General features: G+C 45.2%; 2 protein-coding genes across 3 annotated transcripts; both read right to left on the bottom strand.

Moving 5' to 3' along the window:
- Positions 1 to 3,827: 3,827 nt before the first annotated feature.
- NRN1 (neuritin 1) lies at positions 3,828 to 19,870 on the bottom strand. Its single transcript, XM_028737808.2, has 3 exons — positions 19,454 to 19,870; positions 14,363 to 14,507; positions 3,828 to 5,909 (listed from the first exon to the last, which is right to left on the bottom strand). Exons 1-3 carry the CDS (start codon positions 19,506 to 19,508, stop codon positions 5,678 to 5,680), a joined length of 432 nt encoding a protein of 143 aa, XP_028593641.1. The 5' UTR covers positions 19,509 to 19,870; the 3' UTR covers positions 3,828 to 5,677.
- A 46,340-nt stretch (positions 19,871 to 66,210) lies between these two features.
- On the bottom strand, positions 66,211 to 143,234 carry F13A1 (coagulation factor XIII A chain). Of its 2 annotated transcripts, none has more exons than XM_028737806.2 (15): positions 143,156 to 143,234; positions 142,379 to 142,561; positions 130,764 to 130,952; positions 115,343 to 115,594; positions 107,932 to 108,050; positions 100,675 to 100,782; positions 94,108 to 94,282; positions 89,759 to 89,897; positions 85,514 to 85,617; positions 83,432 to 83,520; positions 81,837 to 81,990; positions 79,937 to 80,218; positions 73,280 to 73,440; positions 70,370 to 70,506; positions 66,211 to 68,505 (listed from the first exon to the last, which is right to left on the bottom strand). In XM_028737806.2, exons 2-15 carry the CDS (start codon positions 142,536 to 142,538, stop codon positions 68,358 to 68,360), a joined length of 2,217 nt encoding a protein of 738 aa, XP_028593639.2. In that variant the 5' UTR covers positions 142,539 to 142,561; positions 143,156 to 143,234; the 3' UTR covers positions 66,211 to 68,357. The 2 variants fall into 2 exon arrangements, with proteins under 2 accessions (XP_028593639.2, XP_028593640.2); XM_028737807.2 differs by lacking the exon at positions 143,156 to 143,234 and adding an exon at positions 143,110 to 143,131.
- Positions 143,235 to 144,179: the final 945 nt, after the last annotated feature.

The raw sequence follows: 144,179 nt of genomic DNA, 5'->3' as shown, positions 1-144,179 counted from the left end.
ACAGCATCTTTTAATCCATCCATCTCTCTACCCATCCAAATTAACCCTAACCTACCCCGCATACCTTTTTCTGCTGAGAGGCTGGCTGGGGACTAAGGAGGAAACTCTGCCTGGTCCCAACCCTGTTGAATTTTGGCTAGTCTTAAGAAATTATTATTATTATTATTAGACACAAGACTAGTTTGATGATGGTGATGATGATGTTGATGATGATAATGATAATAATAATAATAATAATAATACTCAGCTTCCAACACATATAAAAACATCATAAAGCCCCTCAAAAGTGTCCCTTTACTTTCACCAGCGAAGGTTATTTTTACAAAGAGAATTTGCTTGGAGATTGGGAAGATCATTTCCCCCTGTTCCCTCTCCCTCTCTGTGTGTTTTACTAGCTAGAGTTAAAATTAAAATCTTAACAGCAACAGTTATTGTCATTATTAAAGAATAACTGCACCCATATGAAAACGACAACGAGTCTCGTGGCCTCTGAAAGACGAACCAATTTATTATGGCATCAGCTTTGGTAGAGTCGCGTCTACTGACTTGCGCTCCCCATCCAGCCATTCTTGGCATCATTATTACTAAGATACAATTATTGTGCATAGAAAGGTGCTACGGTCACGTTACAGCAGTTTCCCGTCCTCTTTGGCACGTTTAACAATGCATCTTGGTTTTGCAAAACCTTCCTAGTGCCGCCCCGACTCTAAGGAATCCATTCATAGGATGGGATCGCCAACATTTGCAAAGGCGTAATCTGGTTGTTAGCAACCAACCAACCAACCAACCAACCAACCAACCAATCCCACCACGGCGGGTATGTTTAGGATTGCGCTGTGCGTCGTAGGATCTCAAGCAACATCTAGTGGGGAAAAAGGCAAGGCCACGTTGCCACCCGCAAGGTGGGTGGGCCGTGGGCGCAGGAAGAAAAGAAGAAGAAATTCTGGAGAGCCCAGACTCTTGTTCTTGGCTGCGAAGCTGGGCCAGACGGTCTGTTATTTGATCATTACCAAAAAGGAGAAGGCGGTGAAGAAGAATGCGCAACGTTTGCAAGTCTGGCGCTCCACTTCCTGGGCACATTTGTTGCTGGGATTCAACCCATCGGGGAAATGCAGATTGACTCCCCCCCCCCCCCCCGGGCTTGATTTATGGGCTGTTACGCTTAGCCGTTGCTTACACTTCGCGCCGCGGCGCTTGCAATGCTCCACGTTCAGCATGGAAGGGGCTCGTTGCGCCAAGACGACCTTTCTTGCTTTTACGGCGCGCGCGTGCGTGCGCGCGCCTCTCTAATCCCCTCCACCGCGAGACATTGTCGCGCACAGCAGATTAAAAGCAGGCGAGGGCAAGAGCAGGGATCTTTACAAAGACAACACACGTAATAAGCACGCCTCCTTTCCGTGCCCAGACATTCGCCTCTTTCCAAAATAACAAACGAAACCACCATATTTACGTTTGATTCCGCATAGAGGCTCCGGGATGCAATAAATAGGCGAGACTTTTTCCTTTTTGCTACCAGATCAATAAGGCCTTCCCGAACGCCAACTGCAACTGAAGCTTAAATAATTCCGGAAGAATTCTCAAGATCAGCTTCCAAGCTCCAGGGTTTTCGTTTTATAAAAATGGGGCCCGCTGCCCTCCACCACAAAGCAGATAATAAATGGAGGGTGGGGTTGGATCAAAACGACAGGGGGGTTGTTGGGGAAAGGGGAAGACATGGAAAACAGCTAAACCGAGGCATGTCATTGGTCCACACCCACGTTAGTTTTGTCGGCTCTGACTGGCAGAGGCTTTCCAGGGTTCCCACCTGGAGATCTGGGGATCGAACCGCTGAGCAACATTCCTTCACCAAAGGATTCGAACTCAGGACACCAGCGGGGCTAAATGAAACAACGAAATGCGCGCGGGCATCCCCTTAATCTCTGAATTTAAGTCTCCTGTTTTAAACGGATTGTGTTACTATGTATCCTAAATATGTATATTTATGTATAAAGTTTGAGTCCAGCTTGTTTTTTTATATTTTGTAAACCGCTTAGTAGCCTTTTTTGTGGGGGGTGTTATTGGTTTCGTTTTGTTCTTATTTTTGTTTTGTATGTTGGGTTTTTAATATTGTAACGTTATGTTGTGAACCGCCCTGAGATCTACGGGTGAAGGGCGGTATACAAATTTCACAATAAATAAATAAAAGTGCAATCCTATACCCACTTAACTGCCTGGGATCAAGTCCCATGGAAATTAATGGGACTCACTTCTGAGTAGACCTGTGCAGGAGTCCGCCATTGGACACTCGCGTGCTCTTTGAGCCTTTGTGGGAGAAGTTACTCCTTTGGTAAAGGTCTCGGGGAAAGACGCCCTTACTTTCCCCTTACAATGTAAGTAGAAGGTATTGAGGAGAGCTCAAACAGATAGACAGACATATGCTAAATGAAATTGGATTGTCCAGTTAACAGTCTGGGCGCCACTTAACAGTCTTCAATAGCACTTAACAGCTCTAGTTATTATATTATATTATATTATATTATATTATATTATATTATATTATATTATATTATATTATATTATATTATATTATATTATATTATATTATATTATATTATATTATATTATATTATTATATTATATTATATTATATTATATTATATTATATTATATTATATTATATTATATTATATTATTATATTATATTATTATATTTTTAAGAAAAACATAATATACAATAATATATTTTCCATTTTATGGCCTTTAAAAGGGGACCACAATAAACCAATATATATATGCACCCCACCCCCATTTGTTAGTGTTGTCGACAGATCCAGGGGCATCGTTTCCAGGATTAGGAGAAGCAAAACCGACCACAGTGAGCTCTGCTCGTGGGTACATTAAGCGCACACATCCACGCAGCCTTGTATTTTGAGAAGGTTTATTGTGGTCCCCTTTTTAAGGCCATAAAATGGAAAAATATACTATTGTATATTAGATTTTTCTTATATATTATGATTGTATATTATATTACATTGTAACACACACACACACACACACACACAGAGAGAGAGAGAGAGAGAGAGAGAGAGAGAGAGAGAGTATATAAAATAACAGCTCGAGTTATTGTGTATAATAAAGATGATAAGTGCTATTGAAGTCTGTTAAGTCGCACCCCGGGTGGGTGGACAATCTAGTTATTAATTTCAGTTAGCATATGTATATCTGTAGATATATACGCTCTACCACCCCCCCCCCAAAAAAAAACCCTCGTAAGGGCAGTGCAATGCTAGTAAACATGTCCACACCCACTGAAAGTCCCGCTGAAATCAATGGGACTTACAGGGCCATCCGACACAGAAGTAAGCCCTCATGAGTTCAGCGAGACTTACTCCCAGGTAACTGAGTCTAGGGCGGCGGCCTCACCTCATCTCACGCCCCCCATCTCATCAGCATCTTAAGGATTGAGGGGGTCAAAGCGATATAGAGTCTCAAAGGTCCTAGAGAAGGGAAAGCGGGTGAACCCCCCCACCCACAAGAGCATCCGTTTGGGCATCATTGTCTCTTATGGTTCTGATAGCATGGGACTCCAATGGTTAACACCCCCCCCCCCGGAAATGGGAGCCTTTGTATTCAATGAGGTGCGCTTCCAAAGAAGCCTGCTTAGGATTCGCTGTGGAAATCCCACAAAGAGAAGGCAGCTTTTTGAAGGTAGCTTTTCATCATTCTTATAGCATCTTTATAAACCACGGGCCATTTGGAGATGTAGCCATAAACCCTCCTCCCCCCCCGGAACTCCGAGAAAGGGAAAGCAAACTACCTTATAGTGATAAATATTAAACATAAACATAAACAAAGCTCTGCATTTATTTCCACACACAAAAAAGTACCATCAGCTTCGCTCTCAACACAGCTCGGTAAGAACCCAAGAGTTAAGCCTTCATTCTGATCTCATCGATTTCAGGGTGACTCTTATTCCCTTAGCACCAAGAATTCTTGTCGCATGTGAGAATCTGGCATTCTCGCGTTTCCCCGCTTGCACCTCTTAAAACCTGCCCCGCGTCTTGCTAGGCTCTAGTAAACCATTACTCCATGTACTTGAAGAAAGCACATGTCAATAACTATATATAATATAAGCGTTCTATATTATATATACCATTATTATAATAATAATAAAATTATATATAATAATATACATTCACCTTTTCTTAAAAAATAAAACTGCATCCTCATTTCAAACAATAATTTTATTTTATACCTTTTTCTATACTTTGTAGCAAATCTTTTATAACTTTTTTTTTGCTGAATTGACTTTATAATAAACTTTCTTAAATTACATTTTTTTCTTTTAAAATCAAGGCTCTTTTAATACTTTCCCCCCAAAAAACCATTACGCTGTGTGTTAATTTTAATTTAATTTTTTTTTTTACCTTAACGTATACGTTCCCCCTCCCCTTCCCCCCGCCCCCTGTGATCTACACTGTTGGATCGTTAAGATATCGGTACGTCAATGGTGGAACACTTAAAAAAGAAGAGGGGGAAACTTTGGAAAAGAAAAGAAGAAAAGAAAAGAAAAAAGGCAGTGACAATTGAAAAAAATGCCTTGACTCTTAAGTAAAGCTCAACTCTCAGCAAACTCAGCAGCATTCATTGGGTCATTTCAGCGAAATCGCCTTTTAATGTTTGTCCCTCTTGGCTTTCCCTCGTTCGGTTGTCCTTTCGATTTCTCTCTGCCCCCCTAAGCCACACCATCAGGAAGGGCAGGGGGGCGGGGAGTCTTACGTCTTTAAAGTGGAATGGCCGGAAAAATTCTTGGAAAACAAAAGAAAACACGAGTTCCCAAGGAAAGATGATCGTCTGTGGGTTAATTCACCATCGAGCGCTTCTTCCCGCACGTGGCCAAGCGAAGGTGTATCCATTTCCGGTTCCCTTCTCCCCCTCCCCCCTCTTCCCTTTCCTTTGTTTTTCCCCCCACCCTTCTTCTTTTCCTTTTACATTTCCTCGCTCCACTCATCCTTCCTCGTTGATGTTTCCCAGAAGAGCCCCTCCGTTTGTCGCTGCAAGCAGTGTCCTCACTAGCATTCTAGTTTTATTATTACTCTTATTACCTATTAACGCTTTATTTTATTTTATTTTATTAGGAGTATTCGGTGGTGGCTCGAAGGCCGTTCCTGAGATTTCTTTTTGCACACAAGAAAGAAGGGCTCCAGCTGACCTTGGTCTGAAGAAGAAGAAGAAGAAGAAGAGGCATAAAGCTGAGGTCCGATTTTGGCTGTTGGCCGGCTTGGAGGCCTGCCATTTGGTACCATTTGGCAAATCATCAGAATGCAAAAGAAACTACGGAGGCCAAGAGAGAGAGAGAGAGAGAGAAAACGTGCTTCTTGTCGTTGTCAGAGCGGTGGTGGCGGTGGCAGTTCTTGGTGGCGGCCGTTTATCTCTCTCTTTCCTCCCCAAACCTTTCTCAGGCGGGCGTCATGGCGGGCATCATGGAGAATTCGCAACAGATCTCCCCCTCCCCTCGTTCCCCCAAAGCAAAAAAGATGGAGACTTTTCCTCTGTAAATCCAGTTCCTGGAGTAAGAGAGAAGAAGCAGTTGAGTGGGTGGGCAGGAGGAAGAGGAGGCGGGGCGAGGAGGAAACGTCATCGTTGTCATGTGGACAGGCGTGCTCTACACGAAGTGCGGGGCAGGGGGGGCGGCCTTCTAAAATGAGAAGTACGTCGCCAGGGCCACCGAGAGAGCCACCAGCAGCAAAGGGGAGGCCGAAGCCACCACCGACGAAGCCGCCCGCTGTGTTTTGCTGCACAGGACAAACAAGTTGCCTTCGTAGTCAAGCTTTTTGGATTTCTCTTTCAGTTTTTCCCAGACGTCTGTCACCCCTTCCTGGCAATCCGTGAGGGCTGTGAGGGTGCAGGCATGGAAATCGTCCCAGTACCTGAGCACAGAAGGGGGTGAGGGAAAAAAAGACAAAGGACAGAAGTCGGTCAGGAATGGTCGGCTGTCACAAGGCCCTCCCTCCCCCCAGGCCTAATCTCTAATAGGAGAGCATCCACTCTGCAGGTGGGGCTGGGAAGGACCCCTGTGACGCATAGGGAACTCTGAGCTGGATGTACAGTGGTACCTCGGGTTAAGTACTTAATTCGTTCCGGAGGTCCGTTCTTAACCTGAAACTGTTCATAACCTGAGGTACCACTTTAGCTAATGGGGCCTCCCGCTGCTGCCACGCCACCGCTGCACGATTTCTCTTCTCATCCTGAAGCAAAGTTCTTAACCCGAGGTACTATTTCTGGGTTAGCGGAGTCTGTAACCTGAAATGTATGTAACCTGAAGCGTATGTAACCCAAGGTACCACTGTACTCAGTATATGGTAGCTTCCTATGTTTATGTGTGATTCCTGCCAGCCAGCTGTTCCCTTTCCCAGGATACTCCATTCCACCCACTCTTTCCCTCCCACCCGCAACAGCCAATATTCCATGGCTACTGAGCATGCTCTGTCTACATTGAGCTGCTCCCCTCCCTCCCTAGGTTACTTTGCCGACCTTGAGATTAGTACCTTTCTTGGCTGCAGAACAGGAGGAGAAAGCGAATTCCCTGTCAGCGCTAGGTGTTTACTCAATGAGTAAGTTAGATCAATGTCACCCCCATAATTGGACAGCAGAGTTTTAAAAAATACAAAGTAATATTTGTGATACAAGTTCTTACCCAAGGAGCAGATGGCAGAACTCATCGCAAGAGAGACATTCCCACCCACCCACATAGGAGGAATGGCTCTGCCAAAACAATGTCTTGTAGAGTTCATGTGTGCATTGTCAAACTACAGTGGAATGGGCTCCTTGCTTCAGAAAACATTGCATTCTCATGCAGATTTGTTATTGATAGACTCATCCGTTAATGGACCCATCAATTAATCTATCAGTTAAAATCTGTTTCACCGGGTTTCAGCCCATTTTCAACACATAGGCCAGCTCAGGAAGATCTACTCTTGGTGGCAGCACTTCAGTGTCTCAGCAGAGTCCTTTCTTAGCCTCTGCTGCTAAGAACATAAGAAGAGTCCATTGAGTGCAGTAGCCTGTATCCAAACAGATTCTTTTAACTGGGGATGGGAGGGTTTATACTAAGGACCTTCTTCATGCAGAGGACTGCTGCACTATGAGGGTTTCCTCACCTGGAATCTCTCCCCCCCCCCCCGCCTTCCAATCACAGTGCTGTGGATATGTAGGCATGATAGATGTCTTGAGGATTCTCTCTCCCAATGTTTAGTTTAGGAAATAAATGGGGCTTTGGAATCACTCCCTCCCTTAAAGTGTGTCTGGTGGGGTAGGATGTGGGGGGCTAAAGGTAAAGGGACCCCTGACCATTAGGTCCAGTCGTAGCCGACTCTGGGGTTGCGGCGCTCATCTCGCTTTATTGGCCGAGGGAGCCGGCGTACAGCTTCTGGGTCATGTGGCCAGCATCACTAAGCTGCTTCTGGCGAACCAGAGCAGCGCATGGAAATGCCATTTACCTTCCCGCCGGAGCGCTACCTACTTGCACTCTGAAGTGCTTTCGAACTGCTAGGTTGGCAGGAGCAGGGACCGAGCAACGGGAGCTCACCCCGTTGCGGGGATTCGAACCGCCGACCTTCCGATCGGCAAGTCCTAGGCTCTGTGGTTTAACCCACAGCGCCACCCGCGTCCCTGATGTGGGGGGTGGAGAGGTATAATTCCCCAATTGTGATGGGAATGCACTCAGCATAGGCTCAAAGGGACCGTCTTCTTTGTAATTTCTAATGTTCCAGGGCAGAGTTCCTGAGTTTAAAAAAGTAGTTCTCATGAGCATATCACAAACTGTGCCCTAATTTACAATTGCATTGAAATTGTGGTTCAGGATTGGAGGACTCAAATAATAATAATAATAATAATAATAATAATAATAATAATAATGTTATTATTTGTACGCTGCCCATTTGACTGGGTTGTCCCATCCACCCTGGCCAGCTTCCAGCAGATATAAAAACATAATAAAACATTAAACATAGAAAACTTCCCTATACAGGACTTCCTTCAGATGTCTTCTACAAGTTGTATAGTTATTTATCTCCTTGACATCTGCTGGGAGGGTGTTCCACAATAATAATAATAATTTTATTATTATTGTAGAGTCTTGGCATTTTAAGGGACCCCAGGGTCATCTAGTCCAACCCTCTGCAATGCAGGAATCTCTGCTAAAGCATCCATGATGGATGGCAATCCAACCTCTGCTTAAAAACCTCCAAGGAAGGAGTCCACCACCCCTCTTGGGAGTCTGTTATTATGAAGCTCACTGGGTAACCTTGGGCTGTCATTGCTGTAAACTGCACTGAGATCTATGAATGTAAGGTGGTATACAAATTTAATTAATAAATAAGTAAAAAAATAAAATTGCTAATGCTCAGCCTAACCAACCTCACGGGGTTCTTGTGAGGATATAATGGGGGATAGGGAACTGTGTTAGCTGTCCTAATCTCCTTGGAAGAAAGGGTGGGTATCAATGTAAATGATAAATACAAATAAATAAATAGGTAATTTATTACTTCACATATTCTGGGGCTAAGTCCTGATACTGAAAACAGGTGCTAAATCTGAGTCTTCTTGGCATTAAATATTGGTACCCTTCCACACATTGGGAAGCAAGTTTGAGTGATAACCTGAGAGCCTGTGTGTGTGTGTGTGTAACAGGAATTTAATTGGGGTTTAATTAGCCCTAGGAGTAGACATGTGCTTAAACCTCAGTATTCTAAACACAAGAATCAGAAACCACATATCTCTGCATTACGTCATTTGGTCTGGATTGCACTAAATACACCTAAAGAACCGGGGGAAGTTTATTGCGGTGGGAAAGAAGCTGGTAAAATAAAAACTAAATATACAATAAAAGACCTAAAAGGAGGATTTCAAACAAAAATATTTTCCAGCCCACACTGTCAGTGTCCAAATTACATTAGCAAAATGGGGCAAAGGAAGCAAGCACAGAACAATAACAAGTGAGTGGTCCGTCCCCCCACTCACCGCAAAAAAAGGTATATGCAATGGTCTCTAAAGCTTGTTTCACAAACAGAATTATAACGATGCATTTACAGCAAGGGGATTTCACTTGTAAAGTCTAAGTGCAGCAAAATGCTGCTTGGTTGATTAAGGAACAGGGATAATTTCTGCACAAAAACATGATGTAACATAACATGTACTGGAGAGCCACAAATCTTTGACAAAGCTCCTACAAAGTCGCCCAGAGGTTATCAGTTGCATGGCTCCGTTCATTGGAGGGTGGTCAGTAGGCACATTCCAAGAACACTTAAGTCAAGGGCATAAGCAATGCTTTGGAAGGATCCTGATGTGTAAATGCTGCCACCTATTTTATGGCAATATCTACATGGCAAACTTTGCCATATTCATGAACATTTAGGCAGACTATTTTAATGGTTGCACAAAGGGGCTGGCAGCAATTCTCATTTGCATCCCAACCTTCACCTTTGTCTGAATATATATATTGGGCAAGGAACCATAGCGCCTTTGAATGAGTGCCAATGCTAACTCAGTAGAAGTTCATTCCAAGTTCCAAGAGAGTTGTCCTTAGGATCAGGTTGCTGGCAGATTAAATGGACTGCAGAAACTGGTAATTGTAGTCCAGTACCTACTTTTTTGGGGGGGTCATCATGGATGCTTTAGCAGAGATTTCTGCATTGGAAGGGTTTGAACCAGATGACCTTTGGGGTCCATTAAAAGGTAAAGGGACCCCTGACCATTAGGTCCGTTGTGGCCGACTCTGGGGTTGCGGCGCTCATCTTGCTTTATTGGCCGAGGGAGCCGGCATACAGCTTCCAGGTCATGCGGCCAGCATGACTAAGCCGCTTCTGGTGAACCAGAGCAGCGCATGGAAATGCTGCTTACCTTCCCACTGGAGTGGTACCCATTTATCTAATTGCACTTTGACATGCTTTTGAACTGCTAGGTTGGCAGGAGCTGGGACTGAGCAACGGGAGCTCACCCTGTCACGGGGATTTGAACCGCCGACCTTCTGATCGGCAAGTCCTAGGCTCTGTGGTTTAACCCACAGCGCCACCCACGTCCCTTGGGGTCCATTACAACTCTACAATTCTATGACGATATGAACTGAAGAGAGATCACTGTAGGTGCCTTCATTTTGGCCTTCTTTGGTGAACTTGATGATGGCTCACAACTGGCATCCTTGCTTGCTGCTGTTTCTTCTTTCAGATATGTTTAATAACATCAACTATTCTTAAGAGGTTGGGGTGAAAAGTGTGACCTGTTTTGGGGGCTGCTGGTGCATATAGAGGCAGAGTGCGCCTCCCCCATGGCCCCAATACTTGAATGTGTGAATGGCTGAACCTACTAAATTACCACCAGTCATTAATGGCACGAATGCGGGTGAGCTAGAAGTCACCATGGCTTAGTCCTCAAATGTTCTCTCAATGCCAGGGTGGTTTGCTGTGAACATGACTAAACACCAGGAAAAGCTTTCTGACAGCAAGAGATGTTGGACAGTGGAATGGTCTCCCTTGAGAGGTTGTGGACTCTCCTTCCTTGGAGGTTTCTAAGCAGATTTGGATGGCCATCTGTCTTGGATGTTTTAGTTAAGATTCTTGCATTGCAAGAATCTAGAAGAGCCTTGGGGTCCCTTTCCAACTCTACAATTCCATGACACGAAAAATGATGGGTGTCGTTGGAGCATGTGCAGAGTGCCTTTCTGCCACCACTGGTCTCTTAACTTGCTGGAACATTTCGATGTAATCTGATGCTATGAGATCTCCCCGGAGCGTGCAGTTCTGACCCACAAGCTCTTTCCACTGACTGCTTTTAGGCAGCCCTATTCCTTTCCTCAGTTCTGCCTGTGTGTGTTAGGTAATAATGCCCCTTTCCTTTGCCATAATGAGCACGCACCGCCTGCGCGCCTGACCTAATCTACTTGCAAGCTGACCAACTCCCCGTTCCAAGATTAGAACCGATTCCTTTTTGCAGAACAAACAACAATAGCATCCCGTCCCAGCTGTGCCGCAGAGTTGCCTTTTAGAGCAGAGTGGCGCCTCCTAATCGAGGCCGGCATCCACAGGTAAGTGCCTACATAAGGGCTCTTTTGTTCTTTTCCTCCGCTCCAAAGGATTTTAAAACGAGCAAAACCCAACAGCAACACCCTAACCCTCCCCGTTGCCAAATGTAGGCGTTTTGGCTAAGGCTGGCTATTACTCTGGATGGCTTGGGGCGGGGGGCGGTGTGTGTGCGTGTGGAAACGTGGCGCAAACTCTAATTTATGAGCACTCGGGACTGGTCTCGTGGAGTCCAACGCTGGCTGCATTTGTAATAAATAATGAGGCATGGAGATGGCGTGAAGGCTGGAGAGGGCGCCTCTTCTACTGTATTTCTGCCGTAATTGCATCTCCCAAAGGAAAACTAAATCTTCCCTGAGCTTCTTTCAATACACACACAAGGGCGAGAGAGAGAGGAGAGAGAGCGCGCGCACAGAGAAGAAGGGAGGGAGGGAGGGAGAGAGGAGGCGACCTCTCTAGAATCTAGGCGCATGATCCGTGGAGCTGCGAGGGGTTCTGACTCCAGAATCTAGGCCAGGGTGTGTGTGCGTGTGTGTGTGTGTGTGTGTGCGTGTGTGTGTGTGTGTGTGTGTGTGTGTGTGTGTGTGTGTGTGTGTGTTGGTGGGGGCGCCTCTCCCTCCAACCTCCTGCTCCTGCTCCCCACTTCCTTTCTGTCTCGCGCCAGGCATACTGCAGCTCTCTTATTTTGTATTTTTTTTGTAGCTAACTACTGTAGTTGTTCTGTCAAGCAGGATCCCAGGCAGACATTTTCTGGGAAACAACGGAGGTTTCCAACACGGCTGGGAAGCGGGAGTTGCTGTCTTGCGCGCGGGGGCAGCGAATGTCTCCGCTGAATGTACATTATGATGGCTGGGCGGTGGCTGGCGTTTCTCAGGATTGGAGGGAAGGGGTATCTTTCGATTTCTCCCCACCAGGACCGCGCCATGTTGCTGCCAACACCAGAGCATTTTGTTGCTGTCTCATATAGATAGAGGTCTAGCTGGAATGCCAGTCATTCAAACGAAATGTCCCGAGGAAAGGAATAGAAAGCAAAGGGCAATTCCTCGCTATTATATTGCGAGGTGGGACGTTGGATTTTGCAGGGAGAGGGGAAGAATGGGCAATTCTCTTTGGAATTTCGGCTCCCATCTTTATAATCAACTACACTGTTCCTCCGCCCCTATTAACAAAAATAAAACCAATAAAACTGCCTAGATGCAACCCAGTTCTAAACAGTGATTTCAAAAGCACTAATTTCTAAATGAATGGATTTACCTTTGAGGTAAATACACAGCCCAGTTTGATCTGAGCTGCTTTTATCCTCGCCCACACAATTCAAGAGGAAGTAATTTTGGATTCAAGCCGATGGGTACTTCGGATTTAACAGGGAATTAGTCCCAATGCCTTCAGCATATATATATATTTTTTTAATATTTCGAGCAAGTTAAGTTTCGGTGTCCAATTAAGCCTTGTAGAAGCCATCTTGACTTGAAAGCCATCACGTTTACAGTCCGATTCTATATAGGCAGGCTTTTTTAGAAGTAAATCCCAGTAAATCCAATGGTATCATTCCCAGCAAAACCAGTTTAAAGTGTCCAGGCTGCAGCCGTGGTGTTGGAAACAAATTTCATTTGATTCTGTGGAACATGATCATTACAGTCTGACTTGGATGTTAAGTCCAGGTAAAATGAGAGGGGCTTCCTCTGAAGGAAACATGAAAACGGTTTGGCTGCGTGTCAAGTTCCCATCTAAATAGTGGACTGGAATGGGACAACCTAACTCAAGACATTTTGGTAGAATGAAATCTTGTTTTCGAATTTTGCTTTGCAGCGAGTAGGTGGAAGGCAAATTTACGCACACAGTCTGTCCACTGGTTTGGGATTTAGATTCGGTTGCCTCGTAGAAATATGATCTCTCTCGTTCCCTCACGGGAAACAAGACCACTTGCATCCATAGCGCCTTCGGGGCTCCAAAAATGGCTTGCAAAAACCACACCAGGCTGTTCAGTTGCAGTTTAAAACTTTTTAATGTCTTCGTTTTAAAATATGAATTCTAAAGGGATGTCCTATAAGGAGGCTTGGGACAGGGAGACCTATGTTTGAATCCCCGCTCTGTACTGCACAGTAGGGTTGTCATATTTTGAAGGGCAAAAAAAGAGGACGCTATGACGGCTATTCAAAGCAAATGAATGCAGTTTGTCTCAGATTCTACCCCTGAAATAGAGGACGTGTCCTGGAGAAAGAGGACACATGGCAACCTTAACTGGAGCAACTCTTACAACGGATGGGGTGGGGATCCCAACACAACACCACATTATCACGATTCAGTTTAATATGGGCTGTACTGTATTACATTACACACACAAAACAACACTATAGTAAGTGACCACATGGCATGACAAAGCAGACATTTGTACTGAAATTATAGTGTGGTGCACTGTGAGATTACATCGCAGTTTTACATCACATTCTAAAACTTTACCAGCCCTCACTAGCATTTTAAAGCATTATCCACCCCCTTTCGCTCATTTTGGGTAGCTATTCCTCATCATACCTTTAGATAGAATAAACCCATTCCGTTAAAAGCACTTCCTAGTGGACTAAGGAGACAATAGAGCCGGACACCTCTGCTGCAAGCCTTGTCTCAGGCACTGAAAACTACCGTTTCAAACCCCAGAGGGATAATACCAATTTTTTGGGGGGTGGAAGCAAAGTTGTTGTTCCTATGCATTTTATGTGCATGACGCTATTAATTGAGCAGGCAGGGATGTGAATACTGTCCTGCTGATTATTGTTACTAGCAAAAAGAAATCAGGAGGAAAATAAAAGAACCATCGCACAATGTAACAGAATAATAACAATAATCTGAAAACCCCTAATTGTAACAGGGCCTAGTGAGAGCCGAGATATGAAATGCACACATATTTGGAAGCAAATCCCGTTGAATTCTGACAGACTTTACGTTCAGTTCTAGGTGCTTAACATCGGGGTGTTAAAACGACGAGGTTGTTGCCATTTACTTTAACAGGGTGAAGACTGCGCCCAACGGATCCATGCGTGCTTTGCATGGTTATATTTAGCTTAGCATTTCAGTCTGTTGAGGATTAAGCCTGTGCAGCGTGCAAGCAAACTACACATGAAAGAACAACTCCTCTGGCAAGCTGGTAGCCTTTTGTCTGGCTACAGAGCTTTAGGTTCACATGACAGTAGCATAGAGATCTCAACAAAAAGTCAAAGCCCCACTCCCCACAAAACACACTCACACATGCATACAGTGTTATAAAGTAAAGAATCACCGTGAAGAGCCATAACAAGAAGAGGTGCACCTACCGGCAGATTGTTTCGAGATTTCTCTTGTCGTCCAGGTCTTGAGGGTAGGTGGCAATCTTATTGCCCATCTTGAGCACACAGTTCGAGAAGCCCTGAAAGACCGCATCGCACTTGCCCGCTGCTCTGACTGCTTGCACCAGGTATGCTGGGGAACAGATCAGCACCACGTCAACTGGACAGCTCCTAGCAAGGTAAACAGCGCGCGATACCCAACCCTGAATTCCGACTCCAGAGAACTGTGATCAATCCTATCCATCACACTTCATCTACGCACGCATCTACACGCGAGCGCGCACACGCGTCTCAAAGCTGGAAGAGGATCTGCTTTGCTTTGTTCTCATCACAAAAGTCATTTTCCCTTTCAGGATCGTTTAATTGGATATATTTTAAATGGAGATCACACATATCAAACCGTCTTTGGCACTTCTTTTTAAAGTGTCCCTTAAATAAACAAATATAATGCAGTTGCATCACTTACAATAATAGCAACCTCATTTCTGTCAAGTTGTTCCATATAATATCTATATATGTATAATATCCTCTTAAAGATACACTGTTTTGAATTATTTGGAGTGGAGTTTAAAATCTTTCTCTCCCCTCCCCCGTTTCTCTAAATTTCGCTTACTTTTTAAAAGCAAAAGTCAACTTCAAAAAACGTCAAATTTATTTCAGCAGTTTAGCGGTAGTTAATAATCATTACGCTTAACCTTCAAGTAGGTTGTAGCAATCTGCAGAGCCTTTCAAAAACTGAAGCTGGTGGGTATTTTATGGTGAAAAATGGAACTGATGGAGGAAAAAAAGTCTGGAATAGAAATCACCAGGCATACATGTAGGTCTTCTCTTCAACAAATTGTTTCCTGCAAGAAAACCTTCCCCCCTATTTCTTCCCCTGTTGCATGGTGAGAATTGTGTCAAGAACGGGCACCCACGGACCCGCCCCCTTTGGAAATGCGATATAGTGGATGCAATGCAATGCACTGGGGAGAACAGTGAGTTGCTTAGTCGCATGTGAATTCCTATTAATGTGTAACTTGCATCAATGAGAACCTAAAGGGAGGTTGACATGTTCGGTGCATGCTTAATCCCTCGCTCTTGGTCCCTCCTCCTCCTCGCCTGTGACTTCCCCATTCAGGTTCTTCCACTGAAGTGGAGACAGAAGAACATCCTCTGGGCTCACCCTGTCTCATTTAATCTCTCCACCACTCGCCTTGGCTGAGTTCTCCCCCGCCACCCCAAGAGCGTCTGCTCTGCTGTCTCTATCCACCACACACATCATCGACACTGATTCTCCACTATCCATCTTCTGCCTCTCGCCGTGAAATCCCCAAGTCGCTCTGAAAGATCTGCAGGAATGCTGAAGCCTGGAGACCCTTCCCTGGGGCGCGCGGGGGGGGGGCACACGGCTTCCTGACGTCTCTTTTGGGTGCAGCAGACATCACATCAAGGGTGGGGGGACACCTACAAATCTGAAGGACTTCGTTGTTCATTCTACGCTTTCCCAAAGGGAAGCTACCCCCAACCCAAGGCAAAAGGCTCTTTGATCATGATGGTATATTGCACTGGGGGTGAAATCTCTCTCTTCATCACTGCAACGCGCTCTTTCTCTCTCTCTCTGTCTGTGAGTGAGCGGGGTGGGGAGTAGTTGAGTCATTTTTGCTTGCGCGCTGATGAATTGACTACATTGCTTTCTCTCTCTCTCTCTCTCTCTCTCTCTCTCTCTCTCTCTCTCTCACACACACACACACACACACACACACAATCACACATATTAAAAGCAGCCGCAGCAGCAGCAATGTCTCTGGCTTTGCAGGAGCAGGTGTGTTGCTAGCGAGAAGCATACGGGGGCTTTATCCCTACCAATCCTGCAGCAAATGAAAGGGAATTAGCGTCTTGTTGGTTTAATTGATCACTGGCTTGATCCCCAGCAAACCGTCCGCGGCTCTCGTTGCCCAACGCCACAGCCTTCCAAAGCAAGCGGGTTAGGGAAAATGTCCATTTCCCCTCCACCGTGTGCTTAGTGCGCTTGCCCAGACATTTACAGGGTAAATTAGAGATTGCAAGTAGAAGAGAGAGTTTTTATTTATTTATTACTCCTTTAGAGAGGATCGAAGCGAACCATTTAAAGGTGTGTGTGTGTGTGTGTGTGTGAGGGGAAATCGGTTCTGGAATAAAAGAGGTCCTGTCCACAATGCTGAGTGTCGGTGGAAACCCCCCTCTTCCCTCCCTCCCACTGATTTATGGCTAACCTGATTTAGTAACCACCTCCCTCCCTCTCTAACCCACTCCCCAGCACGTCAAAACACGCAGAGGCTGCAGACATTGGCTGCCACACACACTGGAACCTACAAACAAATAACACACATAGGAGACCATCCCCAGAGTATAGCGCGTCCTGTTAAACACACACACACACACACACACACACACACACCTTGCGTTTTAAAGCTGTCTCTCCTCGGCTGAGGCATCCTGAAAGGGCATGTTCCCAAAGGAAAGTCTTCGGCCCACGTATTTGACGGTCTTCCTCACACCCGCCCGCCTTGCAACCAAGTGTGAAGGGTGGCAATGACGATGCTAACCGGAGGAGTGCTAAGAATAAGCGCCTCTCCTCTCCCACCTGTTCAGTTGACCTGGTAGTGGCTGCCACAGGAAGAGAAGGGATCATGTAGCAAACAACATTTTGCTCCTGAAACTGACCACCATCCTGCTGCCCCCCCTAGAACAACCATCAGCACCTTGGAGAGCGCCTTCCCTCTTCTCCTGCCCATCACGTAGGGTCGTTTGCTCTTATGAAAGGTTGACAAAACCTCATTCACAACAGCGTACAAATCGCACACGTGATTTGGGCTCTTTTGGCTGTTGTTTTTTTTTTTTTAATGAAGCTAAAAGCACGGTAGATGTGAAGAATGTGTGGCAGACACACAGACACGTGTGTAGATGTGTGTGTGTGTATGAGTGTGCGCGGGCACTCTTTTTGCACCTCCTAGGTCTGTTTCTGTTTTTCAGAAGGTCTTCATCTTCCCACCCACCCCCAGCATTCGGAGTCCCTATTTTTCCTGCCTTGTCTCATTCAGCAAGCCTTTTTTTTTTGCCCCCAAAGGTCACCCGTTTCAGGCACATTCGAGGCACCAGGATCAACCCGCAAAAGAGGGCATATATTCTGAAGCACACACACATCCTTAACTCATAGTATTTCCCATTTCCAAACCCAAATTCCAGCACTCTGCCAATAGAAACGATATCCAGATGTTCAAAGCCCGATGTTATGTTACTGTCTAACACCAGGCAAGATTTTGGCTTGTCTAATGGTCATGTTGTGAGGGGGAAGGAATCAAAACCTTTTGATTCCTTCTGGGAAAAGTGATCCCGGAAAGTCTGCTTTGTTTTTCCATCAGTCCATCTCCATAGCTGCCTTTCCTATACAAACACACACACACACACACACAATATACATATATTTGCGTGTGCGTATCCCTCCCCGATTCTAGCCTTCCTAATTTCTGCATGAGGACTATCCTGACTTGCAAATGGTGAAAGAAACAAATGGACAAATTCATTTCCGAGGACAAGGGCAATGCCGTGTCTCTTCCTGGAAAATAACCTTAGCCGGACATAGAGGCAGAGGCTATTTCTTAATATGGAAATGCACACAGAAGTGAAATTCCAACGTTGTCAAGACACAACCTTAGGGGATCTTTACACACACACACACACACACACACACACACACACACACTCCCAGGATGGCCCTGCACGCAATTAATTCCATTCTTGCTTCTATTTTTAAGTTCGTATTATTTATTCGTCTGTATTATTATTATTATTATTATTATTATTATTATTACTCCAGGAGTCGACAATGATCGCTTTCCCCCACCGCTCCCCAGCCGCCTCTATTTCTCAAAAGCTGCAGAGACAGGCGACAGAGCGAGAGAAAGTGAAATAAACCCGAGATCTGCAGATTTGGGACAGGGAGCTAGAGGGGAGGGGAGCGTTTCCGAAGGGGGGGGAGGGTTGCAGTTCTTTAAATCTACATCCATGACAAACGTAGAAAGGGCACGCTTCCCAGTTAAGCTGCCAGTCGAATTTACCTTTCCTACCACCGCAGCAAAACAAGAAGGTTTCGCCTCTAAATGCTGCTCAATGCAGAACCCGAAGTGATGCTTAACTTCCAAGGAACCTCCGAGGCATAAACTCCCAACAGCATTCAAACGAGGACCCTTGAATAGCACATCAAACAAAACCAGGGACAAACCAGCCCCGGGTCCCCCTCCCCAACGTGCAATGAAGTCCGTGCTATTTTTAGTAAACCCCCGTCCAAATGTAAGTATTTTAAAACAAATCTTTTAGGGAGAGAGGCTCAGAAAACCCGAGCCACCTTAGCCAAAGATCGCCTTGATTTCTCCTTCCTTCTTCACCGTTTGATACAAGAGGCTCCTTTTTCCTCCTCTCCAGTATACTTTTGTAAAACGATTGCAGTTGGGACAGAAACTTCAAACTGCCTTTTGATTTTCGTGCTTTCTCTCTCCCCTTTTGCAAATTCGGATTTCCAAGTGGTGGAATTACATTGTTTTGTACCAATCTCTCTTAATTTCTCTTCCCTCTCCATTTATTTCCTTATTATTTTTCGGCCCGGAGGTTGGGGGGGGGGGATGAATTTAGCTTTGGACAAATAGGATGCAGCCCTCCAGAGATGAAAGCTTTTTGTGTGCGCGCGTGCGTGTGCGAATATATTTGGGGCAAGAAATAAGCAAGACAGCAATGCAATTGAGGAAGGGGTCTTTTTGGGCAGGGGGAAGGGAACTAAAGGGGGAGATTTTGAAGCAACCAGCAAACTGTGTTTTCTCAAACAAAAACGAGGAGAGAGACATTCGGCGCTGCAGACCTCGTATTGCAGAGTCTTGTTGTCACAAATTATTGGCAATCTTTGGCCAGCAATAATTTGCCTATTACGGGTTGCTTTGCATATATATATATATATTTGCTTACTTACTCCATGCATACTTTGGTGCATTTGAAGGCAACCCTCCCCCTTTCAAAATCCTACCCCCCCAATCCCTTGCTTCCATAAGAAAGTGTGAGTCCACTTACCTAGCTGCACAGCGAGGACCAGAGAAATGTATCTGCCGTTCAACTTAAGTCCCATCCTATATTGAGTACAACCATTTGCGACTGCAGATCTTTCGTATCTCTTTCTCTTCCCTGTCTTTCTTTCCTTAAAGTGTGACTTGGGGAAATGTGGGGGGCCGTTGCACCCCAGGCATTGCCAACTAGTTCCGAGCAGCCGAGAGACTTTTTCTTTCCTTTCTGCTCTGCCCTGTTCTTTTTTATTTTTTAAACTATTTATTCTCTTTTTTCTCTTTCCTCCTCTTACAACACACCGACACGCACACCGAGCTGGAGAAGAAGAAGAAGAAAGATCGAGGGAAAGGGGGCAGAAACAGACCGAGAAGGAGAGAGGGAAGGCAGAGCAGGGAATGGTTCACTCCATTAGGAGGGGGCGGAGGAAGTGAAACCTCACGCCCACAAACAGCCCTGACGTGAGGGATGACACTGAGTGATATTTTTTTTCAAAAATAAAAAATGTGCACCTTGGAAGAGAGAAACGCCATTTATAGACATTGCAAACTGGATTTAGCCAGCTCTTCCCTCTCCACTATTACGGTTTCCCCTTTTGCAGTCGCCGCGCTCCGAGTGACCCCGAAAGACCTCTAGGGAGCGCGTGGGCTTCGGGGCGCACCACGGCGGGCGCCAAAGCGCAGCAGCACCCGCCCCCCTCCTCTCGCCTGGTCCAGGCCCCTTTGCCCTGCGCTCTCCCCATCTTAGTGCAGTCGCACCTTTGCTTTCCCCTTGGCCGGGCGAGGCTCCAGACAGGCCTGCAGGGGGCGCTCTCTCTCTCGACCACCGCCGGCGAGACGGTCTCCTGGCGAGCAAACAGGCCAGGGACTAGGCGCGCGTGGAGAGAAAGGTGGTCTCAGGAGGAGAGCAACAGGCGCAAGAAGGGCGCAAGGCAGTGGGTGGTGGTGGTGGTGTGGGGGACGGGGTGGGATGGGATGGGCGCCCCCTGAAGATTTCTGCCAGGCAAGCGATTGCCCTGATTGTGGGGCTCAGTGGAAAGATGGAGCAACATTTGCATTCGTGGGGAAGGAGAGAGGAAAGCGGCGAGTGGTCCCCTTAGGGATGAACCACACCGTCCCCAAAGCAAAACGCCCTCTCCAGCTAAGTTTATTTGTGTCCACACGCGCAAACGTGCCTCACCACACATCTCCCGGTTCTCATCCATGTCCGTGTGTCCCTGGCTAACTCTGAAAGGCTGCATCTGCCGCCGCCCGGTTATGTAATGCGGGAAAGCAGCGCCCAGGTGGGGAAATACCAGTCGTAATGCCCACGCTCTTGGCTGCGCTCCTGCTGCGGGTGGGGGGCAGCTGGGGGTCAGGTGGCTGCAGTCAGGGCAGTTCACCTGAGCGAGAGCAAACCCACAGCGCCTGCCAATTCAGGAGAAATGTGCCCCCTTGAGCGCAGTGTGGTTTACTCTCGGGGAGGCGGCGGCGGGTGGGAGTGGAGGTCTATAGGACTGCAGTCTCGGTCGGTTCCGAGTAAACCTGCGCGCTGGATTGGGTGGGAGGACGCGCCCGAACTTCCTTTTTTTAAGGGTTAGGGTCTCCTAATAATAATAATTGTGTGTCCGCACACACCCACACCCGTGTGTACAAATCAAGGGGGGGGGGATTTCGAGTGCTTATCTGTCTGATCGCGTTGCAAGCTAGCGATAATATGTTGATGTGGACAAGACGTGCTGGTAGTGAGCTCTCTCTCTCTCTCTCTCTCTCTCTCTCTCTCTCTCTCTCTCTCTCTCTCATGGCACCACTGCAGAATGTGAGAGCTGTAGCCGGAGTTTTATAATCAGGTGAGGCTTCTAGAGGCGCCTCGGGGAGGAGGATCACGGAGGGGAGGGGGGGCTTTGCAGAGAAAGATGGAGAGGAGCTACAGGGGAGAGGGTGGTGGGGTGGGGAACACGAGCGTGAGCAACCGCCCGTCCTTCCCTCCATCGCCTAGGTGGGGATAGCACGGTAGAATCCCCCTCCCCCGCCTCCCTCTCCCTCCCCCACCCCCACTTCTCCGCAGCAGCTGCGGGGGCGGCTGGTGCCTGCCGTTTGGTGGATCTGTCCAAGTCCATCCCCTGCAGTGAGGAGGAGGAGGAGGAGGAGGAGGATTCTGGAGTCTCCCCTCCCCCACACTCCTTTAGCTATGACGTCACCTGCAAGTGGCAGGAGGGGAGAGCTGGTTTGTCCCGGATCTGGTGCCTGCTCAGAATTTTAATAGGCCTCTCCTTACAGGGGCCTGCTGCTCCCTCTCTAGCTCTGTCGTTCTGAGGTTTGGCTCAGCAGGTCCCTTGTCTTCTTGCATGATGCAGCCTAGGTGAACCACAGAGGTGGGCAGGTGGGTGAAGGAGCGGGTTTCATCCTGTCCCTTCCTTCCCCAAAGGGCTGGAGCAATTGCCTGGCATGGAAGTGGCACAGGGCAGCAACAGGAAGTTCTCTCAGGAAGGGGATGCAGCCATCTTGTTTCTGTCAGAGGTTCGTTGTTTGGTTGTGAGCCCTTGAGCGAGAGTCTTAGACCTCTCTTGGTGCTCAAACAACAACAACAACCAGTAATGGTCTGCAGCAGGGGCCCTGAAGGAGAGTTTGCCCGTCATGACTTTGGCTACTTCCAGCGTCTTGCTGACTAGCAAGTGCGATTCAGTCATATAGGTTGCACTGTTAAATTGGATTTGGCACTCTTGTGGACTGTAAGGAAAATGACAGGAAAAATGCACTGGAAAGCATGGGACCGTTAATGGTGATGTTGGACGACATCATATAACCAATCAAAGAAATTGGACTGCAATTTCCACATGAATGGGGTGGATAACATTCAGGCTAAATGCTTAATAAACAGCTTGTCTAGAACAGCTCTCCCTCTGCAATGCCCAGTTGTATATTCAGGGCAGCCATTTCCATTTGCATGGGGTGACATCAAATCCCAACAGGTCTGACTCATGCCCCAAAGGAACTGAGTCCTCCTCCCACATCTGTCCCGCAAGCCACCTTATGATCCTTTGCATAGGGGGGTTTAGCACACATGCAAATGTTCCTTCTTCGCACTCACAGAATTACAGAAAGAGGATCCCAGAGGCTAGTCTGGGAGGAGGGTCATATTCTTTTGCACCCATTGTGCATTGTCAGTTTTGCAATAGAGGACGGAAACTTAAGGCACAATCTTAAATACAATAAGCTCTTGTAAAGCAAGCCGGTGTAAGTGAAGTTGGTGTAAAGTTACACCAGATTCAAACTTGGTTCAGCTGTGAGACTGCTGCTGGCTGAACTGGCTCAAGCCTAAAAGGTAAAGGTAAAGGTACCCCTGCCCATACGGCAGGTAGCAGCACACGGAACGCTGTTTACCTTCCCGCTGCTAAGCGGTCCCTATTTATCTACTTGCACCCGAAGGTGCTTTCGAACTGCTAGGTTGGCAGGCGCTGGGACCGAACGACAGGAGCACACCCCGCCGTGGGGATTCGAACCGCCGACCTTTCGATCAGCAAGTCCACCCGCGTCCCCCCGGCTCAAGCCTAGCAGAAGCCAAACATGCCTCTGAAATGGTGTTTTGAGGTACACCATCCTTTTTTGCTGGCTTAAATTACACCAGGTTGGCAGATCACATGAAGGAACAGAAAGGGCTTTAGGATCCAGTCTAAGCTGCCTCTCTGCTCCCACCCAGAATTCCCCTTTTGGAGGGCTTTTAAGATCCTCTGGACTTGGCACAGCCAGCTGAGTCCTGGCTTAGTCAGGATTGGGGAGATAGGCTGGCATATCTCTGGCAAAAGCCCAGCTGTGGCAGGAGCCTCCCAGCTCAGCTGTAAATCCATTGGATCCTAACCCACTTATAAGATTGCTTGCTTAGGCCCCAACTAGACAAGATGCCATTTACTCAACCAGCAACTACATTGGAAGCTTCTATTGCAAATGGGAGCTTTTATTTCATTGCAAATAGCAGCGTGCTCCCCCCCCCCCCAAACGAATCAGAACCACAGGGGGAAGAAAGGGTGAAATCCCTCAAAAACCCCATTGAGGGTCCTGATTCAGGTCAGGGAGCCACTTGCACCTACTATTTACTTTAAAAGAGACATCACTTTAAAAAAAGCCACCTGAGATCCAAATGTTCTCATGGCAAACCAGTTGTACCAATGCTTTTCTTTTAAAAAAAATACAAATAAAGACTGTGGATTTGCTCACTGCCGCATAACTGGATCTGCTTCTAAAACTCATTTCAGATTTTAGATGAATTAAAAGTATGAATAGAAACCAAGGGCTGCTAACTGCAACGATGGTCAAAAAGTCTTTGTCTCTCCTGTCCACTAGAATTCTTTGCTTTGGCTTCTCAGCTGCTTACTCAGGTAGAATCCTTTATTAGCCAGTACAAGATCATAGGCAATACACACTGTGATTGCCCAGGAATCCAGCTAAGAGGTCCTGGAGATAGACAGCTGCTGATTATGTACCCAGCAGAGTGGCCAAACATCCAGGATTGGTTTTGCCTTTGCAAGAACTTGTCTGATGACCAGGAAAGGGATTGCACATAATTTGGGAACTGAGGTCCCAGGCATTTTTTCAGCTCTGTTAGGAATGCTGCTCATCTATCAAGAGGAAGTGAGCAATCCATCCTGCCACCCTCATGCCTCTTTTCAACTTTATTGGGTTGTGAGCTGTCACCTGAAACAGGTTGTGGGTGCATTGAGAGACAATGGAGTGTGCCTCCAAGGGAGAAGTCAAACCGCTGCATTAGCAGCACCAAAGTGACCTTCCATGGTGTGCAAGCCTGGGAAGTATGCATGGAGGTCCTGGGCTGCCCAGATGTCAAGATCTCCCCTCTCAACCCAACTGATGTGCTCCAAAGGAAAGCTGAGCAATAGGCTTGGCACTAGCTTGGCTGCAGGAGTTGCCAGAAGGAGGTGTACAAAGCCCCATCCAACCACTTTAGGGACTCCACTCTGGATTTGTGTAGGGTTTACTCCTTTGCCTTTTCTCCTCCTGAACATATCCCATAGTGCAGTGGAGGTTTAAAAGTAAAGGTAAAGGTATCCCTGACAATTAGGTCCAGTCGCAGATGACTCTGGGGTTGCGGCACTCATCTCGCTTTATTGGCCGAGGGAGCCGGGGTACAGCTTCTGTGTCATGTGGCCAGCATGACTAAGCTGCTTCTGGCAAACCAGAGCAGCACATGGAAACGCCGTTTACCTTCCCGCGGGAGTGGTACCTATTTATCTACTTGCACTTGACGTGCTTTCGAACTGCTAGGTTGGCAGGAGCTGGGACCGAACAACAGGAGTTGGCAGGAGACCACAGTGCCACTCGCATCACTGGTGGAGGTTTAGGATCAGAGTTTTCCTTCTAGATGGGCTAGCTTCCCAGGTGATGAGCCCCATCTGCTCCTCACTTCCTCCTCTGCAGCACATGCAGAGACTGCCCTCTTGACCTTCAAAACCACTATTAGTCTTCTCCGCTCAATCCACTGTAACCTGCATTCAAATGCAGAGGAAGTTCCTAAACCACTGAGGGTTTGAGACTCATCGGGTCTCCTCACCTGGTGTAGCCAGCCAGTCAAACATGTTCTCAGGGTGTGGCCACTGTCGCATGCTGACAGCTTCTCGGCGCCACAGGAGAGAGCTGAGTGCAAAGGTGGGCAAACTACCCCAGAAGAAGAAGAAGAAGAAGAAGAAGAAGAAGAAGAAGAAGAAGAAGAAGAAGAAGAAGAGTAGTAGTAGTAGTAGTAGTAGTAGTAGTTTGGATTTGATATCCCGCTTTATCACTACCTGAAGGAGTCTCAAAGTGGCTAACATTCTCCTTTCCCCTCCTCCCCCACAACAAACACTCTGTGAGGTGAGTGAGGCTGAGAGACTTCAGAGAAGTGTGACTGGCCCAAGGTCACCCAGCAGCTGCATGTGGAGGAGCGGAGACACGAACCCGGTTCCCCAGATTACGAGTCCACCGCTCTTAACCACTACAACACACTGGCGCATGACATGTCCTCCACCAGAGGTATTACCTAACATCCCATAAAACAGGTAGGGCAGGTAATAAAACTGAGGAGGAAAAAAGTGAGGATCTCGGTGACGGTGCTTTGTTTCATCTTTAACAGTGCTTCTATAGATGCTTTCTGCAGCAGGCTGGCATCCAAATGTCTCAGGAGATTTCTTCACTTTGCTCTGGAGAACTGTACACTACAAAATCCTGCGCTCTGTCTTAGAGCATGTGCTCTGCATGCCAAAGGCCCCAGGTTCAGTTCCTGGTATCTCCTGCCTGAAACCCTAGAGAGCCACAGCCAGTTGTGTAGACATGGCTGTGTTAAATGGTCCAATAGTCTGATTTGGTCTACGACAGCTCCCTATCTTCACATGTCACTGCTTTCCACTTTCTGCTGCATCCAGACATTTTTTTACAGCAGCATAGCCCTGCTGCACGCATTTCCTCAGCTGTCCTTACCAGCAATTACCTAGTTATCACCGCCACAGCACAAGTGCTCTCCCTCCGGGTTCACGCTACCAAATTACCCCCTTTCCTTCTATTTCCCTACCACCAAATTACCACCTGTGTGGTCAGCTCCTCCCTTCGCTGCATAACACAGCACAGATAATTACTGCCCTTCACTCAAATCCCATGGCTTAAGCAGCAGGTTGTAGGTTTTGAGAGTAATATGAGGCTGCTGCTGTTTGCCAGCCCCTGTACTTCTGATGAGTAAATATAATGAAGTGGTTGTACTCTAGAAAGGGAGAGTGCCAAACAATATAGCCCTGCACTAGATGCACCAAAAAGGGGGGCTGGAGCTTGTTTTGTTCTGATTCTTTTATTTTAAGAAGGGAGACTTTTGAATGACAGGGAAAACAAATAGCAGATTGAAGCTGCCCCATACAGGGATCAAACCTGCAGTCTTGGCATTATCAGCACCATGCCATACCAACTGTGCTATCCAGCTGACATGTCTGTGGTTGCACTATAAGGCTGCAATCCCAAACATGTCTAAAGCCTCATAGGAAAAAATGGGACTTACTTCAGAGGAAACGTACATAAGATGCACTGTAATACCAGGGCTTTCCCCTCCAGGGGGAACTCACAGGAACTCAGTTCTGGCACCTCTCAGGTGGGCACCATTGCCATTCTAAGAGAACAAGGGAGGTGTTCATGGTGAGTTCCAGCACCATTTTTTCCTATAAAAATATCACTGTGTAATACCATTTTATCGAACGATCCATTATCTACAGGTCCTGCACTCAAAAGTTGAATGTAACGTTGACTTTGGCTAGAATGCACATTCACGTTAACCCTCCTCCCTTTTGTTGCTGTGATAGCAGGATTAGCAAATGTCGTATCATGGCTTACAAGGCATTTTTCCTGTATATTTGGGCAGAGAACAGTTACTAAAATTTACCTATTTTGGTGCAGTGCAACATGACCTTTCTGGGACCTTGGCCACATAGATTTTTGCCTTGCCGGCATATGTGAAATAATTCTTCGTAGGTAACGGCTGACAAAGAGACATGTCCATAGCACCCTTGTGATTTCTTTTTCTTTTTTTAGTGGAGGGGGGCAGCTTGTAGCTTGCACAGACATTGCATCAAGAGAGGTGGGAAGAAGTGGGGACTAAGGGCATTGCAAGTCATCGTTTATTTGCTTATTTATTAGTCTGGTTAGCTGCTTGTTCCCCAAAGGTCTCCAAGCAACTTACAGCACATTTGAAGACATAAACATTAATAGATTGTGCCACTAACAAATTCAAACAAAACAAAAACAAATTCATACAGCTCCAACACCCACAACCACCCACCAGTATGGTCAGCATAGATAGGTAAAGTTAAAGGACTCCTGGACGGTTAAGTCCAGTCGACTTCAACTTTGGGATGCTGCACTCTTCCTTTCTGGCCAAGGGAGACAGCTTTTATCCACAGACAGCTTTCTGGGTCATGTGGCATGACTAAACTGCATCTGGTGCACGGAGGACTGTGACGAGTGCCAGAGCGCACGGAAATGCCATTTACCTTCCTGCTGCAGCTGTACCTATTTATCTACTTGCACTGGTGTGCTTTCGAACTGCTAGGTTGGCAGGAGCTGGGACAGAGCAATGGGAGTTCACCCTGCCATGGGGATTTGAACCGCCGACCTTATGATTGGCAAGCCCAATAGGCTGAGTACAGGGGTGCAGGTGGGGCTGCGGCGCTTTTCTGGCTTCTTAGGACCATGTGCTATTGCCAGTTACCAAGAGGGGGAGGGACAAGCAGCAGGGAGCTTAGCAGGGAGCAAAAGCATCATTGGGAGTGTTGCATGGTACAGTGTCTAGTTAAACTATGGAATTCATTCCCACAAGGGGTAGCGATGGCTTGAAAAAAAGAATTTGACAAATGGATGGAGGATAAAGCGATCAATAGCTACCAGCCATTTACTTCCACAGTCTGAGGCAGAGTGCCTTTGAGTACCAGTTGAAGGGACAGGTGGAATACAGACAATGAGGGATAAACTAAATTGATACCAATTTTGTGTGTGGGTGTGGAAGAGGGGGAAACTCAGAAGGTCTGGGACAGGCATACCAGATATTCCATAGCTAACCAATTTTGCTTTCTTAATAACAGCTCCTAGAATACATGTCACTTTGCAGCTGCTTGAGTTGTGGCGATAAAATATCTATTGACTGCATTTTCAAAGGGGCAAGGCCTTTAACAGTAATCAGTAAACCGAACCATTCATTTATTTGATAGATTTATTGAGCACCTATTGCCAGAGCCACTATCGAACTCTAGTAAAAGCCAAAAATGAATATTTGAAAACTTCAACCTGAGTTTTCTTGTAGGGGTCAGTATTGTTCTTTCTAGGAGGTGAACTTCAAAGACAGAGAGAGCTTTAGTAAATACTAGCTGCTTTGCTGACAGCACTTGTTTCCCTTTTAAAATGTTCGTTTGCCACCTTCTCATTCTGCAGCGGTGCATCCACACATGAACTTCTCAGTCTAGTTAAAACTGGAAAAATCTACAGTCAAGGAACACCAAATGTCACAAGAAGGTGGTCAAGCTTTTGAGTTTTGAATTCTTAATTGTGCTGGATGTCAAGTATGGAGGGGGGGGGGCAGGCATAGTGTTAAAGGCATCAAGTCTGCATATGTAGTACTCAATGTGGGTGGCGCTGTGGTCGAAACCACTGAGCTTCTTGGGCTTGCCAATTGGAAGGTCAGCAGTTCGAATCCGTGCAATGTTCCCGTTGCTCTGTTCCAGCTCCTGCCAACCTAGCAGTTCAAAAGCATGCCAGTTCAAGTAGATAAATATGTACCACTGTGATGGGAAGGTAAACGGCGTTTCCATGCACTCTGGTTTCCGTCATGGTGTCCTGTTGCGCCAGTGGTGGTTTAGTCATGCTGGCCGCATGACCCGGAAACCTATCTGTGGACAAACGCCAGCTCCCTCAGCCTGAAAGTGGAGAAAAGCGCCGCAACCCCATAGTCACCTTTGACTGGATTTAACCGTCCAGGGGTGCTTTACCTTTACCTTTTTTCTTCTTTTTTTTCTAGTGTAAGACAGAGTCTCAAAGGAGTTTTGCAGGCTTGCAGGATGATCTTATACATGGCTGCACAGGTGTACTGTAAGTTCTATTGGGTTCAATGGGGCTTCCGGGTAATTGGGTATAGGATTGCAAGCATAGATTGTTTTTGTTTATAGTATTTATTTACTTATTACGCATATCTACCACCCATTCAACCAAGCCCTAGGAGTGCTTTATACAAACAAACATATGCAAAATTTGCCAATCTAGGTGCCAACAGATTTTGGGATGTGCTAGGACAAAGAAACACTAATAGCTGATCTGCATTCCATCACCTTGCCCTCTTGTAGTTTTGGAGTTTGAGGTTCCTCATCTTTGGTTTACAGGGTGTTTCACTGACATACACCCTGCTGAATCCCATGCAAGGACCATGGTGGCTTACAGCAATATGCCACAGATTTGCCTGTTGTTGACTTCAGGGTGTCATCCTGAAGTGGAAACTATGATGTTAATGTTCTGTCTCTCTCTGCTTACCCCCAGCCATGTTCTGCCACAAACCAAAAGGAAGTGGTAGCCTCAGGCAGTGGATTTGGGAAGTCGTTGAGGAAAACAGTGTGGGAGACACAAAGAACTGAGGGCTGCTCCATGGAGCACAGTTTCTGCAGAAGCCTCATTGGAGTGGACAGGAGTTTTGCGAAAGGACGGCAGTGTTCACCCAAAGCTCTTGTTCATTTCAACGAGGTGCTTTCACTGAAGAAAGTCCCAGAGAAATGTGGCCTATGATTCACCTTTCGGAAGGGATGCCAGTTGGGTTTTGTATCTCAGGTTCAGAAAGGACTTGGGCTAGCCTTGCATGTAACTATAGCAGTGTTCAGTTTCTGTAGCATGGATCTGCGCTTCCACAGTAAGGTGTGCTGCGATGTCATCCTGGCCGCTGCAGCATATAACGAACAATTCTCTGTTACAGCAACAGCCAATAAAGAGATATATGTCTGTATGTGTGGGTGTGGGTGTATACATACAGATATATATTCTGCTGATTCTTGTCATATTCTTAATCTGTTTTAGGCACATCATATTAATACCATTGTTTCTGGATAAAACGTGGCTAACGGAAATGCCATGGTTAAAATACGACAGCTGCTGCTCAGGAGGTGGCAGGCAGAAATTTCAAGAGTCGCTCAGCAACCTGTCATCTATCTAAATCGTCTGGCAGCCTCCAAGGTTCGTGTCTGGATTTTTTGCTTTGCGGAGTGAATCAGTAGGATAATGGTGTAATAGGATGGACCCAGACATGGGCGGCATACACCTCCGAGGCTTTTCTTAAAGCGTGTTTGCGTCAGGTAGTTTCCTGTGATATCATCTGGGAAAGGCTGGTGGAATCTGCACTGCATCCCAGGTCAACTCATTGATGAGTGCTCTACAACCAGGAAAGGACTTCTCATTAAGGAACTCGCTTTCCCATTATGTTTACTTATTTATACACTGCCTTTCCTCTACGATGGCTCCCAAGGTGGTTTATGATAAAAAGAAGCTAAGACAATGTATGATTACAACAATTAGGTGGTGGTTCTTCTTTTTTTTTTTTTGAAATCCAAATAGACAAAAAACCTAAGCAAATAGCATCAACAGCAGGGCAATCAAAATAGCATCAGAAGAAACAAAACAAGAGCAAAAATAACTTGCTTAATCTAATTGCTGGAGATGACGTGAAAAGGTATGATCACACGGACGCAAAGAGAGGAGAACGTATCCTAATGGAATGAACCCTAATGAGTCTTCCATAGAACAGGGACCACTGCTCCCTCATTGAGGGCAGCTGTTTAATAATCCATAACCAATCATAACTAGATCAGGGCCTCATGGATGGATGTTAATGGCAAGGACTTGGTGCAATGCTCCTTCAAGAGAATGTGTGCTTCCTGAAATGGGAGCAGAATGTGCAGTATCTCAGCAGCATCACAATACACCAGGCATGCCATCTATGGGGCCCGTTGTGCCCTCTCTCTGCAGCAAAGCAAGGCATAGGTCTTGGGAGAGAGGCGGTGGCCTGGAGAGAGTCCCAAGGGCCAGACAGAGAGACTGAGAGGGCCACATTTCACTCACAGACCCAAGGTTCCCCATGTCTGATTTAGCCCAGCCAGGACCCTCAAGGTAGTAACCTTCTTTCACTCTTGCTCAGTGCCAATTGGCATCCAGTGGCAATCTGCTTCTGTACATGGAGATTCCATAAAAAGGCATCATGATGAATCACCATCCAGGGAGAATCCATGTGTGAGCTTACATCTGTGTGCCCCACTCCGTATCACCCTCCACCAGGGCTGCAGTCCCACTTAGGATGAAATCCACATGGACTCAGTAGGACTTTACACCCAAGTAAACAGGCGTAGGACCAGGCTGCCATTGTGAAGGTGCAGCTTGTGAAAGGCTTCATAGTAATGCCACAAGTCTAGATTTTCCAATCAGCACCCTGGACAGCAGCCCTCCCCAAAAGTGTAGGGGGAAAAGTACAGAATCCATTGGACCTTGGGATTTCTTTTGAGGGGTGAAAAGAATTAATGATGGGTAAAATGGCAGCAGTAGGTCCTTGACATCTAAATAAACTGACTCATTCTAAGGGCTGCCCTTCATGCTGCCTTCCACCCACTCAACGACAGCCCAGTCAATGACAGATTTATTAGAGAGCCTGGCTCATTGGTTTTCATAAGGAAAAATGTCCTTCCCTGTGTACACGTGGCAGCAAAGTCCCATCCTTTTGCCAGAGGGGTCGACTGTGTGGGTTAGAATGAATGAGCCGTGCTCGCAAATGAGCGATCACAACCCTAACCTCTCACAAGTGGTTCTGAATCACAGCAAAGTGAATGAAAAATGCCCTGGATTTGCTCTCCAGTCCTTCCATTCCCAGACAATGCACTCAGAACCTGTTGCCCATCTTGGCATGCAGAATCAAGGCAGCAAAGATTTGCAAGAGCAGGCGTGTATAAACATATCTAAGTTCCCCGTCTTGGAGTCACTGGCCTCTGACACCTTGTAACAACACGATTTGGGGAGCCTCATCAGGGCCATTTCACACATTACAAAAGGTGGGTCTGGCTTTGCCACCAAGCGCACCCTCAACACGGAGCTGCAGTCAGCTGGGGCTCCTTGATTATATGTGTTTTCAAACTTTTCCCCCACTCCACATTCACAGTTTATAGTTTTACTTTTAGCGTTCCACTTATAATCTCTTCAGCGTATTCTTCTCAAAAGTCTAATGTGTGAAGTGACCCCAAGGAACTCTCTGAAGTGTAAATCTGAAGTGTAATGAGCTTGAGTACGTATTGGTCTTGATTGCAAAGGTTTGGCTTAGACTGGCTTTAAAAGAATCAAATGCCATTGGGGGAGATCCCCAACCTTGCAAAACACTGGTGAGTATTTTCTATTCAATTTCCTGTCAAACACAGAATGTTTGACACATTTACGGATTCAGTTTGGGGGCTGGGTAAATCTGTCAGTTATGGTTACGCTCAGTTTCTCATTTTTCCAATTGTAAGTTCAGTTCTCGACATTTCCACGTGATTTTGCAGATATTTTTTTTAAGCCCTCATGAAAATTCATGAGCGTTTTAGTCAAATTTCTCCTAGCACACACATTTTTGCATACAGTGTCGTATACAAATAGCAATTTCCCCTATAATGTTTTTTTTTTATTATTATTATTATTATTATTATTATTATTATTATTATTATTATTATTTTGTACGCTCTTTTCACTAATATATGCTTTGTTATCCACATTTAACCACAATTTGTGCGTTTTTGCACACATTCCTCAGCTGAGGAATTGCATTGCAAAATTCAGAAAAGGGGCAAATTTTGAAGAATGGATGGCTGTGTTACAGCTTACATATTGTTTCAGAAAGTGCAAATTAGGGAGATTTGACTTTAAATGTGAACTGAATTGAATACCCCCCCCCCCATTTGTACTTATCCCTTTGGGATTCTCTGTATAGTTGTTACACTCCTATGCCCAATGTCATTCATACTGATTAGAGTGTGGTGCTGATAACAAGAAGATTGCAGGTTCGATCCCTGTATAGAACAATTGCATATTCCTGCATTGCAAGGGGTTGATCCTCAGGATCCCTTCCAACTCTACAGTTCTATGAATCCATGAATCTATGCCTTGCCCAACTCTAATTGACCCAGTGCCCTGGAAACAGGGGTTTCCGATCTGGTTATCAAGAGAGGATATTTTAGGTTTCAAACAGGTTAAATTTGCAGGGTTTTGCAGAAGAGGACAGTATGCCTTGCACCAGTATTTTGTGGATATTTATGTCTGTGCTGAGTCTATGTCTCTGAGTCTGTGTTGGATTTCAAGATTTTATTGTGATCTGCTTTTTTGTTTGGTTTGCTATATAGCTGCATCGTTCTGCTTTTTTGTGCACCGCCTCAAGCCATTGGATCGGAGACATTTTTTTAAAAAATCCAATAAATAAACACAAAATAATAAAATGATAGTTTTGCCAGCCTTCCAAAAAAAGACAGGGATGTAAAAATGGTAGCAGCACTGCACTCCAAACCTTTGCAAAAGAAAAAGGGGGGAAAGTCACAGTCTCAGCCTAGTAATAGATTCTCTGAAAAAACACTGGTTTTCTTTCTTTTTGCTCCTAAGGCAAATCTTTGGAAGAGGCATTGCCTCCTGGGAACCTGCAGGCTCTTATTAAGCACAAGTTTAGAGATCTGCTAAGGATGGGCTGTGATTCTCAGTGTAAAATGGCCATAAAACAAGTTGAACTGACCCCAGGAGATTCTCCCTTGGAATGGAAAGAATATAGGAAATGGCCTTCTGCTGAGTCAGGGCATTGGTCCATCTGGTTCAGTGATGTCACCACTGACCAGCAGCAGCACTCTAGAGTTTCATAGAATCACAGAACCATATGGGACCCTGGGACCATCTAGTCCAACCCATTGCATTGCAGAAGGAATATGCAGCTGTTCCATATGGGCATCGAACCTGCAACCTTGGTGCTCTCAGCACCACATTGTAACCAACTGAGCTATCCAGGTCTTACCTAGAAATGCCAGGAACCAAAGCTGGGACCTTTTGCATGGAAGCTGGAAGCTACAGCCTTTCGTCAGGAAAGCGGGTTCAAGTTGCATCCCTGAGCACACTGCTAAGGCAGTAATGGGAGTCTGGGTATTCTCCTTGCTTGAAGGACACTACAAATCACTTTACCAGTTGCCAGCAACTGGTAATTAGGGTTGCCCAAGCCTCTAAACCGCGCACTGCAGTGGGAGACAGGCTCCATCCTGCTGCTTCTTCCCTAACCCTAGTCCTGTCACCTGTCTTCTCCCTACCTGGCTGCTACAGTAAGCAGGTTTCCACAGAAGACAAGCAGTGGGGAAGGTGCTATGGAGGTCAGGGTGAGATGCACTGGAGATGCTGCACTAGGAGACCAAAAAGCATGTTCCGAAAAACAGTTACAGGACGCGGGTGGCGCTGTGGGTTAAACCACAGAGCCTAGGACTTGCCAATCAGAAGGTCGGCGGTTTGAATCCCCGCGACGGGGTGAGCTCCCGTTGCTCGGCCCCTGCTCCTGCCAACCTAGCAGTTCGAAAGCACGTCAAAGTGGAAGTAAATAAATAGGTACCGCTCCAGCGGGAAGGTAAACGGCGTTTCCGTGCGCTGCTCTGGTTCGCCAGAAGCGGCTTAGTCATGCTGGCCACATGACCCAGAAGCTGTACGCTGGCTCCTCGGCCAGTAAAGCGAGATGAGAGCCGCAACCCCAGAGTTGGTCACGACTGGACCTAATGGTCAGGGGTACCTTTACCTTTACCTTTACATTGGTCAGTTTCAGTTTCTCTCCATTTCTCTCTTGTCCAGTCTTGAGTTCCATTCTCCTCATCTCCGTATCAATTTGCAAAAAACACACACCACTTCATGAAAATTCATCAGTGCTGCAGATTTCTACTAACAGATAGAGTTTTGCTTGCATTTTTGCCTAACAGTCACATTTTTGCAAAATATTTCCCCCCCCAACATAACGTGTTCCTGTTTATTACTTTCACAAATATATACATTTTAATGCACGTTTCCCTAATCTATGCATTTTTGTACACATTAGTTGACTGAAAAACTGCATTGCAAAATTAGAAGTGTTTTATTTATTCATTTTATTTCTTTATTAAATCGGTATACAGTATGTGAAGAATAGCCGTGTTTTGGTTTGCGTATTATTTCAGGAGGTGCGAATTTGGTGGGTTCACCATTAAAACGGGAACGGAGTCAAATTTCTCCTTCATTGCTACTTGCACTCAAAGAGTCTAACTGCTCCCTCCATTCTTTAAAGTTTGTTAAAGCTTATTATTTTAATTATGGCACACAGAGACAGAGGTTTGAGGCAGAGAAGTGGTGCTCGTATTTTATTGGGATGGGTAGGATATTTCCTTATTAATCTTTACTAGATGAGCATTTTATGTAGCTTGTATTTCTCATTGTTTTAATTTTTTTCTGGTTTTAAATTGCTTTTATTTGTTAAATGCAATAAAATGCATGCATACATATAAATAATCTACATAAATTGCATACACAGAAACCTACTTCCTAATAAGGGTCACTCTTGGTGAAAGTTGTAATGGTTTTTGCATTGATCATGACTGTATGTGTTACCATGCATATTTCCAATGCCAGAAAACAATTCTATCTATTCACACACATGTGTGCAAGTGTACACCCACACCCACCCACCCACCCACCCACACAATATATATAGATATGTGTGTGTGTGTGTATCCTATTTAGTATAAACACACACACTCTATTTATGCTATTTAATATAATTGACACTTTCTGCTCAAATCCCTACCCCTAGTAAAGATGACAGTTTGACAGACTTCGCAAAAACAATAAAGTGTCTCAGAGCTTAGAAATAAAAATAACCAATAAATACATCATGACATCTTCAGATAAAATGTGACAGAAAAAATGTACTTATTTCAGCGAAACAGCCAGAATGATATGGATTATAACCCTTTGTATCACAGTCAAAAGAATATCAGATACGAACAATATAATTTATTATGATAGTCAAAACTAGTTGGGAAACCAGTTAGGTGGCGGAGGAACTCTATTCAGTGGAAGTTTTGTCATATGAAAAAGGACCCCCTAGACTGTTAGGTCCAGTCAAAGGTGACTATGGGGTTGCAGCGCTCATCTCACCTTCAGGCCGAGGGAGCCGCCGTTTGTACCAGGCAGGTTTCTGGGTCATGTGGCCAGCATGACTAAACCACTTCTGGTGCAACAGGACACAGTGATGGAAACCAGAGTGCATGGAAATGCCATTTACCTTCCCACTGCAGCAGTATCTATTTATCTACTTGCACTGGTATGCTTTTGAACTGCTAGGTTGGGAGGAGCCGGGACAGAGCAACGGGAGCTCACCCCGTTGCGGGGATTTGAACCACTGACCTTACGATCGGCAAGCCCAAGAGGCTCGGGGGATTTAGACCACAGTGCCACCCACATCCCCCGTTATCATAGGAAAGTGTAGGGGGGATTACAAGCAAGTAAGAGTAGGCATGGGCCCCTTGATGTTTGTATGGCAAATGACAAGATCATGGTGTGTGACTGTAATCTGCAATTCAGCTTTGGGGAAACTCTCTTCCTGACCCCCATGGCTGCTATTACAGTTTTGTAATTTCCCCCTTCGCTTCCACAGTCAGGAAAACTTCAAAGGTGACTTCAGTTTGGAAGTCCTTCATTGATGCAGAATTTATATATTCTGTACACATTTATTCTCTCCCGTATAACAGATGAAGCTGTGGGCTAATCAAACACTAAAAGCTATAAAGAGTAGCTGTTTCCCCCCTGTTTTTTTCCACCTGACATTGTGTAACGTTGACTATCACCGCCAATGCCAAGAGCCAGCATCTGCTTGTGTCATTCCTCTCCAATTTCTTGTGCAGCCTGAAGGAGACCCCGTGCTCTTGTCACCAGGAAAACACCTGTCCCATGGGTCCCTGTCACCACATTCCTCCCAAATAACCTTTCTTTCCTCCTTTCTATAACATTTTATTTACCCAGAAAAGATGCACAATTGAGCATTCAGGGGTTCTGTCACATAAGTAATGTGAGGGCATCTGCTCATGCTGTTGGCTGGGGGCCCTCACAGTCAACTAGTTATGTGCTGGGGGCCGATAAAAGCAGCCATTGTTTCTTCCTGAATAGGGTGGCCAATATTTCTTATGCCACATTCCCTTTGTGGATAATGGAAGGGACAGTGCATGCTGGACCAAAGCTAGCAGTGAGTGGGGCCAGTCAAAAGAGATTAGGGACACCCAACCTCTTCCATGCCAGCCTTCCCCACTGTGCACTCTCTCTCTCTCTCTCTCTCTCTCAGCACATACATGTACAGCAGTTCTCCAGTGGTCCCGAGCCCAGAAATTGGATGCACTTAAGTGCCCGTGAGTTGTTCAGTGTAAGATCAGCAGTGCCCTCCACCAAACCAACAAATAAAAGCACAAAGAATGGTTTGTTGATAATAAAGAAGAAAATCATTTGAATTAGAAAATGGGCTGTTGGCTTGGACAGGAAGGAAAAACCTTGTCAGCCTGGCTAATAAACTTCAGTCACAGCGGTGACCTGCTGACAGGCTCAACAAACCACAGATGTCTTATGTCTTTTAAATGACATTTGTGCAAGCTGCCGGCTGGACATTAGTGGGAAATGATTGGGTTGACCTGATTGGATGTTTAAGAGGATGCAGAAGAGGTTGCGCAAGGCTTGAAAGCAATGCTGGAGAAGGACACTTCTGGGAAAACACTGCGACCCCTTAATCATGTGACCTAACTTTGTGCTGTGGCCCTCCAGATATTGTTGGACTCCAACTTGCATCAGCCCCACCCCATGTGGCCTGTGGCCATGTATGATGGGAGTTGTAGTCCAGCAACTTTGGAAGACCCATAGGTTCTCCACCCCTGATCTAATTGCATAGTTGATACAGACATGCAGACATCTCCCTTTAAATCGGATGGATGTGTCTGAATGGATTTACACACACTCATGCATCACCTGGGATCTCATCACTTCATGTCACTTGGAAGCTCACAGCCAAATAGGTGAGCTACTTCTGTTGGAAAGTATCATGTTCAATTAGTTAAACTTGCATCAAAGGGATGTGAGGGTTCGTCTGTGGAGTGTGATGCACCTGTGAATCAGGTCACAGATACAGAGGCTGAGGTAACCCCTGCTTTCTGGGACTACTGGCTGCATGCAATAAAGCACAACCTGAGCTGGATCTGGCCTTTATATAAAGTCCCTGTGTTCTCCTTTCCAACTGATCCAATTAATATACTGAGAACCTTGAGAAGCTACTATTCAGTGCTCTTTACCAGTTAAACATACATTTGCTGTTGGAAACGATACAGCATGTACCCAGAGTGAAAGCTTTATGGAAATATTTGCTTAACAAACTATAGCAGGCACAACTGATGTGAGGGATTGGTATTCTTAATGCCAAGTTTCTCTTGCAGAGCCTCACCACTCAGACACCTCTGCAGTGCACCAATGCACAAAAATCACACAGTGAAGCTAACCAAACTGAAGCTGGAAAGTGAACAGAGCAGATATCCTTTCAGCCCTGAATTCTACGGTCATTAGCTAGTACAGACCCTCCAAGTGTCCCTATTTTCCAGGGACAGCCCCAGATTTACAGAAGCCGTCCCAGTTTTTGATTCAAACCTGGAATGTCCTGCTTTTCCTTAGTACATCCCTATTTCCATTTGAGAAATGTTGGAGGGTATGGAATAGGACATCCCTATTTTCATCAGAGAAATATTGGAGGGTATGCTAATACAGCTGAAAGGCCACTTTGTGAGGAAAGTGGCTGAGAAAGACTCTACTTTCTGGATTCTTCTAGGGGGCAGTTGCAATCCAAAAAGCTGGATTGAAAGCAGTCCTTATTACTGCAAGTGATAATGGCCTGATGAGATAATGGCAAAATGAGAACCAGATTTTGGCTTAGCATGTCATCTGCATCTGGGATTGTGGTTAAGGTCTCTTCTTCCTAACCAGAACCTGCAGCCATAGGACACGGTTACAGACTTCGTTTTTCCTTCTGTGCCACCATCCTGGGCTAATCATTGAAATTACATGAACATTAATCCTGAGGCCCATTGTTATAACTTTCAAGCCAATTGGAGCTCTTTATTCTGGAAACATAGCCAATGGGTTGTTGTTTTTTGAGTGGTGGGTGATGTTGTGCAGGGGGAAGTAAGCAAAAGCCAGTATGAAATGAACAGGCTGTTGAAAAGTTAGGTTTTAATTATTTAAAAATTGTTATTAATTTTTCAGCATGCAAACAATAATAATACAAACTCCCCTGCCACAGTCACCTCATAAAATTAATAATCAAGATACAAATACTATATATTAAGGCATGCAATATAAAAGCAAACAATGTTAAGAGGTAATGAGAAAAGGAGGGGAAATACACAGAAAACTGAGCAGAGGGAAGCAGCCCAGTCATAGCTGTCAAGTGTCCCTTATTTGAAGGGACAGTCCCTTATTCCAGCGCCATGTCCCGCTGCTGTCCCTTATTGATGGATGTCCCTTAAATTTCAAAGGAAGCAGCTCCTCTCCCTCGCTCCCTGCCGGCCAGGTAGGAGGGAGGCTCCAACTGTGTTGCTTGGCTGTGTTGCTCACCCAATAAGAAGTCTAAGAACGACTGGGGGGTGGAGCTTGCATGCCTTGTGTGTGGCTAGTTAATGCAAGCTGAGGGGTTTTTTGAATGCTGGACGCCATTTTGTTGCACGTGCTGCTGCAAACTTTGCAGTGGAAAGCCAGGCCGGGGAGCCATCTTAAGTTGAGGCTGCATAGGCCTTGTGGTGCATGTGATTCAGATTCTATTCAGTTGAACCTCTGGTTACAAAGTTGGTTGGACAGTGTTCTCGAAGCTACCAGCATGAGTTTGACCAGACTGCAGGAGGACAGGAAGACTGGAGTGCCTGGAACAGGTGAGGCTGCAGGTCCCTTATTTTGGCTGCTGGTCCCTCATTTTCAAGGCTGCTGGTTCCTTATTTTCAAACCTGTAAGTTGACAGCTATGAGCCCAGTGCGGTTGAGAGTTCATTTCTTAAGAACCATGCAGCATATTTTTCACGTCTCGATTGCAACCATCATGGCTGCCTGGTTATATGGCACCAACAAAAAGTGTCTGGAGTTACCACTTACACACAATTCAGAAAATGTCATGGAAGAACCATGCCTAAGACCCTGTGATAGTGGTTTAATGGCGAAGTAATAAAGCCCAGATGATGCACAGTGTGTTTGTCCTGCAACAACCTTCCTGCTACTTCCCTCCTCTCTCTCTCTCATCTCTCTCTCTCTCTCTCTCTCTCTCTCTCTCTCTCTCTCTCTCTCTCTATCTCTATCTCTATATCTCTCTATCTCTCTATCTCTATCTCTCTTCATTATCTCCAAAATACCTGTTACATTACAAGTGTTATTGCAATCATGCTAATGTTTTCACCTGTTTACAGTGGTCTCCAAGATAAATTATAAAATTTTCCCATTCCTTATTAAAGTTTTGGTCTTCTTGGTTCCTGAGCTTTCTGGTCAATTTCGCCATTTTGGCATAGTCCAACAATTTAATTTTCCACTCTTCTCTGGTAGCGACTTTATCTTCTTTCCATCTGGCCCCATTGTCCATTAAGGGTGTTCCCATAAAGTAGGAGTGGAGAAACTCACTATTTCGCCCATGGGATTCTCCTCAGGCCACACTCCTCACCCCATGAATTTTTGCCTCGCTGACATGTCTCCTTGAACTCTGATAATTGCTTGCAGGAATAGAGAGGGCTTGCGTGCGTCGAAACCAGCCTGCTGTCAGTAAGGTAAAATGTACATTTGTGTTCTGCCTGCTATTACCTCAGACCCCACCTGTTACTGGCATGTGGCTCTTCAAAAATTTCCAAGAAAGCAGCCCTCAGTATGACAAAAGGTTCCTCACTCCCTCCGTAAACCTGTTAAAGTCAGAGTTTGAAACTAACTACACCAGGGGTCGGCAAGGTTTATCTTGCCTGGGCCAGATCGATCTCGCAGAGATCCCTCCATGGGCCAGATCACGTGTGAGTGCGCCCGCGATTTTCGGAGTCTGCGTGTGCGTAGACGAGATTTCTGGTGCCGCAGAAGTGCTGTGCTGGTTTAGCGCAGTGCGTGAGCGGATGGCTTGGTTCAGGAGCGGCTTGTGGGCAGGTCAAACTACCACCGCGGGCCACTTCCGGCCTTAGGTTGGTGACCCCTGAACTACACCACTACTGCCACACAGGGCTTTTTTTCAGTTGGAACTCACTGGAACTCAGTTCTGGCACCTCTCAGGTGGGCGCCATTGCCATTCTAAGAGCAAGGTCTTCATAGTAAGTTCCAGCACCTCTTTTTCTAGAGAAAACACACATAAACACACAAATTTGAAGCACATACACCCTCAAGAATCCTGGGAACTATAGTTTAAGGGTTCTGGGAACTGAAGCTCTATGGGAGATAAACTACAGCTCCCATGATTCTTGAGGTGTGGATGTGCTTTAAATGTATTGTGTGTATATATAATACAGTGGTATTATTAAGTTTGCAGCACTTGAAACTTGTTTCAGGAACAAAGTAGACTTTCCTCCCTTTAAAGGGAAAAACAGGGGTGGGTAAGATTGTGGCTCTGGCTGTAGGGGAGGAGTTTAAATCACCTCCACCCCCTGCCACCACTTCATTTTGATTAGCAAAATGAGTCCCTCAAGCTTCTAACTGGCCTGCAAGGGGAGTACTTAGTATCCTGGAAACATATAGTTGGCTGGGGAAACTGTGTGATTGGAAAGGGTTAAACCCTCCCCACCCTCAGCACCAATCCTGGCTTCCGTCTGATTCTGGGTCTCCCCATGGCTGCTTTTCACTTTAACAAAATGGCCCACAGGAAATCTTGCTCATGGATCTTTCCTGTCACGTCAGCTTTGGCCCTCAGAGTCTTATTACCTGCTTTTTGAAGGAACAAAAATCCTACCACGAAGAACTAAATTTATAGCTAACCTACAGGGAGCTAAATCTATAGTTGGTTTTTAAAACTTACCTTAAGCTTTACCCTTGGCTTAGCTTTCAGGGTTGTAAATGAGTTAAGGCCGTGGCACTTAAATACTCTCTCAGGAGACAAAGAGGCAGAGCACAGCTAGTTGAGCGGCATTTGTTGTGAATGAAAGCCGTGGCTGGGTTTTATTTTGCCCAGGTAACCAATGCCCCATTTCCAATTAGTAGTACAGCTTCATTTCCCTATCAACATGAGGCCTTTATGGCGAAATATGAGCATGGGGATCCGATAGAAATTATCTTCAGGCAGGATCAATAAGGACACCATGAAGCAGAATGCATTACTTTTCCGCCCCTGCTGTAGTGCTTTCCCTTGAAAACTTCTTCACAGGCTGCGGGATTCTGTTCAAGTTAGTTCTTACTACAGCCTTGTACAGTGGTACCTCAGGTTAAGAACTTAATTCGTTCTGGAGGTCCGTTCTTAACCTGAAACTGTTCTTAACCTGAGGTACCACTTTAGCTAATGGGGCCTCCCGCTGCCGCTGCGCTGCCACTGCACGATTTCTGTTCTCATCCTGAAGCAAAGTTCTTAACCTGAGGTACTATTTTTGGGTTAGCGGAGTCTGTAACCTGAAGCGTCTGTAACCTGAAGCATCTGTAACCTGAAGCATCTGTAACCCGAGGTACCACTGTACTTAATCATTAGCCTGGTAGTCATCGGTGACCAGGAACCACATACAAACCAGTGTTCAGGCTGGTAGAAGATGGGTGGAGCATTGAAATCAAATGGACTTATAGAGGAGGATCCCCCGCTCTCCCCCATATGCAGATTTCCAAATCCCCCCAAATCATACCATATATTTGGATGAGCTCAGACACCCACCTGAAGCTCTTTGGCCTCTCAGGGTCAAACATCTCTCTCCACTCTCCAACAGTGTTTTGTATTTGTTTTCTATTTAGGTAAAGGTAAAGGGACCCCTGACCGTTAAGTCCAGTCGTGGACAACTCTGGGTTACGGTGCTCATCTTGCTTTATTGGCCAAGGGAGATGGCATACAGCTTCCGGGTCATGTGGCCCGCATGACTAAGCCGCTTCTGGTGAAACCAGAGCAGCGCACGGAAACACCATTTACCTACCTGCCAGAGCGGTACTTATTTATCTACTTGCACTTTGACGTGCTTTCGAACTGCTAGGTTGGCAGGAGCAGGGACTAAGCAACGGGAGCTCACCTTGTTGCGGGGATTCGAACCACCGACCTTCCGATCGGCAAGCCCTAGGCTCAGTGGTTTGTGTTAAATGCAGCTGGGAGCATTGGAAGTGCGAAGGTTTGCTTGATCTAACACATGCGGCCATTTCTGTGCTCAAAATCCCTCATGCATACATACACTTTTACTGTCTGCCTTTGGGCTTCCCCTCACGTCTAATTTATGACCACAAGACAAAGAAGACAGCGATCCAGGCTCTGGCATGCGTAGCCTTTTCAGACAGCTGACTTCTCCAAAAGTGCTCACCTGTTTCTGTTACCTTTGCACCAGAGAAGTAGGAAAGAGTGAGTGGCCTTTAAAGATTTGAAAATACTACTAAAGGGGGGGGGGAAACATTTCAGGAGTTAAGATATTCAATCTTAGACAGTTTCTAAAGACTTATATAGTTGGTATTGTGCACCTATTCATTACACACACACACACACACACACACACACACACACTCAGTCAATCAATCAATCAATCAATCTGAGAGGGCAAATCCTGGAGATACAATGCTGCCAAATGCAGATTATATTCACATTTGTTGAAGAGGACAACATTATTAGAGTTCATCAAGATGCAAGCCAGTGCTGGTCCTATTCTTAGGCAGACTGGGGTAGTCACTTCAGGTAGCTGATTTTGGGTATCATGTAAAACCAGCCTGGTAGTCAGACAGGAATTGCCTGTGGTTCTTCCACTTGGTAGTAGCCAGCAGAAAACTCCCAAATGGGGTGGAGGTGGAATGCTTGTGGTTTTGGATTGACTGGTCCTGTGAAAAATGAACCCAAACCCATCCCATTCTGCACCCTGGCAGCAGATGCCCCATTCCACTCCACCTTCTGCTCCCAGCCAGGATTTAGGATTGCTCAGTAAGTGGGTAAAGTGATCCCAGTTTGAAACACTGTAGGAGGGAAGGGGAAAGAGGCTTGGAAGTGGAGCTGAGGTTTCATGAGACCTCTCCCCCCTTTCGAGAATCAGAATTCTACTTTACGCTTTTATTCCACTTTATGATGTATTGATTATTGTAATTATGCCCTTTTGAATCTTCCAAAATCATATTAGATTCAATTACAGCAAGTGCAAATGCTATTACAATATAGGTTCTGGACGTGCTAGAAAACTGAAATGAGATTATTTTCAGAGAGCCACCTGTGCTTTCCAGTAAGACATTTTGTACAAGCTGCATTTATGTTTTCCTCATCCTTCTGGTTGTCCTACTCTGATGCCTTTTTGAAACGGGTGCCAAGGGCCTGCAGTTCCATGGCAAGATGATCCGCTTTCAAAAAGATCGCAGTAGCAGGTATTCTGTTCTCTAGATCAGCCTTTCAATCTGCCTTTCAGTGCTTTGGAAAATGCATCCACACAAATCCCATTAGCCGAAGCCTAGTTATCTTCATGTGTAATCAGGGTGCATCCCTCATATAGATCAGCCCTGCACTCACAAAAGGTGCTGAGACAGGTCAGTGGCAGAACACACGCTTTTTGTACAAAAGATCTCAAATGCAAATTGTGGTATTTTCAGGTAGAGCTGAGAAAAGATGCCTGTTTGGGTGCATTTGGATCTAAGGATTGTTTTGTTAATTTTCTGGGTTTACAGTGCTAGTACTTCTGTCCTATTTTCCAATGTTCATTTTATGGTGCAGTACCTGTTGTGTTGGGACGCGGGTGGCGCTGTGGGTAAAAGCCTCAGCGCCTAGGACTTGCCGATCGAAAGGTCGGCGGTTCGAATCCCCGCGGCGGGGTGCGCTCCCGTTGCTCGGTCCCAGCGCCTGCCAACCTAGCAGTTCGAAAGCACCCCCGGGTGCAAGTAGATAAATAGGGACCGCTTACCAGCGGGAAGGTAAACAGCGTTCCGTGTGCTGCGCTGGCTTGCCAGATGCGGCTTTGTCACGCTGGCCACGTGACCCGGAAGTGTCTCCGGACAGCGCTGGCCCCCGGCCTCTTGAGTGAGATGGGCGCACAACCCCAGAGTCTGCCAAGACTGGCCTGTATGGGCAGGGGTACCTTTACCTTTACCTTTTACCTGTTGTGTTATGGGACTATAATTTTTTTAGCTCTCCTTTTTGCCAGGATCACAAATATTTGTAAATAATTTGGATTTGGGGTGAGTGGGAAGTTAGTGATGTGACATATATGGGCCAATAGGCAGCCGCCACATTTGACTTTACTTAGTCAAGCCGAAGAATTGATGCTTTTGAATTATGGTGCTGGAGGAGACTCTTGAGAGTCCCATGGACTGCAAGAAGATCAAACCTCTCCATTCTTAAGGAAATCAGCCCTGAGTGCTCACTGGAAGGACAGATCCTGAAGCTGAGACTCCAATACTTTGGCCACCTCATGAGAAGAGAAGACTCCCTGGAAAAGACCCTGATGTTGGGAAAGATTGAGGGCACAAGAAGAAGGGGACGACAGAGGATGAGATGGCTGGACAGTGTTCTCAAAGCTACCAGCATGAGTTTGACCAAACTGCGGGAGGCAGTGGAAGACAGGAGTGCCTGGTGTGCTCTGGTCCATGGGGTCATGAAGAGTCGGACACGACTAAACGACTAAACAACAACAGCAACAAAGTCAAGCTGAAAACTTACACACACAAAAAACCTAGGGCTTCCCCACAGAATTTGAAACAGGACAGAAAAAGGAACATGTTTCCAGGGTCACTTTCAACTCCCCGCCACCACGCACACTTAAAATGTTACATGTTTCGTCACCCAAATAATTGGTCTGATCCATTGTTTTCGAGGAGGCATTTTTAGCCTATATTGAGACCAGACCTTTTGTACATGCTAGCAAATGATAATTCACCAGACTGTATACAGAATTAGAGCATTGTTTCCTTTCCAAATGTCAAAGAATATTCATAGATTTCGAAAAAACAAAAAACAAAACACGAAACCCTGTTCTGCATTTAGCCAGCTTTGTAGATTCTCCGTGTGCTGTTACGCTAATACCAGTCGCTGAGATTTCTGCACACAAATAAATAAACTTACGTGGCAAGCTCATTAGTGCTTTGCTGCTGCATTCTACTTGGCTGAGTTTCGGCTTCTGATTTAGGGTACTGTGACACTTAGCGGCATGCTGGGTTTTTCTGAGCAGGTGGCTGGGCCAGAATAGCACAGGAGTGAGCTGTTAGCTGAAATAATAGCGAGCAAAATATAATGTCTCCTCCAAAAGCAGGTCGCTTCCATGTGGATTCTATTCTAAATACAATGTAGTGCAAGTGTTCTTTTCCGTGTAGACTAGAGGAAGAGGAAGCATCCTCGTATCAAGATGCGATCACAGCCTGACAAAGAGACAGATTCACCCATGGCAGTGCCACGCCGGAGAACTCATTTGTGTGTCTTGCCTGCTCAGCGAATCTCATAACAAATCAATCCAAAAGCACCCCCCTCTCTCCAACATCCCTCCCTCCCCTGTGTGTGTGTGTGTGTGTGTGTGTGTGTGTGTGTGTGTGTACCTGAGGTCTGCTCATTATAAAGTCATGCTTTCTGTACTTAACAGTGCTTCTGAATGCACTTGGAGACATACAGATCTCCAAAAAGATGTTTCATTTTAAATCAGTAATTCTCCCTCTCCCCCCCCCTCTCTCTCTCAAAAGCCATTGTCTACAAACAATAAATAATAATCAAAACAAAAGAGAGGAACTGGAACTATATTTAGAAAATCTTTTTTAAAATTTGAAGGGTTGGGGGGGGGAGCAGGGAAACAGTTATGTTATCCCTTTGGGTAGCACATAACTACCAGGAAGAAAAGAGGCATCTAATAACTAAATTAAATTATGTTCCTGTTGTTACAGTCTTGGGCCTCTGTGGAATTACTGAATATCCACTCCTTCAACACTTGAGGAAAACTGCTAAAATTCTCCAAGCTATGAAGCTCTAAAAAGGCAGAGCTGTGAAGCTCTTAAAAGGATCTTTATAGAAGAACGGGCTCTTGTTGACTAATGGATCTGGCAGATAATGGTCTTCGTTTACTATTTATTGGAATCAGCAGAGAGGACAGATTAGATTGGAAAGAACTTTGCATGTGCGGGGCGTTTCTGCTTTTATTTTTACCTTAAATATAAAATTAAAAACCCATAAGACAGGTGCCCATGAGGCCATTTCCCCCAAACAACACTCACCTGGCTCTACACCTGACATCATACGTGTCATTGTGTGGGAGACAGGTAAAGGTGTAACTTCACTGTGTAGTACAGTTCTGAGCAGTTCCCAGAGAAATCACTTGGAAACACACTTCAAAGGCACGGTTGCCACCTGACATGAAGTCAGGAGATTGGCACCCATCTGCCAAACTTGGCCTGCAGGGCTTGTGAAGATAAAGATCTCAGTCTACCAGGCTGAGAAAGTTTCCGAACCCTGGTCTATAACTACAATCAAGTGGTTAAAGCAGTAACCTGTTGGCTGGCTGGCTAAATGGCAGGTTTTGTAGGCCTGCCATTTGCCTTCCAGAACAAAGTTTCTGGGTTGTTGTTTTTAGCTTTCTTTAAACTATATTTTTTATTTATTTAAGGAACCCATCAGTTGATAAAAAATGTGGCATGCACTTAGTGCATTTCAACCTTATACCATGCTCTAGTCGCAGATTTCATGAGTGCCTGTTTTAGAAAATGTTACATTTATCAACCATATTTTCCTTTACGAACTTAGGCTTTGAATTTAGAGAGTTCCCACCTGGCTGCATCGTTGGCAGGCCAACGGTTAATGCTCTGCATATATGATATATAATGTACTGAAAGAAATTGCTTCTATGCTGGGAAAAATATTATCGGTATGCATTAATATTTCCAAATCAATAACAAGTTCTCTTTTTAAAAGAAAAACAAAGCAATTGGCAAGACCTTTACATGAACACGCTGATGGGCCAGACCCATTAGAGAACTGCCAATACTTGGAAAAAGATTCTAATGAAAGGCAATTTGGTATGATGCTAAGTTGTAACATTTCTTTGTAGCATTCCTTTACGAAGATTCTGAAAAGGACTTTAGCAAAAATGACCATTTGTTATCCAACATGCAGAACCTAAGTATCATATGTTTAGCTAAACTCACTCTACCCCAATAACTTGGGTGGGTTAAAATAAACTGGGATTGACCCTGCAAGCTTCAACTGACTTGCCAGCATCTCCTATAGCAATGGTCTTCAGTTGATGGGTTGGGTGGGTCATGGCCTGATCCAGGCTGGGTTGGAACAGAAGCACTACCTCCATGCAAATATATGGTAAAATATTGAGAAGTGGCTCCCCATATTTATGTTTGAGTCAAAGGTGAGTCCTGCGCCTGAAAAAGTTGGAGACTACTGTCCAGTGGTACCCATGACATCCCCTCTAAAATCCACAGTGCAAAAGAGTCTGTTTGTGTTTCCTGTTCAGTTCCTGTTTGCACTAGCTCAGACTTTCCTACACTGAACATGCCCCTTTAAACATGTTCACATTTCCTTAGGTGCCTGGATTGGACTCTTCCATCCATTCTGAATAGATGAGAAGCACAAGGAACTTCTCTTTGTCAGTGAGTGTGCTGGTGGCTGATGTAGGAGCCTTTCCCTGCATGGTGCAGCTGATGGGGACAAGCCCACACCATTTCAGATGTGGCAGCCATTATGCCACAACCCCATAGAAGCTATTTTGTGTTATGCCATGCCTCCATGGCAGCCCTTTTTGTTACTGGCGCCCACAGCACTTTCTCAAAATTCCAAATGTGGCCAGCAGCCCCCAAAAGCTGATGACCCCTGCTTTAATAAGTAGATCAATTAGTCAGTAGATCAATCAATCACTTAATCAAAACTTTAGACAACTCATGGATGAGAACCAATACTGATCGATTGATTTTCAGTTATTTCTATACCACTCACCACCATACAGTCACAGGGCAGTGTACAACATAGCAAAACACACCAACACAGATTTCTAAAACAAATTAAAACATTGATGCAAAATGTTTGTCAGCAGGAACTAAAACAACAGAAAAATGAGAATAAAACAGCAATGGGTACCATGGGATCTCAGTGAATTGCACCTCCTGATCTCCAAGGGCTTAGAGGAAGAGGCATGTCTTTACTTCCTTCCTGAGAGAGTAAAACGTTGAGGAGAGATCCGCTTCAGTGGGGAGTTTGTTTCCAAAGTTTTGGAATTGCCTCTAAATCTGGCCAGTGCCAAACCTCAGCAAGGTCATGCGTGTGTTAGAGCACAGAAATAAGCAAACAGCCCACTGCGTCAACAGTGCTGTCAATCTCACTTTGCAGGAGAAACCTGGAAAAGGATCAAATCAGACCTGATTGATGTGGCGAGTGGCAGCAGCGGGGAGGTTTGGATTGTAGCCACAGCACAGGAGATCTGATCCATGTTCCTCCTGTCAAAGCCCAAGCCCGAATCTCTCCCTCCCACGTTTGGTCTGCCCATGAGGTAGGTTGAGGGAGCTACCTTGGGTAGTAGTCAGTTCCCTGGGAGATCTTGTACACTGTTTTTCAGGAGCCGACGTGCAACCCAGGTAAGGGAGACGTCAACAGGGGCAGGGCAGCGACACTGTGGGGCAGGATGGCACTTTCCTCCTTCGCCGCAGGGGGTGAAACAGGACAAACACTGCCCCTGCTCCCCATCTAAAGTGTGTATATGATAGGAAGGAACTGCCTGTAAGTTTTTTCCTTCCAAGGCTAATAGCAGCTTAGCTTGCCCACCTAGGTAAAGGTAAAGGGACCCCTGACCATTAGGTCCAGTCGTGACCGACTCTGGGGTTGTGGCGCTCATCTTACTTTATTGGCCGAGGGAGCTGGCATTTGTCTGCAGACAGCTTCTGGGTCATGTGGCCAGCCTGACTAAGCCGCTTCTGGCGAACCAGAGCAGCGCACGGAAACGCCATTTACCTTCTCACCGGAGTGGTACCTATTTATCTACTTGCACTTTGATGTGCTTTCGAACTGCTAGGTTGGCAGGAGCAGGGACCGAACAACGGGAGCTCACCCCGTCGCGGGGATTCAAACCGCCGACCTTCTGATTGGCAAGTCCTAGGCTCTGTGGTTTAACCCACAGCGCCACACACGTCCGCTTGCCCACCTACACATCACTAAAAAAGACCACACTGCTTTGCATGAAATGTGCATATACTAATTCACAACACATCTCACCACAGTAGGGAAGTCTGAGACAAGGCAGCATACACACTGTAAAGCACAGCCTGGGAGTCATTTTGGATTCACAGCTGTCCATGGAGGCGAAGGTCAATTCTGCTGTCTACCAGCTCCATTTTGTACACTGGCTGAGACCCTACCTGCTGCGCATTGTCTCGCCAGACATTGGTTATCTCCTGCTTGGACTACTGTAATGCACTCTATGTGGGGCTACCTTTGAAGGTGACTCAGAAACTACAACTAATCCAGAATGTGGCAGCTAGACTGGTGACTGAGAGCAGCCACTGAGACCATATAACACCAGTCCTGAACGGCCTACACTGGCTCCCGGTATGTTTCCAAGCATAATTCAAAGTGTTGGTGCTGACCTTCTGTTATGTGCCGAGCTTGAAGGAGCGTCTTCACCCCCATCGCTCAGCCCAGACACTAAGGTCCAGCGCCGAGGGCCTTCTGGCGATTCCCTCACTGTGAGAAGTGAGGTTACAGGGAACCAGGCAGAGGGCCTTCTCGGTAGTGGCACCCACCTTGTGGAACGCCTTCCCATGAGATGTCAAGGAGATAAGTAACTATACAACCTTTAGAAGACACCTGAAGGCAGCCCTGTATAGGGAAGACTTTAATGTTTAATGTTTTATTATGTTTTTGTATATGCTGGAAGCAGGACTGGATTTAGGTTTGATGAGGCCCTAAGCTACTGAAGGTAACGGAGCCCTTTATATCATAGCTGTCAACGTTTCCCTTTTTAAAAGGGAAATTCCCTTATTCCGAATAGGATTCCTCGGAAGAAAAGGGAAAAGTTGACAGCTATGCTTTATATGTCCAGCTGTCCTTTGTCAACAATAAATTGTCACTGGTTTTTTGTGTTGAATTTATGCTTATATGGTAATTTATGGCCCTAATAGGATCTAAAGCCATTTGCACATAACAAAATATGTATTTTATCAAAGAAATTGTTGAACTGAAATACAATTAAGAAGAAGTATATTAATAGTGAAATACAATTAAGAAGAAGTATATTAATAGTGAAATAATTATTAAGTCCTAACTTAAATTGATTTTTTATTCATAACAAACTTAATAACGGAAACACATTGGCATTTGGCAATAGCAAAAGTTCCTTTAGAAATAATTTACAAAGACTCATAATTTGTGGGGGGGGGGGGGGCATAAACTATAGCTTGTTTAGCTTATACGTAAGTCTGGCACTGGCTGGAAGCCACCCAGAGTGGCTGGGGCAACCCATTCAGATGGGCGGGATACAAATATAATAATAATAATAATCATCATCATCATCATCAGAAGAAGAAGAAGAAGAAGAAGTTTGTTTAGGCCTCTGGGACTTGTAACTCTGTGAGGAGTGAGCTACAGTGCCCATAATTCTTTGAGGGTGGAAATGTGCCTTGAAGAGTAAAGGTATACTGTTTAAGCAGATTGTGTGACTTCTGTGCTTGGTCAGTTTATTCTCTAAATGTTGAAGGGCATCTTCAAAGTCTTGTCTGCTCTCCCTTCTGTCGTTTCTTTATGTTAAAAATTGGATCTGGACTGGACAGTCTTTCAAACAGAGGACTACCCTCTGACCACACTTCAAAGTGATAACCGTCAGTCCTCTCTAAATGACACATGACCATCCTATAGCAGTTTCAAGGGTGTGTATGAGATTATATTCAATTTAAGCTGGGGAATCAGACGAGGGGGCAAAGTGTTTGGCCCTCATCCAAATCAGCTCCCCCCCCCCCAAGCTGCTTTAAAACCAAACAAAGAAAGCCCCTGAAGAGATTTCTCCTCCCACATAACTTCTTCTTTAGTGCCAGGCATTCTGTGTGCCATGAGATCTGGTCTACATGTGCAGCAGAATAAGGTGGAAGAATCCTGAGGGCAAAATGTGGTTTGTGCCACTTTAGACTGAAGGTGCAGGAGGGGCACGTGTGTTTAAACACTTCCCTGCAAGAGGAAAGGTAGCACATCAGGGGATATTTTCTCTACTGTTCTGATTTTCTCCTTGTAGGAAGAGGTTGTCTATATTACAAAGGGAAGCAGGTGAGGTATGTGTGTGTGTGTTGTAAACACCTTCCTGTAAGAGGAAAGGTAGCACATCAGAGGATAATTTCTCTGCTGTGCTGGTTTTCTCCTTGCAAGGAGGTGTTGTCTATTTTACATAGGGAAACTTTCAGAAATGTGATCCTCCTCCCTGCATGGTGAAGTGGTAAAGTGCGTTCTACCATCTTAGATCAGCAGGAACTCACCTCGCTTCATTTTATATTTCTGATCTTCCCCAAAGAGACCCTGCTATTGCCTGTGCCCAGAGAGCTGGATCAAGTTTAGATAATTGCTTAAAAACTTCAGAAATCAGTAGCTAAATACCATAAATAAAGGATTCACCCATACAGCTGCAAATAAAACATTTTAAATATGTTGTAAAGTGCAATATACAAACGTGATACTAAATGGTGACAGGGAGCTATGCCAAATTCAATGTATTTTTCAAAACTTTTTTCTTTAAAAAAAACCATTTTCACAGAGTTTTTTTATATGTGTGTAGTTTCCACCAAAATAAAGCAGTCTCTCAGGGCACATCAAATGCTAAGCAGAAAATGAGGGAGATCTAATTCTTCTTCCCACACATATGCTCTACTTTGTTATTTGTTTTATTTATTCATCGATAGGTATGTTTGGAAACTATGTTGGTATAATATCATAAAAGAAAAGAAAAAGTTGGCCCTGCCTTTTTAAAACACACTGTAAATTTTTGCTTCTTTCATTGCAAGCTATTTCACATTTCCTTCACTAACTCTGAAAAGCATAGGAGCCATGTGATCAGTTATGTGGGGCAGGGCCTACCTGGGCCCCCACAACATTTTATTCAGGTTGGCACCCCTGCTGAAAAGGCACCCATATTAAGATTTTTGGGAACCGGCAAACATATTTGAGTGTAACTGATGAGCAGGCAGAATGATTATTTTTTTTAAAGTTTCATTTTCACTAATTACTAATAGGAGACCATGGGGGGGGGGGGGAGAGGGACAGATGCCAAATTCTTCGATATTCTTTAGGCGTCTTGATGATAAACTGCCAAGCTGGGCAAGAGAAACTTTCTGAGTCCGCTCTAACCCAATAGTGTCTGAGCTGAGCTCCTGCAACTTGGAATCAGATTAGCTGTATCAAAGCTACAGTTTAGGCATCCAGATATTGATTGCAGACAAATCAAAAGCAGAGACGTGTTTTCTGGCATTTAGCTGCTTTGGGCCAGTAAATAAGACCTGGCATGAACTTGTTGAGATACTCAGATGTCCTTGGGAACGCAGGTTGGTGCATCAAGGCCTTCAATATGTTCCAGCATTGAAGCTTTTAAAGGATTGTGCTTTGCATTTTGAGCCAAAACTAACAAAGGGGTAGCATGGGAATCCAGAGGACGTCGAAACCATGGGAGGCAAGGCGATTCCTGGCATTAGTTGCTGGCTGGGTCTCAAGGCCACTTTGCACATTAAAAAGGTAAAGGTAAAGGTACCCCTGCCCGTACGGGCCAGTCTTGACAGACTCTAGGGTTGTGCGCTCATCTCACTCTAGAGGCCGGGACCCAGCGCTGTCCGGAGACACTTCCGGGTCACGTGGCCAGCGTGACATTGCTGCTCTGGCGAGCCAGAGCCGTACACGGAAACGCCGTTTACCTTCCCGCTAGTAAGCGGTCCCTATTTATCTACTTGCACCCGGGGGTGCTTTCGAACTGCTAGGTTGGCAGGCGCTGGGACCGAGCGATGGGAGCGCACCCCGCCGCGGGGATTCGAACCGCCGACCTTTCGATCGGCAAGCCCTAGGCGCTGAGGCTTTTACCCACAGCGCCACCCGCGTCCCTACTTTGCACATTACTCAAATGCAAACCTGGGGTTGCTATCAGGGGTGCCACGAGAAAGCTTTATTAACTATGAACTACAAAATTTGGAATCCCCTCCAAACTGGTGCCAAAGATTTGCACTTGTTTTGTACCCCTTTCTAAAAAACGAGTTGTTCTGCAAACCTCATGTTTTGTAAAGGTAAAGGGACCCCTGACCATTAGGTCCAGTCATGACCGACTCTGGGGTTATGGCACTCATCTCGCTTTATTGGCTGAGGGAGCTGGCATACAGCTTCTGGGTCATGTGGCCAGCATGACTAAGCCACTTCTGGCGAACCAGAGCAGCGCACGGAACTGCCGTTTACCTTCCCGCAGGAGCGGTACCTATTTATCTACTTGCACTTTGATGGGCTTTGGAACTGCTAGGTTGGCAGGAGCAGGGACCGAGCAACGGGAGCTCACTCCGTTGCAGGGATTTGAACCGCTGACCTTCTGATTGGCAAGTCCTAGGCTCTGTGGTTTAACCCATAGCGCCACTTGCATGTTTTGTACCCTCCCCCAAAATGGAGTAATTGATACTCAAACCCGGGGTCACAGGTATCCCGTCCCCAAACCCCACCATTGTCCAATTCACTCCAAACTGGTGCCAAACATTTTGCAATAGTTTTGTACCGCAAACCCCACGTTCTGTATCACCTCCCCAACAGAGTGATTGATGCTCAAAATGTGGGGTTTTGCAGTACAAAACTATTGCAAAAGTTTGGAGTGAATCTGGCAGTGTTGGATTTTGGGGTGTTAACTACAAATCTTGGTATGATGGTGATATTACTCAGTTTTCAGGGTGGTACAAAGCATGACGTTCACGGTACAAAATGGGTATGGAACTTGGGAGGGGATCCCAAATTTCGTGGTTCATGGTTAATAAAGCTCTGCAAGAACCTGGAGCCAATCTCAGCTCCCTGATAGCACCTCATCCTGCAGTGCTGCTAAGTGGGTGCAGACCTGATTGGCCCTTTGGAGCAGGACTGGGGAACCACAGACCCAGGGGCCAAATGTGGGTCCCTCTAGGCCCCTCAGGACTCACTCTAGGCCATATCCCCTCTGCAAGACACACTCCTCACCAGCCCTGTTCTTCATCCTCCTTGAGTGGTGCTTTTGCCTGGCCAGAATGTCTTCTTGAACCATGATAATGCCTCTTGCTCGCCTTCATACAGAGAAGGTGTGTGTGTCTCCAAGCCTCTGGATTTTGCACAGCCAGAGTGTAGCCTCATGTACAGAGGTCTTCCACATTGACAAATACTTGATCCATCAAAGTAGCAATGCCAAGACTATGAAGACTTTCATTCTAGCAATGAAATATGGTCCCTTCTCTAGGAATGCTCATTGTGGTTCGAGGACCCGACCCCCGCAGTGTGAAATGAATACACAAGGACACATGATATAAGGTTAATGGGCAAAGAAAGGCCACAACTTTATTGATTACAGCAGTGAAAAGGTATTGGCTTAGGCATTGGATCTCTAAAACAAGTGGGTTTATTCACCAGTAGGTGGAGCCTGTTGATGCTAATCCAACTATAGGCTCTCCCCTGATGTCACCGCGGGTCGTGCCATGGCCTCCCGCCACGCAGGCATCGGACAGAATACACGACCGTCAGATTCCTTTAACGGAATACCCAAAAATTGAAGGCATAGGCGATGGCCACACCTAGCCCTTCGACACACCACAGCACATTATTCCAATGCCTAACCTACCCACCAATACCACAAAAGTTGTGACGATTGCTACGAGGTAGGCGAAAAAACCAAAAAGCCTAATGCCAAATGGAAAAACTCCTACCAGGCCCCCTGGACAACCAGGGCGACCAACCTAAGGTCCATAGCAAGGCCAAAGAACAAAGACCCTGAGCTAAAAGGGAGTGGAGGGTGGGTGACTCGCGACGAGCCGACGGCGAAGAATGAGGCCGGGGAGAGGCTGGCACCGCAGCAAAAGGCTGCTGAACACGCCCCCTCTGAGGCACCTGGTTGGATGCCTGCCGAGGGGCGTGGGCGCCAGCCAAGTGAGGTGGAGGCAGGGGGCAAACGCCCCCTGCTAGGGGCGGTGCTCGGGCTCCCGCCCACAACCACTCCCCTCTCTTCCAGGGAGGAGAGTCTTTATATCACAATGTGTCATTAGCAGAAATCCTACATCTTGGGAGGAGGCATAGGATTTTGATGATAATCTCATGGCAATACCAAGTCCTAAACAGCAACCTTTTGCCATTTTTTTCCTTAAAAAAATAAATAAATTAGAAAGAGGGGTTTTTTTTGTTTTTTGTTTAGATGTTTCACCTTTTCCTTCCCTTAGCTTTCTTCTCAGGTTCAATTTTCATTTGTCCCCCTTAGGGCTTTTTCAAGCATGGCTAAGAAAGGAAGAAGAGCAGAAATACAAGATCATTGACATTTGTGAAAAATGCAACTGCTACGTAAAGGAGGAAAGGCAAGCTCAGTGCTTTGACTCAGCAGAGCATCTCTTGCAAAATAAGATGAATGGAAGGGGAGAGGCGAGAGCACTGTAGAGCCACGGATGACTTGGAAAAAGGGAAAAGAGGAGAGAGAGGCAGGTTTATCCTTCACGTGAGCCAAGGACGTTTAAAAGCAATCTGGCTTTTCCAGCCAGAGGTACAGAACTGAAATCGCTTTTACATTTCTATTCGTTCAAAACAACAGAATGTTCACTATCCATTGCATTGCTCCCCACCCCTCTTGCTCTGGGTGGGAATGGAGGGGGCGGGGAGTTGGTCCTCTTTGCATTATAATGCGAACCTACACTTTTCTGAATTTTGCACTGTCAGCCTACAACCCAAAAATGTGTTCCACAAGCAGGCATATTAGGGAAAAGTGGGAATTAGGACACAAATGTTAGTGAAAACAACAGACAAAATGCATCACATTTGGAAAAACGTGCTTGCAAAAAATTGCCTAGTAGGAGGAATGCACACTAAAACTGATGAATTCAAAGTAATGTAGAAAGGTGTGAAGCTGAAGTTAAGATTGGAAGAATGAGAAAGGGAGTAAAACCAACAGCAACCTCTTCACCCATCCCCAGGCGGAAGGTGCATGAGGCCCACACCCTTACTGAAACTGGTTCGAGACCTAGATGGGTGACCAGGTTGGAGCCTTGGAATCAATGAAAGAAGAAAAGCAGGATGCAAATATAAGTGGGTGGGGGATAAAAATTAAATAGGTCTGCACTATGTCTTGGTTTTCCCCTCATATTCTTATTTCCCAGCCTACCTCATCCCAGTATGGTGTAGTGGTTAAGAGCGGTAGACTCGTAATCTGGGGAACCGGGTTCGCGCCTCCGCTCCTCCACATGCAGCTGCTGGGTGACCTTGGGCTCTGAAGTCTCTCAGCCCCACTCACCTCACAGAGTGTTTGTTGTGGGGGAGGAAGGGAAAGGAGAATGTTAGCCGCTTTGAGACTCCTTCGGGTAGTGATAAAGCGGGATATCAAATCCAAATCCAAACTCTATTCCTCTCCAAATGCAATCTAGGAGTGCAATCTAGGAGTGCAATATTATACAAATCTTTTTTTTGTTTGTTGGCATCCATCTGTCTTGAGAGACAATGGAGTGTGCCTGGAGGTGTGTGAGAAGTCAAACCACTATGTTAGCAGCACCGAAGTGATCTCCCCAGGGTGCAGGCCTGGGTTGTGTGTATGGAGGTCCTGGGCTGCCCAGACAACAAGACCCTCCCCAACCCCCGACCAAAGGAGAGCCGAGCATTATGTCTGAACACCCCCACACACACACACACACTTGACCGCAGGAGTTGACAGAAGGAGGCATACAAGGTGCCACCCAACCATCTTAGGACTCCACTCCAGATTTGTGTAGGGTTTACTCCCTAATTTTTCTTCTCCTGAAGATATCCCACACGGCAGCAGAGGTTTAGAACCAGAGTTTTCCTTCTCCTAGATGGGCTAGCTTCCCAGGTGGACGAGCCCCATCTGCTGCTCACTTCCCTCTGTGACACATGCAGAAACCACCTTCTTGACTGTTGGGCCCACTATTCGGTCTTATCTGCTGAATCCACCAGAGCCTGCCTTTGCATGCAGGGAAGTCCCTAACTTGCCGAGAGTTTGAGACCCACACCTGGTTTAGCTGGTTTACTCAGAAGTAAATACATAGAGTTTAGTGGGTCCTTCCCCCAGGTAAGCGAGTGCAGGATTGCCACTTACACCTGCAGTCCTATATAATATACACACTTACCTGTGGATTGCGGTCCATGAACACTTATGCCATAATAAATTTTGTTAGTCTTTAAGGTCCCCAAGACTCTTGATTGTTCCTTCTGAATTTTAACTCTTGATCTGATATATGTTTGGGCTTGCTCATATATCTCTCTGGGCAGACTTTCACGGGCTATTTCTAAGCTGGTCTGGGATGAAAGGAACAGGGTTTTGAGAGCAGGGCTGCTAAATATGCATTTGGGGCAGCAAGCACAGTAGCTTTGCAAGAGCACAAAGGAAACCAAGGATTGGTTCGCCCTTGCATGTGGCATTTGCGTTCTGCAAGAGCAGCCTATGATTTCTTGCATGCTATTATGCTTAAGCCATATGAGTTCAGAAGCTCCCTCATTAAGGTCCATCCAATTTTCTGTTCTATATATATAGCTGCATCTCCCTGTATTGGCAGCTATGTCTGTGAAACCAGCCAAGGGACAGAGAACAAAGGCCATTGAGCAGCAGCAGCAGCAGCAATTTCCCTCGGAGTTCTGTGATTTTCTTAGAATCGGTATCATGAAGTCACACGAGAAACTAGTCTGTAGCAAGAAAGCGAGAAGAAAAATGCAATGTTTTAAATTGCAGCACACTACCAGTGCTTGAATTTTAGAAGGAAAGGTACGGGGGGCTCTTGATGCAACCCACAAGCCCTAACCCGTCACTCTGCCCAATTCTAACTGAGCCGTGCCCACCTCAGTAGCCTTCTGAAAACAACAGCTATGGGGCACAACACACAAGATAAGTGGGAGCAGGCCCCACCTGGTAATCTGAGCACTGCGCAGAAGAGACATAAATGAATTGTGTCTCAGCTCAGCTGTGACACCTCAAGCCCTGTCCAATTAAACAAGATTAGCTGTAACCCAAAGAGGAGGTAGAGTTGGGTTTTGCCGTCAGCTGTTATTTGCAGGGCACACGCCGACAGAACTAGTTTATCCAGCAACAGGGTTTACAACTAGAAATGAAGACCTCCTGCAATCAGCATTTCCTGATCGCCTGCAAAATGAGGTTTCCTGTGCACAGCCTGGCCTGTTAGCTACTGTCATTTGGCCAGAGACTCTTTAGCCCCATCTAGAGGCAAGAGGCCAAGGAAGCATCTCCGCAATCACCCGGTGTGACCTATATATGCCGATATCAAGCTCCCCACCTGACTCCCATCTCGGAACCAAGGGCCTGCAATATGGAGGCCCTTGCAAACACAAACTCTGTCCATGCTTCTTTTTTAAAACAAAAGACCTTCTCTGTATTTATTGATCTCGTAGCACAGAGGACCAGGGAAAGGGCTGAACGTCTTTATCAGCTGAAAGGGAATCAACATTTTCTAGAAACAAGTGCGAAAAATATCCCTTAAGCGTTTCTGAGCATTACAGAAGTTTCAAGATCCTTTGCAATAATGGGAACTTTGATTTGCGAGCAAATAAGCATACCTGTTGGGAAGCGGGTGGTGCTGTGGGTTAAACCACAGAGCCTAGGACTTGCTGATCAGAAGGTCGGCGGTTTTAATCCCCGCGATGGGGTGAGCTCCCGTTGCTCGGTCCCTGCTCCTGCCAACCTAGTAGTTTGAAAGCACGTCAAAGTGCAAGTAGATAAATAGGTACCGCTCCGGCGGGAAGGTAAAAGGCGTTTCCGTGTGCTGCTCTGGTTCGCCAGAAGTGGCTTAGTCATGCTGGCCACATGACCCGGAAGCTGTACGCCGGCTCCCTTGGCCAATAAAGCGAGATGAGCACCGCAACCCCAGAGTCAGTCACGACTGGAAATAATGGTCAGGGGTCCCTTTACCTTAAGCATACCTGTTGGTTAACAAACACCAGGATCTCATCCTAACTCTCTTTAAGGACTCTTGGTTTCAAGTAACCTGCAATGAGGTGATTAGGATTGCAATGTTAGGGGCATGGTTGTTGTGCTACATAATTTGTAATATAAAGGTCAGGCTCAGTGAAACTGCCTTAGCTCACACTGAGCGACACTTAGGATCATAAAAAGCTGCCTCATACCAGGTCAAGTGATTTGACCACCTAGCCCAGGGGTCAGCAACCTTTTTCAGCAGTGGGCTGGTCCACCATCCCTCAGACCATGTGGTGGGCTGGACTATATTTTGAAGGGAAAAAATGAACGAATTCCTATGCCCCACAAAGAACCCAGAGATGCATTTTAAATAAAAACACACAGTCTACTCATGTAAAAACACCAGGCAGGCCCCACAAATAACCCAGAGATGCATTTTAAATAAAAACACACAGTCTACTCATGTAAAAACACACTGATTCCCCATCTGCAGACCGGTTTGAGAAGGCGATTGGGCCACATCTGGCCCCCAGGCCTTAGGTTGCCTACCCCTGACCTAGCCTAATCTTGTCTCTTCTGACTGGCAGCTGCTCTCCTCCAGGTAAAGGTCTTTCCCATCACTGCTGCTTGATCCTCTCAAATCTGAAATGCCAGGGATCTAACTTGGGGCATTCTGCATGCAAGCATGCCCCTCTATAGAAATGTTGATCCAAATTCTTTGTGCACACCCTCTATAGCTCTGGGTTTGAAACTTCCCGACTACCCCAGGGAATAAGAATCAGGCTGCATCCTTTTCTTGCATCTCTGAACAGCTGGGTATCACGGTGCCTATGCCCTGTGCAAGCTGCCATACACCAGCCTTCCCCAACCCGTTGCCCAGCCAGGATGGCCAATAGGCAAGTGTGATAGGAGCTATAGTCCAAAATACTAGAACATTCCCAACGGGTTGGGGAGAGCTGCCTTAGACCAAGGCACCCCATAGGTCCAACTTAGCAGGAGACTCTTAATCTCAGAGTTGTGGGTTTGAGCCCCACATTGGGCAAAAGATTCCTGCATTGCAGGGGGTTGGAGTAGATGATTCTCAATGATTCCTTCCAGCCCTACAATGCTATGATTGTAGGCCAGTTGTGCTGTAGTGGTTAAGAGCGGTAGTTTCGTAATCTGGTGAATCAGGTTCACTTCCCTGCTCCTCCACATGCAGCTGCTGGGTGACCTTGGGCCAGTCACACTTCTCTGAAGTCTCTCAGCCTCACTCACCTCACAGGGTGTTTGTTGTGGGGGGAGGAAGGGAAAGGAGAATGTTAGACGCTTTGAGACTCCTTAGGGTAGTGATAAAGCGGGATATCAAATCCAAACTCCAAACTCTTCTTCTTTCTAGTTCAGTTTTTTCTTTGCAGGTGTTCTGCAGAATTTCAGATAGGAGTTCTACCACATACCCAACTTGTGATCTTTGGCATGGGAGCCATGTGTTCTTCCACGCAGACACAGCCCTTCCCTTAACAACTGGAGAGCAAGAAGCAGCTCACTCCTCTCAATTCAGAAAGCAGTAGGTCTGGCTGATGTATGATATCTGCCAAAAGCACGCAGGTGGGAAAGTTGCTTAGTGCAATGGACTCCCAAGCCATAAAACGAATTTCAAGGGAGGGCCCTACTCTGAGATGGGGATGGGGCAGAAATGTGATTCAGTTCACATTTAAAAGTGAACCTACCTGACTCGTGCTTTTGAAAACGTTACTTGAACCAAAACACTGCCAGCTTTTGAAATATACACTTCTCTGCATTTTGTAGCGCATTTCTTTAGTCACGTAATGCTTACAAAGATACATATTTTGGTGAAAGCAGCACACAGAAATGCATTGTATCAGGGGAAGTTAGTTGCTTTGCAACAATTAGTTTTGCCTGTTGGGTCTGTCACTTCCTTTTTGTTCTGTAACTTGGCTATTATTTGATTGCTTAGCTGCCTCAAGCCTAGGGTAAGCCACCTTAGAATAACAAGGTGTATCTGACAAGGAGATGATTTCCATATAGAGGAAACCCTTTTGTGTGTGAAGAGGTCAAAAGAGATGCCAAACTATGATATTCATCTAATAACATTGCTTCTCAACACAGCCTCATTTTGCACACGCAATTAGGGAGATTAGAGAGGAAGGGAAGAACAATTATACAAAGCAAGTGTTTTTAATAGAAGTCCAGGATAATTGGCTGCAGAGTGAACATTTCAGAACAAACACACTGCCTTCCTTTGGCTCCAGAGCTCCTGCGCAGGAGAAGATTGCCTGTGTGCTTTGGTAGGTTGGTAAGAACTGAGCTCATTAGACTAAGCTTTTGCCTTTCCTGCAAGTTTCACATAAAATCACCTAATGCAAAACCCTTCCTTTGTGAAAATCAATGGCATCCCCTCTGCGACTTTGAGGAGAGCTCCAGTGCAAAGGGTCAGGATGGGAAAATATCAGAGGAGTCAAATTGGCTCTGTGGCCAATGTGAAACGTTCTGTGACTGAGGTAATTGTGTAATTGGGACTGGATCCCATAGCTTCCATCGGTCCCTTGTGCACTCGTCAAAGGCAAAACAATCACAGACCTTTCCTAGCACTTAAGTAAAAAAAATAATAATTTCCTCCTAGGAAATTGCATCCCAGCTCATGGGCGGTATTTAATTTTTACTCAGAGTAGACCCTTTGAAATTAATGTACCTAATTTATCCATGTTCATTAATTTCAGTGGGTCTACCCTGAGTAAAACTTGGTTGAATACCACCCGATGCTTCCATTTTAATTGAATTATCTGTGTGGACCAGGAACACCACAGCACTGATGTGAAATAGCCCCTTTCCCCCTTTAAGTGCTTCAATAAGACTGGATGTTACATGAGGATGTCTGCCTCTCCTCCTCCTCTCCCTGATAAAGTGTAGTAAAGAGAAATATGTGGTGAGGACTTACTGTGCTCTTATTTTCAGCACACACACACACACACACACACACACACACACACACACACACCCCGAGCATAAACCAACGAAGTGGAGGAGGCGGGGGATTTCAGAGATGACATCGCATCACATGTTTTGATTTGCTGCGAGGAGGAGTAGATGGAGAGCTGCTGTTTTCAATGACATCAGCATAGTTCTCCAAATTCTAGATGCAGCCGAAGGCTGTAGCTGCACACACGTACTAGGGAATACACCATTGGACTCAGTGGGATTTATTTCTCAGCAAAGTGCTTCAGGTTGCATTGCATGCCGTGTCCCAGACTGCAGGTCTGGGAGGAAGATACGGATGCAAAGGACAAAGAGTAAGATGCACATTGAAAAATGTGCATTTTTGCTGTTTGAGAGCCTCTGTTGTAAGGTTTGTATGTACATCAGCAATCTGTGTTGTGGGAGCAGGGGAAAGCACTTAGAAATGTATCATCTTAGGCAAGAAGAGTGCCAGTGTTCTGCATTAACCAGACTTGGCATTTGCATTATGCTATGGATGTTTAAACTCCGCAACACAAAGCAGGTGTCTGTTCCACAGCAAAACGTATCATTTCATAGTTGATCCAGTGTGGAGCAAGAATACTGTTTCCCATTCAAGATTTGCTTTTGGCTAGACAATTGAACACCCACCTTAAATGTCTCAACAGTGACTATCCACAATGGCCACCTTCTCTCTACACTGGATGCCTCTGGGTCCCAGTTACCACAGGAGGGGAGAGTGTTGTTGCACTCAGATCCAGCTTGCGGGCGCCTGACTGGCCAATGGGAGAAACAGGAGGCTGACTAGATGGACCAGGGGCCTGACCCAGCAGGCTCTCCTTATGTTCTTTTGCCATCAAACTACGATGCAGAATATTCAAAGCAAAGCAAATTGAATGTGTAATGGTGACTTATATTCAGCTGTTTGCAGGTGGGTGGGTGGGTGGGAGGTGTTGTTCCATAGTTTCCCCCCTAAATGTTTTTTTGGTATTTCTCCAAATCTTGATGCTTCTGGACCCCTGCTGATACCTCCCTCTTGTGCATGGGCGGTTCTCTTTTGGCTACATAAGGATAACGGAGCTGGCTATGTAATATTATTGATAGTGATACATAATCATGGCCTGGTTCCAGCTTGTCACCGGTGCTGTAAGAGCTCATGTGGTGGAGGAAAAGGCACCCCATGCAGCGAAGTTGTGTTATGTTTACTCCTTGTTGATTTCTACCCTCTTCCCTTTTTTTTTTTTTTTTTTGAGAGAGAGGGAAGTCTATTAATTGGCGTTTCTTTGCAATGTGCATGCTTACCCAGCCCTGCACCACAGGAAAACTCTGTTCCAACAGATGACAGCTGAGAACATAAGCATCCTATCTCCCACTGCTTCTCCACATCAAACTGACCCTTCCCAAAGTTGTTCTGTCTCCATAGAGGGGCTGCTACGAGTTTGGGATTAATATGCCCTAAGTCATGAGATGATCATGCAGCTGTTTCTCTAATCACATCAACATCTGCCTGTCTGCCTTGTCCCTCTCAAAGTAGCTCATAGAGAAGGAGTGGGAACCTGTGGCCCTCCAGATGTTGTTGGTCTCCAACGCCCATCAGCCTCAGCTAACAGGGCCATTGAACAGGGATGATGGGAGTTGGAGTCCAACAACATCTGGAGGGCCAGATGTGCCCCATTATGCAGGATTCCCAGGGGTCTCCCCTTCAGGTATTGGTCAGACCAATAGATGCTTAGTTTCAGGTACAGAAGGGTATCAAGTGCACTGGAGGGATCTTTGGCCCCATAGGCTATTGGTGCAAAAGCAGAATGCTTCAGTGTTTGGCTATGGCTTCCCCAATTTTTAAAGGTCAGTAGTACAATTCTGCTGATTGGCAAAACAAAGGATGCCAAAAGACTTTTAAAACAGGCTTCCTCAACCTCAGCCCTACAGATGTTTTGAGACTACAATTCCCAGCATCCCTGACCACTGGTCCTGCTAGCTAGGGATCATGGGAGTTGTAGGCCAAAAACATCTGGAGGAAGCCTGTTTTAAAATGTTAGCTGCAAGTCCTTTTCCACTTTGCAGAAACTTGGTATCCAAGCGATAGGAAAGCAATCACCCAGTGATCTCTGTGGTGTAAAATATATTTACTGTGAAGTAAAATATATGACATTTTTTTGATGCACAGTCTCAGAGTTTATTCTCAGAAAGAATGCGCAGAAGTAAGAGGAGTGCTCTGTTACCAACAAGAAACAAGGTTGAAGTCTCCGTGGATTTGAATTCTGGAAAAGGATGGGCAGGCAAACCAGATTGAGCCTAGACAATAATTAATCTAATGGTTGAGGGTGAAACTTCTGAACGTTTTCTCTCCCAAAGCTGGTAGGTCCATATTCTTATTGCCTTATATATATGTACATGCATACATGCATATTTCCCCCCTTTCCTGTCTTCAGTTTAAGTGCCAGGCAAAACTAATACAGCTTTAATACACTATGCAGTAAACGCACACCTAATTTAAAATAATTAGATAATAAAAGCTGGGAATTTTAACTGAAAAGCATAAAAATGTTAGTGCTGAAATCTGCACTCTGCTCCTACGGAATGGATAGAGCATTTGGCATTCTATCCATAAGAATACTAACTTCAAATATATGCCCAGCTGCTTTTACCTTCTTCTAAATATTGCATCCAAGCAGTTTCTTAACAGGGAAATATGTGAAGACATTTTGTTGAAACTGGAAGATGGAAGACACAACCCTTTTAGAATATTACAACATAAAACGATGAAATCTCATTGCAGTTGTAAAGGGAGGCGGGGAAGCATCTGTAGGAGTGAAATTTGAGCATCCCAGAACAAAAGGCTTTACAAATTACCATAACCTTTGAAACAAACATGATTGTCAGACGGGAACCTCTGTGACCTTGCTGTCACTCAGTGTGGTTTTGAGCACACTATGTGAACCTTGAGGAAAACATCGCTGTGCATCAATCCTGAAGTTGTCATATTGTACCTCGCTTGTAGGGGTTGCAAGGAAAAAGTCATGCAGGAACCTCTGCAACATAGGAGAGATGCACCCAGGAAAATTCATTCTTTTATTGCATACATTTTGGCTGATAAACTGGAAGGAATGTGAGCTTTTGAGCCTCAGAAAGCTGTCCTTCAGACAAATGGAAAGCAGGTGATACAGCTCATTATAGCAACATGAATCAGAGCTTCTAAGCAAATGCAGTTCATCAACAGCACACATTTTAGTTAGATAATATTTCAGGAAAGAGACTCATGGCGCATCAAAGATCTGTCTGACGTGGCTTAATAACAACTTCAACCTTATCTCCTAACTCACTGGAGCAGCAGCTTGCAGGATTGAATAGGGGGTCTCAGTGCACCCACACAATGTTTTAATTCAACCCCAGACTCTCTGTCAATGCAGCCATAGAGTGGCAGCCGTGTTAGGGACAGGAGGATGGCCCAAGTGGTCATTGCAACAGAATATCCTGGCAGGCCAGCGTAAGGGATGCATATGTCAGCTCTGATCTGCTACACTCTGTCTTTTCTCAGAGTGGCTATCTAGAAAAACTATGGTCTGGGGAGGTGTTAAAGCATTTGCATGACAGGTCACATGACTCCCCTGACCCCACACCCTTCAGTTTGTGATGTCCTTACACTGACCACCATTTTCAAAATGTTCAGAGGAAACGTATTGGACATGAAGGTGCCAAGAAGTGTTTGAAATTTGTTTGTGGCATCAACTCCAAATTTGAGCTCAGACAAGCTTGTTCCGGGATAGTATCTACTTAGGCCATTTTATTACTCTTGGCAGAATTTTTTAAAATATAAAATATCAAGCCTTAATTAAAATTAAAGTTCAAAGTACCCCAGAGACCAGAACCTCTTAAAATTGTCCTGGCTTTAATGTAAGAGGCCATAATTACATATGAACAAGCAGGAAGAATATGGCCTACAGCTTCATTGGCCTAAATTAATCTAATCTTGAATAATTTTCTGCACTTTGAAATGCATTTTTCGTGGGTGGAGATTGGGGGCACTGGATCCTGGGGATGGTGCCCTTTTGGGGCCCCCTATATTTTTGGGTAGGGGTCAGCCTTCCCCCATCCTAAAAGTGCAGTGGATCCTTCTCCTTCACCTCCTCCTCCTGCGTAGGTCGAAGCAGCCTGCCCCTGGTGGCAACACCAAGGAGGTGGCGCCCCCGCCCTTTGAGCCATGTGACCACTGCATTTGGCTCCGCCTGGACACCTCCTGGTGTCCTGATGAAACGTGCATGATGTTGAGCCCCCAATCACCCTCACAAGCTGACACCTCTGGTGGCAATGTTTAGTTACCTTCCATCACTGGATATATATATACAGTGGGACCTCTGGTTACGTACTTAATTCGTTCCGGAGGTCTGTTCTTAACCTGAAACTGTTCTTAACCTGAAGCACCACTTTAGCTAATGGGGCCTCCGCCGCCGGAGCACGATTTCTGTTCTCATCCTGAAGCAAAGTTCTTAACCCGATGTACAATTTCTGGGTTAGCAGAGTCTGTAACCTGAAGCGTATGTAACCTGGAGCATCTGTAACCCGAGGTACCACTGTATAGGCAATTCAGTGCCATATCTGGGCATAAAAGAACAGTGTGCATGAAGCTAGGACAGGTACAATTGTAGTATAGTGGCTAGAGAGTTGGAATAGAATGCAGGAGGCCTTTGAATAGGCTAGCCCATGAAGCTCACCTTGGCCCATCAAGACCCCTAAGTCTAACCTAAATAAAATGGGGGGGGGACCATAATTCCAACCCTGAACTCTTTGGAGTACCAGCAGGATGCAAATGAAATTTACCACCACATTTCTTGCCTGAAAAACATGGGCACAGGCGTGGAAGAGACCTATTTTGCTATTGTGCTGCTCTTTTCCATCTTACGTTACGTTGGTGCAAGATAATTTCTCAGTGCATGTTGTTTCCACCCTTTTAAAAGTCTGGGTGTTTAAAGAGTGTGGTTTCAGGGTTTTTGTAGGATAGCTTTTCAAAAGGAAACAGCAAAATAAGGAGTAACCATCCAAGTAGCCACACACAATGTGTACATACAAGATTTGGATTATGAATTAATTCTGATTAGGGTAGATACTTCTACTTTATGTTTCCGGTAATGAAATTTCTGAAATACAATGTGGGGGGTGGGTGGTGGGTGGGGTAGGGATGAAAGAAGAAGGAGAAAGCCTTTCACACAGCAGTTTCAATATTAACATCCAGCTCGCCATAGACATGTCGGAGAGCATCGCAATTCAAACTTGCAATCAGCTTTCGGGGGCCGGACCGCTTTGGAACACATTTTTCTTCCCAGGTCAAGGTTGAATTCCTTGGAACTTCTCTGCAGCGAGAAAGAATAGTGTAAACATGGTGGTAGATGGGCCATAAATCTGAACTGTAATACATGAGTAAGTATCTTGGTGATAGAAAAGATAACCTATGTTTTAAAGAAATGACCTATCCCAAGAGGGGTTTTTTTTTTTGTCCTAAAGGGGAGGGGATACATCAGAATACCCCTAGAAAATTCACAGCTGTCATTCAGAGGCAAAGTGGACAACTCAAAGAGAATTGTTTAAAGTTAACTGAGAGGCAGTGTGGTATGGTGATGAGAGTGTTGACACCAGGGTTCAGCCATCAAGCTTGTAGGGTCATTTTGGGCCAGTCCCTGTCCCTTAGCCGAACCTACCTCTCAGGGTTGTTTTGTGGATAAATGAAGATGGGGCAAATCCATTCCTTGAAAAAGAGTGTGCTATCTGTTATGTCACTTAATTATAAGCAATTCTGAAAAGGTGTTTTCTCTAACATTGACTCTGTGCTTTGGGAGGGGGGAAACCACCCTTCAAATATCTCAACCCTAGCAAGATGACAAAAAATAACCTGGTCATTATTGCATAAAAGTGTCCCCCCCAGAATATCATTTTGCAGCGAAAATAATAATATGTTATAGAAGACTGGAGGGTGCACTTCCAACAGGACATTGTCCGGAGATAATTTTTAAAAACCCTGCGATATATCCCAAAGGATTATTTTAATTTTTTTTTATATTTTTTTTGGTTAATGGAATAAAACTTCACTAATTCCATTTGCCCGGAGTAACCTTAGTGATGGATGATTCTCAGTAATGTGCTAAGCCATCAACATTGACTGGTCATTTATCATCTTCTATCCACAGAAACAAATGGGATTATTATTTAAATAATCTGCTACGATTTGTTTTCTCCAAGTAAAATTTGAAGCTTCTATCCAAGCCAAATAAGAACTCAATCAGCAATATGTGTTAGTATGCAAGCCCAAGAACCCCAGCTTTTAGAGTGGTACTTCTTTTTCACAAAGGCAGCTTCTAGTTCTCTTGGTTTCAGAGAAGATCTTGAAATTGCCCAAATCCAGAAACCTACCGGAACTATTCATTTATTGTTAAAATAAAAATCTGATGAGTGCAAAAAACAAGACTTGTCCATCAAGTCCGTCAAATCACTATGAAAGAAAACCATCCTAGCATTTATATAGCAGCCTTTATAGCAGTCAGACCACTTTATAAACACTGTTAGCAGCCTTCGCTGCAACCTTGTAAGGCAAATTAGTATGACTATCTTCATACTATAGATGGTGGTGGAAAGACCAAGAGATACTAGTTTTCCAAGCGGCTTCATGAGTTAGGTTGCAATCCTAACCCCACTAACCTGGAACTAAGCCCTACTGAATTCAATAGGATTTACTTTTGAATTGACATGATCAGGATCGTGCTGTTGGGTGACATATTAAACAGTGCACTTCCTGGATCACAGTTCACAGTTTTAGTCTGCAAGCCTAACTGCATCTGCTCAGAAGTAAGCTCTGTTGAATTCAATGGTGCTTACTCCCAGATAAATGCAGTTAGGATTGCAACCTTAGATTACCTCAGAGAGATACTATGACAGTGTTATGTTTTATATTGCACTGGCATGCATTGCGTCACTGTAAGCCAGGCATGTCCAAAGTCTGTTTCGGGGGCCTAATCCAGCCTGCCGGTCAGTTTAATTTCCTGTAGTAAAATCCCCAAAAAAGCTCAACAACTCTTTGGTCGGCCCTTTGGTAGGTCCTCACGCATGTTCACTTCATCAAATCTGGCCCTCTTTGAAAAACGTTTGGACCAACCTGCTGTAAGTGTTCATATTCCTGTGAAAACGCAGGTTGGGCAGCCAATGCTATAACCACAGATTTCTTACCTAAACAGCTTTGCGGTTGGTTTCAGTAGACCAGGCCCATCAAGTCGGACCCAGACATCAGTGAGTTTCTGTTTCAGTGGGTTGGCAAATTCCACTATCACTGCCATTTCCTTGCCAACTACCTTTTCCCCAGGAACCTGTGGAAAGGATGCAAATCAAAAATCAGATGAACTTAAATATGTAAACAAGTATATATTAATGTATATTTAACATGAATGGTGGTTTGTGTTGCATTTGGCTGTCAGTGACCGATCCAACCAAATGGCTCATTTTGGCTTTCACAAAAACGCCTATGTGGTAGAGGAGGAGGAGGAGAAAGATTGCTTTTGGACTTCCAGGCACAGGATGATAACCCTTAGACCTCGCCCTGGCAATACCTCCTGTGGTCTGGCGAGTCTATCGTCTGACAGGGACAGAAGGAATTAGCACTTTTGAAATAAAAAGGGAAGAAAGAAAAATGCTGTCACGCTGCACAATGCATAATTCATGGCAACATCTGTGGTATGTCACATTTATCTTAGCACATGAGAATAAGTCAGTTCAGCCTATGCTTGTTACGGCTTTATGAATTATATTAAACCTTCATTTCTTCCACCCTGGTCTTTTTTCTCTTTCTTTTTTTAAAAGAGAGGGATCATGTTCTCTCAGTTGAATCAGACGGCAAGCTGCTCCACGGAAGGAACCAATTTGAGTTTGTATTCAGAATTTCTTACCTCTCCTCCCCTCAGATACACATGATACTCTTTTGACAGAAACCAGGGGTGTCAGGTTTCTTTTCTCCGCTAACCATTGATTCCTTGCCCTCATGCTTGAAGAAGACTTCCAGAAAGCAAAGGAAGTGCAGTAATGATGGGTAACAAAGCTGGCCAGGTAAGTCCAATGGTGTGCTTATTTGGATTTTTGCTTTCCATTCAGCAAGTTTACTATTCCTACTTCTCAGCAGAAGGGGAGACCTTAGCAATCTAGGAGGCTTAACCCAGGGAAGATGATATATGCTGTTCAGCTTTGGAAATAAATAAATAAATAAATAAATAAATAAATAAATAAATAAATAAATAAATAAATAAATAAATAAATAAATAAATGGATTATACATTTTTAAAATGTGGTTACTGAAGATACAAGCTCGAAAGCAAAGTTTATTTGACTTATTGGCTTCCTCTGCAAAATGCTCGGAGAAGACACACTATATCATTTGAGGACACTGCCAGTCAACATTTGTCCAGGCTAATTAGATACACAATGGCTGCGGCTGGAGGAGAGTTTTGAACCAACCTTGGTGTTTGAATTTTGCTTGATGGTTGCCATTAATTTGATTTTAATTTGATTTAATTAATTTTATAATGAATGTTTTTAGAATGTCAGACTATTTTGATTGTTGTTAGCCGCCCTGAGCCCAGCTTCGGCTGGGGAGGGTGGGATATAAATAAAATTTATTATTTATTATTATTATTATTATTGATGAGAAGAAGCCCTTTCCCATCAAACTTCCAAGATTTTCTGAGCTTGTATTTGTGGAATATAGTGTGCTTCTTTTGGTGCACGCATGCTTCGCCTAGCCTGTACGGCTGTTGCCTGAAAAAGTGCTATAGTCACTCTGGCGTGCGCACTCAAGCTACGGTTGAGGAACCTGTGTGTTTTTCCAGATGTTGATTGGATGACCCCTCCCATTATTCCTAACTGTTGGCCATGTTGGCTGGGACTAAAGGGAGTCAACAACATCTGGAGGGTCCATAGGTTACCAAACCAAAGTATTGCCATGTATGAGGCCACCACCTTGCTGAAGTGGATCCAGGTCTGTTCAGTGCCTGGATGGGTGATTACCTGGTAACCACTTGGACCCCATCTTGGGTTCCATTATACAAGCAAGACAGGATATGCAACCAAAATGAATAATATATTCCCTATCAGATTCTGGAGCTTCCTTAACCATCTCACTTTATCTTCTAGTACTGTATACCAAGCCTCAATGGGCAGATGAACCAAGACTCAGAATACATCTGGAATCAGAACAGCAGCACTGGTCTCTTTGCTGGGGATGGGTGAATCTGTCAATTCTGATTTCTTCCAAGTTTCTCATTTTTTCCATCCTTAAAGTCAATTCTTCACATTGCCACATCAATTTCTGAATTATTATTTTTTAAATAAGTCCTCATGAAAATCCACCAGCATTTTCGTGCAAACCTCTCCAGATAGACACATATCCCCCCAAACATAATGCGTTTCTGTATGCTATTTTCACCAGTATATTAATTTTCAAGAAGACTTTGTTGGGAATCTGCATATGTGCAGCTACACACACAGAGTCAATTAGAGTTTGGCCGACAGCCAAGGCAATGTGAAGGAGTAAGTCTGCCTGGTGATACAGAGGCATGGAGACCGCTCCATGGTTGGTCAAGCTCTCTCATGAGAATAATGATTAATGGCCTACTAACTGGAATGTGTCTTAGTACAAGTTCGAGTTCAGGAATTGTGAGTCATGTATGAGAGAGCTAGCTAAAGATCCGTGTTCTGTTCTGTTCCTGTAAATAGTCCACTGTATATAATAAAACCTAACTACAAATACCTGGTTCCTGCTTCGTCCATCCTGTCTGCAGCCAAGTTGCCAATTGCTTTCATGAACTCTGTGTTTACTCTGCTAGGTCTGGCTAAGGTCCTGCAACTAGTCAGAAGGTTGCAAAACACCAATAGGTTTTGCCAATAGACTTTACCCCAGGATATGGATTTTTATACAGGTTAGTTGGCTGGAGGACTGCATTGCGAAATCTGGAGCATTCTGAAGAACGGCTGTGTTTCAGGTTCATGTATTGTTTCAGAAAGTGCAAATTAGCTAAGTTGGCCTTTTAAAAATGTGTCCTGAATCAAATCGATGCCCGTCCTCCTCAACCTGCTGCCATCCCTGAAACTGACCTTAAGGAGCAGCTGGGGTATTTTCAACACAGTGCTCTTCTGCCTGGCCAGGATCTTCTCCGTTTCTTTGACGCGGGCTGTGACAAAGAAATGCAGGGAGGCTTGCTCCAGCAACTGGCTCATGTACTCGCTCGACTTGATTAGCACCTCGACAGTTTGAGCTGACAAGAGGAACAAACAAACAGAGAAAACACAACTGAAGCCTGAAAGCAATATAGTTGCCAGTTATTACTTCCAGTCCTGCTGATGTCGTATTACCCATAGGCCATCAGATGCAATAAAGATGCTGCTCACAGGGAGGGTCAAAGCTTTCAAAGGCACAAGGACGCTTCCAGTTGTAGAACTGCTGGATTGTTTGCTGAGATCTAAACACAGCAGTGACATGGGGGGGGGGGATACAATGTAGATTTAGATCGTTTTTAACCCATGAAAATAAAGCCCTTTCTGCAGCTAGGAGTGTCGGTAATAGGAAGTTAGCCCCTGATGCAGAAGGCATTTCATTGGAGAGGCTTTCCCCTTTATGTAAGGATGGGTCAAACTGGCAATTTCGGTTTCTGTTCTCAAGTACAGTTTTCTACATTTCCACACCAGTTTGCGATTTCCTCCCCTTTTTTAAAAAGGTCATCGTGAAAATCCACCAGCATTTCAGTGTGAGTTTCTTCCAATGGACACATTTTTCTATGCAACTTTGCCTAGTCTGCACATTTTTGCAAAGCAGCTTCTACTAATTTTTTTTTTTTTGCTGTTTGCACTCTAGATGCATTTATGTGTACACTTTACCCCAGTACGAGAATTTTCACACACACTGCTTGAGCAGAGAACCGCACTGCAAAATTCTGAGAATCAAATGTTTTTGGTTTGCATATTGTTTCATAAAGTGTAAATTAAGTAGTTTCACCCTTAAATGTGAACTTAATCAACTTTCTACCCCATCCATACTGTTACGGAAGGGGGGGGGGCATGTCTTCTTCACCTTCTTCTTCGCTACAATATATCCATTTATTCCCAATTGTCAATGTCAAAAGGGACTAAAATCTATAAAATCCATAGAAAATCAACGTGCCAATTTGCTCAATTCCTCTAGGACTCCATGACACCTCCCCTGTCCTCCTTAATCCCTCAAGCAAGGTGTAAAGACCCTAATCCTGTCAAATCACTCTGCCAAGCCTTTCCTGCGGGCAATGCCAGGTGGCAGACCATGCATACATGGACCATTGTCTTCTCATCACCGGTAATCAGGATGTGCTTATCTGCGCATATCTCCAGCTCTGCATATTCCCCCCTCCCTCCTCCATATGTTAATCCTGTGTAACCCAACCTCTTCTTAATGTATTCATGATGTAACTGGGATGTATTTTGCACTGTATTCTGGGACATGGAGGGAGTTTCAAAAGTTCATGTCACCCCTTTCTCGCTGTTCAATCTCGTCTTGAACTGTTGCGCAATAAACTTGGATCTTCTACAGTTTGCTCCTGTGCCCGGCTGAGCTCATTTTCTTCCGCAGGGACCCGCGGACTTAGTCCGATGAGCTGGGTGGCAGAGTAGCCCCACACCCAGATTTTAGCCGTAACAATACCCTTGTGAGATTTGAATCCCTGTGATAGAGGGGTTTTTGTTTTTAGACATGCATCTCCTAGGATGATAATAGGATAGGATTTTTTTTCCCAGAGTTGCAGAGCTGGTCAGCAGCCACAAAGAGCAGAACTGTGCTTCTGACCTCTAGCTACATTTCCAGATGTAACAAAAATCCTAACCCTTCACACTGAGGCTGCCATGTGAAAAAGATGTGCTGATTCTCCCTCTTTGTTCCACGCACATCAAAATGGAGCCCCTGCTTTCATTCTTATCACTATTCCCAGGCAACCATCTGACCTAGATTTCCAAGACCTGTCAGGAGCCGTTTGATGTGGCCCCTCTGCTGCAAAGGAATTACACAATACCCCTCTAAGTCTTAACCTTAGATGAAACTTAGAAATAGTCATGTCTAACACTCCCTGCTTCCACCAAAAAAAGGGGTGAAAGGAGATTTGCTAAGGCATGAGCGAATCTTATATTTTCACACTATGGAAAAGATTGAGTGGGAGAAACATTTCAAGATAAAACCAACAAGGAGTCTCGTGAGACCTTGAAGATTAACAAAGTTATTGTGGCATAAGATTTTGTAGGCTACATATTATGCCAAAACAAATCTGTCCATTTTTAAGGTGGCTACTAGCCTCTTTTATTGTTTTTTGGCACAACAGATTCAGAAGAATAGCCCTCTGGAAGTCTGAGAAGAAGATTGCAAACCTAACCATCCTTAGAAGTTGTTAAGTATAATTGATTTAATTCACAAAGAAAGAAAAGGTATGTGTATTAATGAAGGTTTAAAATGAAAAATGGCTAAATGTGTATTGCTAATATTGGGGTTCTTCCCACGATTGTTTTCTAATGGATTCTGAGCTCCTTAATGGGTTAATGAATAACTGTTGATAGTTTTCTATTATTCTAAACTGTTAGATCAGGTGACAAAGGTATTAAGTTGCAAATTCACCAACTTGAAAGGGTGGTGTTTGATAGTATTTCTCTGGGGACAGAGAATGTTGTTGTTGTTGTTTAGTCATTTAGTTGTGTCCGACTCTTCGTGACCCCATGGACAAGAGCATGCCAGGCACTCCTGTCTTCCATTGCCTCCCGCAGTTTAGTCAAACTCATGTTGGTAGCTTCGAGAACACTGTCCAACCATCTTGTCCTCTGTCGATCACTGCCTTGTTGTGGCAAAGGGGCTTAAATAAGTCAGAGAAGTTATGAGCTATGCCATGCGGGGCCACCCGAGATGGACAGGTCATAGTGGAGAGTTTTGACTAAACGTGATCCACCTGGAGCAGGAACTGGCAAGCCACTCCAGTATCCCTGCCAAGAAAACTCCATGGACAAAGACAACAGGGACAGAGAATAAAAGGATGCAAATGAAGGGAGAATAAACAGCCAAAGGCCAATGGAGGCTGGAATGCAGGCTGTGGAAAGAGAGAGGGAGAGGGAGAGGGAGAGGGAGAGAGAGAAAGAGAGAGAGAGAGAGAGAGACCTTTGCTTATACAGTGGTACCTCAGGTTACATACGCTTCAGGTTACAGATTCCGCTAACCCAGAAATCGTGCTTCAGGTTAAGAACTTTGCTTCAGGATGAGAACAGAAATCATGCTCCAGCGGCGCAGCAGCAGCAGGAGGCCCCATTAGCTAAAGTAGTGCTTCAGGTTAAGAACAGTTTCAGGTTAAGAACAGACCTCCGGAACGAATTAAGTACTTAACCCGAGGTACCATTGTAGGTCTGTTTGGATTATTTTATATTTTCTAAGATGCCGAGCCTGTGCTAGACAGCACAAGACATTGTATGGATATTTTGTGATGTATCTTTGATGCTTATGTTGTTTTTTTTGAAGAGTTCTGCCAGTAAAAGTTTGAATATTATTTTTATGGAGCTGGAGAACGATTCAATCCCAAAAGGAGTCAGTTCTTATGCTTCCAGTTGCTTCAAACTGCACAATATTAATATCTGCAACAGAAGTATGCCATACTGAAGTGGCAGCAAATACAATACAGGCCACATAGGACTGTACATGTAGAGGAGACTCGGATTGTGACCAGGAAGTTGCTAGTTCTGCTTAGGACTGGGAAAGCAAAGCCAGGAGAGACAACAAGTGTCCTCAAATGGAGTGCCATTTCAGATAATAATAATAATAATAATAATAATAATAATAATAATAATAATAATAATAAATTATTTATACCCCGCCCATCTAGCTGGGTTTCCCCTGCCACTCTGGGCGGCTTCCAACAGAATATTAAAATACAATAACCTATTAAACATTAAAAGCTTCCCTAAACAGGACTGCCTTCAGATGTCTTCTAAAAGTCTGGTAGTTGTTTTTCTCTTTGACATCTGGTGGGAGGGCGTTCCACAGGGCGGGCGCCACAACCGAGAAGGCCCTCTGCCTGGTTCCCTGTAACTTGACTTCTCGCAGCGAGGGAACCGCCAGAAGGCCCTGTCTGAGACTGGCCAAAGAGCTTCCATTGAGAGAGGGGCAAGATTCTTAGCAACTTTTAAAGGGCTGCTTTCAGTGGTAATTTTTTTAAAACAGCCATATATTTTTAAGGAATAATTGTTAGGTTTTCTTCTGTGTTTTATATATCTCACAATAGCTAACAATCATATTGATACTGGTCAAAGAGTCACTTTTAACCCCAGGGAAACCTCAAACTCCATAAGGCCATTTCATAACGTACAGTCTGAGAGTTGCCAGAAAAAAACATAGGCATTCCTGACAAAGACTCCCTTCTGGGGAAACAAAGTGAATGACCCCCCCCCCCAATTCTCTCCTGAGCAGTGCCTGTGTGCCTACTGTCCTTTAAAAAGCTAAATTTAGCTGAACAGAACTGATAGCCCCTTTGAAGACATTTGAAGTATTCAGATTCTTAAACTTGATTTCCACCTACACAATGCCTTTCATCATGATTTGGAAGACCATGTGCTCAGTTTCTGTTTGAAAACGTGCTTTGCTCCTTTCTTTCCATAACATCACTTATCATCTCGTGTGTGTGTGTGTGTGTGTGTGTGTGTGTGTGTGTGACTGTACCCAAATGCACATAGATCACTGTAGGGTTCCTCTTCATTTGTACCTTATCAAAAAGTCTGGCCAACATGTAACAAGGGGTTGTTCAACTCTGCCTTCCATGCATAGGCTATGCATGTGGGTAAGTTGTAGGAGCAATCCAAGCCATTGGCTTTCAGGACCCTCTGCCTCTATGCAAAGAAATGTTTTGTGTGAACTGATACCTATTGTCAGGGACCATGCTGAGGAGGAATTGCACTGAGGAAGAATGGTGGGAGCCGCCCCTTCCCCCTGACCCTGAATTTTCCCAGGAGCAGGAGGACAGTATAGATTTGGAACAGTGGTTTGCAAAGGGGCATAGTTCAGAAGGCAGAAGCTGGGAAATACTGGATGGGGAACAATTAGGAGAAGAAACACGGGAAGAGAGTGGATTAACAGATTCACAGTCTCTGGACAGCATTCCCCCCCCCAATCCCCAAGGACACAGAGAGCTCAGAGAATGTCAGAACAGAAAGCGCAGAAGCTACAAACTCAGATTACAAAATGCAGGAGTGACGCAGATTAATAGGGATGGGGGGGGGTAAGCCTTAATTGGGAGCACCGCCATTCTAGGGAGACGCTTTCTTTTGTCTCTCACTGTGATTATTAAAGAAACTAACTGGTAAGACTTTCCTTTCGTTTGATCTGCTTATTTACTGCCACAGAGGAGGAAGCCGATCCCCCAAAGCCTGACACCTCTGCAAGGCCTTGTGGATGTGAGTACATCCAACCCATGTGATTTCATCATGATTTTAAGGCTCACTCCCTCAACCCATTCAGAGGTGCACAACTCTGGGGACATCCCCACAATAGCCTGCAATCCCCAGTGTCTTTGCTACTTTTCAAAATAATAATAATAATAATAATAATAATAATAATAATAATAATAATATTGCAGCAGGTCCCCCATAGGTCACCACAGAGGCACTCCACTACATCAGAAGGCAGAAGGCAAACTTAGATGTAGGTTAGCACTGACGTGCATCAGGTTTTTTTAATGTATTAAAAAACTGGGAATCGTGGCATGGAGGAGAGAACACAGAGCGGAAACCCAGCTCCCTTAGCTGCCATGATCCAGGAGAAGTGGTGGTAGCCGAACTGAGGAAGAGGAGGGCAGAAGACACAGAGAGATGCAGGCAGCATAAAACCTGGAATGAATGGACCTGCAGCTTCTGCCTGTGTCTGGAAGTGGCAGTGGGATGCTTGGCTCCAGTAGTGGCTGTAAGAATCCTCCTCCCTGCTGCTGCAGCCAATCACCCCAACACTGCTTTCAGAGAAAGACGGAGGCAGATCCATTCTAGCCTTTTTCTTCTGCCTGCATCTTTCTCGGTCTCATGGCTCTGTCTCCATCTGAGCTCCACTCTTCACCTTCCATGGAGAAAGATCTGTGTGGGTGAGAGGCTGCTTTTGTGGCAGGAAGATGAAGAAACCTTAAACTGTTTGGATCAGTTTGGATCAGCTCATTAACTGATTAAAGATTAAAGCGGCTGAGTTTGTTGTTTGAGGAATAAAAATAATGTCCCTTGTGTACAAGTATGTAGGGTGCACACGCTAATGAAATGTGCTGTTCATGCGTATGGCAGGTCAGGCTGCATGACACATACAGTTCTATTCTTCAATGCGTTACTATTACTCCTTGCCTGCCTCGTACCAGCATCTGAGGCACTCTGTCTAATGGTAGGGCTGGCCTTATACCAGATGAAGACTGTTCTGTTCTAACTGGCTTTTGTGTAATTCTGTCTCTACTGTTTGCTGCTGCTTCCCTTCTGTTGCTGCTAATCCTGAGCTTTTTAAAACCCTTTAATTAAATTGAATTTTTACATGTTGTCAATATATTAAGTATTTCATTATGGAGAGCATACGTATTATATTACAGTTGCTGTAAGATGCTTTGAACATTTTAAATACATAAAACATTTTCCTTTGGTTTCTTGCATCATGTGCTACTGTGAGCCTTGAAAAAAGGGGTGGAGCTATATGTTTTAATTAATGACACACCATTAAAATGCAGAAACATATTCTTGCCTTACCTTTCATGGGTTCCAGTTTCACATCAAAACTGTGGTTCTTGAATTCAGCCTTTGGGACTCCAGTATAGAACACAATGTTGCCAGAAAGGTAAGATGTAGCAGTGTACAGATTTGGGGTGTTGTTTCGAAAAGTAATGTTAACAGTGATGTCACTGCCAATTGTTGAGTCTTCCACTGAAAAGTCCATGTCAACCTCCGCGGTAGACACAACATCCTGGGTGTGAGATTTTTTAACACCATACATCAGGGCAGTCTCCAGGGCCAGTCGTTCTTCATCTGTGCCTGCAAAACAAATGGGAAATAGGTTTTTTAAAAAACATGTGAACCACTGGTCATGTTCCCACATCATGTTCAACCATGAGCAATAAAGAACCACAGTGAACTCATGTGTTCTCCTTCTCCCTGGGAGAAGTGTTTCTCTTTCCCTTTAACCGCAGTTTGCCGTGCCATTTGCTATGGTAAACTGTGGTTAGCACTAAACTTGAGTTAATTATAAACAAGCCCAACTTCAAATTATAGTTTCTGAAGCTGGCTTGTTGAAACGAAACTTAGTTCAGTTTAGCTACAGTTACAGATCCAGACGATGTGGCGAACTATGGTTAACTAAAAGTGGCAGCCAACGTTCTCAAACTCCTCTTATCACTCAAAGCATATTTATATGGTCTAGAAAATCTAAGGATGAAAAATGCCTGAGGCAATGGAGAAAGAAGAGGGAGAGACATGAGGATAATAGGAGATAGATATGTTGAAGTACAGTGATATAAATATAGTTTTTTAAAGTTAGAATCAAAGACTTAAAGTGAAGATTCACAGAAGAGCTAGGCACTATGTAAGTGGGTTAGAAAGGGGTTTTAAGCAAAAAGGGGCATCAAACTCAGCAGTTGGTGGGCCATAGGCTAAATCTGGCCCTTGCTGGAAGAAACATACCTGACAGTTGTTCAGGTGCCTCATCAGAGTCAGCAGCGTCTTAGCATGTAAGACTAAATATTGGGAGTTCCAGGTTCAAATCACTAGGTCTCTTTGGGCCAGTCCTGGTGTCTCAGCAGGCTCAGAAAATTATAAGCCCGCTAAGATATGAACTAGCCTTGTGGGTGTGCATGTCATCCCTCTGTTCTTTTCTTTGCACGAGCATGCAAACAAACCAACCAACAAACAAACAAACAAACAAACAAACAAACCAACAAACAAACCTGGAACTCTCCAATTAGCAATAGTTTCCTGTTTCATTGTACCTGGAAACTGTAGTTAACAGCTTTGGACTATCAAGGCAGCTTCTGAACCACAGCTTTCTGGTTCAGATTAATCAGATGAACTCGCTAGTTGAAGAGTTCCTTGTTTATTTGCTCTTGGCAAAAGAGGAGCTCAAGGGCTGCATGAACACCCATAAGACTTGCTCATATCCCAGCTTATTAAGCTGTGGTGTGGCGCTGTGGGTAAAAGCCTCAGCGCCTAGGGCTTGCCGATCGAAAGGTCGGCGGTTCGAATCCCCGCGGCGGGGTGTGCTCCCGTTGTTCGGTCCCAGCGCCTGCCAACCTAGCAGTTCGAAAGCACCCCCGGGTGCAAGTAGATAAATAGGGACCGCTTACTAGCGGGAAGGTAAATGGTGTTCCGTGTGCGGCTCTGGCTCACCAGAGCAGTGATGTCACGCTGGCCACGTGACCCGGAAGTGTCTCCAGACAGCACTGGCCCCCCGGCCTCTTGAGTGAGATGGGCGCACAACCCCAGAGTCTGTCAAGACTGGCCCGTATGGGCAGGGGTACCTTTACCTTTAATCACTGAGGAAAGTTGCTTTGAAGGGACAATAGGTGGCGGGGGGGAGGGGGGAGTTGCTTTGTGGATCTGTGGACTGATATAAATGAAACTTCATTCAGGTAATTATTGAGTTTTGCCGTGAAATTACCTTCTTTGAATTTGTAGAGTTCAGTAATGTCCCTCACTTTATCCCCGCCCTCTTCTTTGGTCACGATTAATTTCCCAATTTGGGTCTTGTCAACATGTTCAACCACCTTAGTTCCATTTTTCATTGCTTTTGAGTATACGACATCACTGTTCACCTAAAAACGAAGCAAAGGCAGAGCGTGAAGCCATCTGCTGGCTATCTCATGAGTCAGTTGATCATTAATTCCCAAACTATGGGCCATTAAAGAACAACAACTGTGCCACAGGAAATAGATTGATTACAAATGTATAAAGACTTCCATGAGCCCAAAGCATAAATTTGCAGGGGAGGCTGCCTGATGGGTCACTTCATGAATCACTTCTATGATCTTGCCTCCATCTTGCTTTCTCCCCTTATTTCCATTCACATTTTCACTTTCTCATGCTGCTTCACTTCATTACCTTTTCCCCACTCCAGCCATCATGCCTTCTGCTCATCTAGCATGCCACAAGGAAACTTCCTATTCCATGTGAGCTAATTCAGCCTTTTCTCATCCTTCAAATCCTTTTCAATAACCCTTCTTTTACTAAGCTCTGGCTAACCAATTATAGCCTTTCATTTTCTGCTGCCAAGTTTCTCTTGTCCTATATGAGGTCTTCTCCACCTCTCTGTTCTTTGTGCTGACTATCTTGATAAAGACTATTAAATGCCATTGCCCTGTAAGGGCATTAAGATCAAGATGGTTAGTCTTTCCATGGCCTAATGATTATCAGTTGGCGATGATGCAGAGGCAAACTTTTTCATTGGTGGCTTGCGTGTTAAGGAACATACAGTGGCGGAGCTTCATGCTCCAGCACCGGGGGACGGAGAGCAAGCGTGGGTGGGGCTGGTGCGCACCCTGGGGGCGTGGTGTCCCATCCACATGGGTGTGGCTGCATCCTGGGGGCATGTCCTGTGTCCTGGGGGCATGGCACCCAGCACGGGTGGGGGGGCAGCTGCGATGGCACCTCACTGGGATTGCGCTGCCAGGGGTGGTGTGCTCCCCCCGCACTCTTCTTCCTCCGCCACTGGGAACATACTCCCTGGTGAAATCCAAGAGGTTTCATCTGTATTGGCATTCTGCCGTCTTTTATAGATTCACCTGCTTACACAGACATTCCCATGATTTCTCAATGTGAGTTGCCTGTGTTAACTCGGGTTACAAACTTAGTTTGTTTCGAAGGTCCGTTCTTAACCTGAGGTGCACTTTCGCTAATGCTGCCGCTGCGCCGCCGGTGCATGATTTCCGTTCTCATCCTGGGGCACAGTTCTCAACCCGAGGTACTACTTCCAGGTTAGCGGAGTTTGTAACCCTAAGTGTTTGTAACCCGAAGCATTTGTAACTTGAGGTACCACTGAAATGGGATTGTTTTATCGCAGATGTTTATATTATCATCTTAGTGTTAGTGTAGTAGGCTTTTATACTTTGTAAACCGCTTAGAAGCCAATTTTGGCATTAAGTGGTCTATAAATAACAAACAAACATAATTGAAGTGGATGCTTAACTTGACTTTACATCTTGGAGTCTCCATCATATTTCTCACTGAGATGATGTAAAGAAGAATACGGATGCATACCTCTGCAAAAACGAAAGGTGAATCAAACTGGAAGCAGACGTGGCCATGCTTAATGGCTTGAACAGAAGCTGGACCACACCGATACATGCCTGAATGTGGAGAACCAAAAGGGGAAACATGTATTGAGTCTCCTGCTGTGCCACCTGAGCCCTTCCACTCCTGCTTGCAAGATTACTTCTGATGTCAGATCTTTACATACTTTCTGCCCTGATCAGCTGTCAGCCAAAGACCATTACGAAAGCCAAGTTACCAAAAGATTATATAATGCAACTTTGCCTCTCCTAGCCAAAAAAATAATAAAACCCTCTTTAGATAAAATAAAACCCTCCAAGGCCTCTTGGAATAATCTCAAACTGGTCATCCCAAAATGCACAGAAGCCCAAAGCATTATTATTTTTTAAAGTAGATGTTGCTGTTAACAATAGTTAATACATTGCCACAGAATTTGCTGTGCCCTTTACGATCACCAGCACAGAAGGAGCTAGGGATGTTTCCCAGGATCAAGCGTATAATTTACGGCTTTCCCATATGCTCCCTAATGAATGCTGTCAGACTGGGGCAGGTTGAAGCAGATCCCGTATGTTTTGATGGCGAGCTCTGGGTGCTCAGAAACTGTGGCTCTGGTCTCTGAACTGCCTGGACCAAATGTTTACAGTGCAACCAGTATTCCACTACTAAGTCATGAAAACAGATCAGGGCTTTCTATTTCAGGAGTGTACCTCTGAATACTGGCCACTGGGGACAAACAATATAGGAAGGCTATAATGTTTTTGTCTTTCTTGTGGCCTTCCCAGAGGCATTTGGATGGTCACTGTTAAAGAATGCTGGACTCAGTGGACCTTTGGTCTATTTCAGCAGCATTTGTCTTAGGTTGCTTTTCTTAGGAACTCACTTGACAAATCTCCTATTCTGAAATGGATGATACTGTATTGCCAATTATCCCTGCTGAGAGTGAAGGGAGGAGTTATTTTGGATTCCAAATGGTCTAATTGTCTATCCGTTAGTGGCCAGTCTTGTTTCGTCTTGATTCTTCAACCAAAATGCTCCTGAGATTTAAAAAAAATGATTCCAGTATAATCCAGATAGTCTAGTCCAGGCAACTACAATTCCCATCATCCCTGACCACTGGTTCTGTTAGTTAGGGATGATGGGAGTGGTAGTCCCAAAACATCTGGAGGGCCGAGTTTGGGGATGCCTGGTTAAGTCCTCTGTCTCATCTCTGAAGATGCTCTTAATGTTTCTCTGACTTTCTTGAATATAGATGCTACTCAGTCTGCTGCTGTCATACTAGCGATGTATACAAAGATGAAATACTCTTCAAAAAGGTCATTCAGTAATTCCTCTTTTATACCTTCATAGAGAGTTATATAAGCCACACTGGCTATTGTGTTCCATGGAATTTTATTGTTAGGATGTTGGAGGGTATGCCCTTCACCCTGCCTAGCTAAGGGTCATTCCATTGCCCTTTAAGAACTCTTAACAACTTTTGTGGTAACTAGTCAACCTTTCTCTGAAAGGCGAAAAAGAGAAATTCTATCCCTTCCAAACTTATTTTCCTTAGCACGTGAAATGGAAATGTCCCATTATATTTCTACGTTTGAATCAGATATTGGTTGGTTTTTTTTCATTCCTTCTGTCTGTTGTGAACCTACCATCATGCAGTGTGGCAAAGGGACTGGGTGGCGCTGTGGTCTAAACCACTGACCCTCTTGGGCTTGCCGATCAGAAAGTCGGCAGTTCAAATCCCCACGATGGCTTGAGCTCCCATTTCTCTGTCCCAGCTCCAGCCAAGCTAGCAGTTCAAAAGCATACTAGTGCAAGTAGATAAATAGGTACTGCTGTGGTGGGAAGGTAAACAGCATTTCTGTGCGCTCTGGCTTCAGTCACAGTGTTCTGTTGTGCCAGAAGCAGTTTAGTCATGCTGGCCACATGACCTGGAAAGCTGTCTGCGGACAAACGCTGGCTCCCTCAGCCTGAAAGCGAGATGAGTGCTGCAACCCCAGAATCACCTTTGACTGGACTTAACCACCCAGGGGGCCTTTACCTTTACTTTGCAGTGTGGCAAGGAAGAAATATGCTTACCATCACTGTTTTCTTGAGGGGTGCTGTCCACAGCTTGCCAGCCTCCAAAACCTACAGGGAGGTCTGGTCTGGTCATCCAAGCCTCATTCCAGCAATGGTAGTTCCTTTAGAGAGGAAAAGAATAACGTTCACATATTAAACAGTACCAAACCTAAGGGGCATCTTTATTATGGCTGTTCCGTTAATGGACATTTAATGGAAATAATTGAATCCTAGAACTGGCTGGCTAGTTCTAAATAATGCATAAACTCAGTGGCCAGACTTAAAGCACCCTGCACACAGTCTGCTTTCTCTGACAGGCACAGCTATTGCTTGCACACTCTGCAGCTGCTAGAGGGAGTGGCACCAGTTGGTAATCCACTACTTGAATGAGATTCTGGAGCTGACCTCCATGCAACTGCTAATAAAAAATTGAGTATTGAAAGCCTTTCTTTGGAGCAGTTACCAGCAGGAGCAGCTGGGGCTAGGAACTTTCAGAGCTGAGGGTGGCTGTCCTGTGTGGTGAGCTAGCTCAGAACACCTTCTCAGCAGTGGCATATAGCGTAAATTCCGGCGTATTAAGTGACTGGGCATATAAGACGACCCTCCCCCCAACTTTTGCTGTTAAATTATAGAGTTTGGCCGCCAGCCAAGTGCGGCCAGGGGCAGAGCGCGCACCCCTCCGCTGCCTCTGCCGTCACAGCAGCAGCCCGAGGCGAGGCGTTTGGTGGGTTGAACTCCCTCCCTCTCTCCCTCTCTCCCTCCCTCCTGGCTCCCTCCCTCCCTCCGGGAATCTGGCGGTCCCCATGGTGGCAGGGCGGGTGAGCCCCGACCGAAGCCGTGCACCACCTCGCGGTTGCTGCTGCTTCGGGAGGCGGCCAGGGATGGAGGTGGGGGGCGGCTCTTACCATCCTTATGCCCGCCGCCGTTCCAAGCCAGCCGCCGCCGCCCCCTGCCACAACCATACCCGGCGTATAAGACAACCCCCGACTTTGGAGAAGATTTTCTGGGGTTCAAAATTTGTCTAATATGCTGGAATCTACGGTACCCAAGTCTACTGTCTGGCCACACATCTAGTCAGGTTTCTAGGGCCTCCTGGACAGGAAGGGCTGCAAAGGACTTCGGCTAGGATTTTGCCCAAGAAACAGGCTTATCCCTTGGCCCTGGCCTCCTCACATTCTGGCTTCTCAGCGCGGCCTTGACAGAACCTCCACAGGGTCATCATCCCATTTGCAAACTGTCCAGGATATTTCAAACTTTCATAAAAAAACAAAAACAAAATATAGCCATGCCATTTTCATTCCACTGGTTCAATAAGGCTCCAGAAAGAGTGTGAATAAGGGAGAACAGGCCTCTCAGAAGACACTTTTCAGACAAGCTTCAGGAGATTTGAGGAGGGAGGGGAATACGGCAATTTCCTTTAAAAAAAAAAAATACCTGCTCCCTCCCAGTAGATGAAAAGCTAATTACATAACCCTGGCCATTGTCTCAGATACTCAATGCAATAATATTAGCAATAATGTCTTAGGAAAATATAAGGATCGTTAAGCTCAGCCAGTTTCATTCATAATGGCTGAGGGAAAGAGGGACGAGTAGTTTGCATTGGTGTGAATCTGAGGCTTGCCTTAATGAGACATTTCTAAGTGGAAATGAAAGCTGGGACGAGGGGCAAACTTGTCAGTTAGGTGAGTTAATGAAGCAGGACGGGATGGGTCTCTGTGTGTGTGTGTCTGTGGGAATTATTCCAGGAAAGTGATGCACACTGCCTGAATTTTTGAAACTGCTGGGAATGCTGCGAGGTTATAATAAATAATAATATTTTTTTATTTATACCCTGCCCTTCTGGGCTCAGGGTGGCTACAAATTTAAAACACTTAATTGTAATGCGACATAGAAGCAGCATACATTTTCCTGAAGCAGGATATGTTTAAAATGGTTTTAAATATTCTAAATTTGGCTTTGAATGAAAAAAGGACCACATTAATATCACATCAAAATTAGGATACAAAACCATTTAGGGTACAGCTTCCACTGAGTGGTACAAATGAAGAGAAAAGACATAGAGGAGGAACAGAAAGAACTATAGGTTAAATTAATGTATGACCCAAGAGGTTGTGCACATCATGTAGCAATAAATATACCATGGAGAGAGAAGATTAAAGGGGGAGTTCAAAAATGTAATCAAGTTCCCAAAAGGAAGCAAGATTTAAACCACTGCAGAGCTTACCCGCAATTGTTATAGATCTGCAAAGCTCCACTTACTTTAATTTTGAATTAGGTTTTAGAGAATCGCTGGACAATGAACGACTCCATGAAATGAAAAGTATATGAAAGCATTAGATATATATAGGGGAGGAGCGAGATCAAAGCATTCCCTTACAGCCTAGAACAGCCTGCCTCAAGCTTCGGTTCCCAGATGTTGTTGGAATTTAATTCCCATCTTTCCTGAACATTGACCATGTTGGCTGGGGACGCTGGGGTGTGTGTGTTGTAGTATAACAATATTTGGGGGCCCAAGGGTGGGTGAGGCTTGCTTGATACTACATGGGATAGTTCCACTGCTGAAGCTAAGAAGGTCTGACTCTGAAACTTGCCTACATGAGGGGTGAGGAGGACTACCAGAGAAAGAACTATGTGTAAGTTGCACCTTGGAGGAAGACTGGGTTATAGGCATAATCCTAAGTAAGAAAATAAAATAATTAAAAAAACAGGTGCCCTGGAAAGCATAGTGCAGCAGATGTTTACTGCAAAATGTCCTTTTTGGTGGTGGCACCCCAGACTTGATTTTATTTCAATGCTAGGTAAAGACCACTTCTAGTTTTCCTAGTTCTTTTCATCTGTTCTCATTTTCTCCTTTCCAGTTGTTTTTATGCTTGTTTCGTATATTTTGTGATTGATCTGCTCTGTTGCAATGTGGTTATAGGACAGTATATCAATACACATAAATCATAAAGAAAAGTTAATTTCTGTTGCAACTAGGGGTGGGTAAGTAACTGCACTATATTTCTGTGCTCACTTGTATGCACATACTTCTATCCCACCCTCTTGGGAAGTAGAATTAGTTTTGAGTTATGAGATCAATCAATAGTATACTACATCATTTTTGATATCGACTTTATGCTCCCTGCGGGTTGTGCCTACTTTCCGCCACTCCGGTTACAGTATAGCCAAAGGGTCAGTAAGTACATCCTCTGTAACGAAGATTCATACACACACAAAAAGATTAACACAAATGGAAAGTGTACAAGGCCCTTGATTGGAGTTTGAAATGCTAAATGTGGAACTGTCTCAATTTTATGGAAATTATAAGCAACAATATAAGAACAGAGCCTTTGTCAAATAGTGATATGAATTATCTGAACATTTCTGCACTGTTTCCCTAGGGATTTCCATGGGGATGGTGGGGATCCCAAAGGACGTGCTGTAAGGGGAGCTGGCTTCCAGCACCAGGACCATTGGCAGACCAACTCTGTATTACAAAGATGTCTGCAAGGCTTCAACCTCACCATGTGCCTGGACTGCAGTGCCTGGAGACAGACAGCCAAATATTTGTAACCATAGCAGGGACCAGAGATGGAATGACCACTGGGAGCAGTGCAGAGAGAACAAACACCATGGTGCACCTGTAGAAGCAAAACTAAACACCTTCATCTGCCCCAGCTGCAACAAAACCTGTCTCTCCTGTATCAGTCTCTACAGCCACAGCAGGCGCTGCAACCTTCCAACAGCTTGACCTCACCTCTAAAGGCATACTCCTCCATTACCAACCAGAGATTTCAGGCAACAATGCAATCGTGCAACAATGATATAGGGAAGCATCTTACATTTTTATACACAGAAGGGTGGGCTCCCCCTGCACAATTCTATGCATATCTACCCAGAAGTAAGTCCTACTGAGTTCAATGTGGTGTATTCTCTAGGAAGCAGTTACAGAATCACACCCTCAGTGACCTATATGTTGCTAATACTATGGTCTTTTACAGTGCTTTTTTTCTTTAAAAATGTTTAGGGGTACTCTCATTTTCCTACTCATATTGAAATACTGCCCATCAATGAGGCCAAACTTAGATTCACAAAATGTTTAGGGGTATGTGTACCCCTGCGTACCCCCAAGGGGGAAAAGCGCTAGTCTTTAATATTGCATCCTTCCTGTGTTCCTATAAAATAGTTGCGTTCGATTCGGGAGAGAAGAGAAGTCTTGGTTATTCTCATTACATTTTTAACATTTCAGAGTCAACACAACCTCCATTGCTCCAGATACCTTACCAGATCGAGTCTTTTGTGAGCCTGGAATCCACCTTTCCATCTTCATCAACGAAGACATCCAGCTGCAGATTGGCATCGTTATCGTGGGCTGAGGAATAGTTGGTGACAACCCTGGCAGGAATTCCTATGCACCTCAAAACTATTAGAAGAGGAGATTATTTTTTAAGAAAAATGTTCAAGTCAATGCAGTGGTGTTTGCATGAGACTAAACAGATATAAATCTTTGAGGGTTACTGAGAGTATTGTAGGAAGGACAATTTATCAATAAACTATGGAAACTAAGTTTTTTGTTTTTTAGGGTGGTCATAAAAGATCTAAGAAACATACCTGGCAAATTAATTGTCAGAATAGTGAATGCTGACAAACTAGAACTGGCCACTGACCTGCATTCATAACCCTCCCAAGACCACCCCCCATGGGCCACTTTGACAGGTGGATATCACGACCCAACTGTCAATCACCTGGCACCCCAGAACATGAGGTGACTCTACTCCAATGGGAAGAATCCTCTGAAAGGAAGACTCTAAATGCACCCCCAGTTCTTCCTTTCTTCCTTCGCATCCTCAGGAGGAAGACTTGAGGGTGTGCTTAGAGTGTGACCCTGATTTCTTCCTTTGCAGCCAAAAGTTGCCACCTTTTCAATTTCACGCTTTTTTCATTTCCTGTGCGGAAAAATGTCTACAGCCCATGTAATGGACTTCACCTGCAGCCTTCAAAAAGGCTAAGGAAGTACAGAAACAGAGTTTTTATCTCTACGTAATGACATTAATTTTACTTCTCCACAGAATTTGTACATTATCTCTACAGATGCATGGATTTTAAATATATTTAAATATATATGGTACTCATTTCATTGATATGTATATTGATATTGGTAGTTTAATCTTGCTGAGACTGTTTTTTGCATTTTTATTAACACACAGGTTTATTGTTGTACATCGTTTCTAAATTTATTGTTGTACATTGTTTTAATTGTTTGTTTTTCTTCTGTGACTGTACCCCCAAGTGTGTTTTATAAGCTGGTCTCGGACCGTAATAAATTATCTATCTATCTAACACACAGGTCTCTTATTGCTTGTATTGTATTGCATTTGTATGGTACATTATTATAGGTTGAATTTTTCATTACACTTTCATCTTAATATCAGCTTATTATTCAAGTGAAGAACCACTGCCAGTTGACAATACTGAGCTAGGTGGACCAGTATAATGCAGCTTCTTGTGTAGGAGAAGCCACATCGGGGGCCCCTAAAGACCTAATAAGACCTGAGGTCTCATTTTTGACACTCCTGCAGTACGTAGTTCATATTCTGTAGCCCTAAGGTGGCTGCAGTGTTTCATGCAGAAGAGTAATGTTTCTCGCACATTCATTTTAATGGTTTGATGACAAATTGCCTGGATTCCTCCAATGCCATATGCACCTATTGATTAAGCTTAATTCGAATGCCCTCCCAGACTTCGAGTGTGCAAGCCATCAAGGCTCATTGGAAATAATTCAGCTGACAATTTCAAGATTAATGGCTCTGCTCCTTCTTTTTCAGAATGTTTTAGCATTTTTAACAGATGACTGTCCCAAAATATTCAATATGGTAACCTTGGGAAGCTGAATCGTTGCACCCATACAGCATTAGAAACCCTAAATAGCTGGAAATTAAATTTCTGTGCATATTAAACACGGAGTGTGTGTTTTAAAAGACGGATGTGATTGCCATAGGATGTGGTTTTATTGGTGGAAACTTTTCCTGGAGTTCTGTTAAAATGGAATTGTAATTAATTATTGTGATTTTTTTATTTTATATGTGATTGTAAATGCTGTTGGGTCTTTTTTTTTTTAATGCAAACCATTTAGAGCTTTGGGAAAGCAAATGCCTGAAATAAATGCGAAAGTTTCAGCTCATATTCATGGGCTTCTCGGAGATTTTTTGATGGGCTTTATGTGTGATCATTCACAATGATTGATTCTCACAAGCAGTGGTGGCTGCTGGTGCCCATTGAAACCAGCAGGGCAGAAAGCAGGAGGCCAACAGTAGGTGGAGGCAGAGTCACAGAGGCAACAAAGTCTGTTTACCCAGGTACTCCCACTGAGTTCTACATAGGCTAAGGGAGGAAGAAGCTTGCAGATAGTGATAGCCCCTGGACTGTTCATAAGTAAGAAGGCAAGCAGGCATGGGGTGGTTGAGGACAGATTGAGGCTGGTTGGGCCATGCCCCATTTGTCCTAATGGATCAGACTCCACTGCCTTAATACAGTCCTTCTTTTGGATATACAGTGGTACCTCGGGTTAAGAACTTAATTCGTTCTGGAGATCTGTTCTTAACCTGAAACTGTTCTTAACCTGAAGCACCACTTTAGCTAATGGGGCCTCCTGCTGCCGCTGCTCCATCGCTGCACAATTTCTGTTCTCATCCTGAAGCAAAGTTCTTAACCTGAGATAATATTCCTGGGTTAGCGGAGTCTGTAACCTGAAGCACATGTAACCCGATGTACCACTGTATATCAAAGTATTTTATTTATCCTTTCTTGACTTTCTGAGCCCCTGTAGCAAGGGAACCCTGTAGCAAGTAGAGCATGCTTTCTGTAAATTGTGTTAGAGATGTACCGAGTTCAGAGCGTTCAAATGTTAATTTCCTTGCAGACATGTGGTGTTATTTCGGAACATGGCTCAAGGTTTACTTTAATATGTCCTTACAGCATTTGTGTAAAATCCACTCTCACCACATTCTGAGTAAAGATTCATAAGGGCGCCTCCCATGGATTGAAAGTGGATGTGGATAAATTGGATGTTTCTTAATGTGTAGCTGTTCTTTATATCTGGCGACACCTACTTATATTGGCATGACTACGAAGGGAAAGATAGGTTTTGCTCTGGAGTTCTGCCAGCTGTGACAGAAACAGGATGTTTGTTACAGTTTGTGTCTCTTCTACATATGGCAATATATGTTTAAACATTCCAACATCTTCCATTTTCAAAAAACAAAAAACCACAACAGGCTAATGTCTTGGCTATTTATCACTTGGCTAAGTACTTTGCAACAACAGTACCGAAAGTGCCCAGCTTCTGCTGTCTGCATTTCAGCAACATAATGTTTCCTTTCATTTGAGAGAGTCCATGGATGGGAATATTGGCTTATTTGCTTTCAGCATGTATATCCCACCGTTCACCACAAAGTCGCAGGTCATCACTCCTTGTAAGGCAGGGTCACCTCAAAAACCACATTGTAGAGTTGGAAAAGGTTTGGGAAAGGGCAACGAAAATGTTCAAGGGCATGGCCTCGGCCCAGTATACCTGAAGGAGCATCTCAACCCCCATCGTTCACTGAGATCCAGCTCCGAGGGGCTTCTGGCGGTTCCCTCATTCCAAGAAGTGAGGTTACAGGGAACCAGGCAGGGGGCATTCTTGGTAGTGGCACCAGCCCTGTGGAACACCCTCCCATCAGATGTCAAGGAAATAAACAACTATCTGACTTTTAGAAGACACCTGAAGGGAGCCCTGTTTAGGGAAGTTTTTAATGTTTGATGTTTTATCATGTTTTTAATATTCTGTTGGGAGCCGCCCAGAGAAGCTGGGGAAACCTAGCCAGATGGTAAAGGTAAAGGGACCCCTGACCATTAGGTCCAGTCGTGACCGACACTGGGGTTGTGGCGCTCATCTCGCTTTATTGGCCGAGGGAGCCGGCATACAGCTTCTGGGTCATGTGGCCAGCATGACTAAGCCGCTTCTGGCGAACCAGAGCAGCACACGGAAACACTGTTTACCTTCCCGCCTAGCAGAGCTTTCGAACTGCTAGGTGGGCAGGAGCTGGGACTGAGCAATGGAAGCTCACCCCGTCACGGGGATTCAAACCACCAACCTTCTGATCGGCAAGTCCTAGGCTCTGTGGTTTAACCCACAGCACCACCCGCGTCCCTTTAGCCAGATGAGCGTGGTATAAATAATAAAATTATTGTTATTGTTGTTGTTGTTATTATTATTATTATTATTAGACTCCCCCATGACTGCAGCATTTGCAATTTTTAGTTTACAGAAAAGACACATAAGAGGTGCTATGACAGAAGTTTATAAAATTATTTATGTCATGGAGAAAGTTGTATGTATGCATGTGTAAACAAGCCATAAATTATAAAGACACCACAGTGTCCACTGTTCCCCATTCTGAGGAAACCAAGCCCTTGGTAAGCACCTGGAGCCCTTGGAGATTAGGGTGGCATGCAACAAGTTTATTGTTATTCAGTGCAAGCATCAATGCAATCTCAGAAGGGTATTGGGAGGGCTCTGGTTCATTCCAACATGAAAAAGAAACCGTGTCCATGCCACAAAAGATTCATTGCATATTTTATCTCACACTTACAAGTGTTGAAGACTCCGGCAAAGACCCAGCACTGACCATACCGCACCGGTTCTTTAGAACTATGATATTCCAGCAGAATGTCTACACTTCCAGTCCAAGAGGAGGGTGGCACTCCGTATTCATAAACGCTGTTCCAGGAGCCGTACACCACACCGTCATCATCTTTAGAATTGATCTGAAGGGAGAACAAGCTAGTGAGAGGCCCGCCAGACGGGTGCTTTATTGAGAGTGTATTCTGCAACATGTTCCTGACACAGTAAAAGGTGCATTTATTCTGCTCTATTAGTTGTTCTGCAATGCTTCCCTAGCCCTGCCACAATATTGCTGTCTGGAAGAGCTACAGTGCAACAAAAGCAGGATAAAACAAATTAATAAACCAGCACATTTGTGGTATAACAAGTTTTGGGATTTCAGGAGGTAGTTACGGGATATGCACTGCTTGGAAGCGAAGCAGTGGGCAGCACTACTGCAGGCACAGACAATATTGAAAACAGGATCGTGTCTGACTGCCCTGATAGCATCATTAGCACAATCATCCACAAAAGGTATATCTGGAGGGGTCCTAAATTCACACAGAAAAAACATCCTTTAGGATTTGAACCTGAGTCACAATCCACACAGAAGAACCCCAGTTTATGCATTAACTACCACTCGTGCATAGTTATGTTTGACTGCAATTCCCCACACGAATAACAGTTCTGGAGGTGGGGAGTCAAGGCTGTGTGTTGTGGGAGGAGGGTGCCCCTTAAGAATGCATTCTTACAGGCAGGAGTATGTGAGAATGCATTCTCACATAATGGAATGATCCATAATGCATCATTCATAAACAGCCTCTATGCAAAGCTGTCATGGGCTTTGAAGAAGAGAAGAGTTTGGATTTAATATCCCGCTTTATCACTACCCGAAGGAGTCTCAAAGCGGCTAACATTCTCCTTTCCCTTCCTCCCCCACAACAAACACTCTGTGAGGTGAGTGGGGCTGAGAGACTTCAGAGAAGTGTGACTGGCCCAAGGTCACCCAGCAGCTGCATGTGGAGGAGCAGAGACACGCACCCGGTTCACCAGATTACGAGTCCACCACTCTTAACCACTACACTACACTGGCTCTCTTTGAAGACGCTTGAACTCAGGATGAGAGGGAGAAATGTTCAAAGAGGAAGGCATGTTTGGCAAACCCTCACCATGATCAACTCCCGCCCAGAAACCAGTTCTGTGTCCAGTTCTGGGCACCACAGTTCAAGAAGGACACTGACAAACTGGAACGTGTCCAGAGGAGGGCAACCAAAATGGTCAAAGGCCTGGAAACGATGCCTTATGAGGAACGGCTAAGGGAGCTGGGCATGTTTAGCCTGGAGAAGAGGAGGTTAAGGGGTGATATGATAGCCATGTTCAAATATATAAAAGGATGTCATATAGAGGAGGGAGAAAGGTTGTTTTCTGCTGCTCCAGAGAAGCGGACACGGAGCAATGGATCCAAACTACAAGAAAGAAGATTCCACCTAAACATTAGGAAGAACTTCCTGACAGTAAGAGCTGTTCGACAGTGGAATTTGCTGCCAAGGAGTGTGGTGGAGTCTCCTTCTTTGGAGGTCTTTAAGCAGAGGCTTGACAACCATATGTCAGGAGTGCTCTGATGGTGTTTCCTGCTTGGCAGGGGGTTGGACTTGATGGCCCTTGTGGTCTCTTCCAACTCTATGATTCTATGATTCAATGTCCCCACTGCGGAAGGATGTGTGGCTCCAGAATTGGCCTCCACAGTCACTTACAGACTCACTGTTAAAACAATCTTACTCGGCTGTGAGTAATTGCCAAAGAAGAGGAAGATACATAATGTGATTCTATCCTCAGATCACCTCCACTGATCATTGGGTGAATGCCAGGCCTACATCAGGCTATATTTACACACGTACAAGTTGTTCTAAGACCTGTATGAATGAGGAAAGCTGCAAAAGGACTTTCTTCTGGTCACTAATGGCAAATTTGAAGGAATGGTCTGATTTGAGCTGATATGGGGAAGCTGGGGATCTAGTAGTGACCATTCTTTGGGAAGGTACATGCGCCTGAAAAATTGGAGAGTATGAGGTTAGTGTGCCTTCAAAGCGCGAGCTTTCAAACACACCCAAAACCCCTCAGCAACACCAAAATGGTTGTGTGATTCAGCTCCAAACTTATCAGCATTTAGTGGGAAACGAAACGTGTCTCAGAAAGCATTTGACCTGTTTTGCAAGAAAAAGAATAGAAAACTTCTGTTTGACCCCCTTGCAATTCCAATGGTTTTGATATAATTTATCCTGAGTAAGCGGTGTATGTGTGTGTGTGGAAATAGGCTGTTCATCGTGTGCCCATCATGAGAACAAGAAAGATTTTGCTTGTCTAACTTTGCTCGGGGTAAGGCTGTATGGAGTGAGAGTTTTGCTGACTAATGACTAAATGGATAGCTATTAGTGAGCAATACATTTCCTTCCAGCAATTTGAACCAAATCAGTGGAGGCTATGCGGAAAAGCTCCTTTTGCTCTGTACCTTGTAATTATGTTAATACCAAGTTGCTACATTCTTGCCAAATAAATCACGAGTCTCATTGGAAAGCTTTTGGCTGGATTAAGTACTGGTTTCTAATTAGAAAATCGACTTCCTGTGAACCCTGAGATAAGCATTCAGCAGCAGACCTAAAGGGGTTTCAGGGCGAGACCCTGAGTGGCCGTCGCCAGGAAAATAAAAAGGCTCTCGGCAGGCAGGATGGTAGAATCATTCCGCTTTCCAAACCAACACACTGTGCTTGGCAAAAAGCAAATCTGGCAGACAAATTTGTGGCCCTGCAGATGTAGCCGGACTGCAACTCCCATCATCCCTCACTGTTGGCCATCCTGGTGGGGGCTGGTGGGAGTTGGGGTTCATCAACAAGTGAGCCAGAGGCTCCCCATCCTTGGACTAGAAAGGACAACAACAACAACAACAACAACAACAACAACAACAACAACTGTATCCTGCCCATCTGACTGGGTTGCCCCTGCCACTCTGGGTGGCTTCGAACAAACATAAAAGCACAATAAGCAAATGGATAGCTCCATTGGTTAGAGCATGGTGCTGATAACACCAAGGTTGCAGGTTTGATTCCCGTACGGGACAGCTGCATATTCCTGCATTGCAGGGAGCTGGACCAGATGACCCTCAGGGTCCCCCCCAACTATGTGATTCTGTGAATAAAACATCAAACATTAAAAACTTCCCCATACAGGGTTGACTTCAGGTGCCTTCTAAAACTTGTAGAGTTGTAGAGTTATTTATGTCCTTGACATCTGGCAGGAGGGCGTTCCTCTGCCTGGTTCCCTGTAACTTGCAGAAAACCCCCTACAAACCACCACTCACTCCTGGAATAATAATTAAGAGCCTTCCAAATTAAACACCAAATCACCTACACCTTAGAATGCAGAAAAATAATATTTAGTGCTTGTATGGTGTTTCCATGTGTTCAAAGGGTTTCACATAGGTAAAGGTAAAGGGACCCCTGACCATTAGGTCCAGTCGTGGCCGACTCTGGGGTTGCGGTGCTCATCTCGCTTTATTGGCTGAGGGAGCTGGTGTACAGCTTCCGGGTCATGTGGCCAGCATGACTAAGCCGCTTCTGGTGAACCAGAGCAGCGCACGGAAAGGCCGTTTACCTTCCCACCTGAGTGGTACCTATTTATCTACTTGCACTTTGACATGCTTTCAAACTGCTAGGTTGGCAGGAGCAGGGACTGAGCAATGGGAGCTCACCCTGTTGCACGGATTTGAACCGCCAACCTTCTGATCGGCAAGTCCTAGGCTCTGTGTGCGCCAGCACTTGTATGGTTCTTCCATGTGTTCAAGGGGTTTCACATAGCCCATCCTTAAAACAACCCTGTTAGGTTAAGTATGTACAGTGGTACCTCAGGTTAAGAACTTAATTTGTTCTGGAGGTCCGTTCTTAATCTGAAACTGTTCTTAACTTGAAGCACCACTTTAGCTAATGGGGCCTCCCACTGCCACCGCACAATTTCTGTTCTCATCCTGAAGCAAAGTTCTTAACCTGAGGTACTATTTCTGGGTTAGTGGAGTCTGTAACCTGAAGCGTCTGTAACCCAAGGTACCACTGTATTATTATCCCCTTAGAATCCACTTATTATATTGCAGGCTGAGAGGGAGAATGGCTTGCTTAAAGCCAGCCTAGTGTGCTCATGGCAGAGGTAGAGTGGCCATGTTATTTACAGATTAACAGTCCTCTAGTTGAAGGGATGCTCATAGAATCATAGAGTTGGAAGGGACCCAAGGGTCATCTAGTCCAACCCCCTGCAATGCAGGAATCTCAGCTAAAGCATCTGTGACAGATGTCCATCCAACCTCTGATTAAAAACCTCCAAGGAAGGAGAGTGATAAAGAAGCAGAAGAGGAGAGCAGGGACTTTGACACAGGTCATCTGGTCACAGTCTTCCCCACAACAGCGAGACGTATTGTATTTCTACTTAAATTACAGAGATTTCCCCCCCCCCAATCTGCATATATACACAAACCAATTATCATATGCAAATTGTATGCAAATCTGTCTTATTTCACTCTTTCTTTTGGTGATGCACAAGTGGCCTACATATAGGCAAGAGTGAAGCCAAGGACCTCTTGACTGATAGCTCAGTCTCTTACACTATAATCACACTTACTTGGAAGTAAACACCACTGAATGGAATGGGACTTACTTCTGAGTGGACATGATTAGGGTTGTAGTCTCTGTCGCTAGACTTTTGGGAACCTAACCCGCTTTTATTTTATTTTTTGAGACCCTATTATTTTAGACAGAACTGGATCTACCATGCGCCAGGGTGACGCAGCTTGCCTCAGGGTGTAGATTTGAGAGGTGCTGATAAAAGGCATTACAGTATCAATTACCTAATTTATCTAAAACGAGCTAGGAGGCAGTCCAAAGCTGTGGGTGAGCAAAATTTGGTTTTTTATTTTTTATTATCAGCGGGGATGCTATTTGAATTGTCTGCCTCAAGCTCCAAAGCATTTCGGGCTATTTCTGATTTTTACCAGGACACACTCCCTCCCCATTCCCTTCCCCTCTTTTTTATTTTTTTTTAAAAAGTCTAATTATCACTGTAGTCCTAATTTTAAAGAAAAGTCGATAAATTTCCTCTAGGCCAAAACACTGAGACATTAATGAAAGGGGGAAATCACTGCGTTGCATTCCAAAACTGCATTGCTGTCATGATCCTGGTGGCTTGAATTTACGGAATGCACTTCTCTCTAGCCTGTATCAAAATGTGCAGCATAGTCAGAGGTGTATTGGTCTGAGATTTCGGGGTGGGGGCACAATGTCGTGCCTGTGGCATAGTGTGTGACGTCAGGCACACAAAGTCCCAATGTGGCGTCAGGAGATCGGGAGGAGCCAGGAGGCAGAGCTGAACGTGGTGGCACCATAGTTTCAATGGCCAGTGGCTCCTCTTCCTGCTGCTGCCGCCGCCACAGGCTGGGGGCTGCTTCCCCCTCTTCTCCATGGCAGGAGGAGGAAGAGGGGGAGAAGGAGCCGGTCACTTAAGCCACACCACATTCAGCCCCGTGCTTGGCCCTGATTCTTTTGAACACGGGGGACCCACTCCCCCCCAAAAAATATTGGGAGGTCCATTGGGCCCCCAGGAGTTGGCACCCCTGGCTCCTAGGTTGACTCGGGAGAAGACACCAAGGAGAAATTGTTCTGTATGCTCCAAAGCTAAGGATTGAGGAACACTGAAAACACAAGGGGCTTCAGTTTCAAGAGAATGGTGTGCAACTTCTGCTACATGGGCTATGATATCGGAGCACTCCCAAGCATTTGGCCAGGCACATGCACAGAAAATAGTAAATCTAAGTGAAATGCATGGAGATCTGCACTGATTATTATTAAAAAAAAATTGTAAGCCACCTATATTTTCCACTACGCTGAGTACAACCACCAAAAATGAAATACTGGGCATTGATACTCTCATGTGTCAATTCGCTGCCTTTCAGCAAGGCCAGATTTAGGTTTGAGGAAGCCCTAAGCTACTGAAGGTAATGGGGCCCTTTATATGTCCAGCTGTCCTTTGTCAACAACAAATTGTCGCTGTTTTTTTGTGTGTTGAATATATGCTACATGGTAATTTTGGACCTAATAGGTATCTAAAGCCATTTGCACATAACAAATAGGAACCTACACAACACAAAACACTGTTGCTGTATGTAGGTGTGTGTTTTTTTTAATCTTATATTTTGGAAATGTACACACTTCCCCCCCCCCTTTAAATTTTTTGGGGGCCCCCAAGAGAGTGGGGCCCTAAGCTATAGCTTGTTTAGCTTATACATAAATCCGGCACTGCCTTTCAGTGGTACTCCACAATCTGTTGCTCTAGCCCAGCTGTTGAGCCAGCCCTGGGGCTTTAAAACTGAAGTGTGTGTGTGTGTGTGTGTGTGTGTGTGAGAGAGAGAGAGAGAGAGAGAGAGAGAGAGAGAGATGGGGGCATATTGACGTAAGCCAAGTAACAAGCAAATGGTTCATTAAACTCCACACATTGCATCCACTATATGTTCCTTACGTACCACTGCAGAGCCAACGCGACTGATTTTGACCGGATTCCCTCGGCCTGAGAGATCCAGCTGTGCTCTGTCCATCAGGTATAGGCATGCATCCAAAACACCTTCTTCAAACTAAATAAAAGGGAGGAAAAAGAAAGAAACAGAGAATGGATTCAGTGCTCATTCTAGAAAACAAACGGGAAACAAATGCTCTTTGCTTCGAAAGAGGGAGTACAATTCTTTTTTCAATTCTATGTAGGAAACACCAATTTTCCTATATACAAATTGTAACTTCAGCTGTGCCACTTCAGATCAAACCACCAGAAGATGTTTGATATAAATCTTTACACAAACAACAAACAATCCTTAGCCATTGAAACCCCGCCTCTCTATGGCTTGAGGCACCTTACAATGATAATATAAAACCATAAAACTGCAATAAAAATTATCATTAAGCACCCCCCATTAATATACCACAAAACCAACATATCTCAGCAGCAGTGGTACAAAGCTTTAATTAAAAATTTCAGCAGCCAAAGGCCTTTCTGAAAAAGAGAGGGTGAAAGCTCTCCAAAAACTAGAACGATGAAGATAATGGCTAGTCATCGTCTACATACTACCTCCACGATTAGAAGCAAGCTGCCTCTGAATACCAGTTTGCCGTCACTTCCTGTGTTGTACATAACATGGAGCAGAGTCCAATTTGCAGCTCACAAGTGGTACAGTTCATATGGGGAGAGACATGTATTGTAAAGGTGAAAATATCTAAAAATTAAAGTGGGTGGGATTGTCCAGCTTAGGGTTAAAGGTGGCTCCAGAGTACGCCACTACTTTAAGCCATGGTTGCCATTGGTGCCTGACAAGACAGGCATAGTGCTGCAGTTCAAAGGTGGCTTATGCAAGTCAGCTGCACATCAGACCCATGCAAACTCGCAAGGGCAGATTCTGGCTGTTTTACACAAGAGTCACACATGGAGAATGCCCCTTTGGCCTCTTCCATATATGTAGCTGTTCTGTTGAATAAGGTCAGACCACACCTGGAGAGCCAGTGTGGTGTAGTGGTTAAGAGCAGTAGACTCGTAATCTGGTGAACCGGGTTCGCGTCTCCGCTCCTCCACATGCGGCTGCTGGGTGACCTTGGGCTAGTCACACTTCTTTGAAGTCTCTCAGCCCCACTCACCTCACAGAGTGTTTGTTGCGAGGTAGGAAGGGAAAGGAGATTGTTTGCTGCTTTGAGACTCCTTTGGGTAGTGATAAAGCGGGATATCAAATCCAAACTCTTCTTCTTCTCTTCTTCTGGAGTTCCATTTCCAGTTCTGGGCACCACAGTTTAAGATGGATTTTGACAAGCTGGAATGTGTGCAGAGGAGGGCAACCAAGATGATGAAGGGTGTGGAAACCAAGCCTTTTGAGGAGCGGTTGAGGGAGTTGGGTATGTTTAGCCTGGGAAAGAGGAGGCTGAGAGGAGATATGATAGCCATCTTCAACTATCTCAAGGACTGTCACATGGAAGAGAATACAAGCTTATTTTCTCCTGCTCTGAAGGGTAGAACTTAGAACTTGAACCGATGGCTTCAAGTTACAAGAAAAAAGATTCCGACTAAACATTAGGAAAACCTTTCTGTCAGTCAGAGCTGTTCAGCAGTGAAACAGACTCTCTCAGAAGGTAGGTGAACCTTCCTTGGAAGTTTTTAAGATGAGGCTGGATGGCCATCTGTCATGGATGCTTTAGTTGAGATTCCTGCATTGCAGGGGGTAGGACTACATGACCCATGGGACCCCTCTCAGCTCTACATTTCTATGATTCTAAGGAGCCCTTCCAGATGCCCTTTCTATTGAGCATTTGTGATGATTTGTGCTCATGATACTATCAGGGCAGTTATACACAATCCTGCTTTCAATACTGTTGCGCTGGCAAAAGTTTCAGGCCAGACATACTGCTTTGTCACCAATCAGTACATGACCCCCTAACTTCCTTCTGAAATCCTGTAGCTTTTTAAACCACAAATGTTTCACAAGTGTGCCCTGCTTTTGCGCCCTTCCAAATGGCAATAATGTGGCAACACCGGGAAACATTGTTTCAGAACCATGAACAAAGCGGAACGATGTGTGAATCCGCCATGAATGCAAAATTATTGCATCAGTGGCATGTTGCAGAATACACCTGCAGCAACTCAAAGCAGCAGCAGCCATTTTGAACTAAGATGGTAGTCTCCAGAAGTGTGGTTATCTATCTCAAATCTTCAAATGCAATATCATGTTCCAGTATTCAGCTTCTGGATAACTTTAAAATACATCGGGTGGTGGGTGGTGGAATAGCACTGGGCAGCCCTAGCTCAAATTAAATCTATTCTAAACTCTCTCTACTGCCACTCCAAATATAGATAGTTTGCCACTAGTTGCACTTCTGATTATTGATGGGCCTAGCAAGCCTTGCAAAGAGAGACCAGCACCGGCAAGTGGCCTGAAACTGTCTTCGAGAATGAACTCTAATAAAGGAGTCTAAATTCTGGGATCCAATGACAACAAGGACAGGAATAAATAGGGGGCAGAAGTGCCTAAATAGAGCAGAATTCATTATGAAAGAGCCTGCCCTGTGATACAGTCCAATTTGCTCAGAAGAAATTGCATAGCAACCAAAAAATGACACTGTCTCTTGGAAAACAATTGCCGAGATGGTGGCAAAGGCACATGAATTCAATTATGAGCCTCTCTAAGCGGTGGTAAACAAATGAGCAGATTATATTTCTGTTGCAAGCTGGACCATCGCAATTGTTGAAGCTTTTCTTTATGCGTTCGGGTTTGCCTCTGTTTCTTTTCTTTTTTTTTAACAAAAAAATGCTAGTTGGTTAAAAATAGCAACAATAAATTGATTGCATCACTGATTAGTTAACATACCGACATGGCGATGAACTATCTAATGCAATTGTATCCAGGTTGGACATGACACATTTATCATCATTCATCTCCTTGGCTCTGTTACCTATAATTGCATTACTTTTCTCTCTCTCTTTTGGAATGGAACAGAAGCTCATTACTAAATAATGAGTTATAATCCTATAGTGTGAAACAGGGTTCGCGGTGGAGGTCAACACTTTCCCAAAGGAGATGCTTCCAGCAACAATATCATCTTCAAAAAGCCGAATGTTTATTCTAGGAATTGGCCCATAAATCTCAATGGTGTACAAGAGTTCATTGGTGTAAACAATCCTGGAGTAAGAAAAATGCTTTGGTAGCAGCTCTTGAAAAATGGTCCTTTCACAACTGGGGATGTGGATCCATTTTTGAGCTCACCATACTTGCCACATGCTTCATCAAATAAAAGTTTTTGTTTATCTCTGTGCTGTTGGTTGAGGCAGTCCTTAGTCTGCCCCACATTCATCAGAGTCTAAGCGAGCCAGATTTCTTAACATCAAGTCATTCCTGCTGTCAGTAATGCAAGGTCGGTGAATAAAGTACAGACCTTGCACCAAAACTATTGCCATCAGGGGTTTATAATGCTCTCCCAGTGGGACGTGGGTGGCGCTGTAGTCTAAACCACTGAGCCTTTTGGGCTTGCTGATCAGAAGGTCAGCGGTTCGAATCCCCACGATGGGATGAGCTCCTGTTGCTCTGTCCCAGCTCCTGCCAACCTAGCAGTTCAAAAGCATGCCAGTGCAAGTAGATAAATAGGTACCGCTGCGGTGGGAAGGTAAACAGCATTTCTGTGCACTCTGGTTTCTGTCACGGTGTTCCATTGTGCCAGAAGCAGTTTAGTCCTGCTGGCCACATGACCCAGAAAAGCTGTCTGTGGGCAAACGGCAGCCTGAAAGCAAGATGAGCGCCACAACCCCATAGTCACCTTTGACTGGACTTAACCGCCCAGGGGTCCTTTATCTTTCTTTCTTATAATGCTACACAAAGAACTTCATTTTGATCACATAAGTGTAAGAAGGACTTTTCATTTCAAGCAACCAATGATCCATCATAACTACATCAATATCTGGCAGTGCCCAGTACTGAGATGGCAGGTGCCCTTTACATTCCTTGATGCAGCTACAACTTCTCCTGGTTATTCCTCCCCATATTCCATTGACTATCTATCAGAACTCTGCAGCACTGGCCAAACTCCAAGGGTGATAACCGTAAGAAATTATACCCAAAATATAATTCCGCACATTGTGCAGTACCACGCCTGAGTTTGCCTCTGAGTGTACCCTCAGCAAGTATAGCAATCCCCTGGCAATAGGAAGTACTAAGATTAGACCTTCGTCATTGTTAGATTGTTACCTGGTCAAGGCCTATTAGGAAAAGGCTGCCTGGCCCACTAAAATGTTCTGCCCATGGGGACTTGCAGAAACTAATGGATGTTGGGTATATAGAGGAGATACCAGCAGCAAATATGTTGATGCTTCAGAGGCATTGTGGAATGAATGATCGACTGGAGCAAGAAACATTGTCAACCACTGCTTGTCCGCATTCCCTGCTGCCATCTCAAACGACCTTAGCCACCCAGTATGGAGAGGAGATAAGAGCTCACTTGGGGCACAAAGCAAATCTGCCCATGTATGTCAAGAGCCCGTTTTGAAGCCTAGGAGGCGACAGCAAATGATGGTAAAGGGGAAAACATTCTTCTCTGCCACAACTGAATCTGTAGGGTTGTGTTCCAGAGGCTGCTCCAAGCAATTTTCAGTTTTCCGCTGAAAATGGGCATTTGCTGGCGGGTGAGACATCAGTTGCTTGTTGAGATAACTTTTGAAGATGGTGAAGTTGTTCAGATCCAGTCCGATTTGTTTGTGACAAAGCGTAGACCAGAACAGTCAGAAGCAGCCACTTTTTGCAATCACTAGGATCGCTTCAGCCTAGGTGCTTTCTCTCAAGAATGCTGACTGGTTGACTAGGGTTGTGAAGGCAATGCCCATTTCAAATAGTCTATCTTGGCTAGTTAAGGCCAACTGAGAGGAGCTTGAGACTTGCTGGTTAAAATAGCGAACATCTCACTTTGGAAGGGGACCCTCCTGACAATACCATTCCTAGACTTGTTTCAGGTCTTCACTTTTGAGGAAACACAGAATAGGGAGAACGGTTAATAAAATAACTGTATAACACATCACTTCTGGGTTGATTTCAGTCTGACTTCCACCTTTAGCAACTTTCACAGATTACTTGTGTCTGGAAGTTGACAAGGCATTTTCCCTTCTCAATGATTTTGGGTGTCTCAGTGGCAGCAGTTCACTAAATTTTGTTGGCCTGGCTTGAACAGCCTGCGGGGATGTCAAATCTAACTGTCGAGTGATTCCTTTCCCCCCAGAATGAACTCAGTGGTCATCACTGGTGATCCCAGCTCAGCCCTCTAGCAGTTGACTTATTGTGTCCCACATGGCTTGATATTTATCACTGATGCCTTTTAACATCTATCATCCATAGGAAGCTGCTGACAAAAATCATCCAGAGCTTTGCTGGTGGGTGTCATAAATTAGACAATACGCTTTCCCTCGAGTTCCATATTTCATTAACGAAGCATCCAATACCAGTTTTCTCAGTATTAAACCACTGTCTTGAGGCTGTGGTTGAACAGATGAGCTCTTAAAACAGGATGAAATTGAATCTGGACGTGGTGGAGATACTGCTGCTAGGAAATCCTAATACTGTGAAGGGTTGGCAGAATGCTACCTGCAATTGGCCAGTAGGTCACAGGGCTACTTGAGGTCAATCCTCCCATTGCCTTATCCAGCCAGATGACCCGCTGTTACAACATCTGCCTTTCCTGCCCTTTCGCCTGTCTCCATCACTGAAAATTAAGGCTACCTACTCCTCTCCCATCTCCTACTGGCTTGAAAGAAGCACCAGTGGGAAGCAAAAGATTGAGGCAAGAGTAAGACAGCTGCCTCTGCGTCCTGATTTGGCTCTTCTGTTTGTTCACTCCAGGTAAGAGGGTACCCATTCGGCCCAGCAGCAGAAGGGGAAGAGAGAAAGGGAGCTGTGTGTTTGTGAATGAGAAGAATGAGTGAGAGCAAAGAACACATGTGCTCTGATTCAAAGCACATCTGCAAATGGAGAGAGGAAATGTCCATTGGGGGTGTGGTTTGCATTCAAATGGTTGGAACGCACCTGCATCTGCTAATGGACTTTAAAGAGGCCTTTTGCCCACCAACGAGCTGAATCATAGAATCACAGAATTATAGAGTTGGAAGGGACCTTGGCGTTCATCTAGTTCAATTCCCTGCAATGCAGGAATATGCAGCTGTCCCATATGGGGATTGAACCTGCAACCTTGGCGTTACCAACACCATGATCTAACCAACTGAGCAGGATGGATACTGGAATAATGAAGTTGTCGCCTGATGTGATAATAACATCGAGTGATTGACAGGTGGGCAATCCCCCTTAAAAAAAAAGAGAGGTGAGCACACACAAACTGATACCTCAGGTTTCTGGAACTTTTGGAGGGTGGGAAGTAGGGGGACAGGACACACAGTGTCAATAATCTCTTCAAGCACTGCCCACTAGGGTGGATGCAAAGCATCAAGCTAGATTTGGGAAGCATAAAACTGAAAGCACTCATATATGGATCAAAGCGTACAGAAGCGCATATGGAAGAATCAATGTACAGTGGTACCTCGGGTTAAGAACTTAATTTGTTCTGGAGGTCCATTCTTAACCTGAAACTGTTCTTAACCTGAGGTACCACTTTAGCTAATGGGGCCTCCCGCTGCTGCCGCTGCACAATTTCTGTTCTCATCCTGAAGATTGCAGAATGCACAAAAAAGTATACATTTCCTACAAAAGAGACACATAATTTTTGATTCCTGATAACCTGAGGTACTATTTCTGGGTCAGCGGAGTCTGTAACCTGAAGCGTCTGTAATCCAAGGTACCACTGTGTATTATCCACCTGCCTGTCCTATCCTTATGCATCAGATGCGCACCAGTCAAAAAAGGTGTCTGAAAATATCTACAGAGAACATTGGTGCAAATGCTTAGGACTCAGATGCAGGTCAGGCTTTGCAAGTTCTTCCATGTGGAGTAATTCAGTTGAACATAGCAGGTTGCCTCCCGAACAGTTGCGGTAAGAATTTCAGCCTAATACCCCAGGGTTAAAAAAAAATTGCACCAGTGTATCTGCCTGAAGCCTGAGAGATCAAGGTTCCAATAATGTCACAGAACACCACTTTGGTATCACCCTGGCCCAGCAGACACTACCCCACCTTCAATCTTAAGTGTTCATTTGCTGGCGCACAAGATCTTAGGACAGCAGCATAAGTGGCAGAACTTCCAACATGTCCATTCAGAAAAACTCACCTGGCCATAATTCCAACTCCTGGATCTTATGCTATCAGGCTCTCCATAGAAAATAACCCCAAGGTCATTCAGGACATACTCTTGCCTTTGCTTTTCATCATCCAGAAACACAGCATCCTCTGCAACAAAACGTTGTGTGTGAAAGCTCGTCAATACAGTTGTTTTGCTTATAATAGATGCCAGCATTTAGTACCGCAGAATGATATGGCGCTAATGAAAAAGCTGGGTTTTGGGGGTTTTTTGTTGTTGTTGTTGTTCATCAAGCAGAGCAGTAGGATATCCTTCCTTCCTTGCACAATTCCTTGTAATTGGGAGCCAGGTATTCTTCAACTTAAAAGGAGGAAAGGGGAGCGGGGAGGAAGGCAAATCTGCACCGCTTTGAGCAGGATCTGTAAAGCGTGATTAAAATGTCACCTCTCATCAAGCATTTTATGATTTTGCATCGCTAAGTTGAGAAGTCCAGAGTGCCATGATGCAATTAGGCATCTGCATAGTGGATCAAAGAACAATTTTGAAACTTCTTAATCAGCGACAGAGAGCGAGTCAATGTCAAAAGATTTAAAGGGAAAACTCTGCCCTGGAGTTGAGAGATGCTGGAGGAGGCTGAGGGTGTGGTCCACTGATCTATGTAAATAACAGCACAGGGATGGGGAACTTTTTTCAGACTAAGAGTCGCATCCCCTTCAAGGGTAGGCACATGGTAGTGGTGGGCGGGGCCAGAGGCAAAAGTGGGTGGAGCAATAGCTGTAAAGGTTACCTTTGCACAGTAGGCTGGTCTCTATACACATTGCTCTCTATCCTCCACACCTATCTAAGACACACCTTCCAGTCAAGCAAAAACACCCAATGAAATTGTGAAACAAGGTCAGTGAGGGGTGTGGCTTGGAGAGAAGGGGTGTGGCTTGGAAAGAAGGGGTGTGGCTTGGGTTGCATCCTGAGAGGGCCCCAGGCCTGAGGTTCCCTTTCCCCGTATTGGAACCTGACTTGATGTTATGACTAAGGATTGATTCCAGGAGACTAGGCAAGGAAGTTTCATGACTGTGGCAACAAAGGGGAATGATGATGATGATGATGATGATGATGATGATAATTTATTATTTATACCCCGCCCATCTGGCTGGGCTTCCCCAGCCACTCTGGGCGGATTCCCAAAAAATATTAAAATACTGTAATACATCAAACATTAAAAGCTTCCCTAAAGAGGGCTGCCTTCAGATGTCTTCTAAAAGTCTGGTAGTTGTTGTTCTCTTTGACATCTGGTGGAAGGGCGTTCCACAGGGAGGGCGCCACTACCGAGAAGGCCCTCTGCCAGGTTCCCTGTAACTTGGATTCTCGCAGTGAGGGAACCGCCAGAAGGCCCTCTGTGCTGGACCTCAGTGTCCGGGTAGAACGATGGGGGTGGAGACACTCCTTCAGATATACTAGATCAAGGCCATTTAGGGCTTTAAAGGTCAGCACCAACACTTTGAATTGTGCTCGGAAACGTACTGAATGAGCTTGCACACCAACCCCACCAACCCCCGCCCCTGTTCTTTCAGGGAGGAGCAGAGGCAAGCTATCCCTCCTCACCCCAAAACATTTTCCTGCTGCTGTGAGATTTTTGCCCGCAGACAAGAGCAGCGAAATCTAATTGAGTAAGAAGCCCAAAGCCTCAGTTTGCTTAATCAAATCAGTCTGTTTCTGATCTGTGTCAGTTTCACAAGTGCTTATTCATAAGGCCATTCTGCCCCATCTCCAGATTAATCTGCAGTTTGGGATGGCAGGGGGACGGAACCTGCACAGAAATGTTATTGAAACACGTACTTTTAATATGTGTTTGAACTCTTTGCATTTCTAAAGCACGTTATTGTAAAAGATATATTTTTTAATGCATTCTGGTCCATTTTTTTTCGAGCTGAAAAATGCATTGCGAAATTCAAGAAAGCGTGAAAACAGAAATATAAGATACATTCTGATCCACAGGTTAGTAAAGGTCAGGAGCCTAGAAAGCACCCAAACTTTCTGATTTGCAGCAGGCAGCTCTCCAGGTTATAGATGGGGGAATAATCCTAGCCCTACCTGGAGAAATTGGGGATTGAACCCAGAATCCTCTGCATGTAAGGTAAATGTTTTGCAGCTGAGCTATGGCACTCCCCCAGTTTGCCACGTGATTCACAGAAGCCAAGTTCCTCAAGCATCCCTATGGACAGCTCCGTCTTCTCTTTTGAAATGGAGGCTTCCTTCCAGCTGCTGAGGGGGGTGGATGGTAAGAATCTGTTTCCAGCCTCAGGCTCTTTTTGATTTGCATGGCTGCAATAGAGCTGTCAGCAGCGAAGGGCTCCGTTTCAAGCAGGTGGTTGAAGCTCCCCCAGCCAGCAGATCTAAGTTCCCCCGTGCACTGTCTCTGTTCAGACATCATGTAGATCGTCACGGAGAAAGCTCCTTTTTTACATACCCTCCTCCCAACTAACCCTGAAGTGAAGCGCCGATCAGCAACTACACCAGACTGTGGCACAAGCAGCATGCCAATGTACCCAAGACATAAATAAAAGGCTGTGTGAATATGCCCTAATAAAGGTAGCTGTGAGCAGACAGGCTAGCGAGGCTGTAATCCTTTGCACAAGAACTCAATTTCACAAACCTTTTATTGGCATATAGACAAGAGTCCAGTAAGGTTCAGTACAATAAAATGACTCAGCAAAACCTGTATCTAACGTTTAAGTTAATGTTGGATAATATTCACAAATCCTCTGCAGAAACCTGGCTACTATCACCATCCTCTCTGCATCCTGAGTAAACAAACTTTACATTCGTCTGAACGCCATTCCCTGCTAACGGCTTAATGAACTTAATGATACAAGGGACAGAGCAAAAAAATGTGCACTACTGATTCCATTTGTCTCTGTCCACAGAGGGATAGCATCTCTGCAAGGGGAATTTTCTGGAATGTCCTCTGTAGCACATTCAGTCCCGCTAGCACGTATGGCCTGCGTTGATTCAAATGGGAAGGATAAGTTGCCATTGGTTGCCCACATCAAACCATCCCCAGACTTGCACAGACACTATTCATGATGTGGCTACTAAGTTCTTGAAATTCGTTGTCTAACAATCTGCGTTTAATTATCTCAAATTCAGGATTTCCCAGTAAGCAGTACAAGGAGTCTAGATCTCACTGAACTCCGTGGGACCTGCTTCTCAGTCTGTTTTGCATTGTATGCAATTCTTCCTCTGAGGGCCTGACTAGATGAGTTTGTAACCAGAACATTAAAAAAAAATAGTGTTAGGGTACCATTTCCATCAGGACTGCAGAGCAGGGGAGAGGGGAGGTTTTGTAAAAAAGAAATTCTACTCATAATTGATTCAGAGCCGATTCCAACATAAAATAAACTTAGCATGTTGCAGGATTCCCCTAAAATAGGCCAGGGGCAATTAATATTTCCTCCAGCAGAGCTTTACTGCTGCTGAAGGCAAATGAGCAGAATGGTTGCAAATCCAATATATTCAGGATTGGCACTGTCCATAAGAAATCCAGTTGCAGCAGAACTTAACTTAAATTTAAAATAATTTATAATAAGACTAAAACTTAGCACTTAAGCATACTATATACAAAACACCACACCAGAAGGAGAGATAGAAAGTGAAAACCAGGCTCCTTCTGGCTGATTATTATAGTCAGCATGACCTTGAGTGAAAGAAATAACAGAATTAGTTTAAACCCAGCTGTTCAGCTTCTCTGAAGGAATAACCCAAAATCATGAACCTTCTGCTTGTTTCTAGGCAGAACAGAAACTTACACGTCAGCTAGAAACTTTCAGTTTGCAGCAGTTTGCATCACACAGAGAAGCTTCCAGAACTCTCTTGAATTAATTGGAATAGGAAAGATCTCTACCAATACTTTCTGTACCAAAAAATGAAAATTGAAAGGTTTAACCCTTTCCTCTTCTTCCACAGCCCTGATGTAAATGACCCCCTGAAGCAGCTATTGACCATTATGACCATGGTGGTGGAGCAAAGGGCTAAACACCCCTCCCCACATGACTCTCTGGTGCCTACTATTCATTTATTTTCATCTGGTATGATTGCAGGCAATGTGTTTGGCACCATGGGTTTTTTGGCCCTAAAAGCCAGCACTGAATATATAATCAGGGGACATGATCCAAAAGTAGACATATGCAAAAAGTTGCTGCGTTCATCAGTATTATGTGGCACCATCACACAAACATTAATGTCTTATCTTTGTTTGCATGCACAATTCCACAGAGTTCAGTAGATGGGTTCCCGCCTTCTAGTTGCTATACCTGGGATCACAGAAGCAGAATTTCAAAAAAGGAAACTGCAAGAGCCAGTCCACATATCTGGCATGGTGGTAAATTCAGCAGACAGCAGAGGCTGAGTGAGCTGGGAAGGTCTGTGGGCAAATACATTATTTGCTCGATATCCACGATCCTTCTCCCGCTGTGGCGCATTTTTTGTTTTGTCCATATTTCTTTTCTACTCAGGAAATATTAGAGGTTTTCAATCAAGTTTGCTTTTCATTGCTAACCCCCGCTTCACAAATATTTGTGAAATGAGGTAGAGATTAATGAATTTCCCTTTCTTTGTCAAAGGTATTCAGTTTTCCAGTATTCAGTGAAGTGTGGTTGAAAGAGACCGAGACAGAGAGAGACAGGTCTTTGAATTCTCTCCAAGAAGGGAAGACTGCTCCAGAAAACAAGGCCTTTGATTTTTGACAGCTATTACGGCAACTGAGATTGGGTTGAGCAAGAAATCCAGAAATCTGACTGCGAGTTCCCTACAGGTAGCTGCTGCGCACTGATGGAGCCCTGCTACTGATGTAGGGGAACTATTTCATGGAAATAATTATGCATGGCCTTATCAAATGAAGCCCTATGCATAGAAGGAATGGTCCCTACTACCAAGCTATAGTCCGTTCCCCATAATGACTTGTGCAAAGTCATCCATGTGATTTTTATGGCTAAGCGTGGAATTGTCTCTAGATCTACCAAACGGATGCATATGGATGCCAATGAGAAGAGATCCTTCCATGCTTTTCTTAAATCAATGGAATTTTTTATAAGACTGTGTGAGAGAGAGTTAGCCTATCTGAGTGCTAGTATGATCCATTTGACACATTATGGGCTCAAGAGACAGCCTTTTCCTCAATCTATAAAATGTAGGAAAATATCGACCCAACTGCACAGTGGTGTTTGTGAGGCACACCAAATAATTAATGTGTGATACAAAGGGAGAAATAATTTGGGGTTCTACTCACATTTCTTTCTTTTTTAAAAACAACAACAACACAACCTTATCAAACGTTAAATCAGCCTGTTGGTTGATTCTGTTAAGTCATGCGTTGGCTTATTGAGAAACAAATTATAGCCAAAGACAAAAGGCTAAAATCTAGCTACAATCTTCATGATGAACATCCCTCCCCTTGCCATATGTGTCTAAACCCCTGAGCCTCTTGGGCTTGCTGATCAGAAGGTCGGCGGTTCGAATCCGCGCGACGGGGTGAGCTCCAAGTGCTTTGCCCTAGCTCTTGCCAACCTAGCAGTTCAAAAGCACGTCAGTGCAAGTAGATAAATAGGTACAGCTGCAGTGGGAAGGTAAACAGTGTTTCTGTGAGCTCTGGTTTCTGTCATGGTGTTCTATTGCACCAGAAGCAGTTCAGTCATGGTGGCCACATGACCCGGAAAGCTCCCTCAGCCTGAAGCAAGATGAGCGCTGCAACCCCATAGTCGCCTTCGACTGGACCTAACCATCCAGGGGGCCTTTACCTTTTGCCTATGTGCTCTTTTAGTAATATGAATAGTGGGTTAAGGCTGGGTTGAATAGGAACAGAGGAAGCTGCCTTATATTGTGCATCTAGCCCAGCACTGCCGGCACTGACTGACAGCGGCTTTCCAGGGTTTCAGGCAGGTAACATTCCCAGCCCTACTAGGAGATACCAGGGGGTGTATTTGGAACCTTCTTGCATGCAAAACAGATGCTCTCCCACTGAGGTACAACCCTGGACACACACATACACACCAGTTTCCTAAAAATATTCTCCCCTGGTAAAAACTGGGGCCAATTTCTTGGGGTGGAGGAGAATTTAAGGAGTTGGTTGCCACTTCCTTTTCTAGGACTTAGTGGGAAGTTCAGTCCATGGAACCTGTGGAGAGAGCCTCACGCCACTTCCTGCCAACCACACGTCCCCAAATGCCTTGGGAGTGATGTGCTACAACACAAAACAATATCACTTCCAAGTCACTCTTGGCTGGCGGGAAGCTATGGGGAAAGCCTCTTTTTAAAACGGTTTTCTTTAAAGCAAGAAACAAAAAATCTGAAAACCCTTGGCCATCTTGTAAGGGTAAGTACGAGGTAAAAATCAGAGCATTTCTTTTGCCCCGTGACTTTTGGGGTGATTTTTTGGTTGCCTGCATATACCCAGTGAACACGTGAAAAAAAATCTGTTTGGCACGATGCTTAAAAATGTGTATGGCTCTTCATCTTCATATTCTTTATGTATAGAGGATGGTTCTCCACCCCCTATAAAACTTTGGGTTTGTACAACTATGTATGCATTAGTAGCTTAAAATAAAAGTGAGGTTCCCACCCCACCCCTGCTGAATTGTGTTTCAAGTCACATTTGCACATTGCTGTACACACCAGAGAAGGGGTGAGGATGTCTTTGTCTGATGCACCCTCACCTGTTTGCTTTCCCATGCACACACACACACAAACCACAACTCCTATTCATGAAGCTATCACCTGAGCATGTGCAATGGCTGTACACACAAATGTACGCACTTCAACTTAACTGCAAAGTAAATGTGGCTTGCATTTTCAAATTGGATGGAAGCTGGTTTGAGGGGAAATGTATCGATCAGGAGTATTTTTCAAGAAACTACAGGGTAGATATGGATTGTGGCTAATTTTCCATTTACGTGGCTTCAAACCCCAGTGGCGGAAGTGCACTGGAGCCAAAGGAAATGGAAATGTGTATATAATAATACTATTACTACTGCTGCTACTACTACTACTACTACTACTACTACCTTATTATTTATACCCCACCCATCTGGATGGGTTTCCCCAGCCACTCTGGGCGGCTTCCAGCAGAATATTAAAATACAATGATCTATCAAATATTAAAATCTTCCCAAAACAGGGCTGCCTTCAGATGTCTTCTAAACGCCTTTGACATCTGGTGGGAGGGCGTTCCACAGGGCGGGCGCCACTACCAACAAGGCCGTCTGCCTGGTTCCCTGTAAATTTGCTTCTTGCAGTGAGGGAGCCGCCAGAAGGCCCTCGGCGCTGGACCTCAGTGTCCAGTGTACACAGCCTACAGTCATTGAGGCAGGGTTTTTGCTCATGCTATCAAAAACCAAATATGTTAATAGGACAATCCTCCCCCCCATGTATCTACACCCTGCACATTCCTTACCTTCACACCAGGGGTTGAACAGGATGTACGTATCTGTGTTTGGATTTCTCCTTGTCCTGAGAATGCCAATCGGAGTCAAGACGGCGACATACATACGGAATTTCCCCACAATGCAGTCAGCAGCTGGCATGATATTCAGGCCAACAGAACTTCCGTCACTGTGAGTGATCTTAGCACCCCATTTGCCGCTTTCCAGCTCTTGAACCAAAGGGACTATGATATATGTGCCTTTGCTTTGTTGTGGATATCGCCCTGCAGAGATGGGAAGAGAAGAGGCAGAAATATGGTTTTGCGTATGAGTGCAGCGGATGAATCGTTGTCTTACATTTTGACGGTGCAGCAAAATCTGGGCTGGGAACTGTCCAACGGAAGTCAGTAGGATTACAGTAGATTTACTGCTTTTTATATATATACTGTCTGCATAATTTAGCTTTCTTGTCAACGTTTTTATCTTTAACATCTGCTTGCTCCTTAAAACCAACTTGCAGAAGTTTGTATTGTTTACATAAAACAGGGACAAAAGAACCCAAGACTTGGAAGTCACAAAAATACCCTGTAAACAAATTCCTTCATCGAGTACACTGAAGAATCTTCTAACCACCAACATCCTTGCAGGTCTCCCTATATTAGAGTGGAGAACCTGTGGCCCTCCACCTAATTTCATGTAGAGAGGGAAGCCTGGAGAGAGAGAGAGGCAGAGAAAGAAAGGAAGGAAGGAAGGAAGGAAGGAAGGAAGGAAGGAAGGAAGGAAGGAAGGAGAGCAACTAGGGGGTAAAAATGGGGAAAAGCCAAAAGATTGTGAGAAATGGAAAGAGAAGGGAAAGCCCCCTGCAAACAATCAGTTGAGAGCTTTGGCAAGGACATAGGCAGTGGGGAACAGGTGGGAGCCAAAATGGATTGGCAAAAGCCCTCTGCAAGCAATCAGTTCAGACTTTTGACAAGAGTGATGTGTCCCTCCTCTGGCAGCCTGCTAGGTGGGGAGAGAAAAGGGGCTTTAGAAAGAGCCTGGAAGGAGAAGAAGAAGAAGAAGAAGAAGAAGAAGAAGAGGAGGAGGAGGAGGAGGAGGAGGAGGAGGAGTTTGGATTTGATATCCCGCTTTATCACTACCCAAGGGAGTCTCAAAGCAGCTAACATTCTTCTTTCCCTTCCTCTCCCACAACAAACACTCTGTGAGGTGAGTGGAGCTAAGAGACTTCAGAGAAGTGTGACTAGCCCAAGGTCACCCAGCAGCTGCATGTGGGGACGCGAACCCAGTTCACCAGATTACGAGTCTACCACTCTTAACCACTACACCACACTGGCTCTCCATGGCAGATCCATACCATACATTTAAAGCATATCCAATGCATATTTAAAGCACATGACTGATACCAAAGAATCTTGGGAACTTTTGTTTGTTAAGGGTGCTAGGTCATGTATCTGTGTGATGGGAAACAACAGCTCCTTCTGAGGAGCGAGGTCATGTGCTTTAAATGTGTGTTGTATGTGTTTTAAAAGCACGGTGCAGATCTGGCCCAGAAAGTGAGAAGGGGGTGTCAGAATATGAGAGGGGTGGAGGGGTGGATCTGACCAATGTTTTGCTCTGGCGTTTCACCCACCCACAGATTGCCCCAAGCATATGAAGCCCTCAGTAGAGAAAAAAGAGATACCGTATTTTTCACTCTATAACACGCACCCGACCATAACACGCATGTAGTTTTTAGAGGAGGAAAATCCGTAGGCATGCCACCCGTAGGCATTCCCTCCATAACACGCATAGACATTTCCCCTTACTTTTTAGGAGGAAAAAAATGAGTGTATTGGTGCAAAAAATACGGTAATTTACCACCCTGCCCTAGTCACAGAAAGGTTCCAGGCCTCAATATTAAAATTTACAAATGTTAGGATTTGCTACCAATGGGAGCTATCTGAAAATAGCCAGCAAAGTAGGCTCTTCTCTAATGTTAGCTACAAACATCACCCGCCCATATAAATTGAGCAGGTGGGCATGTTGTCCTCCCATGATTACCAGCTTGTATATCAAGGGTGGAGGACCGGTGGTATTCCAGATGTTGATGGACACTAGCTCCAATCAGTCCCAGGCAGCCTGGCCAATGGCAGCAGTGTAGTTCGCTGCTCAGGTGCCCTGCACTTGGGGGGGCGGGATGAACTAGGTGCAGGTATTATGGCCAGGGATTATGGGAGTTGTAGTTTAGCAACATTTGAAGGGCCAAAGGTTCATCATCCTTGGATTAAGCTGAGCTACATGGACCTAACTTGGTATAATGCAGGTTCCAATACCCCAGAATTGTCCCACTCCGCATATACCTGTAAAGTAGGAACTGCTGTGCTCAGGAAAGGTGCACAGAGCAAAGACAGGAATATGTTCCTGGTTTCTCAGGAGATATAATTGCAGAAACACATTTTTGGGACCTGAACTTTGGCACTGAACATGGTGTATCTAGAGATTAGATACAGCCCCTATAAAGCCCTGGATTTATCTCTATTGACAGGGTTCTTCTACTTTAATCTGCAGTGCAATTCTAGTTTATATTTTGGTTCCTGTGGCCTTGGTTGACACAACTCAGGAAACCTTCCATCTAACCCAGAATATTTGGGCCATATGGAAGAAGAAAGAGGCCTTCAAAAGAAGCAACACAAGAAAGAAAAGCCAAATCAATAGCGCATTTGGGAAGATATAGCAAAGGATGCTTTAAAAGGGGGCTTCAAAGGGAATCAGGTGGAGAGGGAGATGCTAAAGAGGCAACCAAGATGAGAGGCCGGTGGCAGCTAACAATGGGATCAGCAAGTTGAATGCCGACTCGTTCTTTGAACGGTGGCTGGGCCTGACCTTTCCTCTCTTTACAGTAGGGGCTCAGCTTCAGCTCTGCTCTACAGTATAATGGCAAGCCAAGCCCAGAAGAAAACCCAACTACTAAAGAAAGTGAAATGCCAAGAGAAAAATCAGCTTGCTGAACCTGCATATTTGGAAGAAGGAGGAGAAGGAGGCCTCTCTAATGTCTTCCTTTTGTGGGTGAGGAATGCATTTGATTTCTCTTTCATAGTTCATATTTTTATGAACATATTGGGAGCCAGTGTGGTGTAGTGGTTAAGAGTGGTAGTCTCGTAATCTGGTGAACCGGGTTCGCTTCTCCGCTCCTCCACATGCAGCTGCTGGGTGACCTTGGGCTAGTCACACTTCTTTGAAGTCTCTCAGCCCCACTCACCTCACAGAGTGTTTGTTGTGGGGGAGGAAGGGAAAGGAGAATGTTAGCCACTTTGAGATTCCTTTGGGTAGTGATAAAGCGGGATATCAAATCCAAACTCCAACTCCAACTCCAACTCCTCCTCCTCCTCCTCCTCCTCCTCCTCCTCCTCCTCCTCCTCCTCCTCCTCTTCTTCTTCTTCTTCTTCTTCTTCTTCTTCTTCTTCTTCTTCTGGACTTGTTAGGAAGCATGCATGCATTCAGAGACAACAGGCATCAATATGAGATGTAGCACTGCTATGTGGTCCAGGGATAATAAGCATGGCCTCCTCCACATGCTTCTGGACTACAACTCCCATCAGCCCCACCCAGCATGGCCAGTGATAAGGGATGATGGGAGCTGTAGTCCAGGGGAAAAAAAACACACCTCTGCCCATTCTCTCCTGTTGCCCTGTATCATGGAGCTGTAGAGTCGGAAGGGCCCCAAGGCTCATCGAGTCCAACAACCTGCAGTGGAGGACCTGCCTCCCTCCCTGCATGATGCCACACCTCTCAGGTCCCACCTGTATCATGAAGACTTTCGCTCCACCTCCTAACTCCCACCTCCTTGCTACAGCAAAAGCCTAAACACTTGTAATTGGATCACACCTTTTTTCTGTGCTTACTCCTGTCTCCTTCCCCTCCCCTTCCACTATTTCCTCCAGTCAGATTTGAGATTACTGGAAGCTCCTTGGGGTAGACAACTCTCCTCATGCACTCTGTAAGACGCCATGCGCCTTGATGGCCTTGAGCAAATAGACAGAAAAATATCTGGTACTTGAGGGTTGTGGGAACAATTTAAAACTGCAAAGTGCCTGCTCAGTATTCAGTGCCGCAAAAATGATCCAGATTTAAAGCAGAAGCGTATCTGAAAAGTTTGTTTATGCAGCTTGTTACCACAGCCCCTTTTGGTTGCTTTAATCTTTGACATTTATATTTAGAAACGGGGTAATTTGAAGCCGAATCAAGCTGAACGTAAAAAAGAGAGAGCCTTGCATAATTAGGGCTTCTTGATTCAAGCTTTTCATCATCATTTGTTCATTGATCTTTAGGCTACTATTTGCATCCAGTGAATTCTGAACTCAAACTACATATGTAGATCAAGATAATAGTTTTGTGTACATTTATTCACTTAAAATATTTCTAACACGGCCTTCCTCAAAAAAAACCAATACCTTGTTGGGATACAACATAATAAAGTACTCAATTTAAAACAGTAATTTCTGTATCTCAATAATGTACTATCACAGATAAAACCCCATTAAACAAGAAACAGCCTTTAAAACCATAGATTGACTCCATCCCTCCAGCATTGATGGCAATCTAACACATAGAGTATCTTAATATACACATTCCTGAACACATTTTCTTCTAAAAGAGGAATGCATTTTGGTGCACTGAGCTGAGAAATATTCCACCAAATTTGGAGAAGTGCAAAATCAAAAGGAGAATCGTTTTTGTATTGATGTAGTAGCCTGGAAGGTGTGAATTGGGTCGGTTTGTTTTACAACACAGACTGGACAAAATTCTCTTCTATTCCCAGTTTCCATCGAGATTTTTATATCTATCCTAACTTTTGAACCAGATGGATCCCCAAGGCACCTTGCATAAATACAATTCGAAAGACACTGGTGCTACTTTGGAACCTGTTCAACACAAAGCATGATCACATCGTGTAACAGAACAACCCTTCTACCGCAACTATTAATGAATCCTAGAGTTGGAAAGAACCTTGGAAGTATTCCAGGCCATCTCCCCTGCTTGAGGCAGAAAATCCAGAGCCATACCATCCCACAGAAATGGCTGCTCAGAGACCTCCAACAAAGACCCCCACAATCCCTAGGTAATTGCCTCCACTCTTACCATCAACACATTTCTCCTCATGTTTAACCAGAATCTACTGCAACTGAAGACCATTAGATTTAGTCCTCCTGCCCTCTGGGGGGCAGCAGAGACAAGTCTTTATCCTTGATCATGGACTGGATGAGAGCCAACAAATTGAAGCTCAATCCAGATAAGACTGAGGCACTGTTAGTGGGCGGTTCCCTAGCCCAGATGGCTGGGAGGTTGCCTGCTCTTGCTCTTACACGCCTTCTGAAGGAGTGAGTACATGGTTTGGGGGTACTTCTGGATCCTTTGCTGTCGCTTGAGGCTCAAGTGGCTTCAGTGGCGCAGAGTGGCTTCCATCAGCTTTGGCTGGTGGCCCAGCTGCACCTCTATGTGGACAGGGATAGCCTAACTTCTGCTATAAAGTCAGGCTAGATTAATGCAATGTGTTCTGTGTAGGGCTGTCTCTGAAGGTGGTTCAGAAACTTCAGCTAGTGCAGAATACAGGAGTCAGATTGATCACCAAAACAAGATGACTCGAGCACTTTACACCAATCCTGACCCAACTGCACTGACTGCTGATTAGCTTCTGGGTCCAATTCAGAGTGCTGGTTTTGACATATAAAGCTTTAAATGGCTTAGGACCGCAATACCTCAAGGACCGCCTCTCTCCATGTGAACCTACCTGGACTCTGAGATCATCTTCTGAGGCCCTTCTTTGTGTGACTCCTCCACGAGAGGTTTGGAGGGTGGCAACAAGAGAACAGGCCTTCTTTGCAGTGGCTCCCCTTCTGTAGAATGCTCTCCCCAGGGAAGTTCGCCTGGCACCTTCATTATAAACCTTTAGGTGCCAGGCAAAATCATTCCTCTTCAACCAGGCCTTAGGCTGGTTAACATTCTATATCCATTTAGAATCACAGAATCATAGAGTTGGAAGAGACCACAAGGGCCATCGAGTCCAACCCCCTGCCAAGCAGGAAACACCATCAGAGCACTCCTGACATATGGTTGTCAAGCCTCTGCTTAAAGACCTCCAAAGAAGGAGACTCCACCACACTCCTTGGCAGCAAATTCCACTGTCGTACAGCTCTTACTGTCAGGAAGTTCTTCCTAATGTTTAGGTGGAATCTTCTTTCTTGTAGTTTGGATCCATTGCTCTGTGTCCGCTTCTCTGGAGCAGCAGAAAACAACCTTTCTCCCTCCTCTATGTGACATCCTTTTATATATTTGAACATGGCTATCATATCACCCCTTAACCTCCTCTTCTCCAGGCTAAACATGCCCAGCTCCCTTAGCCGTTACTCATAAGGCATCGTTTCCAGGCCTTTGACCATTTTGGTTGCCCTCCTCTGGACACGTTCCAGTTTGTCAGTGTCCTTCTTGAACTGTGGTGCCCAGAACTGGACACAGTACTCCAGGTGAGGTCTGACCAGAGCAGATTTAAATGTGTTTGTGGGAGTGGGAGGAAGAAGAAGAAGAAGAAGAAGAAGAAGAGTTTGGATTTGATATCCCGCTTTATCACTAGGAGGAGTCTCAAAGCGGCTAACAATCTCCTTTCTTTTCCCTTCCTCCCCCACAACAAACATTCTGTGAGGTGAGTGAGGCTGAGAGACTTCAGAGAAGTGTGACTAGCCCAAGGTCTCCCAGCAGCTGCATGTGGAGGAGCGGAGAATCGAACCCGGTTCACCAGATTACGAGTCCACCGCTCTTAACCATTACACCACATTGGCTCTCGTGGAGGGGCGTTGTTGGTTTGTGGCTTTTGTTGTTGCCATTGTTTTTATTATGCGTTTTGAGTTTTTATCTTGTATTTTTATATTGCGAACTGCCCTGAGATCTATGGATGAAGGGCGGTATTTAAATAAATAAATAAATAAATAAATAAATAAATAAATAAATAAATCCCTGCCTGAGCATTGGTACAGCAGAGTAATCACTTCCTGAACAGGGGAAATATACACACACACATTTCTTACATCCCTGCTGGTGAAGCTTGCGGGCTTATATGAAGCAGTACCAAAAACAAAAAAACAAAAAACCCTTCAGAACCTATGAAGAAAAGGGATAGCGGTGCTGCTACCATTTGCCGGCAACAAGGTTCCGATTACATCATCCTCAATCTCATCCATCTCAGACCCAGCCTTTGTGCGCAGCAAGCTCAGCAACCAAGGGTGCCTGGCTCCATGCAACCAGCAGAGGGAGCAAGCAAGCCTCAAAACAACAGCTGTATACGGGCTTCCTGGTTGCTGTTTCCCATTCCAGATATTCCTCTCCATCCCTTCAAGCAGTATTTCTGAATGTAGAAGGTGTTCGCCCCTCCCCCCCTCCAGCCACCACCACAGATCAGATAGATAACAAGGACAGGGCTCCCTCCCTCTCTTTATTTAATTATTTATTTGACCCTTCATCCGTATCACTGTCTTCCAGGCACGTCCAGGAAATATAATAATTGTGACAGGGTTATAAATAGCCAAGAGTTATAAATGTTGGAAGGTATGGAGTTATCCGACCCCTGAGCCATCTGAAGGCAGCCCTGTATAGAGAAGAGTGTTTTTAAAAATGTTATGTTATGTTATGTTATGTTATGTTATGTTATGTTATGTTATGTTATGTTATGTTATGTTATGTTATGTTTTATGTTATGTTATGTTATGTTATGTTATGTTATGTTATGTTATGTCTGTCTGTCTGTCTGTCTGTCTATCTATCTATCTATCTATCTATCATCTATCTATCTATCATCTATCTATCATCTATCTATCTATCTATCTATCTATCTATCTATCTATCTATCTATCTATCATGTTGGAAGCTGCCCAGAGTGGCTGGGGCAACTGTTGGAGGGTATGTTACGAGGAGGACAAGAGTAGGGGGTATGACCAAAATTCATTTTGAATATTATTTATTATTATTATTTATTTATTCAACTTATACACCGCCCTATACCCGGAGGTCTCAGGGCGGTTCACAACAAGACCACAACATATAAAATCAAACCAAAAGCAGCAACCCAATAACCCCCCCCCCCAAGCCACATTCTAAAAGTGTGTTGGATGTCAATAAGATCAACCAAAGGCCTGGTTAAAAAGGAACGTTTTTGCCTGGCGCCTAAAGGCATATAATGAAGGTGCCAGGCGAACTTCCCTGGGGAGAGCATTCTACAGAAGGGGAGCCACTGCAGAGAAGGCCCGTTCTCATGTTGCCACCCTTTGGTGGTACTATGAATACAGAGGTGGAGAACCTCTGACCGATGGGGCATGCTGGGCCTCCTTATTGGACCTAATAGGCCATTTCTGCCAAGCCACACCTACTTGCCAAGCACCTAACATCAAAGATGACGTCCAGTGTTGGAAGGTAAAAAGTCAGCTGGGCTGGGTCAAAAGGGTTCTCCAAAGCATTATTTATCAGCTGGCCGGCAGGCCTTCAAAGCACAGCACAATGTTTTTTGCAACCTTCTTAATCTCAGGGTCTTGGGTTTGAGCCCCATGTTGGGCAAAAGATTCCTGCACTGCAAGGGTTTGGACTAGATGATCCTCATGGTCCCAACTCTAAGATTCTATGATTCCTTGCAAAGAGTCCTTCATGATGCTTTGAAGTCGAGGCAACCAGCTGATTGTCGGTGCTTCAGAGTTGTGCAGGGCTTTTTGTGACGTGCTTTGAAGTCTCAACAAAAGTCCCATGTCAGCTGATGTCCTTCTGATGTCAGGTGCATGACATGTGGGCCACCCACTCATTTGTGAAGTGTGGCCCACAGGGGCAGAGGCTGGGTAAGGGAGATAAGGATCTGGCCCACCAGTCTCGTCCAGTTCCATATTCTCCAATTTCTCTGATGAACATACAGTAGACCCTCGGGTTACATTACGTTCATGTAACATAACTTTCAGGTTGCAAACACGGCAAACCCAGAAGTGTATACTTCCAGATTTCGCCGCGCGCGCATGTGCAGAAGCGCTCCATCACACTGAGCGTGTGTGCAGAAGCAGTGCCTCATGTTTCAGACTTTTCAGGGTATGTGAGGACCCCGGAACGAATTAAGTTCATATCCAGAGGACTGTAAGGATGTCCTATTCCATCATCATCTCCATCTCCATCAATTCATTATTTCTATCACGCTAATCTGACTGGGTTGCCCTAGCCACTCTGGGCAGCTTCCAACATATATAAAAACATAATAAAATATTAAACATTTAAAAACTTCCATGTACAGGGCTGCCTTCAGATGTCTTCTAAAGGTTGTATAGTTACTTATCTCCTTGTCTTATGGGGACGCATAACTCCATACCCTTCAACATTTCTCTGAAGAAAATTGGGACATCCTAAGGAAAACTGAGACATCCTAAGGAAAACTGGGATCAAATCAGAAACTGGGATGGCTTCTGTAAATCTGGGATTGTCCCTGGAAAACAGGAACACTTGGGGGATCTGCAGTTACCCACCCTTCTCTTAAAAGACCCAGTTAATTCCACAAATAAAACCAGAGAAGTAAACCAAAGTATACACAATGCCTTCAGCAGCTGTACCTATAAGTCTCAGCTATGGGGCAACAGGTGATAGGTTGAAGACCTGAGACTGATCCTCCCCTGGCACAATTGCAGCTCTCTCTGTTTTGTCAAAGTGTACAGAAATCGCTGTCACAATTGCTCTTAATCATAGTGTCAAACAGCTATTAGTATTTGCCGTTCTAGTGGTCTCCAGAGGTGGAGCTAGCTGCTCCAGCACCAGGAGCAGAGCCCATGTTGTGCACCCGGGGGCGAGGCAAGAGTCCCAGGGGGGTGGCACAGTGATGTCACCCCCCTCAGGGATGAGACTCGAGGTGGACCGCCTCCACCACACCCCCTTCCTCCACCAGTGGAGCTCTCCAGATGTTTTGAACCAGAAGTCCCTTCAGCCCCAGCCAGCACACATCTTACTCATTATGACAATTTTTTTAAAGAAAAAATGTGCTTTTCACATCGTGCCATTTGCAGCTAAGTGTTGCATGGCTAATTAATCAAACGCCCAAGTTTCTGTTAAGTGAGAAAAAGAAGAAGAAGAAGAAGAAGACTCATTAATTCAATAGTGGTCTTTGTGACACCATATTGTTCTCATACTCTGCAAAAGACTCCACCCTTTGAAAAAGCTGTTATTTATTACTGTTGAATCATTGTTTCCTAAAATATGTGAACCACACTCACTCCCCCCCCCCAAAAAAAATGTTGCGTGCCAGCTGCTAAACTAGGAAAGACAAATATGTGACCACAATGGGCAATTCTGATACTCATCCTGATCCAGCAAATGTAAATATCCCACACTTTCCAGTACATTTCCCCACCGCTTTCCATATCACAGGAAGTCCAGTCGTTGGGAGAAGTGAATTTGTTGTGCAAAACCTCCCAATTGACTATAAGAGTGCAATCCAAATTTGTTGGTATTTGACTGACAGCCAACCCAAAAATAGTCACCACCTGCAAGCACCCTAAGTCAGAATTAAGGAGCGAGATGCCCCTGAGCACATTCTAAACCTAGGGATTTGTTTTCGGTACCAGAACTAACCTGAGCTCACAGTTCTTTCACACAAAAGTCCACTCAGCCCTGGTTAGTTTTCTTCGTTTCAATAGCCTCATTTACGTAGGGAAGGTAGTTTTGCTATTGCAACGCCTGGGAGTCAAACACCCTTGCTGATAGACTACAAAAAGCCCAGAGGTCTCCCAGTAGATCTTAATTTACCTTCAGCTAGGGATGCTGGAAATTGCCAACAGAAACAGAAGTGGAAATTGCCTGTGTTCTCTTATTCATCCCATGTCCTGAGCAGAAATCAATTCAGAAAATCCTATTGGATTTTGCCACTTTCAGTCTACAAACCATATGCAATGGATTGCTATTCCTCTCCACTTGCACGGGAATTCCTTTGCAGTGAAACGGACAGCCTTTTGCATGGGGTGGAATATCATAATTACAATGTAAATTACATAAGTTATGCAATTTTGCCACGCTGGTCAACAAGATGAGTAAATACTGGGTGGAACTGAAACAGTGATTCATGTGAGTCATGGAAAGATCAGTCAGTTAGAACGTGGTGCTGATAACACCAAGGTTGCAGGTTCAGGCCCCATATGAGAGAGCTGCATTTTCCTGAATTTCAGGGGGTTGAACTAGATGATCCTTAGGGTACCTTCCAACTCTACAGTTCTATGATTCAATAATAATAATAATAATAATTTCTTATTTGTACCCCGCCTATCTAGCTGAGTTTCCCCAGCCACTCTGGGCAGCTCCCAATCGAGTGTTAAAACCAATACAGCATTAAATATTAAAAACTTCCCTAAACAGGGCTGCCTTCAAATGTCTTTTAAAAATAGGATAGCTGTTTATTTCCTTGACATCTGATAGGAGGGCGTTCCACAGGGCGGGCGCCACTACCGAGAAGGCCCTCTTGTCTGGTTCCCTGTAGCCTCACTTATCGCAGTGAGGGAACCGCCAGAAGGCCCTCAGCGCTGGACCTCATTGTCTGGGCTGGACAATGGGGGTGGAGACACTCCTTCAGGTATACAGTACCAAGGCCGTTTAGGGCTTTAAAGTCAGCACCAACACTTTGAATTGTGCTTGGAAATGTACTGGGAGCCAATGCAGATCTCTCAGGACCAGTGTTATATGGTCCCGGCGACCACTCCCAATCACCAGTCTAGCTGCCGCAATCTGGATTCTATGACAAATATTGAGGAGTAAATAAAAATGCTGCCTTCTTACATCCCTGCCTTCAGCCCACCGCTGTTATAGAGAATTCTTATTCCAGCCAGCCCAGATAGGTCTGTCCTCACCTTTTCTTTACAGCTTTGACTGCACAGTTATCAAGAGCAACAAGACTGAGTACCAGAGCGAAGAAGAGAAAGACAAAGTTATCTTTGTCCAAGGATCCATGGATTTACAGGAATGCAGGAGCCAAGAAAATGCCGACTTTAACCCAAGAGCTCTTTTATGGATGCTGTTATGTATATCAGTCAATTGGCTTATAACAAAAGTGTTTAGGGCATTTAGACCAATATGTATGGATTTTAAGAAGCCAGTTTGGCAGAGGTCAAATGGATCCGAAGATTTACAGCCGTCCACAGAAAAAGATCATTAATGCAAGGAGGTGGCGTATAAATTTATCAACAGATTTAATGTCGGACCCAGGAAGACGCAATAAAAGGGGAGATTGATGTGCTCTTTTAGCTGCCTTTTGAACAAGCCGTTATTAGGAGGACTCATATTTTCAGTAAGGATATGGAACTGACACAACATCACCTACTATGGATATACTCAGCAGACAGGGATCTGTATGCTCTGTGCCCAACAGTAGGAGGGTAAGGTATGCACTGGAATAAGAGTGTCCAAGGGATGAGGCTAAATTGCAGATCAGAGATGGGGGATTTCTGGTCCTCCAGATGTTGTTGGTCTTCCACTCCCTTCAGCCTCACGCAGCACAGCCAATGGTCAGGGACGAGGGGAGTTGTGGTTCAACTAGACCTCGAGGGCCATAGGTTTCTTATCTCTGCTGTGAGTCCTGCAGATTGCAGGGAGAACATGGCAGGTGGGATCAGCGTCTCCATGCCTCCAACTTCTCTCCATTCCTGCAAAGCAGCAGAGCACATCATGCTTCCCACCCACATTTAGCAGCTGTTTGGTGGTGACTCAAGTTACCAGATCTGAGCCCTGAACGGGAATAGGGAAGAATGGGGTGTGATGGGTAGTTCACCAAGGAATTCATGGTGAAAACCCAGTTATGTATTGGGTTTTCTCTAATACTAACCAAGATTCAACCTCCTGTTGTTGAAAGTGCAACAGCAGGGGTAATTCAGTTTCTTGTTTAAGGGTTACTTCTGTTATCAGTAAGTCAGCTAGCCAGGAGGCGGGACGGAGGTGTTGCTTAGCACCTAGGCCGTGGCATGATCTTTTGTGAGGTGGCATGTGCTCTGATTGGCTAGACACTTCTGAGGGAGTTTCCCTCTGTATGTTTAGTTGAATGTCTCCCTGATATGTACAAGTAAGAAAGACAAAACCTCTCTGTTTCACTCTCCTCAAGTTATACACTGTTTTTATTCAATCTTCCTCAGTAAAGTCTTATCGGAGTTTCTTTTCTCTCTGGACTCCGTCTGTATTATTTAATTGACATTGCAAATGATTGACATTGTAAATGATTGCAAGCATACATGGACTATCCTTCCTTCCAAATGAAAAAGAACCTGAAAGGAAAACCTGAAAAGGCACACCTCTTCACCATATAGAAATGAAAAAGCTAAATGCATGCTAATTCCTAACTAGCAGATTTAATAAATGGCTACACGATTATTGTGCAGCAACAGAAAGGGGGGGCAGACAATAATACAAATGCAAAAATACAGCTAGTTCCTAGGAAGACAAATTAAATGTCAAATAAAAAATAATTCTCAAAGAGTTTATAACAGTAGGGGAGACGGCTGTGGAGAAAGATTTGCATCAGTAAGTCATGTAGACTGAATAGTAAATTTGCCACAAATGTCATGGACTCAGTAGTTCGCAGGCATTCAGATGCAGGAAGAGAATGCAAATGTAACGTTAATTTCAGTGGATTTACTCTAGGTAAAATGTGGTTGAATACTGCCCTATATAACTGCAGCACACAGAATTAGCTTGTTAGTCAACAGCAACTTTAACACAGCACAAATGTTTTTCATAAGCAGACTGTTCTTCCATTACGAATCAAGCATTGAGTAATCAGCAAGTAATCGATGCAACATGCAGCATGTTCTGAACCGACCAAAGAAGAAAAGGACTATTTCTTTGTACAATAAAAACGCACAGAACTCGTTACCAAAAAGATGTAGCAATAGCCACTAGCTTGGATGGCTGTAAAAATTGTGACAGTTCATAGAGGATAGATTTTTTAAAATGGCAATAATCCATGATAGTTAAATGGAACTTCAGTCTTTAGATCAGTATACTGTACTAATGATTACCAGGTGCTCATGTTACTGAGATGCTCTGGCTGGAACTCTGTACATGCTCCAAGGCTCTGTGCAGCTTAGCTTTGCTGTGTGCCATTGTGATGAGAGAGAGAGAGAGCCTTTGTTGAGGCCAGGGCTGATCCAAATACATGCCAGCCAGCCAGGAACTGGTTGCATATGCATAATTGAATCCCCTGAACCCAGTGCCAGTTCTAATGCAAGCATCACCTAGGATTTGGCCATTCATCATTCCCTGTGAGCAAACAGATGCCAGCTGGCACGCATATCTTGCAATGAGTGTCCATTTGCATTTTCTGAAGAGGTCCAAGCTCATCCTCAGGGCACCTTATTAAAATGAGATTTGATGGGCAGGGAATGCGATTTGCTATTTTCTTTGGGATTAGTCAGCAGGACTCCCCCGTGGAGAGGCACTTTCCAAAGAGAAGGTTTTTCTATTTTATAACAGGATCAGGAAGGTTTGAAATCTGACCCTAGAATCAATGATTATATGATTAGCCCAAGCATCACCCCCTGCTCTCCGCCGCTGGCTGCCTGCCTAAGATGGGACCACTACTTTGACAGGCGGAAGGATGATCTGAAACAGCAAAAGCCTTTTTGGAACATCCAAGGCTAGCTGTGGCCCTCGACTAATCGTGAAAATTCAAGAGATAATGCAGCATTTTCTTTCTGTTCCTCCCACACAAGGCAAGTCATTTCCGTGTCTGAATCCCCTGACCTTCTTTTAACCTTCCTTATTACCCCAATCTGACTCATCTCTGGGTTCAAAAGGGTTCTTCATGTGAACTTTCCTCTTCCTGGATGGCACAGGGAACTGTGGTTAGCTCTAAACAGGAAGCGGAAGCTTCTGGTCTCCTCCTCACATGAAATGTAGGGTATTCGTTCTTGTAACGCTAAACTATGGCTACGTCTAAAACCAAACCATTTTGTTCCCTTCCTCCCCATAGTGTTTAGGAAAGGTGAGGCGTTAACAACTGATTTACGGAGGCTAAAGTTCATTTGTGTTGGAACTCACTCCACTCACTTTCTGCCTGGACAAACCTTTATGTATTTTGTGTTTTTATCTCGTATTATTATGCTGTAAACTACCCTGAGATCTACAGACAAAGGGTGGGATACAGATTTAATAAATAAGCAAATTGCTCAATGTTCTCTGTCTCCTGCCATGGCTCATTTCAAATGTAGATACACAGTCCCACCCACCCCAGTTTGAAGCACTGAGAAATAATTTGTTTTTGCTTTATTTTTTGCTTTTCAAAGCAAAGACCAATATCTTCTACATACCTAGCAGTCTTTGCCATCTGTAAGGACACCCTCCTCCACTCCCATCTCATCCATCCCCCCCCCCCCGTCTAGTATAATAATCCAGTGAAGAGAAGGGTGGTGGTGAACATCACCAATTGACACTTACCTATAATGTACTCAATCCAGAAATTGTCCTTTTCTGGATTGTACGGGCGGTTGAATGTGAGTTGGATGTGGAAGGGCTGCCCTCGGCGCACAATCAGCTTGAGGTTGTAGTATCGCTCCGTGTGGTGTTCTCTCTTATTAATGTCATCTTCACGGTTGAACAAATGGACGTCCTGCACTTCCAGAACATCTGCAGGTGCACAAAGAGATGACCAACATGGCGTTTTTAGTTCCTTCTTGTCACTTGGTTCCCAGAATTACTTCCTTTCCCTTTACCATTTTATCTCACAAATTTCAGGCCCTGCCTTTTAATTCTTTAAAATAAAAATTTAAAAACCCACTTGCAGGGCGATCATAAATTAAATCCAACTCAAGGACCGCAATACCTCAAGGACCGCCTCTTTCCATATGAACCTACCCGGACCCTGAGATCATCTTCTCAGGTCCTCCTTCGTGTGTCTCCTCCTCGAGAAGTCCAGAGGGTGGCAACACGAGAACGGGCCTTCTCTGCAGTGGCTCCCTGTCTGTGGAATGTTCTCCCCAGGGAAGTTCGCCTGGCACCTTCATTGTACACGTTTAAGTGCCAGGCAAAACCAGTCCTTTTTAACCAGGTTGATCTGAATTACACCCTATGCCCTTTAAAAATGTGTTTTTTTGGGGGGGAGGCTATTGGGTTGTTGTTTTTATTTTTATTATGTATTTTGTGGTTTTCTATCTTGATTTTATTTTGTGAATTGCCCTGAGACCCCCAGGTAAAGGGTGGTAAATAAATTCTAACAACAACAACAATATAAAGATTAAGCTCATTGAGCAGCAGGCATCCAGCGTTACCATGCAAATGATCTAAAGAGCCTAAGCAAATATTCAACTGGTCCCTCAAAGACACAAGGAGGATAAGGCTTTTTCATATAAGATATGGCTATCATATCAATGGCTATCAGCTGTCTGTTACCTCTGGTATCAGAGGCAGTGTGCCTCTGAAAACCAGCTGTTGGGCGTCATATCTTCTCATGTCCTACTCATGGGCTCATATGTCCTTCCCGGAGGCATCTGGTTAGCCGATGAGCAAACAGAATGTTGGACTAAATAGACATTTGGCCTGATCCAACAAGACATTTCTTATGTTCTTCAGTATTGGCCTCAGGCACACTTGCCTGGGGAAATGCTCCAAGGATGGAGTGCCACAACCAAAAAGGCCCTGTCTTACACAAACACGGATGTGGCTCCTGAGAAGGAGTTCAAAAGGCAGAGTTCATCATTGTGCATTTCAATTTGAGAGGCAGCAATCCTGAGCTGTATAGGTTCAAACTTTCCCTCTTTCCTTTCCAAAGATCAGAAGTCAGAGAAGAATAGGAGTACTGGGGGGGGGGGGGCATGGCTCATGCACAAGCAAAGTGGCAGCTTGAATTCAGGCCTCTGACAACCAATTCAGGTCTTCCAGGTCCTTGTGATGTTTGCAAGTGCTATTGAATGCCAGCTCATGGTGCAGCAGCTATTAGGCACACAGCTTTTTTTGTTTAAGCCCTACCAGGTCTAATTTTGCCTTTGGGCTGGAGCTTTCTTGCCAGTTCTCTACTGCCTGCCATTCATTATGTATTGGGCAGAGCTGTTCTTCATCAAAAAATTCATGTCACTGGGATTACCAATATGACTTGGAAACTCCAGACAAGCTCAATTCCCTACAGGCTGTGTAATGTAGAGATTCTATGTACTGGGGAAGGAAGTGTTTTCCCCCCAGCTGCTCTACAGTGATTAGCATTCAGAAACAGGACTCAATAGATTGTATTATCATATTTGTCATTACCTCCCAAATCCCTGCTCAAAAGGATATTGCATCAATATCTCTTGCGTGACAGAATAGGGGTTGCTTTTCTTTTTGGAGTCTACTCTAAGGGTGCTTCAAGTTTAGCACATGATGCAAATTGGCTGCTTTTTTGATAGCTGTTTTTAATTTCACAACAAATATGGCACTGGAATGAAGATGAAATCAACAACACATTGCTGTTTTTATGATATTGGCTCTAGACACAATGCTGGTTAAAGTGACCCTTTTGCTTAATGGATGCTAGGAGATGGCTTTTAATTTAGGATTAGCATCCTTCTATAATGTAACCAGTTCAGTCTTGAACAATCTGTTTTAGCAATTTTTATTTAGTTAAGGAGTCCAGAAATGTTCGCCCAAAGGATTGTCCTGTGATTTTTGAGGCAAAATCTAGTAGCTGCTAAGGGATGCAGCATGTTTCTAGACCTCATGATTCAGCGGGGGTGGGGGGGTGGGAAGGAAACTAAAGCCATATAAGCAGTACTTGAGATTCCCATGGAATACTGTACAAGTGTTTGGATGAGGTGTATTTTTTTACATTTAAAGGGCAGTTGAGACTTGTCAGCAGAGGACCAGGCTGCTTTCTGTTAGGATTGAGCCCCCCCAAAATATGTATTTTTTTACATTTTGCTTTACTATTGGGCAGGAAGCAAGAGAGATGCCACATAAACTAAGGGTGATTTTGGGGTCTGTGAAATGGTGGCTGAGGGGGGGAAAAAAATCCTTAATGAGAGAGTTTTCAGATTACTAAATTTTGAAACTTTCACAGTTTACAGACTGATTTGGTTTTGGAAGCCTGACTGCATTATTATTTCATTGCTCCTTGCTTTGATTGTGTGACTTTTCTAGCTATCACCACTGTCTGTTCAACTCAGGACGTGTATAGCATTGCATTGTTTGTTTGTTTTTGTTGTTGCCATCTTCAGCTAAGAGATTTCTGTTAGAAAACTGAAGAAAGGCTCTTGAGAGACATGAAACCTGCTCAACATTAGCGTCAACGCTTTAAGCGTAAAAGGCACCATTTCACGTCAATGAGCTCACTTTTGCTTACGAACCCAGGAGCCAAGCCCTATTGCTGGTCTAGATTCCCAAAACTGGATAAATCTCAGGACAATGAATTGGATTTAGAAGCTTCATCTGTGAACTGCAATAAAGTGTTGCAGTGCAGAGTGCTCCGGCCAGTCCTGCCTTCCTCAAGATACCTTGTTCCATTCCCTCTCCCCACGGGGTTTCAATTTTCCCAAGCATGGGTCCAAGAGGTTTTCTGCTTGTCCCATGCTTTCTGGCATGGGTCCAATATGTTTTTATTTTTTTGTCCTAGCTGCCCAGAGTGGCTGGGGCAGGCCAGCCAGATGGGTGGGGTATAAATAAAAAAATTATTATAATAAATTTATTATTACCCAGGAAAATCCACTGTTTACCACTGAACCAGAAGAAACTTAAATCTGCAGGAAAAAGCCCATTGACGTTTGTTCTGAGTCAGTGGTAAATTGCAGGTAGCACACACAAGCAAAAGTGGGGACAAGCCCTCCGTCGGCAGTTTGTGCCCACGGAAAAGACTCATTTCTTTTTGAGTTGCCCTGGATTCCACACACACACACCTGCTACCTAAGAGATTTTTCTAACGATTTGCCAAACTTTGAGCCTACTGCTCACTCCCTCTTCTGTGTGGCTGGTGCCATCTTGGTTCTTGGAGAAGCAAGTTTCCTGTCAGTGTTTATGGTAGGCAGGGACCGTTCTCTGCATGAACAACTATTATCTAAATACATTGGTGGGGAGAGGAGGTACTTAATAGCGATGGGGAATACCAGTAAACATCCTCACCGTGCAGGCAATTATACGGCCCTTATTAACGGCAGCCCCTCTCCAGTCAAGTCATTTGAATTTCCCATTCTCGACTTCTGAACATCTGACTCCTGACCTTACGGGACGTAAATGAGGCCTCATGAATGATGCAGCCTCTTTGAAGGCCCGTAATGCATACTGGAGGCAATCCCCACTACCTCCAAATCAAATTTTAATGCAACAGCTGAGCGCCCTTATTGTAATGTCAAACAAAAGAGCCCTGTGGCTGCCCTGAGAAAATATACTGCCCTGTATGCTGCTTCCCATTACAGGAACACTCTAATAAGGCTTGTCCTTGGGTGGACTAGAGAAATCTACGCTGATAGGTTCCCGGAGGATTAATCATGTGGTATCATCATCATAAAACCACGTTTGAAAGCTGGTTTCAGCTCCATAACACCTATTCCCGGCTGACCGTTTCCACGCCGTTAAAAGTATGTTTTGAACTTCATTCTGCTGCCTATATCAGGGTATGAATTGATTTTTAAGTTCCTTGGGCTTAAAAAACCCCCTCAGTTTATTATACTAGGGCTGCACTCCTATGAAGAAGAAGAAGAGAAGAGTTTGGATTTGATATCCCGCTTTATCACTACCCTAAGGAGTCTCAAAGTGGCTAACATTCTCCTTTCCCTTCCTCCCCCACAACAAACACTCTGTGAGGTGAGTGGGGCTGAGAGACTTCAAAAAAGTGTGACTGGCCCAAGGTCACCCAGCAGCTGCATGTGGAGGAGCGGGGAATCGAACCCGGTTCACCAGATTACGAGTCCACTGCTCTTAACCACTACACCATGCTGGCTCAATGCACAAGTACTTGGGAGGAAGTCCCAGTGATTTCAGTGGGGTCACAGGAACTGCAGTTTCTCATGCCAGGTCAGGCTATTTGTTTGGCGAGCCAAGTATCTGTAGGATGTCAAATGCAGCCAAATCAACAATTCATGTTTTGCCAGAAGGGGCTGAGGCTGACAGAGCTTTCCTGTGAACTTGCTAGAGAGAACTCTGTGAGATCACTCCCCTTTGTGTCCTGACAGGAAGAAGGTGTAGCTATATATGATTATCCCTGCTTGGACTCTTCTCCACCATGCCACTGTGCTAGGGGGGGTCAGGATCAGGTCTGCAACGATAGACTCAAAGTGAGCCTAGAAGGATATAATATTAAATTATTATTTATACCCCACCCATCTGGCTGGGTTTCCCCAGCCACTCTGGGCAGCTCCGAACAGAATATTAAAAACACGATAAAACATCAAACATTAAAAACTTCCCTAAACAGGGCTGCCTTCAGATGTCTTCTAAAATTTCCTCCCTGCGAGATGTGAGGTTACAGGGAACCAGGCAGAGGGCCTCCTCGGTGATGGCGCCCACCCTGTGGAACGCCCTCCCATCAGGTGTCAAGGAATTATTGATTGATTGATTGAATTTATATACCCTATGCCCAGATAAACAACTATCTGACTTTTAGAAGACATCTGAAAGCAGCCCTGTTTAGGGAAGTTTTTAAGGTTTGCAGTTGTATTTTTTTTTAATCTGTTGGGAGCCGCCCAGAGTGTCCTGGGCAGTGTCCTGGGACGCAGGTGGCGCTGTGAGTTAAACCACAGAGCCTAGGGCTTGCCGATCAGAAGGTCGGCAGTTCAAATCCCCGCAATGGGGTGAGCTCCCGTTGCTCGGTCCCTGCTCCTGCCAACCTAGCAGTTCGAAAGCACGTCAAAGTGCAAGTAGATAAATAGGTACTGCTCTGGCAGGAAGGTAAACAGTGTTTCCGTGCGCTGCTCTGGTTCACCAGAAGCGGCTTAGTCATGCTGGCCACATGTATGCCGGCTCCCTCGGCCAGTAAAGCGAGATGAGCGCCGCAACCCCAGAGTCGGTCACGACTGGACCTAATGGTCAGGGGTCCCTTTACCTTTACCTATGTACTATGTGCTACGGAGGAGGGGAAGGAGGACTCCAGTTCTGGCAGCAGCCCCATGTCTCATGTTAACATCTCAACCTGCCTCAAAGAGAAACACCAGCAAAAGTTATTGCAAGGCATGGAATCAATCCGCACCACTGTCTAATAAATTCATCACAGCTCCGAGTATGCGACCCTGTGAGTCCATGAGCCACCTCACCTTGAAATGTTAACTCCCTCCTGACGGGAGGGGGCGGGGCGGGAAGCCAGGAGGTCATGGAGCAAGTCAGGGATGTGTTCAGCTCAGCGTCCCCAGTGGCCCAGCCCTCCCTGATATTCCCCATCTCCATGGCAGCTGATTCTCCTCGCAATCACACCCCCACCAATTCTTCACGCCAAGACCATCTGCTCCCCTTGCTCCCTTGTACGCATGCCAGCAGCCAATTTACAACAACGTCCCCCCCCCCCACGACATGAGTGTTGATAATTTATGCGAGGAAACCCCCACGGGGATTTCTACCAGGATGGTGGCAGGAGTAATTCCCTCCTGCATCCTCGATGCCAGCTCTGGCAAAATGCCAGGGGCAAATGCAGAAACCCAAAAGCAGAAGATCATATTTGAATGGAGTACACTTACACAGGAGTAACGTGTATTTGTGAGGGAGGTGTCAGTACTTCAGCCCCATAAGCAAAACTGAGAAGAGTTTTCAAATGCAGATCCCACCCTTCTAATGATTATCAGCGTATTTTCACTTCTCTGGGCACCTGCTTTTCATTTAGTGACAACTTACCTTAATTCTCCTTATGCTGATATATGCAGATATGTAAAATTGTGATGGCTTTTTTCTCCTGTGTGTGTGAACCAAAGTTGCAGGACAGGGGGGTGGAGTTAAAGTGTCTCTCTTTTTCTTTCTCTTTGTACTGCTTATGCTTTGGAATGTTTTTGTTTTTTTAAAAAAATCAATAAAATTAATTTTTTTAACACTGGTTATTAATGTGGTGGTGATGAAATAAAGAAGTAAAAGAGGAAGAAGGCCATCATCATGATATGCATATTATTTGTTATTTATTATATAGAGATAGATATTTGCAGTCCATGAGCAGTATGCATTGCAGTATGCATTGCAGGCGAACGGTCCCTAAAATTGGAAACGGGTGAAGCAGAAGGAAAGGAAGGAAGTGGAAGCAAGGAGATGCAGGGACACAATGTGCAGCTGTTCTGGCTTAGCTTAGATACAGCACACCATGGGGACAGGCTTCTGACTTCATAAGACTATTACAACACCCTGCAATTTTTAATGGACTAGCAATGAAGGAGAAACTTGGGTCAGCAACCCAAAAAGCTTGTGGAGCACTTGAGAGTTTGCCCATTGCCTTCTCCTGCTGCAGCCTCTCTGGGCTGAGGCCACGCAAAACACGACTCACGCTTTTTAATTAAAGGCTTTTATTGCGCAGAAAAAAACAGCCATGGACCCTGACCCTCGGCAGATCTGGGACCCACAGCTGCCTTTTTCTTTATTAAAAAGGAGAGATTGTGACACCTGTTTGAAAGCAGGTAGTTTGGACCTTCCTTTGTATTGGTTGCCACTTGGAAGAGTCCCCTGACCTTCAATAATACCTTTGCGGGAGCATGAAGAGCCTGCAGCAAGAAGTGAGGACCCCTAATCCCTCCTTCTCGCACTGCGGCATGAGCAGAGGGCTATGCATTGTCCTTTAGTACCTAACCCTGGACTTCAGGTTTCTGCGAAATCATAGAATCATAAAATTGTAGCGTTGGACAGGACGCTGAGGATCATCTAGTCCAACCCCATGCAATACGGAGAAATGCAGTTGTCCCATATGGGGATCAAACCTGCAACCTTGGCATTATCAGCACCATGCTCTAGCCAACTGAGCTATCCAGCCTGACTGTTTCACATCAGGTGAGAACTCAAGTTTCACCATGCTGAAACTCCAACCCACCCCAACCCTTTTGTTCTCTTGTGGGTGCTTATAGTCTATAGTCCACTAAGACACCATTGCTGTCCCAGCTGAGTGGCCTCAGGTCCAATTCCCTGGCATGTCCATATCCAGTGGCGTAGCGTGGGGGGTGCAGGGGGTGCCGGCCGCACCGGGTGCAAATCTGGGGGTTAGGGTTAGGGGGCGCAAATCCACGGGTTAGGGGGCGCAAATCCACAGGTTAGGGGGCGCAATTTACTTGCCTTGCCCCGGGTGCTGACAACCCACGCTACGCCACTGTCCATATCATCTGAACCTGGGGTTGTGGTTAAGGTCTCTTCTCCTTCACTGTAACCATAGAGCAAATATTGGCTACAGATCATGGTTAAGGTGGATCGGGTTCAGACAACACGCTAAGCCAAACTTGCCCTAAACCCAGGGCAAAGCAACCTTCACCTTAGCCAGTGGGTTACCACTAAACCATGGTTTGGTTTCGTGTGATGTGCTAGCAGGACAAATGTGTCTTTAAGAAGATTGATTGATTATATTTCTCTGAACCCATTCAAATCTGCTTGAATTGTACGACCATCAGAAGAATGCTGTTAGACCAGGCCTAAGTGCTTTCCCCACTTGTGATTCCTAAGAACTGGCACTGCCGCCAACAGCAGAGGTGTAGCATAGCCACCCTTCACTAAGTTCATTTGGTAGTAAGACTGCAAGAGGCAGTTAATTAAAATCAGGAGGGCAACCTGTACCCTCCATCTCACATCAGTGGAAGCAGTGTTAGTTTTTCCCACTTGCTTATAAGCTTTGTCCCTTGTGCCAAGCCACAGGGCCCAATCTAGCACCCTGGTGGTCATTTGTGTGTAGAAGAACTATTATAAAAATAAATCAATATCCTCCGTCCCTTTAGTTCTGCTGCTCCAAGGCACACTTACTTACTTACTTACTTACTTACTTACTTACAGTGGTGCCTCGCAAGACAAAATTAATCCGTTCCGCGAGTCTCTTCGTCTTGCGGTTTTTTCGTCTTGCAAAGCATGGCTATTAGCGGCTTAGCGGCTATTAGCTGCTTAGCGGCTATTAACGGCTTAGCGCAGTGTTTCCCAACCTTTTTTGGGCAAAGGCACACTTGTTTCATGAAAAAAATCTCGAGGCACACCACCATGCCAGATGGGGAAAGGTCACTTTTTACTTATGTAAAAAAAAATAAAAAAATAGTAACAGCATAGAAGGTAATGGTTAGGCTAGCATCCCTCTTCCAAATATGCTAGGTTTTTATTTGCAGGGACTGTTCTACATGGGAAAGCATTCAGCACTGTCATTCTCCCATCTGCCATCTGAATTGGTACTATTCTGGGTCAACTTACTCTGCTGCATGTGTAGATGAAAATGGCACCAAGTGTGGGGGAGGGGGCAGAACAGGTTTCAGATACAGGATATTAAGCATACACGTACTTCAGATTGAACTGGTTGCTTGCTTTGCAAGTTTTCATTTCCCAAATGACTGCCTTGGCAAGCGCAATACCTACCAGGCTCAACGCCGGTCTCGCGCTGCCGCTTCCCGCGCTCTCAAGGACCCGGGAGGAGGAAGGCGTGAAGGGAATCCCGAAGGCGCGAAAACCTCGCGCATGCGCAGGCCTTCCGCCTGCGACAGCCCAGTAGGCCGGCCGAAGCGAGCGGTGATGGGATGTGGGAGGGAGGGAGCTCGCCGCCCCGCGTGTGCCTATGTGGGGCACGTTACAGCCCCGTGACGTCAGCGCCACGCAGGCAGCCAGGCAGGCAGACGGCGAGAGCCCCGCGCTGGGCGGCCTCTCCTCGCCGCCGCCGCACCGCCTCTCGCCGCCCGACTCGCCCGCCTCCCTCCAGGCAACATCTCACGGCACACCAGGCAACGTCTCGCGGCACACTAGTGTGCCGCGGAACACCGGTTGGGAAACACTGGCTTAGCGGCTTAGTGGCTTTAAGAAAAAGGAAACAAACTCGCAAGAACTCGTAAGACGTTTCATCTTGTGAAGCAAGCCCATAGGGAAATTCGTCTTGCGGAACGACTCAAAAAATGGAAAACCCTTTCGTCTAGCGAGTTTTTCATCTTGCGAGGCATTCGTCTTGCGGAGCACCACTGTACTTACTTACTTACTTACTTACTTACTTACTTACCGTATTTTTCGCACTATAGGACGCACTTTTTCCCCTCCAAAAATGAAGGGGAAATGTGTGTGCGTCCTATGGTGCGAATGCAGGCTTTTGCTGAAGCCTGGAGAGCGAGAGGGGTCCGTGCGCACCGACCCCTCTCGCTCTCCAGGCTTCAGGAAGCTATCCCAAGTCTTGCAAGCCCGGCGGGATGTCCCGCGGGCTCGCAAGGCTTGCGGGCAGCAGCCTGCACCCAAAAGCTGGGGACAGTGGGGAGGCGCAGAGCCGCCACCCCGCTATTCCCCGACCTGATCTGGAGGCTGGCGGGGGGAGAAGCAAGCCTGCTTCTCCCCCCCCAGCCCCACAAGCTCGGGGGATAGGGGGATGGCGAAGCGCCGCCATCCCGCTATTCCCCGACCTGATCTGGAGGCTGGGGGTGGGAGGAGCAAGCCTGCTTCTCCCCCCCCCCAGCCCCACAACCTCCAGATCAGGTCGGGGAATAGCGGGATGGCGGCGCTCCGCCATCCCGCTATTCCCCGACCTGATCTGGAGGCTGGGGGTGGGAGAAGCAAGCCTGCTTCTCCCCCCCCCCAGCCCCACAACCTCCAGATCAGGTCGTGGAATAGCGGGATGGCGGCGCTCCGCCATCCCGCTATTCCCCGACCTGATCTGGAGGCTGGGGGTGGGAGAAGCAAGCCTGCTTCTCCCCCCCACCAGCCCCACAACCTCCAGGCTTCAGGAGAGCCCCACCGCCAGCCCCACAAGCTCGGGGGACAGCGGGAGAGGCGCAGCGCGCCCTTCCCGCTGTCCCCCGACTTGGCTAGAAGGCTGGCGGGGGGAGAAGCCTGCTCCTCCCCGTTGCCAGCCCCGCAAACTCGGGGGACAGCGGGAGAGGCGCAGCGCGCCTTTCCCGCTGTCCCCCGACTTGTCTAGAAGGCTGGCGGGGGGAGAAGCCTGCTCCTCCCCGTCGCCAGCCCCGCAAACTCGGGAGACAGCGGCAGGGGCGCAGCGCGCCCTTCCCGCTGTCCCCCGACTTGGTTAGAAGGCTGGCCCAGCCCCGCAAACTCGGGGGACAGCGGGAGAGGCGCAGCGCGCCATCCCGCTGTCTCCCGACATGGTTTGGAGGCTGGCGGAAGGCTTCCTCCTCCCCCAGCCCCGCAAGCTCCCAGAGCGATGCCAAAGCTGCGCGCAGCTTCGGCATGGCTCTGGGTCCCGTTCTGGGGGAGGGGGAAGCTCGGGCTTCCCCGCCCCAGCCCCGCGCCTGGCGGGGGGGGGAATAAATTTTTTTGCCTTTATTTCCCCCCCCCAAATCTAGGTGCGTCCTATGGACCGGTGCGTCCAATAGTCCGAAAAATACGGTACTTATAATTGAATTTATATACCCTATACCCAGAGGTCTCAGGGCGGTTCACAGGGGGAAAAAATCAAAATATAAAACCACAAAATACACAATCAAAATAAAAATAACAACCCAATAACCTCCCACCCCCACCCTCAATTTTAAAAGGACATAGGATGTCAGTCAAATCTGCCAAAGGCCTGGTTAAAAAGGAACATTTTTTGCCTGGTGCCTAAAGGTGTATAATGAAGGATAAGCCCTTGGGATGTAGGATCCTTTATCTTCCCATCTGCATTAAGTCATGACTCATTCAAAATAAACCCAAAACCCCCGAGATCACATTTTAGGAATTTAAGAAGATGCCATATACTGAGCCAGGCCATAGCTCAGTATTGTCTATGTTGAACAGCAGTGGCTCTCCAGGCTGATCTAGACAGGGTCTCTCCCAGCCCTTGAGATGCCAGGGATGAAATCTGGGATCTTCTGCATGCAAAACAGTTGCTCTACCACCGAGCCACAGCCTCTTTCAGATGCATTCTGGGAAAATAATGGATTACCTCTGAACCTCAACATTTGGCAACATGCCCAACCTGGGTGCAGGTCCCAGGGGAAGCACGTTCTGCTCTTTCTAAACTGTGAGGCTCCTCACCATACCTTGCAGCTTATATCCTCTCGGCACCAAGCCAATCGTCTCCATTTCAGGAACTTCATCTTCTTCTGCGTTGGAGACATTGGGTGGGAGAGCTCTTCTCCCACTCGGACCTGTGGGAAGCCCTTTCTTCTTTTGCCTCTCTGCGGCCGTTGGCTCCGTCATTGCAACTCGGTCTCTGATATCCTCTTGAAAGGGAGGAAGCAGGGAGATAAAAGGGGAAATGTGAGCGAGTCAGCAGTGTACCGACTGTGCAATGCCACCAAGTTAGGAGGGTTTTTTGAGGATGTCAAAAATATATACCAAAAAACAAAGTAGCTTCAGACCAATGTCAGAATATTACTCCCCCAAGTTCCTCTGACGATTGGCGCAAAGTTGGAAAGGATAACTACATTTTTAAAACTTGAAGAGCATCTGGGGGAAATGAAAATTCCAAACTTTTGGAAAAATCCCATGCAACAGATTTTTTTAAAATAATAATAATAATAATAATGACATTTGGAAGGTGAAATGAAAAATTCGTCTACCTGGACATATAATCCTTCCTAACTAAAACACACACACCCCATATAGTAAAACTCACTAGAAATTACCCTCTTAATGGAACAGACGTGTCCATGTGTAGAGCACACTTCCTAGAAAGAGCCTGAACATCTTGCTTGCAAAATGCTTTGGATTAGAGCAGCTCAACTACTTTGAAGCCCCAAGTCAAGCAATTTTTTTTACCAAGTATTACCGTAATTAAATAACGGGAGGCATACAGTCAGCTAGAAGAGAGATACCTTGTGTTCGGTGTAGTTTCTCCTCCGTTTCACAAGTACAGCAAACTCTGACGTAAGATATCCTTGAGCATTTGCTATATATGGCCTCAACCTTCCCCCACCCACCCCCTCCATTCCCTCCCCTTCACGCCTGCAACAGGACAGCTCCCATCAGATACCAGCAGCTGCAGCTGAGACGTGCTTTGCTCTCACCCCCTTGCTAGTCTGTCCTGCCTTCACAGAAAAGGAATGTTCAGATTAATTGGTGGGAAATCCCTTGGTACTTCTCCCAAGTGGGAAAATTAGTCCCAAACCTCAGGGGTGTGCCTGGGAAATAAAAGAGTGTGGCCGTGCTAAAATACAAAGAACAATGGGAGTTAGTTGGCGTCCTGAGCCATTAAAACAATCTGCATGTCCCTGTTGGATGCTGCACAGTATCTGGGATGGGACCATCCCAAAAGTTGGACCTGCAAGTACCAAAATGTTTTCCAGTTAAGTCAGAGTTGGAAGTATCTGCTCATGAATCTGGCATGAATGCCCTGCACCTTCAAGGATATTTTCGTGTACTTCATAGCAGCTACCCAAATAGAAAATTGAATGTACACTGAAAACTTCACACAATGAATGAATTTTCACAATTCGGATCCAAAAGTCTGCATTCTGAACGTGAAATTTCGTTTGACTGAGAATTTGAAATTCAGCTGCTTTAGGCTTGCTGGAATCCCTCAATAGCTTTGATTTTGGCAGGTGATGAAAGATGTTGAAGAGGCCGTCATTCAGGGTTGGAGCCTTAACTGATAGTACCTCCTTGAATCGATTTCCTTTCGATTTCCCCAGGTGTTTCACCTTTGGAAGATCTCTCTTATTCTGCTTTGTATATTATTTTAATGCAACTTTTAAGCATGTTATAATGTGCTGGCTATTTTAATGGATTGCAACTATGGCTTTCCATGTGCTAATGAGGGGAATCCATCAGCAAAACTGGGGAAAGAGGCCTTTTTGTGATTCGTCCACCCCCTCTGTGCAGCCCCCTGTGCCCCCCTCC

The sequence above is a fragment of the Podarcis muralis genome, chromosome 8 (assembly GCF_964188315.1).
Source record: "Podarcis muralis chromosome 8, rPodMur119.hap1.1, whole genome shotgun sequence".
Lineage (NCBI taxonomy): Eukaryota > Metazoa > Chordata > Lepidosauria > Squamata > Lacertidae > Podarcis > Podarcis muralis.
The sequence above is the reverse complement of the archived record's forward strand: the minus strand, read 5'-3'. Positions and strand labels throughout refer to the sequence as shown.

Coding starts and splice junctions, on each gene's coding strand:
- F13A1 (XM_028737806.2), bottom strand. CDS start 142,538: ATGACGGAGCCAACGGCCGCAGAGAGGCAAAAGAAGAAAGGGCTTCCC. Junction 85,618..89,758: donor CTCACAAAAGACTCGATCTG/GTAAGGTATCTG, acceptor TCCTCTCTAAAG/GAACTACCATTGCTGGAATG. Junction 73,441..79,936: donor GAAACTGGAACCCATGAAAG/GTAAGGCAAGAA, acceptor TCCTCTTGTCAG/CTCAAACTGTCGAGGTGCTA.
- NRN1 (XM_028737808.2), bottom strand. CDS start 19,508: ATGGGACTTAAGTTGAACGGCAGATACATTTCTCTGGTCCTCGCTGTG. Junction 14,508..19,453: donor GGTCCTCGCTGTGCAGCTAG/GTAAGTGGACTC, acceptor TCTGTTCCCCAG/CATACCTGGTGCAAGCAGTC. Junction 5,910..14,362: donor AATCTCGAAACAATCTGCCG/GTAGGTGCACCT, acceptor TTCTGTGCTCAG/GTACTGGGACGATTTCCATG.